Source organism: Alligator mississippiensis, chromosome 2 (assembly GCF_030867095.1).
Source record: "Alligator mississippiensis isolate rAllMis1 chromosome 2, rAllMis1, whole genome shotgun sequence".
NCBI lineage: Eukaryota > Metazoa > Chordata > Crocodylia > Alligatoridae > Alligator > Alligator mississippiensis.
This window is the reverse complement of record NC_081825.1, coordinates 197,671,520-197,805,605: the sequence shown is the minus strand read 5'-3', so window position 1 is coordinate 197,805,605 and position 134,086 is coordinate 197,671,520. Positions and strand designations below refer to the sequence as shown.

The following is a 134,086-nucleotide window of genomic DNA, read 5'->3' as shown; positions in this document are numbered from 1 at the left end:
GCTGGACTCGATGATCTTCCGAGGTCCCTTCCAGCCCTAATGTCTATGAAATCTATGAAATCTATGAAATTTGTGCTCGCTGTACCCCTTGGACCTAGACTCTTGAAGGGCGATAGTTGACTTATGAGATGAGACAGATGTACAGTCAAATCTCTGTTATCCGGTATCCCTGGGAATAGGGGATGCCAGATAACGAAATATGCCAGTTAATTGAGCGGCCCCATCTGCCGCTTCTCCTGCCGTGTCTGGGGCGTCCTTCTACCCCTCCCGCAGGCCCTGCAGGCTCTGCAGGACAGGGAGGTGGGCCCCACACAGCCTGTTATGCCCCCGGGCTGTGGGGTCTTGGCAGCGCAAGCTGCTTTGCCCTGGGCCATGGGGGCTTGGAGAAACTGGAAGTGCCATGGTGGGCACTGCCAGTTTCACTTTTCCTTACAAGCCGGCATGCTCTGTTAACTGGCATGCCGGCTTGTAAGGTGCCGGTTACCAGAGAGTTTATTGTAGTTCCATTTTACAGGGTACTTCTATGAAGGAACTAGTAAATGTAAAATTGGAGTCTTAGAAGAATGTAGGAAAAGTTCTAATTTATAACTACAGCAGGGGCAGAAACAAGAATCTAGACATTGCAGAGATAACAAGAGTTGTCCAAGATCACACAGTAGGCTGTAGAATCCACATTAGAACCTAACATTAGATCACATTCATTCCATGCAAAAGCTGTGTATTTAATTTTATCGTTTGAGATCAAGTACAGACTAGTAGCAAACAGCTATTTGGTTTACTGGTGTTTATTTTTGTTTTGTTTTGGTTTTAGTTCTGTTTTACTAATGTAAAAATCTCTGGAGGACTTTGTAAAAAACCCAATACAGATTTACAGGAACTCTTAAAAATGTTTTCCTTCCCAGTGATAGCAGTAGGATAGTATGACATGCTGACAGAGCACTTATAATTAAGGACAGTTATGTGATAGATATCCAAATTCTTGAATTAGTGGAGCATCTTGTTGCCAGCACCAGCCGTTTTCAAGTTGCCTAGGTCAAGCTGCAGAAACGTGGTTAAGAAAAAGGCCCCACAGCCTGTTTCTGAATGCTTCCTTTACTTTGCTGACCAAGCTGGTTGTTGTATCTGCAAAGGTTCAATGAAGATGTCCAGCTAAATCAGTAAAGAGATCCAATTAAGCAGAGCATAAGGCCTGAAAGGAGATATTATAGGGGAAGACCATACATTAAGTAATCCAAATAGACTGTATTATAACTTGATCTTAACATGCTAGTAGTAGTGATTGATATAACCAAATGTATTAGATGATATTTTGCAGTAATAGATGTATTTTTTTGTTAAGATTTTTAGATAAGTTGTAAAAACAAAACGGCCTTGTCAGAGAAGACCATAAACTAAGGTAAAGAAACAGGACAGTGTTGAACAACATTCTACAATGGTGAAAGAAAGGAGATAAGAAACCCTCCTTTTGACTTACCCAAAGACATAAAGCCCAACTAACTGATATCTTCCAAGTTCACAAGAGAGCTAGTTCAGTCAGCTCCTCAAAGTTTCAGTGAATCAAAGAAATTGAGAAGCAGCTTGCAGGTGGTGAAGAGGATTAAGTTAGGCACAGTCAGGGCTTGAGCTATATAAGGCCTGGCCTGAGCAGTCCAGTCCTGAGAGCCATGAAGTGAGGAGCTCTTGGCAGCAGAACAGCAGGCTGAATTGACTAGGAGGAAGCAACTCTGCAGACCTGGGAACAAGGAAAAGGTCCTGGGGCAGAGAGGGGCTTGTCTATATAGGCAGGAGGCCTTAGTTTTATGTTAAGCCTGGAAAAGATTTGAGTGCCTGCCAGAGGGTGCAAGTGCCTTTTAGCTAAGTTGCACCAGGGTTTAGCTTTGAGCACTTCTGAAGGCAGGTTCAAGGCCTGTTTAAGGAACTGGTAGTCCAGAAGAAACTAAGAATGGAGCCCAGCAGGGAGCGCAGGAGCCGAGAGAGTGGGAATCAGGAGATCCATGAGCCCCAGGCCCAGAGAAGGGCTGAGAGTATGATTGGAGGATCCAGGAGCCCAGAGCAGGCTTGAGAGAGAGAGTGGGGCCAAGAAAGTACAAAGGCCAAAAGAATCTTAGAGTGTGAGACCAGGAGGTCCAGGGGCCAGAAAGTGGCTGAGAGCTGGACTAGGGAGTCCATGAGTCCAAGAGAGGCTGCAAGTCAGACAAGAGAGTCTGTGGGCCCAGAGAAGGGGTGCAAATTGAACTAGAGGGTCCATGAGCCGAGAGAGGGGCTGCATGTAAGGTCAGGGGGGCTGAGAACCCAGAGAAGAGACTGAGCTTGAGACCAGAGAGTCTGAGAGCCCAAGGAGTGGCTGTATGTGGGACTGGGGGGTACAGGAGCCCAGACACAGGTTATGCAGGCAACCAGAGGGTCTGAGAGCCCAGGGAGAGAGGCTGAAACTACTGAGGAATCGTAAGAGGGGCTAAGGGGAATGAACATAATCGAACACTAAAATCTGCAAAGCATGGGGCACGGTGTAGGGAAGGATGGAGAAATGCAATGAGCACTTAAGGCTACAGGTGCCCCACAGAGGCATGGACAATTCAAGAGGGCCTACTTAGCTTGGGAGCTGAACTGAAACAAAGCGGGTCCAGGAGGGAGCCTGGTGATGATTTGTGCAGGCTCAGGCTCACTCTAAAGCCCATGGGCAGTCTACCTTACATGATATCCAATAAGAACGAGGTGTGGCGGGAGAGTGATCAAGGGAACCTGAGCTGGGCAGGGGCCACATGGCCACCCCAGTGGTCTTGACCCTGTTACAGCCATCTATGGGGTACACAATGGAGGGAAATTTGGAGAACCTTAGCAAATTCAAGAAGATCTGCTGCCTGTCTGAATGCCACCCTCCTCCCTGGTCTTTAGTCTTCTTAGCCAGTACAGTTATGTGTTGACTATGTTGTGCTGTCACAGGTAGCCAGATGGACTCTGAGATGCATTTGTTTTTGTGTTTTGGTGTAAACAATAAAAGATGGGGCTATAGACCTGTCTCTTGCTTCTTAACAGTAGCCAACTTTCAAGGTTACGTATGATCTGGGTAACACCCTTCCAGTTCAAGCCATTTCAAGATGCTGCAAACTAAAGGTCACATCCTGAGTTTTTCACCCTGCAAATATCATACTCTTTCCAACTAGGTTTTTCAGCACTCAATGGCTGACAGACTTTATAAGATGCCTCAGTGTAAAAGAAAGATAGTTAAAATATCTTCTAAGCCCAATTGCAGTTACAGCCTCCTTCTGTTGTCCCTTTTGAATTACAGAAGTATCCAACCAAAAATATGCCATTATCTTTCATTTATCATCAAAATGACAAGGGCACGGAGTGGAAGTCAGTATGCTGACTTCAGGCAAGGAAGAAGCAGACGCAAAATAGGCTTTCAAGTCTAGCACTGAGCATTCTTGTAACTCTTCTAGAGTTATGGCAACATATTGTAGATACATTACTATTTTAAAACATCTCTGCATCTTGTATTTGTAACCAAGCCTTTTCTTTATATGGTGTATGATTCACAGATTGTAGAGTGGGAAGGGACCACAAATGATCATTGTGTCTGACCCCCTGCCCCTGGCAGGAAAGAGGACAGAGGTCAGATGACCCCAGCCAGGTGTCTATCAAGCCTCCTCTTGAAGACCTCCAAGTTAGGTGATAGTACCACCTGTCTTGGAAGCCCATTCCAGATTCTGGCCACCCTTACTATAAAAAAATTCTCCCTGATGTCTAACCTGAATCTGCTCTCCACTAGTTTGCACCAATTATTCCTAGTTACTCGTAGGGGTGCTCTGGTAAATAGTGCATGTCCAATTCCCTGTTGTCCTCCCTTGATAAACTTATAGGCGGCTACAAGGTCTCCCCTGAATGCTGAAGAGATCCAGATCCCTCAACCTCCCCTCATAAGGTCTATCACAGAAGCCACTAATCATGTGAGTGGCCCTCCTCTGAACCCTCTCCAGATTCTCTGTGTCCCTCTTGAAGTGTGGCGCCCAAAACTGGACACAGTACTCCAACAGCAGCCTGACCAATGCTGCACAGAGGGGGAGCATCACCTCCCTCGATCTGTTGGCCATGCATTTACTAATGCACGACAAGGTGCGATTGGCCTTGTTGATAGCTTCGTTACATTGCTGGCTCATGTTCATCTTGGAGTCAACTATGACTCCAAGATCCCTCTCAGCTGCTACGCTGCTGAGGAGGTCATCCTGCAACCTACAGGTGTGCTGGGGATTCCTCCTTCCTAGGTGGGCCCTAGGTATGCTCTAGGCCTCATTTAGAATGCGTGCCAAGTTTCAAGTCTTTTGGAGTTTAAAAAGAAAACTGGAAAATATATTCTTTCTCTCTTTTTAACTTGGCTAGATCTGTCTTAATTTCCTGAATTGCAGTCTATGATAAGAGTAAATTTCCCCTGGATCTAAAAGCACAAAATCATCATAATTATTATTGTTATTATTATTATTAATAATAACAACCCCTACAAAACAAACCCAACAAGAAACAGGCACCAAACACTTTTGTTAAATCATGGACAACTCTAAAATTGTTTAAATAATTTTATCAAAACTATTATTTCCCTCTTCAAGCTCCTTCCAAAAAATACAAATCAAAATAGTTTGACCAGAGAGAAATTAGAAGACTTCAGACCCAAAATAAACTTTAAGAGTTGTAAATACCACCAAGATTTAAAATGGAAGCACCACCCCCATCTTAATTTGCATGTGTACAAACAACAGAACTACTAACTAGTTATGGCTTTTGTAGAGTTCTGGCACAAAGACCACGTATAATGCAAGTCCCAGGTAAGCCCAAAAACTTCAGTCTAAGTAAAACTGAATTGGAACAAAGGCCTTTGCATTGAAACTGTGCACAAGAATTAAAGTCACCCTGTCTTCATACATCTCAGCAGCAGTAGAAATATTTATATATAAAAATTGACAAAAAAAGCCTTGTGTGTATATATTTCTATTTTGGGTTTGTTTCCTTTTCCCACCCATCTTATGATTATTTACAGTTGATTAGCTGAAGTATGTATTTACAAGATACAGCACAGAACAACATACCCTTCTTTGATCAAAATTTAGTCATTCCCATTGAATCCTGTGATTGGAATGCCTAACCATTCCTCAGCTGTCTCTAACGGTGGCAAAATGCCACTTTCCCAAAAACAAAGTTGAGCTGTCTTGTAAATGTACAGTGACTTGCTTTATGTAACATAGATCAGACAGCCTTTTTGTGAGACTGGAAACCACTTCCATTTTTATTTTCAGAGAGACAAAGAAACATTGTAAGATTTCTAAATTGCATATTTTAATGGAATGATATGAAGAGGGAGAAAAAGCAGTTTATAGAGGAATGAAGTGTTGCATTTAGCTTTTCCATCTAAGCTTAAAGAGAAATCAGTTGCACTGATAATTATTGTGATAAAGGGATGTGCCTTCTAATGTCAACATATCCTTTAATTCTCAGCAGATGGCACCGTAGCTCCAAAGCACCCCAACTGAGAGAGATTCTGGCCTTTGAATGTTACTAGATAATAACATATCATAAATATAATGATATATCATCATATCCTAGCTTCTCCTAATGTTTTCTCTGGTTTAATAACTCATGTTTTAATTGCTTTGTAGTAAACAGGCCAGGGGTCACACATGGCTAGGCTTGGGATCTTCTTATAATATTCTTATGCCATTTTTTGTAGCTGCAGCATAATTTTGCTTCAGAGTCCAAGATTATTCTTTCCTAAAGAATAGTCATAGATTTCTTCAAAAGGTAAGCTGGGTATGAACTATGGGAGTGACCTGTAAAGAGTCTGTACTAGGCAGAAAGTGAGAGGAGAGCAAATTACATGGAAAGACCAAAGATGATTCTATTCCTGAGCACCCTTAAGATTTCAATGGGGCTTCATATAATTATAATTGCAGTGGATGGAGGAGTAGAGGAGCAGACTGGAAGAACTCCACTACAGAGGGGAGTGTGCCCTGCTGGGAGATGGTTTGTGGTGTTTTGATAAATAATTAAAGCCTAATGCACAGGTGGTCTTATTGATCAGAGACAATCACCTAAAAATTGGAATTTATAAATGTTCTGTGTATTGGAAAGGGTTCTGTGCCATGGTAAAATGCTTTAAGTGTGGAGCCTGGTCTGCTAGGAATGCTCCGAGAACTTTTATAGGATTAGGCACTGCAGGTGATATAGGCAGAGGAATACCTAGTTCCCAGTGGGGCTTAGGTATGAGAGAGATGCCATGCTTTTTGACCCTGTCAAGGGTGAAACACTTCTGGGTATGTTCAGAAGAAGAACTTCAGGGAACTTTGACGCTGAAATTTGTGGACACCTGTACATTTTGGATGTAAATACCTACATGGCCAATGAAAAGCCTACATTCTTTTGTGGATTCAGCCTTCAGGGGTTACAGCCAATTATAGCTATATTTAGCTAAGCAGAGAAAGCATATCCCTATTATTCCGTGCACTGCACGAACACAGCAAGAAGTATTCTCTTTCCTTAAACAATTAACATTTTAAAATAGATGGGAGAAGGGGTAGTAGAAAATATTGCAACAGAGAAGAGTCCTCATGGTGATAATTAGCAAATGCCACGTTAATGGCAAGGTTTTTCTTTTCTCCCCAAATGTTATTTATATTCTTGATTTTGCTAAAGGAAGACATACTGAAACCACTCCTCGCTCTTCTTACTGTGATTTGATGAGTGCAGGTACACACAGGGTGCATCTACACATGGAATTAATCTAAAGCAATAAACTCCAGAGCAGCTTGAGCTGGAGTAAACCGCTCCCAGGCACAGCGTCTACATGTACGCCCAGGACAGCAGCAATTTGAGCTGTGGTAGAGCAGTTTAAGCCAGAGACACTCCTACCCTTCTCTGCCCTACCACAACAGCCGGGGGAGGGGGAGTGCACTCCAGACTCTGGCTGCAGCGGCCAGCATCTGCCTGCAGCTGGAAACAGCCACCTAGGTGCCAGCCCTGCTATTTAAGTCTACCTGCACTTTGTTCCCTGGCCACACACTTCTCTGGCGCCGAGCAGTCTGCAGCCTGCTGACCCAGCCCTCCAGGATGCTGTCCCAAGTCTGTGCCCAGCATGCCATGGATGCTCCTCACCCTCCATCCAGCAGTGGAGGCTGGAGCACTGTATTCACAAGGCTCTCACAGACCACCTCCTCTACCACCCCCCACAGCAGGGCACTTGGGCAGCCACCAACAGGACCTGGGTCCACAGTGCAATAGCAAGAATACACATGCTGCAGACAGTTTTCAACAAACCCCAAATTTTATTTCCATCACCAAGAGATCCCCCTCCCTCCCAACAATAGACCCCCCCCTTTCCTCTTCCCTCAAAACAGCCACCCCAACCCCAATGTGGACCACCAATAAAGCACCTTCATCTCTGTGAAACTATTTACAGGTGTCTATTTACAACTGTTGGGTGGTGGGTGTAGAGTGGGAAGGAGGTACCTAAGGCACAGAGCCTGAAGGGAAGTGCCTGGCACCCTGGCCTCAGGTGCTAGCACCACAGGTCCAGGTGCTACAGGGAGCCTGGCAGGCTGGGGGCTGGCCTGGAGGCAAGGGCAGGAATTTTCCAGCCCGCTGAGCCAGCTCCCCCTCCTCCTTTATGGGGGCAAGACCAGGAGGACCCACATAAGGAGCCAGTCCTTCCTTGGCCACCTCCCACTCAGGGGCCACATGGAGCCAGGGTGAGTGGCGGATGGCAAGTGCAGCAGGGGGCCTGGGTGATCAGGTACAGGGGACAGGGGCTTTGCTTGCTGCAGGCAGAACTGCATCTCTTCCCACACCCACTGGGTGGCCCTGAGGCAGGCCCATGGGTGGCTACCAGGGCCAGTCAGGGTCAGGGCTGGACACTGGGCATGGTGCCAAACACTGCTGGGGCCAGCAAGGGGTCACTGACATGCCAACTGTCCTTGGCGGTGGCTGCTGCTCATCCCACCATGTCACACTTGTCCTTCTGGGTTTCCACTAGACTCTGCTTGAGGGCATGATGCACCTTGCTCTCTTCCTGCCATGCCTCGTGGTCCTTGCTGTCTGACTGCTCCATGGTCTGCCACATCTGGTGGAGCTTGTTGATCCAGCAACTGCGCCAGGTCCGACTCTCCTCAAGTTGCTCCTCAGAGACAGTGACCAGTTGTTCAAGGAGAGCTGTCCAATCCTGGCTCCAGCACTGATGGAGCTGGCACATGTGGAGCACACCTGCAAAAGCTGCAGGCATCCTTGGGGGCCCATTCATTCCCCCTAGTACCAGGTGGTTACCGTCATGGTAAGTTGCCTAGGTGGCCCCAGTGAGCCTTCTCCCCCATGTTCACAGCAGGGTCAGGCAGGCCACTTGTTGCAGGCAGCCTGCCTTCCCTGTACACTACCCAGGATGGGCCGTGCCTGGCTCTTCCTAACAGGTGCCGTAGTGGCTCCCAAGCAACTCTACTTCTCTCTATAGGTTGGGCACTTCACTTCCATGCTGTCAGGCCTGTGGTGCCCGGGTCCTTGGGGTCAGGGGCTCCCACCCAGCTGGGACATGCACCTAGTGGTGCCTCCCCCTCCCTGTAGTGGACCTCTCTAAAAAGGTGCCCCAGGCTAGGGCTCCTGTTGCATGTGGGCTGTGCCCCCAGCATGCCTGTTGTCAGAATCACCCAAGCATGCTGTGACAAGCTGTTTGAGTGATCCAAGGGCTGGCTGACTCTCTATGCCCTACTGCTGCTGATCAAGATGGCTCCCTGGGAGCAGCTGAGAACCTGGCACATGGGGCCCTGATCTCTGAGGCAAGCCCATGCTTCCACACAGCATGCACCACCATTTGGAATGGTATTTCTGCCTATACTATGAGTTCCTGACCCGTGTGGCTGAGATTGCTGCTGTCATTGACACAGGTCTCTCCACATATTACTGGACCTTGGCTGCCTACCTGGGAGTCTGCTGGGTACTCAATAAAGTCCTGAACAGGCGCCTGCCTGCATGTTGCAGGGGGTAGAAGCTCTGGCGGACAGGGTAGGGAGCTTGGCTAGGCAGGGAGGAACCCTCACCTCCCATGCATGGCCTCTGGCTCCGGGTATGCAGCCGAGTGGGTGGATGAGCTGGCATAGGCAAGGGTGGCCACAGATCCTTTTCCCCCCACAGCCCTCTTCCCTGTGCAGGGCTTACCGGGTGGATGTGGCAGCCACTCTCAGTGGTCTGATGATGTCCCTGGACATGGATGTGGAGTACAACTGGCTGATGTGTCTCGGGGCAATGGATGAGCCCCCTCTTGTGATGAGTCGGAGATGGCATCTGCAAGAGACGTATCTGCCTTATCCTCACTGGTGGGCTGCCTCTAGAACGGTCAGGACAGGTAGTGGCCCAGGCTGCCGGGTGAGGCTGAGGGCATGGAGTGCACTGGGACCTGACATGGGAAACATGAGGTACCCTTCCACAGAGTCTTCCTGGCCTGCAGCCCCTGGCATGGGCTCCTCCAGTCTGCCTGTGCTGCAGAACTCATGCTGGGCCTTGCAAGGGTCTATGGGGCCAGGATTCTCTCAAGATTGCGGAGGAAGGGCCTGGTTCTGGGGGCACTGTTATGGTCCTGGACATGGATATTTTGTGCCCTCACAGATTTGGCCTTCATCCTGCACTGCTGGCCAGACCACCAGTGACCGTGCTTCCTTCTGCATTTGCTGGGCCATGTCCTCAAACATGTGGGTGTTGGCCCTGGTGGCATGGGCAAACTGCCACTCAACATTGATCCTCGCTCCCCAGCCCTATGGTAAAGAGGTTGGAGGTCTCTGCATATGTCCAGTTAGGCCCCTGTCCCTGGGTGTCAGCGGGTGTGGGGCCCAATATGGTGGTAGCAAGAGCAAGCTTGGCAGGTGGCAGTGGGTTTGAGGTGACTGGTAGGTGGCAACAGGTGGCTCTGGTCAGCAGCAGGCTCAGGAGAGCACTGGTTGGTGGCTTGGGGTTCTGGGTGGTGGTACCTAATGTCTGGGGGGCAGACCTAGGCTCGCAGGGAGCACAGGGGGTCAGCCCTGGGCTCTGGAGGGTGGCGGAGGGGCTGGCTGGGGCACAAGGTTGCTGAAGTGCAGAACTGTGTGGCTAGGTGACAGGCAGGAGTCTGGTCCCCTGCTGGCTGGGCTGACCAGGCACAATTTATGCCCATGGTCAGCGTCTACATGTGTTTATAGCACTATCCCACGGTGGAGTTAACTACTTTACTGCAGCCTAATATTGCCACTCATGTAGATGGTTACTGTAACAGGCTTGTGGCCACAAGGTGGCTGTGATGCCCCCTGGTGGCCTTGCAGCTCCTGCTCGGGTTGAACTCTACTGTCACTGTCCCTAGATTGCTTGTCTGCCATGCCTTTTTCTTCTTATTAAAGGTTAATGAAGGGAGGCTGCCACCAGGCCTTAGTGAGCCTTACTCTTCAGAACGGGGTCTCTCTTGGGCTCCACTAGCCTCAGTCCAGTCCTCAGGCCTGATAGGTCTCTCCTGGCCTGACTATGCTCCTGTAGGGCACCTGTAGCCTGAAGGACAAATTGTGTGGCTTCATTCCTCCTCTACATCACGCCCTAACCCTCATGGGTGGCATCATCATGGATGTTCTCTTTGTCACATGCTTACACTCATGCAGCCCTCCTCCACTCTCAGATTGCTCAGTCCCATGCACAGCCCCACTCGAGTCTTCAGGCTCCTTAGCCCCTCACTGAACCCCTCCCTAGACTTCCAGACTCCTTAGCCCCTCATTTGACCCCTCTCTGAGCTGCCAGACCCTCTTGTCCCTCCTTTGGTCCCTTTCTTGGCCCTCAGACCTCTTGGTCCCTTGTTCAGCCCCTCTCTAAGCTGCTAAGCCCTCTGGTCTCTCATGCGGCCCCTTGCTAGGCTGCTGGACCCCACGGGTCCCAATCTCAGCCCCTGCTGGACTGCTGGCCCTTTAAGTAAGCCTTGCCTGCCCTTGGAGGGCTCCAGGCTAAACTGCTAGTACAACTTAATAGTGAGCATGTGTCCTCTGGTAGGCAGGCACTCAAGCCTTCTCTAGACTTAACATAAGCCAGGGCCACCTGCCTCCATAACCAAGCCCCGCTCTGCCCCAGGTACCTTCCCTTGTTCCCTGTGTTGCAGAGCTTTTTTTTTTTCTAAACTCAGGAGCCCTGCTGCTCTGCTATTAGGAGCTTCTCACTTCACGGTTCCCAGGGCTAGATTGCCTGGCTGGCTCAGGCTCAGGGCTTATAAAGCTCCAGCTCAGCCTGCTACCTATCAGGCAAGTTATTTACTTACTCCCCTTTGCCACCTGCAAGTGGCCTCACTGAGTGCTTGCTCCTTTAAGGGAGCAGGTGCACCCCAGTGCTCAGCTAGTGATGTCCTACTGCGCAGATTAGTCTACTCTGCAGTAAAGCACACATGTATATGGGCTCACTGTCACTTTCCTCAAGAGGGTTTGGAATTGCTTGGCTTCTTATTCTTAAGTGTGTACTGTTCTCCTACAGCCACCGGTCATTGTACAAGTACACCAATCCTGTTTGGTACACCAGCCCTGTTTGATCTATGCACCTACTGAGCTACAGTACTTAAAATGTGTTAGGTTCTCCTTTTCCTGCTTGGAGTGAGACCTACATTTTGAGTAGCTCTATGGCTTCATGAGCCATAGAGTTGGGGCAGTTGGGGGCTAGGAGCAGAGAGGAGGGAGCTGGGCACATGTGTGTCCCCACACACACGTGTGCCCCCTTACCTGACCGGCAGTGGCGGAGGCAGCAGCAGCTGATCCCCCTAAGGTAAGTGGGGAATCAGCGCAACTGAGGTGGATCCGGTGGGGAAGCCCCCTGGATTCCTCTTAACTAAGCTGGCAGGGAGCCATGTTCCCGAGCTGCACATGAACAGAGCGTGCAAACAGGGGAGGGCTAGGGGAGAACTGTCCCCCCCCAAGCTAGGGAGCACCCCTGGGGCTGTCCCTTGGGGCGCAGGCACCAGCAGCATCTGATCCCCCCCCGTGGGGGAAAGTAGGGGGTGGGACTGCCGGCAGGCACTTCCAGGGAAGCCAGGAACACTGGACTGGCTGTAGAACAGCTGCAGGAAATTCAAACCATGGCCTTTAAAAGCTGCAGTTTGACACAACCCCTGGCAGCTGGGGGCTAAGAGCAAAGAAGAGCTGGGCACACATGTGTCCCCACATGTGTGCCCCCTTACCTGACTGGCAGCAGCAGCTGATCCGCCTAAGGTAAGAGGAGCAGAGGGAACTGGCGCAACTGAGGTGGATCTGGAGGGGAAGCCCCCTGGATCCTTCTTAACTGAGCCAGCAGGGAGCCACACTCCCAAGCCATGCACAAACAGGCGCACTCTGAAAGGGCATGCCAGCATTCATGCTAGGCAGGTACATAGCAGGAGCCAGGAAGGAGTCTGCAGCAAGAGAGGGAGGAAGACTCACAGCTCCACGGACATGGTAAGAACACGGGGAGCAGCTGCTAAGGACCGTGACCCGGTGGTAAGAATGGGAAGGGCAGCTGCTAGGGACTGCCCCCTGGTGGTTCCACCTACCCTGGGCTCCTCTGAGGCCTCTACCCAAACGGAGCCCATGGTGGTGCCGGCAGCCCCTCCCCCTCATATGCGGGGGCTGCCTGGCAGGGACCCAGAGGCCTCAGGTGGGAGAGGGGTCTGGAGGCTTCCTTGACTGTCCCTTTTGTGCCTGACTTCAGGCCCTGGAGGAGCAGGTGACTGAGCTCCAGGCCGAGGTGAGCAGGCTAAGGGGAATCAGGGCTGTGGAGAACGAAATTGACACATATTTCCATTCTCTGCAGGATCAGTCTTCCAACAGACAGGCCTCCTGCGAGAGATGCACAGCCGAGGAATGGAAGAAAGTGACCACCAGAACCAGGGCTGCTCGGGCTAGCGTGGAGGCGGCTCCCCAGGTACAACTGGAGGGATGTGGGCAGTGGGGTCCCCCAGGGCTTGGTTCTTGGACCCGCACTGTTCAACATCTTCATCAGTGACTTGGACAAGGGGGTAAAAAGCACCCTGTTCAAATTTGCTGACAACACTAAGATGTTGGGGGATGTGGGCATGCTAAAAGGGAGAAATAGGCTGCAATCAGACCTAGACAGGTTACAGGGGTGGGCAGACAAGAACAGGATGGGTTTCAACACTGACAAGTGCAAGGTGCTGCACCTGGGGAGGAAGAACCAGCAGCATACCTACAGGGGAACTCCCTTTTCATCAGTGCAGAGGCAGAAAAGGATCTTGGAATCATTATTGATGCCAAAATGAACATGGGCTGGCAGTGTGAGGACGTAGCCAGGAAGGCCAACCACACCTTGTCATGCATCCACAGATGCATCTCGAGCAGGTCCAAAGAGGTGATCCTCCCCCTCTATGTGGCGCTGATCAGGCCGCACTTGGAGTACTGCATCCAGTTCTGGGTTCCGCACTTCAGGAGGGATGTGGACAACTTGGAGCAGGTCCAGAGGAGGGCCACTCACATGATCAGGGGGCAGCAGGGCAGGCCCTACAAGGACAGGCTAAGGGACCTGAACCTGTTCAGCCTCCACAAGAGAAGGCTGAGGGGGGATCTAGTGGCTTGTTACAAACTAGTCAGAGGGGACCAGCAGGCATTGGGGGAGCCCCTGTTCCCCCGAGCGCTACCAGGAGTGACTAGAAATAATGGTCACAAGCTGGCAGAGGGTAGATTCAGACTAGACATCAGGAGGCGCTACTTCACTGTCAGGGCAGCTAGGTCTTGGAACCAACTTCCAAGCAAAGTGGTGCTGGCTCCTACCCTGGGGGTCTTTAAGAGGAAGTTAGACTAACACCTTGCTGGGATTGTTTGACCCCAGTACTTTTTCCTGCCGTGGCAGGGGGTCGGACTTGATGATCTGCTCAGGTCCCTTCCAACTCTACCAACTATGAAACTGGGGAACAGATTCAAGGCCCTGGCAGCCTTAGAGGAGAAGGTTGAAGGAGATGCCTCCGGGGGGTACAGTGGCCCTCTACACACAGCACAGTCCAAAGAGGGATGGAACACCATGAGAAAGAAATGCAGAGTCCTTGTCATCAGAGACTCCACCCTGAGGGGAATCGAGGGTCCCATCTGCTGATCCAACCCCATGGTGCATGAGGTCTGCTGTCTACCTGGCGCTCAGATTCAGGATGTTACAGGCATGATCTTGAAACTCATTCAACCCTTGAACCAGCACCCCATGGTCCTAATCCATGTGGGAACAAACGATGCAGCGGGGAGCAGTCCAGACCGCATCATGAAGGACTATGAGGCCCTGAGAGCCAAGCTCAAGGAGACTGGGGCACAGGTGGTATTCTCCTCTATTCTCCCAGTAAGTAGATGCGGTCGGCGCCATGAAGCCTGCATCTGACTGGTCAACTGGAGGCTTCAGAGTTGGTGCTACCAGGCAGGCCTCAGGTTCCTTGACAACGACCCATTTTTTTGCGCAGGGGGCACTGTTGGGTGGGATGGGCTTCACCTCTCCCCTAAAGGCAAGTGTGTCTTTTCTTCCAGGTTGGCTAATCTCATATGGCGTGCTTTAAACTAGGTTCACTGGGGGATGGGGCCACAGGGGGAAATGACGACGCTCCCCAGTCAAGACAGGTGATGAGCACAAGAAGTACCCAGATAAGTGGCAGGGGTCCAGATAGTCCTGGGATCAGGGGGCGGTGCATACACCCACAGAAGGCCTTAAATGCCTCTAAACTAATGCTTGTAGTATGGGGAACAAGCAGGAGGAACTTGCCCTCCTGCTAGCTAACACAAACCCGGGCATAGTGGGGCTCACTGAAACATGGTGGGATTCAACCTATGACTGGGCGGTAAACATCAAGGGCTACAGACTGTACAGGCAGGACAGAATGGGAAGGAAAGGTAGGGGTGTGGCGCTATACGTCAAAGAGCAACACACGTCCTCAACAAACAGCACGGGGTCAGAGAAGGGGCAGACTGAAGTGCTCTGGGTTAGAATACAAGAGGGTCGTGGGGAAAGGGACTTAATGGTGGGTGTCTGCTACAGACCACCCAACCAGGGGGAAGAGCTGGACCAGGAATTCTCAGGTCAGCTCGCAGAGGCAGTTAAGTCAAGGGACATGGTCATCATGGATGACCTAAACTACCTGGTCATCTGCTGGGAGGAGCAGTCAGCTAGGTCTGACAGCTCACGTAGGTTCCTAGCCGAGATACAGGACCTCCACCTAACCCAGGAGGTGCATGGTCCCACCAGGGGGAATGCCTTGCTGGACCTGGTGAGGGGACTGCAGATTCTCAACCACCTGGGTGATAGTGATCATCGCCTACTGGAATTCACCATCTAGCGCAGGGTGTCAAAGGCCTGCAGCAAGGCAGCAGCCCTTGACTTCAGGAGGGCTGATTTCAATGAGTTAAGGAGATTAGTTAGGGAGGCACTGAGGTCCCAGAGGGGAGGGGAGTTGGGAGTCAAAGATGAGCGGTCGTTCCTTAAGGAGACGAGCCCAAAGCCCAAAGAGTGACAGTCCCAATGCGAGTCAAAGGGGGCAAGAGTGCTCAAAAGCCCCAATGACTCACCAAAGGCATTCAGGATCGTCTGAAAGCTAAAAAGGAGGCATACACCCAATGGAGGGGAGGGGCCATCACCAAGGATGACTAGACTTCCATTGCTCGAGACTGTAGGGGGGCTGTTAGGAAGGCCAAGGTGGAGACAGGACTGGGACTAGCGACCTGAATCAGACAAAAAGAAGTCCTTTTTTAAATACATAGGGAGCAAAAAGAAGGCACCGGGTAACGTGACGCCCCTGCAGGACATGCTTGGCAATCTGGTGGTTGCACCAGATGATAAAGCTGACCTCTTTAACAAATTCTTTGCCTCTATATTTCTGAGCAGGGACTAGGACATCCCCCCACACTGGGATCCCAGACGAACTCAGGAGAGACACAGCTGGGCCCAGGGTCAGAGAGGACCTGGTCAGGGAACTTCTGGTGGGACTGGACATCTTCAAATCAGCAGGTCCAGATGATCTCTGCCCAAGGGTGCTGAGGGAATTGTCAGAGGCCATTGCAGGACCCCTGGCACAGCTCTACAAGCACTCGTGGTGCTCTGGCAAGGTGCCAGAGGATTGGAAAAGGGCCAATGTGGTCCCCATTTTCAAAAAAGGGAAGAAGGAGGACCCAGGAAACTATAGGCTTGTTAGTCTTACCTCAGTCCTGGGGAAGCTCTTTGAGAAAATTATCCAAAAACACAGCTGTAAGGGACCAGCAGGGGAGATTATGCTTAGGGGCAACCAACATGGGTTCATTAGAGGCAGGTCCTGTCAGACCAAGTCAGAGTACTGCATCCAGTTCTGGGTGCTGCACTTCAAGAGGGATGAGGACAGCATTGAGAAGGTCCAAAGGACGGCCATTCGCATGTCAGGGGGCAGCAGGGCAGGCTCTATGAGTGGAGGCTACAGGACCTGAACCTGTTCAGCCTCCACAAGAGAAGGCTGAAAGGGGATCTAGTGGCCGTCTATAAACTTACCAAGGGGGACCAGCAGGGAATGGGAGACACTCTGTTCCCCCAAGCACTACCAGGAGTAACTAGGAATAATGGCCACAAGTTGACTGAGAGTAGGTTCAGGCTGGACATCAGGAATCACTACTTCACAGTCAGGGCAGCTAGGATGTGGAACCAACTTCCAAGGGAAGTGGTGCTTGCTCCTACCCTGGGGGTCTTCAAAAGGAGGCTAGATAATCACCTAGCTGTGGTTGTTTGACCCCAGCATTCTTTTCTGCCCATGGCAGGGGATTGGACTTGATTTCACAGACATTAGGGCTGGAAGGGACCTTGGAAGATCATCTAGTCCAGCCCCCTGCCCGAAGGGCAGGAAGTCAGCTGGGGTCATAGGATTCCAGCAAGATAAGCATCCAATTTTCCCTTGAAGGTGTTCAATGTAGGTGCACGAACCACCTCCGATGGCAGGCTATTCCAGAACTTGGGGACTCGGACAGTAAAGAAATTCTTCCTTATGTCCAGCCTGAAATGGTTTTGCAGTAGTTTATAACCGTTCGACCTCGTCATCCCTTGGGGCGCTCTGGTGAACAAATGTTCCCCCAGATACTGGTGGTCACACTTATAGGCGGCCATCAGATCACCCCTGAGCCTGTGCATTTCCAGGCTTAAGAGCCCCATAGATCTCAGCCTGTTGTCGTAAGGTCTGTTTTCCTGACCTCTGATCAGGTGCATGGCTCTTCTTTGGACTCTCTCAAGCTTCTCCACATCCTTTTTCAATTGTGGGGCCCAAATCTGGACGCAGTACTCCACCTGCGGCCTCACCAAGGCCGAGTACAAGGGAAGAATGACATCCTAGGATTTGCTTGAGAAGCATCTATGGATGCAAGCCAGCATTTTGGTTGCTTTACTAGCTGCAGCATTGCATTGAAGGCTCATGTTTATCTTGTGGTCAATGATGACCTCCAAGTCTCTTTCTTCTGTAGTGCTAGCCAGCGTAGCACTGCCGAGCCTATAAGGATGCTGCAGGTTTTTCCTCCCAAGGTGGAGAACCTTGCATTTTTCAGTGTTAAACACCATCAGGTTCTTGACTGCCCATTTGCTGAGCCTGTCCAGGTTGGCCTGGATTGCCCTCCTGTCTTCAGGTGTGGATGCTTCACCCCAAAGTTTGGTGTCATCGGCGAACTTGACCAGTCCGCTTCTGACTCCAATGTTCACATCATTAATGAAGATGTTGAACAATATGGGTACAAGGACAGAGCCTTGGGGGACCCCACTGGTCACAGGGCACCATGACGATTGACTTCCATCAATTACCACCCTCTGGGTCCGACCACGGAACCAATTTCCCAGCCAGCGGATCGTGGTGGACCCAAGGCCACAATTGGCCAATTTTGCCAAGAGGTGATCATGGGATACCAGATTGAAGGCTTTTCTGAAGTCAAGACATCAATCTCTTCTCCCTTGTCCAGGTGATAGGTCACCTGGTCGTAAAAGGAAATGAGATTGGTCAAGCAAGACCTACCTGCAACAAACCCGTGCTGGCTATCCCTCAGGATGTTGGCGTCGGCCAGTCCATTAAGGACGGCCTCTTTAATAAACTTTTCTAAGACCTTCCCTGGGATAGAGGTCAGGCTGATGGGCCTGTAGTTTGCCAAATCCACTTTCCTCCCTTTCTTGAAGATAGGCAACACATTGGCCTTCTTCCGGTCTACACCAGAGTGCCAGGAGTTCTCAAAGATCTGTGCCAGGGGCTGGGCTATGATGCCAGCTCCTTGAGTACTGTGGGGTGTAGATTGTCAGGGCCAGCTGACTTGAAGGTATCCAGCTTCTTGAGGTGTTCCTTCATGAGGTCAGCATTGATGGGGGGCAGGGGATCTCCCTCATCCAAACCTCCCTGTCCCGTAGTGGGCATGGGCGTCCCATGGGACTGATGAAAGACCGACGCAAAGTACCCATTTAGTAGGTTGGCTTTTTCCTGCGCGTCAGTTGTCAGTTGTCCCAACTGGTTTAGCAGAGGTCCAATGTTGCCCTTGCTTTTCCTCTGGCTCCCCACATATCTGAAAAAGGATTTTTTATTGTCCTTGATGCTCAAAGCTAGCTGGAGTTCAGTTGCAGCCTTGGCTTTCCTGGTTTGCTCCTTGCAGGACCAGACCAGTGCAGAATAATCCTCCTTGGAGGTGAATCTTATCCTCCATCCTTTGTAGGCCTTTCTTTTTAGCTTTAGGGAGTCTGCTAGATCCCTGGAGAGCCAGGGGGGCTGCTATGCCCTCTTGCTGCCTTTCCTCCGAGTTGGAATAGAATTAGTTTGTGCATTGAAGATTGCTCCCTTGAGGAGCAACCACTCTTCCTGAACTCCCCTCCCCTTGGGGTCATGGTCTCTTAGGGCCTCACTGACAAGCCTCCTGAGCTTGTCATAGTTGGCTTTCCTGAAGTCAAGGACTTCATTGTTGCTGACTGACTTGCCAGATTTACGGCAGATGGTGAAGGTGATCAGCTTATGGTCGCTGTCACCCAACTTCCCATCGATCACTAGGTCGCCGATTAGGTCATCCCCAGTTGCCAGTACCAGGTCGAGCTGTTCTTTACCTCTTGTTGGCCCGCAGACTTCTGGAGTCAGGTAGAGGTCATCCATGCACGATAAGAAGCTTTGCGATCGCTCGGATTTTGCTGAGTGATCCTCCCACGAGATGTCTGGGTAGTTGAAGTCACCTGTGACAACCATGGTCCTGGAGCATGTGGCCTCAGCCAGTTCCTGGGTGAACTCCTGGTCAAGCTCTTGACTTTGGGTGGGCGGTCTGTAGTAGACTCCCACCATTGTGTCCCCTGTGCTGTGTTCCCCATGGATTTTAACCCAGAGGGTCTCCAGTCGTCCATCCTGGTTGCCACTATCAGCTTGCAGGGACGTGTAGCTTTCCTTAACATAGAGAGCTACACCCCCGCCCCTTTTCTCTACTCGATCTCTCCTGTACAGGGTATAGCCATCTATACCCATGGTCCAGTTATGGGTGGAGTCCCACCAGGTCTCCGTTATCCCTAAGACGTTGTAATTATTTGTGTTAAGCAGGAAGACAAGTTCCTCCTGCTTATTCCCCAAGCTCCTGGCATTTGTGTACAGGCAGGCAAGTGTCCCCTTGGGGGCTCTTGCCTTGCCCACAGATTGTATCAGGGCTGAGCCAGGAGTGGGCTCCCTTAAGTGCCTTGGCGTGCTGGCTTTGCAAGGGTTGCTCAGCAGGCCAGCAGTGGCGGTAGTCCCCCTGTCCCCCAGCGGGCTTAGTTTATAGCCCAGTGGAGCAGGTCAGCCAGTCTGGCTGAGAAGAGCCTCCTCCCCAGTGGAGAGAGGTGGAGGCCATCTCTTCCCAGCAGCTCACTTCCTCTCTCGCCAAAGAGCAGGTGGTGGTCATGGAAGCCAAAGCCTTCCCGATGACACCAGCGCCGCAGTCTTTGGTTAACTACCTGGATCCTCCTCTCCCTCCTCAGCCCATACCTTGACTGGGAGGATTGAAGAAAACACCACCTGTGCCCCCAGACACTTTAGCTCCACTCCCAAATCCCTGTAGTGCCTTGTGACCCGGTGGGGCGTGCTCCGAGCCATGTCATTGGTGCCCACATGAATAAGGAGCATGGGATAGTGGTCTGTGGGCTGAAGGAGCTTAGGGATCCTCTCCGCAATGTCTCAGATGAGGGCCCCTGGGAAGCAGCAGACTTGCCTGCGGAAGCTGGCAACTCAGCAGGCTCTGCTGGGGCTGCAAGAGGTTCATACCTGTTGCTAAGCTCTGGCAGGGCAGGGGCCTTGGTGCAGCTGGCCTTAGGGCCCTTGACCACCTTGGTCCATCCCCTTGGCTGGACAGAATGGGAGGTCCCAGACTCCTCCCTTGTCCTGGAGGGGGGTCATGGTCTACCCTCCAGCTCCCGGGGTAGAAGGGCCTGGCAATAGGAGTCTATCTCCTGCTCGCTGTCCCTGATGGCACATAGTCTCTGGACTGTGTCCTGGTGCTCCTCCAACTGGTGCGCCATAGACCCCAAAAGGGAGCAGACCCCACAAGGGGAGGTAGCCATGCTCCCGGGCCCTAGAGCCTGAAAAAGAGACAGGCCGCCCCTGCAGCTGAGAGCCAGGGGCTCCATCTTCGTGGAGCCCGGAACCATGGTCTCTTCTGGGTGGCCATCTTTGAGGTGCCAGAGGTGGGGGGCTGCAGACCCTGATGATCTGCTCAGGTCCCTTCTGACCCTACCAACTATGAAACTATGAATAAGGAAAAGAAAAGCATTCTGTGGGAGTATTTCTTACCACTAACATTGAATACAAACTTTGTATTAGGACTGTGCGAAATGGCACCCTTCCGTTTTGACTTGCGTTTTGACGGAACAGTGTTTCGGTTCAAATTTTGTGTCAATTCGAAACCGCTGTTCTGTTTCGTCAAAACAGTTTCGCTGTTTTGCCCATAGGCTATAATGGGGAAGCTAAAAACAGCCTACAACTTTTGTTATTTCTGGCCTTATTTCAATTAAACTTGCAGGAATGGTAGCTTCTTCTGAGGGCATGAGGTCTGCCAGGTTTCACGGAGATAGGTGCAGGGGTTTTGGGGAAACTACACTTCAAGCTGCAGACAAGAAAAACTTGTGACATGGGTGACACTTCTGTGTATTAAGGCGCAGCAGGGTGAAAGCTGCAGGCACACTAGCCCCTGCTGAGGCCACAAAGCCTGCCAGCTGTCAAGGAGATAGGTACAGGGGCTTCTGGGTTCTGGGGCCCTGCACCTCTGGCTGCTGACAGGCAAAACTCGTGACATGGGTGCTTGTGCAACTGACTCTTTCTGTCTTAGGGCACAGCAAGGTGAAAACTGCAGGCCTGCTAGGCCCTGCTGCGGCCACAAAGCCTGCCAGCTGTCAAGAAGATAGGTGCAGGGGGAGTCTGGGTTCTGAGGCCTTGTACCTCTAGCTGCTCACAGGCAAAGTGGAACACGCAGCTAAGTAACTGACACCAAGGCAGAAAGCAGGGCAGTTCAAACAATGCTGCCTTTTATGCAGTTTATCCATCCCCCCCCAAGAGCGCTGTGATTGGAAGGGACCTCAGGAAAAGATGACAGTCACTGGCCAGCTACACAGTCAATAATGAGAGCACTCCTTCCCCCTCCCTCTCCTTACTTTAGTTTCTGTTTCCCTGCAGGCAAGCCCAGTTTGAGCTTTGAAACTCAAAACGTTTTGAAAATTTTGAAACGTTTTGACTTGCCTTGTTTTGTTTCAAGGCTGTTTTGAAGCTCTCTGTTTCATTTTGATTTCACTGTTTCAAGCTCAAAACAAGTCCAAACAGTGTTGAAATGAAACTTCCGGTGACATTTCGCACAGCCCTACTTTGTATAGCTGTTGTTTCTCCAAAAGGGATGCTCAGGCTAATTATCCAGACACAGCTGTGAGGAATTTTGTTGAAACAGTGTCTAGAAGTTTAGCACTACTGAAGTATTTCTGAAATGGATAACAGGAAGCTTCCTGTATTCAGCGTTTTGGTCCATCTACATGCTACCATTTATGCACAGATGTGATCCAGACCATTATAAAGATAATTTTCTTGGACTATGTATGTAGAAATTATGGGGAAAGAAGATAAATGAATCTGAGCCTCATTATCACTACTGCTGTGAATGATCCAATACTATGCTTTTACTAAGTCCCCTGGTCCCACACACAGGAAGGATCCCACTTGTTGGTAGAAATATAATAATATCACTTGTTGAGATATCATGGTGAAAGGCACTCTTTAAAAACTAGAGAAAGATTTCTAGACCTTATGTACTAGACCATCATTTTCTAAGGTCTTGCTCAGCAGGATTTCACCGGAGAAGCCATTTACCATCACTACACTCTGATGTCTGGCTATAATTCATAGATCTGAAGGACAGAAGGGGTCATTATGATCAACCCGTCCAGAAAAATAGGTTATTTCTGCATCAAGGGCAGAGATTCTGCTTGAACTACAGTATTAATGGCTATTATTTCTGTAATGGTAACTTTTAAATAACTTTGTTTTACTGTGTTTTTAACTGACAATTCAGTGATTAAAGTGATTCTGTAAAAATGGGGCCATAGAAATCTGTATGTGTTTTTTCCCCTCCATGTTTCTATATCATTTGATTTAGTTTAAATGTAAAATGACATGTTTTCAAACTGCCAACTACAGAAGCTGAGCTTTGGATCTGAGTCAAGCAGTGTTGTTTCTCCCTCTTAATTATACCCAGCTTTAGAAACAGAAAAAACCCCCCAAGGAACTGAATAATCTGAAGTAAACAGCAAATCATTGCAGACCTATAACATTTATGCATGCTTGAAAGCCAGTAGTAACCTCTAATGGGGAAGGCCTGTACAATAGACATTTCTTGTGACTATTGTAAATGTTGAGCACTGGACAGACTTCTCCATGTTAATAAGTCTATGTCTGAAGATTCTGATAATGTATCTGATATTTTATTCCTAAAAGACATTTGCTTTGTGGTCAATCTTTAGGGTCTAAAAAGTTATAGTGAATATTTTTATTTTCCTGACTGTCAAATAATAGTGTCTTGAAAACTGATATCAGTAGTAATAAATTTAGTAGAAATCTACCTCTGTGGGAGTAAAATCATATTTCAGTTTTCAGTGGAAGGGTGTCCTTCTTCCATAAAACATTACCACAACTGGTACTGATATCCTGTTGACAGTTTTAGTAGATACCAAAGATTGAACTAAATCTTTCCAGCGTTACAGTGAAAGGGATTAATGGCTTTAATGGTATTGATCACTTTTGTCTGAGCACCCAAAATCAAAGGTGTAACAAGCAGAGTTGGTACCCTTGGCAAATCCTGTGGGAGGGCAGGGGGGGCACAGTTTCAAGAGTGGGGGTGGGCAAGCACATCAATCTTACTGATGTCAGGAACTCCTAAACTGCCCCTGACTGATGCACTTTCTGCTTGCCATGGCTGTTGGCCTAAAATTGGTACCATCAAGGCCTGTTTTGGAGTTCCCAGCCGAGGTAAGCCATGGGGCTGCTCTTGCTGCTGGGTGCAGACCCTGTGGGAGTGGGGGGCAATTCCAGCACCCCTCCTAACATGGTATCTAGGAAGGGTACCCCTCTTACACACTTCTAGTTATGTCACTGCCCAAAATGATGCTTTGCATAAAAGAAGATGAAGATGCCATCCAGTCATACCATGCACAGAATTATAAAGGGGTACTATGTGTGTTACAGAAGTCTTTTTGTATTTGTGGGCCCTTATCTTTCTGAGCTTCCTTTGCATTGAAAAGAAACAAGCAGAAGGAAAACAGGAGGCTGTACATTTACCCTCCAGGTGTTTCCATCCTTGGCTGGAACTGTAATTTGCATTTGATAATATTCTGATTTTTACAAACAATAGTATGATAACATTTTGCCTGCTGTTAACAACCTGTGTTTAAGTTAATTAGAATTCAGAGTAGCCAAGGAATGTTAATGTTAAGTTCAGTGTCTTTAATGTCTCTCTCTAAAGTTTTGTTTTTGCCTTTAGGACACCAGTGTGAGAGACATATGAATGTGCACATAAGAATCTAAAGTTACTTTTTGTTTAATCTGCTAAGGGCAATGAATGCATAGATTTACTCTGCTTGCAATATATTCTGTGCTTGCCAGCCTTGTAGCACTCTTTCCAACACTTGTGGCTGGAGTATTTTTTTTCTGAATGCTCTTAGACAAACACAAAAACCAAGCTTAGGTTTGGAAACCTCAGGCATTCCTGTGTCTAGCAGCTAGAGTGGCAATGAAAGCCCCACCAAAGATATTGAATCTTGGTCTATTTTGCTAACTTTTCTGTGTTTCTCAGGCTAAACTACCATATTCCCTGTAGATTTCATGCATGTTTTGCCAACATGTCAGACTGAATCCTTCAAAGGTGCAGTGCAGCTGGTGCTTGAAGATCACTGACCCAATGCTGGTAACAATGGCTTCAGCAAGAATGCTGGTGTTTGTGCAGTGATCTTCCCATTTGATGTGGAGGATTTTCTGGAGGCATTGTTGGTGATATCTTTCTAGGGCCTTGAGATGCTGATGGTAGGTTACCTGTTTCACATCTGTAGAAGAGAGTGGAGATGATGACTGCACTGTAGACCTGGATCTTGGTGTCTTTCTGGAGACTGTGATCAATAAAAACACAATGAAGCAATTTCCCAAAGGAGGCACTTGCACATCATATCCTGTCCTGGATCTCTTCATCAATGTTCACTCTGAGAAAAGTGGCTACAGACGTAAGGGAAGTGCTTGACTACCTCCAGGGTCTTTCTTTCGATAGTAATTACTTTCATGGCCTGGGGCAGGCTGATAGAGCAATTTAGTCTTCTTGATGTTGAAGGAGAGGCCCAGAGTTTTTTAGGCTTCTGCGAAGAGATCCAGTGCAGTCTGGAGGTTTTCCCCAATGTGCTCAAGGATGGCACAGTCATCAGCATATTAAAGGTCAAGCATGGTTGTTTTGAATATTTTAGTCTTTGAGCAAAAATGTTCTGGATTCAAAAGCCCTCCATCCATTGTCAACTCCAGAAGGGAGGCAGTTCTTATTGAGAACCAGGATGACAGTAAAAAAAATGGAGATCAGAATAGGGGCTGTAGTGCAGTGGGATTTATTCTTCAAATTTGGAACAATGAGATCCCTGGGGACTTGAGGAATGCTAACATTGTGACTACGTTTAAGAATGTAGATATGTCTGTGTGCAGAAACTGGTGAAGCCCTTCCTTTCCACAGCAGTGAAAATCCTTATCTGCATTTTCCTGAACTGTTTTCTACCTCATGCTGAGGAAGTCCTGCTGGAATCTCTGTGTGCTTTCAGACCATTCTGTAGGGCAACTGACATGATTTTTGTTGCAGGTATGCCATCTGGTAGCCTTGTTATTACTGGTTTCTGTGATGGCATGTCAGACTTCTAGGACAGAAGGGTTGGCAAGGGGATCCCCTTTTAGGGTACTGGGAGATGGACCTGATGATGGTAATGTCTATCACAGATGACTAACAGTTCAGGTGGACTTTCCATCTAGCATGGATTTGTTGTCTTTGAGGAGCATCAAGCCCTCCTGTGATCACAGGAAAGTAGTACCATGGGAAGTTGGACCATAGATTACTTTTGTTGCCTGGAAAAAAAAATTCATGTCATGTTTGTCAGCACAGAGCTGAATCTCCTTGGCTTTATTTTGCCACCATTATTTTTTGATTTTCTGGATCCTCCTTTGAGCTTTGGCTTTGAGGAGTTGTTAATGTCTCCTTCTTCTGCTGAGATGGGGTATCATCTTGCCAAGCTGAACAAGCCTTTCTCTTCTAGTCAAAGAGGGCTTGGAACTTGGTGTCACTCTCATTAAATCAGTCTTGGTGTCAACGGGTGGTAAGCAGATGGGTTCATACAGGCCATATGAATTAAACGCCTTCCAGAATTCCTCAATGTTACCTTCAGTTGTGGGCAGGGCAGAGAGTTTTTTGTAAAGATACTGTTGGAGATCCTTGAAGACCTTTGGGTCTTGCTTGAAGATATTTGATGTTGAAAGTCCTTTGCGTTGCTTTTATTTTTGGTGTTTCTGAGCAAGTTGATGTGTTCATAATAGATCTGACAAAATGATGATCTGTCCAGCAGTTACTGGTTCCTTGCATGGCTTGCATAATAGACATCCATTCAATCATGGACTCTAAGCGAACATAGTTGAGGAGGTGCCAGTACTTAGAGTGAGGGTGTCTCCAGGTAGTCTTGTATTTGTTACCCTGTCTGAAGATGGAGTCTGTAATGACAAGACCATTCAGGGGGGATGTGTAGGGGGTGCACGTGGGTGCACGTGCACCCCCTGAGCATGGTGATGCACCCCCTACAAAAAGGCACTGCTGTCTGCGGGTGGTCCGTGATCCCCTCTGGCCACTGCCAATGCTGCTGGTGGTGGCTGCGGGTGGTTGCCGACCCTTGGTCGGCGTTCGCCACCCCCACCCCCTGCCACTGACAGCACTGCAGGAGCTCCCCCGCTTACTGCCACCATGCTCCCACCGCCACTGTTCCCCCTAGCCGCTGGGAGCACGTGCTGTTCAAGAGACCATGCTCTGCACATTTGGCCAGAAGGATGCGATTTTCATTTTGTATCTCGCTAGTTCCCTAGAGACGATGACAGTTCTTTTTTCTGGTTGCTCATTGTGTTGGAGTCCCTTGTGGCTCAGTGGTAGAATCCTTGTCTGTCACACAGGAGACCTGGCCTTCAATTTCCAGGTCTCCTGTGAATTGGATGTTTATATCTTGGTGCCACTGAGGCACCAAACATCTGGACTGGGTCTGGCCTTTGGTTTCTGTCTCAATGGTATAAATGGGGGGTGGACAGTCTGAGCAACCTCCACTCCTCTGTACTCCTGCTTAGGCTTATGCATCAGAGGTCTGGGTGACCTCTCACTCATAGACCATGATCCAGGACTGACAGTTGCCATCTGTTTATTTTCTTGGTTGTTCATCAAGGTGCAAACACTCCATGTTGTTAAAATTGTTGTCTCCTTATGATCTTTCCGACAGAAGAGAGAGTGATCCCACTGGACGTGTTTATTCAGCACTGATAGTACGTTCCCTTAATCCCTCCCATCTCCCCAGAAGGATGGAAAAGGTTGCCACAATTCACCACAGAGCACAAAGAACCACAGGCCACTACTGCAGAATTCTTCTGTGGCTGGAGGAGGCAGGACTGGGAGCAGCGGCTTCCAGCTGCAGCATGGGAAATGTAGATTAGAGATTAGGAGGCTCTTTCTATGATTGCGGTCAAGAATTGAAACAGAGAAGTCGTGGACTCTCTCTTCATCCTCAGAAGTTTTCAAGAGCAGGTTGGACAGACACTTGGCTGGGGTGATTTAATCAGGGATGATCTTGCCTTGAGCAGAAGGTAGGATGACCATCATAGAGGACAATCTGGTTGTCCTCTGTCCTATATTGATACAAAACCTGATGCCTTTATGTCCTTTATTTTTCTCTTTAAAAGGATAGAGGATATAAAGGTGTCCAGTTTCATATCAATAGAGGACAGAGTAGCAGAAAACCGTAATGTCCCCTATGATGGCCACCCTGGCAGAGGACTGGACTAAATCAGTGTTTCTCACCCCATGGATAATGACCCAAAAGTTGGTTGCAAGACTATATGAAAGGGTCACAAACAAACTTTAAAAACAGATTCTCTTTCAAAGGAGCAAAATGCGGGAAAGCATGGCTTTTCCTTTGCAGGCTGGCAGAGTCCGAGCCTTCAAGGGGCTGCCTGCCCCCACATGCCCCACACACTGTGGGGCTGGGGCCTGTGAGTCGGGAGTGAGGGGCACTGCGCCGGGACTGGCCATCAATGTTCACATATGGGTGTTGGCAGCTCTGTACCTAGACTCCTGGTGGCCCTGGGTGAACTTTTAGTATCAGGCCCCCCTTTGCCAGAGATAATGATAATAATAATCATTAATTTCACCATTTTGGGGCCCCCTTTTTGTCCAGGCCCCAGGCGACTGCCTGGTTTCCCAGTGCCTGTGTCCAGCCCTAGGTCCTGGTACAAAAAAGGCTGAGACCCACTAGACCACATGACCTTTGGTCTCTTTGCAGTGCGGTGGTTCTTCCATGAGGAAGTAGCTGAGGGGCAACGCTTGACCCCTGCCTGGAGCTGCCCTCGGGTCTGCCCTGCCTCATTCACCTCACTGCAGCCCAGCTCTGCAGGTGGCCCGACACAAGGCAGGCCCCAGGCACCCCGCCTCGTGTTCAGGGCGGCGAAGACGCAGGCAGAGCCGTGCAGCGGTGTACGTGCGGCCTGGGGGGAGGACGGACGCCCTGCCTGCGGCGCTGAACTGCCCCCAGGGTCGGAGCACCCCCGAACCGGGGACGGGCACGTCACGGCCGGGGGGAGGGGCGTGACTGTGAGAACCCGGGGGGGAGGGGGAAACCACTAGCATAACGTCACCTCGCGCTCAGCGCGCCTGCACAGCATTGCGGTTTCTCGCTCCCTCCCCTTCCACCGCCTTCTAGGCACAGCTGGGGCTTTTCCCATAATGCCGCGCGCGCGCCGCTGCCCGCTCAGCGCCGTCATGGAGGCAGCAGTGGCAGCGGAAGCAGCCCCGGCCCCGGCGCCGCCCGCCGCCTCCCCCCGCTGCCCGGCGCGGGCGCCCTGAGCCGCCCCCCTCCCCCCCCCCCGGCCCAGCATGAGCGGCGGCGGTGGGGGGTCGGCGGCGCCCGGCCGCTTCGCCGACTACTTCGTGATCTGCGGGCTGGACACCGAGACCGGGCTGGAGCCGGACGAGCTGTCGGGTGAGTGGCGCCGGGGCCCTTTGTCCGCGCCGCCGGGCGGAGTTGCCAGCGCTGGGCCTCGGCCTCGGGCTCCGCGCAGCCCTTGTGCGTTGTGTGCGCCCGTGCCCGTGCCCTGCACAGCGGTGCCCGGTGGCGGGTGCGCACGGCATAGCGGGGTGCTCGCACGCCGGATACCTGTGCCTTGAGGGGTGTGTGCATTGTGTGGCTGCAGCTCCCTACCTGTGCCCGCTGTGTAGCTGTATGTGCACTCTTGAGCTGCGTGTACACAGTGCCCAGCTGTGCCTCGCCGGGTGTGCACGGTGCCTGGCTAGTGGTGTATGCACACTATGTAGCTGCATATGCACACTGTATAGCTGTGCCTTAGCAGGGCGTGCACAGTGCCTAGCTGTAGCTAAGGGTGTGTGTGCACTAGCTGTATGGGCGCTGTATAGTGGTGTGTGCACAGTGCCCAGCTGTGCCTAGTGGCATGTGTACACTGTGTAGCTGTAAATGTGCTATATAGCTGTACCTAGAGGGGCGTGTGCAGCACCAGCTGTAGCCAGCTGTACATGTACACTGCATAGCTGTATGTGCACTGTATAGTTGTGTTTGCACAGTACTTAACGGTGTGTGAGCAGTGCCTAGCTAGTGTTGTGTGCACATCAGCTGTATATGCACATTGTATAGTTGTGCCTAGCACTGTGCTGCAGTGCCTAGCTGTAACTAATGGTGTCTGTGCATTATCTAGCTGTATGCACACTATATAATGGGGTATGCATAGTGCCCATCTGTATGTGCACACTACATAGCTGTATGTGCGTAGCGCCCAGCACTATGTGGTATGTGCACACTGTATATTGTGGTATGTGCACAGTATCTAGCTGTGCCAAGTGATTATATGCATAGTGCCTAGCTGCCCATGCACACTATAGAGTTCTGTATGCACAGCATGTAGCTGTGCCAGACTGTACACACACAGTGCCTAGCTGTGCCTAGCAGTAGGTGCACACTATATAGCTGTTTATGCACAGCATCTAGCTGAGCCTAGCTGTACGTACATGCACAGTGCCTACTGCCTAGCATGTACTTAGCTGTATATGCACACTATCTAGCTGTATCTGTATCTGTATCAGATCTACCTAGATAGATATAGACAAATAGTGTGTGTGTATAAACTTTATTTTTAGTGTTTAAGAAATAGCGCCTGGCCCTATAGAAACAGAGAACTAAAGGGGCTCATGTTACCTTGCCTTCCAACAACAATAAAAGTTCAGGATGATGAAAATGTTCTAAAGGACAATAGGTTAACAGTGTTTGTGGTATTCTCTAGAAGGAAGTGCACTCTTGTACCACTGGTTTCATCTTTCCTGGAACCTATGTCATTTTTATCTGATGCACGCTTTTTTTTTTCTTTTCTTTTTTTGTTTTGGAACAGCTTTCTATCTATATGGGTAGGAATGCTGTCCTGTTAGAAACCTTCTGTTTTTGTATTAAGTTTACCGATTGCATCTTGACAGACTGCATCTCGATGCCTCCTCTTCTCTGTGTGCTTCGTTTTTATTTCCACTGGACTGATTTTGGTAGGAGTAAGACCTTTATTCATAGAAAAAGCGCACCAACATCTGGTTCTGCTGTAACTCTGATATACCACCACTTAAGTTAGTGTAGTTAAATTGTTTTTACATTGATGTACCAAAGCTCAGAATCTGTCCCGTTGTTCCTTTTTGCCCTACAGCGTGCATCATGGTATGAGATGGCCGTTTTGTACTACTCTTAGTAAGTTTGACGCAAAACTCTTGGTTATGAAACTAGGTGAGAAAGGTGACCTAATTTGGCACTTTGAAACTAATTTTATAATGTGCTTTTTAAGATGCACGGTATGAAGAAGCAAGCGTGAGTGCTTTAAAAATGTTAGATTTTAAGAGTGTAATGTTTTATTAAGAGCCGGAGGTGAATCGGATTCATACACTGAAAACAACCGAGGCTTCCTGGTTTTATTTTTTGTGGATCCTATTATTATTGTGTGTTTGCAATGAATTCCACAAGATTTGGCACTGTAATGCTTCCTTTTATCCCCAGCTTGCATTCATATAAATATTTTTTTTCATAATACAGTTTTTCATCAGAAACATAAATTTATTCCTTTGAGCTAGCTGATCAAAGGATTCTTGCTTTATATGATCTTATGTTTGAAATACCAAAGCCTACAGCATGCTGTCAGGTTCTGCTTTTCCTTGCCAAAGGATGTAAAGAAGAATAAAGGTCCTGACCCTGTGAGCTGTTCTGTGAGTGTGTAGGGGCCTTCCTGCAAACAACAGCTTGCAGATTTGGGGCACTGTTTTTGCTAGGATGTGGGAGGGAGTCTGCAGATTCTTTGTTAACATACCCAAAGAAGAGGGGATTGAAACACAGCAAAAGGCAGGAGGGCGGAGAAAAGCATTTCTGGTAATTTTGCTGTACGTGATTTAGTTGGAATTTCAGGATATTCTGATGAGCTTAATAGGATGCTAATATAAGTTGTGCATGGTAGTGTGTTGGCAGATGTTTATATAAAATAGTCTGAACTTAGCCTTCAAAAGCAACAACTAAAAAGTCTGATCCAAATTCTGTTTATGTTGATGGAAAGGGCTTCCACTATTGGGCTTTGGATCAGGCTCCTAGAAAGCCTGGGACTTCCTTTTTAAAAAACAAAACAAAAAAATCCCAAAAACTTATTCTTTGAATTTAAGGAATATTGTGTAGTTTCTTCTACTTCTGTATTGAAAAAATTCTGCATCCTTGTACTGTTGAAACAATTTGCTTTAGTAAGGGTCCATTGTTTAAATTGAGGCATTGGTGTGTATAGTGAGGGAAACAAACCAACAACAAAAAAGCTAGTTTAAACACAAACAGTCCCCTGACTGGAGCATGCAGATTCTCTCCAAGCCAGGTCTGGCTTGAACACAGCCTTAAAATGATGTCATAGTAACTGAAACTCGCTACAGGAAGCTGACAATTGCTGCTAGAACCCCTAGGGATGCTGCCAGCCGACTCGGTTTTATACAACTGCATTAGCCTGGTTACCTCAGGTATTCAGCTGCAGTACTGGTAATATAGCATTTTTTTTTCCCTGTAGTTTTGTAAATCAACAATAAACTTATGAATTGCACTTGTCTCTCTAGTTATTTTTGCTTACGAAGTGTTTTTGACTAGCACTTTTCCTATATATGCTAGAACAATGTTTTTTAACTTGTGGCCCTGGGATTCTGCTGTCTATGTTTAAGGGGTCTGGGAAAGACTACTATAATCTATCAAAAGTATGTGAATATCTACTCATACAATTCAAAGGGGTCTGTACCTCCATTTAAAACTGATTTTGGGGGTCTACAAATGAAAAACATTGAAAACCACAGTGTTAGAAGGTAACCAAATGATGCAGGCATAACTTCACCTCCTGAAGAAGTTAACTGACTGCCAGGAGATGTGTGTTGAATGCAAAACTTCTGCTTTACTATCTGAGTAGTCATTATAGTTACAAATGCCATTGTTAACCTTTGCATTCAGAATGCTTTAAAAATAATATTTTCCATACTGCCAAGTTACTGGTGAGTGTGTGTGTGATTAGTTCTCCTGGCATGATTATTTGAACTTCAGTTTTTATGGTGGTGTTTTAGTATTCTCAGTGGATGTCTGGTTGTAAATCTTGGTAGCTGCTTTTGTAGCTAGTAGTTAAAATTTGACATTTTGATTCTGTTAAAACCTCTTCCCCAGTGGTGACAGCAGTGGAGGATGGGTGAGGGGTTGAGGTACAATTCCATAAATTTTGTAGAAACTCCAGAAAATGATGATAAAATTCTTGTTGTTGCTTAGCAAGAGTTAATTTCACACAGCAGCTACCAAGACAGTTATTTACATCAGGGGTCTGAAACTCAAGTGACCTTGCAGGCCATATTTCCTTTTGGCAGCCAAGGTATATGCCATAGCCAGGGATGGGTCATCTGGCTCATGGGGTGTCTTGCTCCCCTTGTTCCCATAGCTAACTGCTGCTGATTTTAATTAACAGTAGTGACTGAAAACTGTAAATATGGTGGCAGGTGAGGTTAGGGGGTGAGCATTCGCAGTGTTAAGTCACTGGAAGCTGGCCAGCTCTGGCAGTCACAAGAATGGTCTCTGGATCAGATTCAGAGGTGGGTTGTCAAGCTTGTGACATGGCCAGGATGACCTGCCTCTATAGGCTGGATCTCCCCTGTGTTATTTGATGCCAGTTGACCCACAGAGTCATTCTGGTAATCAGGAAAGGTTCGAAGAGCTAGTTCCAACAAAATTAAATTCTCACAAACGTTAAATGTAGAAACATTTTAATAGCAAATTTAATAATGAAATACAGATGAGAAATAAATGATTAAACAGTACAGGAAAAAGTTGATCAAGCAACTTATTAACATTTGTAAAATGGACATTTATCTAAATAAATAATCTTATTAATGTTTGCAAGAATTTAAAATTAATTTCCTATGTCCTAAAGTCTTAAAAAGCCTCTGACAGGTGATCTGCCTGTTGGGGAAAAGGACCTAGGTTTTAAATTTAAGTTTTAAAAGAGCACTTATCTTGGTTCATCTGCAGATGGGCTATTCAGCAAAAAGAGCAGTTCAAGGTTGAAGAGCAAAGATTGAGGTGAACCTAGATTATAACTTCATTGGCCACCTTAGTATAAAAAATATCTACTAAAGCCAATATTTAAAAAAAAAAAATGTTTCTAACAGATCTGGCTTAGAACAAAATGTAGCTTAAGTAGGGGATAAAAATAGATACATGAATATTAATGGGCATAGACCAGGGGTGGGCAAAATATGGCCCGCAGGCCGGATCTGGCCCATGAGGCCATTCTGTCCAGGCCTGCGGGGCTCCTAAAAAATTTAGAAAATTAATATTTTTCTGCCCTTGGTTCCTGTCAAAAATGACAGGAACCAAGGGCAGCAGGACCCAGGGGAAGCCCTGGCGGGCACTCACAACAGCAGGGCCTGCCCAGCCCCGCCCCGCCCCTGCAGCCAGAAGCCCCAGCAGGGCTTCTGGCCTGGGGCCATGCGGCTGCCCTATGCCGGAACTTCAGGTAAGGGAGAAGGGGGGGATGGGGAAGGGCAGGGAAAGGAGCCTGGGGAAAAGTTAACTGGCGGGGGGGGGGGGGGGAGTGGCCCCTCCCCTGCCCCGTGCCTGGAACCCCACGCTGCAGCCACTCGCAGCCCGCCTGGGGCTGCCTGTGCCTGCTCTGGACAACCCTGTGCGGGCTGCAAGCAGCTGCAGCAGGGAGTGCCAGACCCTGCGCTCAGCTTTTCCCTGGGCTCCTCTGCGCCGGGAAGGAGCGGGAAAGGAAAGCGGCCCTTCCTTGCCTCGTGGCCAGTGCTCCCTGCTGCAGCCATTCGCAGCCCACGTGGGGCTGTCTAGAGCGGGCACGGGCAGCCCCAGGTGGACTGCGAGCGGCTACAGCACAGAGTCCCGGGCATGGGGCGGGCGAGGGGCCACTCCCTCCCCCCACGCTCAGCACCAGCTTGTAACCCAGCCTCGCTGCCAGGCCTGGGCCCTGTGTTGCTCCAGGCTCGCCTGTTGGGGACTGCACATAGTGACAGCTGCCGCAACCCCCACTGCTTGCCATGCTGGGCAGTGTTTGCCACTGCCGCCTCTGTGCTGCCCAGCGCACAAGATCTGGGTGGGGAGCAGCAGCCAACGCTGCCCGGTACGGCACACGGGGGGCCACAGCTGCTGTTGCCACGTGCAGTCCTGACAGGTGAGCCCAGAGCCGACGCAGAGCTCAGGCTGGCAGCAGGTCCCGGGTTACAAGCTGGTGCTGAGCATGGGGAGAAGTGGCTCCTCGCTCGCCCTGTGGCTGGCGTCCCCTGCTGCAGCTGGTTGCATCCCATGTGGGGCTGCTTGTGCCTGTTCGGGACAGCCCCGCGTAGGCTGCAAGTGCCTGCAGCAGGAAGTGCCGGCCACAGAGTGGGTGAGGGGCCTCTTTTCACCACGCTGAGCACCGGCTTCTTCCTGCTGGCGAGCAGGGGGTTGGAGCTGTGCGCTGCCCCTTGCCTGTACCACGGGGCTGGGGGGCACTGGGAGTGAGTGGGCGGGGAGCCAGCAGGAGCACGGGGCCTGCGCTGGTGTCCCAGAGCCAGTGCTGGTGGGGCCTAGAGCAGGTGGCAGGCGTGCAGGGTCCCAGCTGGCAGGGGCTGTATGGAGCCAGACCAGCTCCCCCCTCTCCTTGTTGGTGCAGCTCAGCCTGGCTCCACAGACCCCTGCCAGCCTGTGCCCTGCTTTGGGCCCCACCGGTGCTGGCCCAGGGTCATGGGACCAATGTCTTGGGACCAAAGACATTGAAACATTGGTCCCAAGATGGTGACCAGGGGGCGGGGCAGTTGTCAAGGGGCGGGGCTACCCATGTGGCCCCCAACAGCCTGTCAAAACTGGGTAGTGGCCCTCTGCCTGAAATAACTGCCCGCCCCTGGCGTAGACCCTAACTGGCATAAAAGCACTAAATGCACTCTAAGCAAACTTTAGCCTACTTTTGACCCATCTGGCTCATACTTTCTAAAATTACTTTCATTTTGGAAATTCTTTTGTTTGTTCTTTTCCTTTCCTTTGTCTCTCACATAAACTTTTGAAACTGAACTTAAGCAAATTCTATATACCATGTTGCCATTAAGGGTGCACTGATAGAGATTTTGGCGGCCCATACCGATGGCTGATATTTAAGGAGGCATGTTGGCCGATACCTATCTGATACAGGTGCCATCAGCTGGTAAGTCCCTTGTGGTGGACGGGGAGGGGGAAGGGAAGGGGCATGGGGAAGCAGATAAACACCACCTCCCCACAGTGAGGGAGGGGGCAGGGGCAGGTGCTGCCTAGCTGGTGCGGGAGGGATGTGGGATGGAGGCACAGCTCGGGGTGGGGGCAGCTCCCACCACTGCTTGCACCCTGGGAGGGTGGAGGAGGGGGGAGCATGTTTTCTCCAGATCTGCACAGGGTGGGGTGGAGCGGAGTCAGACTGGCACTGCCCCAGGCTCTTCTTGCCGGGGGCTGGGCTCAGAGAGGTCTCTGGTGACCCTGGGAGGAGGCTGCAGCCCCCCCCCCCCCAAATTTCACCGCAGCTCTGCTCCCAGGCCTATGCCGCTGCAGCCATGGCTTTTTCTGGTGCTTGGGCGGAGGTGGGGCATTGAGCTGGGGCTGCACCAGGCAGCAGCATGGGGCTGGAAGCAAAGTTGAGATGAAATTTGGGGTGGCTGCAGCCCCCTCCCTGTGCTGCCAGAGCCCACTTTGAGCCCAGTGCCCAGCAAGAAAAGCCCGCAGCTGCTGCCTGCCCCATGTTACACAGATCCGGGGGCACACGCCTCCTCTCTTCCCCCCGCCCCCCAGCCCCGCCCTCCTGGAGTGCAAGTAGTGGTGGGAGCTGCCCCTGCCCCCTCCCTTGCCTCAGGGGCATTGATCTGCCCCATGCCCCTTCTCTCCCCGCTTCCCTTCCAACTTACCAGCTGGAGGCAGCTCTCCACACTGTCGCTCTGCTCCATGCTGCACTTTGGCTGCATGTAGCATGGGCATTTGTCGGCCAAATTATCAGCCCAGTCTAGCCCTATTTTCCTATGGTAAAATGGTTTCTCCTGGAACAAATGCAATGTCTGTTTGTAGCCACAGTGTAACATAAAATCATGGATAAGCAGGGCTGGAAGGGACCTCACGAGGTCATCTAGTCAAGCCCCCTGCCTTAGGTAGGATCATTCCTATCCAAACCATCCTATACAAATCTATCGCCTTGCCACTTAGCAAAACTACAGAGTCAACTCTTACCCAAAACCCAGGACATAACACTTTAACCTGCCACAGGGAAAGCAGAGGGCATCACGGTGGCCAATGTCCTGCTGCTGTCTAGGTTGTCAATATTTTTACAAGAGATTCCTGGAAGAGGGCCTCCATCCCTGCTACTGAGGAAGGCAAAAACCTCCACAGTGCATATCAATCTGGCATTGGAGCAAAATTCCTTTCTGACCCCAAATATGGCAGTCAGTCTGATGCTGAGTGGAGAGGCAAGACCCTATAGCTAGGAACCTCCTACACCAGGGGCAGGTAGTTATTTCAGGTGGAGGGCTGCTTACTCAGTTTTGGCAGACTGTCAAGGGCCACATGGGTAGCCCTGCCCCTTGATAACTGCCCCACCCCCTGGTCACCATCTTAGGACCAATGTTCCAATGTCTTTGGTCCCAAGACATTGGGACATTGGTCCCATGACCCTGGGCCAGCACCAGTGGGGCCCAAAGCAGGGCACAGGCTGGCAGGGGTCTGTGGAGTCGGGTTGGGCTGCACCTGCAGAGAGAGGGGGGAGCTGGCCTGGCTCCGTACAGCCCCTGCTGGCTGGGACCCCGCGCTTCTGCTACCGTTCTCTGGGCCCCACTAGCACTGGCCCTGCGACATGGGTGTGGGCCCCGTGCTCCCGCTGGCTCCTTGCCCACTCACTTCCAGTGCCCCTTAGTCCTGTGGCAGCGCACAGCCCCGACCCCTTGCTCGCCAGCAAGGAATAAGCTGGTTCTGAGCGTTGCGAAAAGTGGCCCCTTGCCCACCCCGCGGCTGGAACTTCCTGCTGCAGGCACTCGCAGCCCATGCGGGGCCGTCCTGGCACAGGCAGCCCCATGCAGGCTGCAAACGGCTGCAGCACAGGGTGCCGGCCATGGGGCGAGTGAGGGGGCCACTTTTCCCCGCGTTCTGAACCAGCTTGTGACCCGAACCTGCTGCCAGCCTAGGCTCTGCGCCAACTCCAGGCTCGCCCATCGGGGGGGCGGGGGGAAGCGGCCCCTCCCCTGTCCTGTGGCTGATGCTCCCTGCTGCAGCTGCTTGCAGCCTGCGCAGGGTTGTCTGGAGCAGGCACGGGTAGCCCCAGGCAGTGTGCGAGCAGCTGTAGTGTGGGGTGCTGGGCATGGGGCAGGGGAGGGGCTGCTTCCCTGCCCCCCGCACTCAGCTTTTCCCCAGGCTCCTTCCCTGCCCAGGGTCCTTCCCCGCCCCGCCCCCTTCCCTCTTACCTGAGGTTTCTGGTGCGGGGCAGCCACATGGTCCCAGTCCAGAAGCCCTTGCTGGGGCTTCTGGCAGGGCCGGGCAGGCCCTGCTGTTGTGGGAGCCTGCTGGAGCTTCCCCTGGGTCCTACTGCCCTTGGTTCCTATAATTTTTTTTAAAGGAACCAAGGACAGAGAAATATTAATTTTCCAAATTTTTTAGGGGCCTCGTGGGTCAGATGCAGCCCGTGGGCCGTATTTTGCCTATCCCAGTCCTATGCCTAGATTATCCTTGACCAGTGACTGTCCAGTCTCTTCTTGGACACCTCCAGTGATGGAGAGTTTACAACTTCTCTAGGCAGTCTGTTCCACTGCCTCACTGTTCTAACAGTGACGAAGTTTTCCCTGATATTCAATTTAAACCTACTTTGCTGCAACTTCAAGCCATTGATCCACATCCTACTCTATGCAGTGAGAGAGAACAGGTGTTCTTTATGGCAGCCCTTCAGATATCTGATGACAGCTGTCATATTCCTCCTTAAGCACCCTTTCTGCAAGCTGAACATGCCTAGCTCCTTCAGCCTTTCCTCATATGACTTGCCTTCTGAGCTGTTTATCATCTTTGTTGCCTGTCCCTGGACCCTTTCTAACTTATTCATATCCTTTTTAAAATGTAGAGCTGAGAACTGCATACAAGACTCCAGATGAGGCCTAACTAGTACAGAGTAGAAAGGCACCATCACCCCCTGCATCTTGCACCTAATGCTTCTATGCATCCCAAAACCACATTTGCCTTCTGTGCAGCTGCATCACACTGCAGACTCATGCCAAATCTATAATCTACCAAAATTCCAGATCCTGCTTCATAGTGCTGCCATCCAGCCAGGTGTTACTCACTTTATATTTGTATTTTTATTTATTCTATCTGAGGCATAGCACTTTGCATTTTTTCAGCATCAAACTTCATCCTGTTAGCCCAGCTTTCCAGTCTGTTAAGGTCCTTTTCAGTTGTGCTCCCATCCTCCAGAACGTTTCCAATCCTTCCTAGTTTGTCTTCTGCAAACTTGCTCAAGAAGCCTTCTGTGCCAGCATCCAAATAATTAACAAACATGTTGAACAGCACTGGGCTCAGGACAGATCTCTGTGGGACTCTATTCAAAACCTCCTGCCCTTCTGACATGGATCTGTTTATAATTACCCTTTGCTTGTGGCTAATGAGCCAGTTGTCTATCCACCTTACAACAGTTTTGTCCAGCCCACAGTAAGGCAGAGATCACAACTGCTTGATAAACCATGAGCTTGGCTTCAGATCTGGTGTTGCAATCTTTGAATGCCTGTTTCTTCAGGCATCCAAAGGCTGCACATGCACATTTGAGGTGATGTTGGATTTCTTCATTGATGTCAGCCTTCTGCAAGAGATGACTTCTGAGATACGGGAAAAACTCAACGTTTTCCAGAGTTTTACTGTGAGTCTGAATTACCAGAGTTGGGGAGTGCTGAGTAAGAGCTTGTTGACAGAGGGACCCCATTCTTCTGAATGTTGAGCACCAGTCCCAGTTTCTTGTATGCCTCAGTAAAGATGTCAGCGATTGCCTGAGGGTCTGCTTCTGAGTGAGCACAGATTACAGCATCATCAGCTTACTGAAGCTCAATGATTGAGGTTGGTGTGGTTTTGGTTTTGGCTCGGAATCAACTGAAATTAAACAGCTTACCATTCACCTCAATTTTTGAAGTACTATCAATGCTGCCTGTGGAAGATCCTTCAAATCCAGTGGAAAGAGAGATGCACCAACATCAGCATCTTCTCGCAAGCAAACACCACTAACAAAGAGGCGATGATCATCTGACATCAGTGTTGCTGGGCTGACCATGTCATTTGCATATCCAACTCCAGACTCCCAAAGAGCGTCTTATTTTCTCAGCTCAGCTGAGGAGGATGCTTGGAAGGAGAGCAGGGAAAGCGCTTAAAGAATGTCCTCAAGGCCGACTTGAAGTAGTGCAACATTAGCATCAACTTGTGGGAGACTATTGCCCAGGACTGCCCCAAATAAAGGAAGAGTATACTGCAAGAATTTCAGTACTTTAAAACCTTATGACAGCAGCAGAAGACGGAAAAGCGGGAATGTCGGAACCATCGTGTTGCGGACTGAATCAAGAATCCAGAACCACCCACCCAACACGTGCCTGTGTTGCAGTAGAATCTGTCGATTCCAGATCAGCCTTATCAGCCATCTTTGGACCCACACATAAGACAATCCTGGAAGACAGTCATCCTCAACTGCAAGGGATTGCTAAAGAAGAGCCCACATTTCTCCAGTTTGTTTACCAGAAGGTCATATTATGAGAAGTTGCGGAAGTCCAGATGCACTATATCCACTGCATTCCCTTTTTCCCCAAAAGTAGTTGCTTTGTGAAAGAAAGAGATCAGGTTTGTTTAATATGATTTGCTTCTACTAAATCCATGCCAGCTGCTTGAGATCTGTTTTTGCTTGCAAATGGACTTCCTTAGGATATACTTCACTACCTTCCTGGGTATTGAGGTGAAGTTAACTGGTCTGTAATTGTCCGGGTCCTCCTTTTTTCCTTTTTATTTGAGGGGTGCTATGGTGGCCCTTTTCCAGTCCCCTGTTCCCTCACACCTTGCATATCTCCCACAGCTTCATGAATATGGGCTATGAGCTGAGAAGGGACAGGAGGATCTATGTGGTCAACCAAAGACTGCGGCGCTGGTGTCGTCAGGAAGGCTTTGGCTTTCGTGACCACAGCCCGCTCTTTGGCGAGAGAGGCAGCGAGCTGCTGGGAAGAGATGGTCTCCACCTCTCTCCCCTAGGGAGGAGGCTCTTCTCAGCCAGACTGGCTGACCTGCTCCACCGGGCTTTAAACTAAGCCCGCTGGGGGACGGGGGCACGACCGCCACTGCTGGCCCGCTGAGCAAATCTTGCAAAGCCAGCGGATCATGGCACTCAAGGGAGCCCGCCCCAGCCCCAGCCCTGGTAAAATCTGTGGGCAAGGAAGGAGCCCCCCAGGGGGCGCTTGCCTGCCTGTACACAAATGCCAGGAGCTTGGGGAATAAGCAGGAGGAGCTCATCCTCCTGCTCAGTGCAAACAATTACGATGTCATAGGGATCACGGAGACCTGGTGGGACTCCACCCATGACTGGACCACGGGGATAGATGGCTATACCCTGTACAGGAGGGATCGTGTAGAGAAAAGGGGCGGGGGTGTAGTTCTCTATGTTAAGGAAAGCTACGTGTCCCTGCAAGCCAATATTGGCGACCAGGGTGGACGGCTGGAGACCCTCTGGGTTAAAATCCGTGGGGAACACGGCACAGGGGACACAATGGTGGGAGTCTATTACAGACCTCCCACCCAAAGTCTTGAGCTAGACCAGGAGTTTGCCCAGGAACTGGCTGAGGCAGCTTGCTCCAGGACCATGGTTGTCATGGGTGACTTCAATTACCCAGACATCTCGTGGGAGGATCGCTCAGCAAAATCTGAGCGGTTGCAGAGCTTCCTCTCGTGTGTGGATGACCTCTACCTGACTCAAGAAGTCTATGGGCCAACGAGAGGCAAAGCGCTGCTCGACCTGGTGCTGGCTACTGGGGAGGACCTAGTCGGCGACCTAGTGATCGATGGGAAGCTGGGTGACAGCGACCATGAGCTGATCACCTTCACCATCTGCCGAAAAGCTGGCAAGTCGGTCAGCAACACGCAAGTCCTTGACTTCAGGAAAGCCGACTTTGACAAGCTCAGGAGGCTTGTCAGTGAGGCCCTAAGGGACTGTGACCGCAGGGAGAGGGGAGTTCAAGAAGAGTGGTTGCTCCTCAAGGGAGCGATCCTCAATGCACAAACTAAGTCTATTCCATCTCGGAGGAAAGGCAGCAAGAGGGCACAGCAGCCCCCCTGGCTCTCCAGGGACCTAGCAGACCTCCTGAGGCTAAAAAGAAAGGCCTGCAAAGGATGGAGGATGGGAGTCACCTCCAAGGAGGATTATTCTGCACTGGTCCAGTCCTGTAGGGAGCAGACCAGGAAAGCCAAGGCTGCAACTGAACTCCAGCTAGCTTTGAGCATCAAGGACAATAAAAAGTCCTTTTTCAGATATGTGGGGAGCCGGAGGAAAAGCAGGGGCAACGTTGGACCCCTGCTGAACCAGATGGGGCAACTGACAACTGACGCCCAGGAAAAAGCCAACCTATTAAATAGGTACTTTGCGTCGGTCTTTCATCAGCCCCATGGGACGCCCGTGCCTGCTACAGGGCCGGGAAGTCCGGGTGAGGGTGATCCCCTGCCCTCCATTAATGCTGACTTTGTGAAGGAACATCTTGAGAAGCTGGATACCTTCAAGTCAGCCGGCCCTGACAATCTTCACCCCAGGGTACTCAAGGAGCTGGCGAGCATCATAGCCCAGCCTCTAGCACGGATCTTTGAAAACTCTTGGCGCTCTGGTGTAGTGCCCGAAGACTGGAAGAAGGCCAACGTGGTGCCTATCTTCAAGAAAGGGAGGAAAGTGGATCCGGCTAACTATAGGCCCATCAGCCTGACTTCTATCCCGGGGAAGATCTTAGAAAAGTTTATTAAGGAGGCCATCCTTAATGGACTGGCCGACGCCAACATCTTAAGGGATAGCCAGCACGGGTTTGTTGCGGGTAGGTCTTGCTTGACCAATCTCATTTCCTTCTACGACCAGGTGACCTATCACCTGGACAAGGGAGATGAGATTGATGTCATATATCTTGACTTCAAAAAAGCCTTCGATCTGGTGTCCCATGATCGTCTCTTGGAGAGACTGGCCAGTTGTCGTCTTGGGTCCCCCACGATCCACTGGCTGGAAAATTGGCTCCGGGGTCGGACCCAGAGGGTAGTAATTGATGGAAGTCACTCATCGTGGTGTCCTGTGACCAGTGGGGTCCCCCAGGGCTCTGTCCTTGGACCCATACTGTTCAACATCTTCATTAACGATGTGGACACTGGAGTCAGAAGCGGACTGGCCAAGTTTGCCGATGACACCAAACTTTGGGGCAAAGCATCCACGCCAGAAGACAGGCGGGTGATCCAGGCTGACCTGGACGGGCTCAGCGAGTGGGCGGATGAAAATCTGATGGTGTTCAATGCCGATAAATGCAAGGTTCTCCACCTTGGGAAGAAAAACCCGCAGCATCCTTATAGGCTCGGCAGTGCTATGTTGGTTAGCACTATGGAAGAAAGAGACTTGGGGGTCATCATTGACCACAAGATGAACATGAGCCTGCAATGCGATGCTGCGGCTAGTAAAGCGACCAAAACGCTGGCTTGCATCCATAGATGCTTCTCAAGCAAATCCCGGGACGTCATTCTCCCCCTGTACTCGGCCTTAGTGAGGCCGCAGCTGGAGTACTGCGTCCAGTTTTGGGCTCCACAATTCAAAAAGGATGTGGAGAAGCTTGAGAGAGTCCAGAGAAGAGCCACGCGCATGATCAGGGGTCAGGGAAGCAGACCCTACGATGACAGGCTGAGAGCCCTGGGGCTCTTTAGCCTGGAAAAGCGCAGGCTCAGGGGTGATCTGATGGCCACCTACAAGTTTATCAGGGGTGATCACCAGTATCTGGGGGAACGTTTGTTCACCAGAGCGCCCCAAGGGATGACGAGGACGAATGGTCACAAACTACTACAAGATCGTTTCAGGCTGGACATAAGGAAGAATTTCTTTACTGTCTGAGCCCCCAAGGTCTGGAACAGCCTGCCGCCGGAGGTTGTTCAAGCGCCTTCATTGAACACCTTCAAGATGAAACTGGATGCTTATCTTGCTGGGATCCTATGACCCCAGCTGACGTCCTGCCCTTTGGGCGGGGGGCTGGACTCGATGATCTTCCGAGGTCCCTTCCAGCCCTAATGTCTATGAAATCTATGAAATATTATCACCAAGGGCTTTGAGATCTCCTCTGCCAGGTCCTTCAGTACGGTTGGGATGAAGCTAATCGGGCCTTTCTGACTTGAATTCATTCAGACCCATCAAAAGCTCTCTGACTGTCTCTTTCATTATTTTATGCCTCAGCTGTATTGTTGTAGCTATATGGATAGGAGCTCTTACTTTAGGTCCAGTGTGCTCATTGGACATGTAATGAGGAGTATAGAGTTCTTCACTTTTAAATCAGAATCACTTGTGTTTGGATTGGTTGGTCAAAAATACCCTGGGTTAAATAATACTTGTGACAACAGAAAATTAAATTATATGGGCCTGGTAGTGCCTCTCTCTCGTTGCTTGTTTAACAGTGTATGAGGGGAAAATGATAAATTAATTTATTTTTCTGTTTGTATAAGTTGAGTCGGGGAGTGGCTGCTGTATAAAGTAAAACTACAGAATCATAATTTGGATCCCCACGTTGTAATCCAATAAAAAGTGACTTGCATATGTGCAGAATTTGGGTGTTCTTGAATGTAACTGCTACCTCAACAAATATGTAATTCACATTTCTTACCTAATGGCATACAGTGGAGAAATACTCAAAAGAATGCAAAGATCTGGTTTGGTGAAGTGTCTCTCCTGCTGGGTTTTTTTGTAATAAACCTATAAAAATGGCATTTGCTACAAATAGTTTAACTTTTATACTGGGGCCATATTGAAGAGACTATTTATTACCATTGTATTTAAAAACTGTGTACACCCTGCTCTTCTAATCCTTCTACTGGCTCCCTGTTCTTTACTGTTTATGATGCAAAGTTGACCTTTATTTCAAGGCCATTTACAACTTTGCCATTTCTGATTTCATCTCCCTTGCCTTTTACGATTTTATCCAAAACTACTTCAATCAGTTATTCGTTTGATCATAAATGCCAGTCTTGAGTGTTCACTTTATCAGTTTTTTTTCCCCCCTAAAGTCTTTGTGTTTTTCCTCATGATGCTCCCACACTCAGGAAATACTGTTGATGAATATATGTATGAGACTCTTTGCTGCTGCGGCGATCCCCACCCTGACCTGCTTCTGCCCTGACTCCTACAAGAAGCTGGCCAACCAAGAATATTTCACCTGTAGAGAAGCCAGTTTTAGGGAGAGCCCATTCCCAACCTTTCAGGTGGATTGAAGCTAAACAGGTTAGCAGTCAAACAATGCAACTAGAACACTGTTTGTTCCTTCTGTTGTGTGTAATTGGACTTAAAACTCCTGTGGGCAAAGCCCTTGCTTAACTTCATGTTCATATAGCATCTAGTGCAATGACATCTTCATCCTAATTAAGGCCGGGGGTGCACTGATAGAGATTTTTTGGGCCAATACCCATGGCCGACTTTTAGTGAGCCATATTGGCTAATACTGATCCAATTCTGATATGCAGCTGGGCATCATGGAGAGCAGTGTCTGGTCGGTAAGTGTTGTCGAGGAAGGGGCATTGGGCAGGGGGGACAGATGGATGCGCCTGCAGTGAGGGAGGAAGTAGGGGTGGGGCAGGGGCAGATCCTGCCTAGCCAGGGCGGATGCGGGACAGAGCCGTGAGCAGTTTATCTGGGTGGAGGGGAGGCTCCTTGTGCTGCACACATCCCAGGAGGGCATGGTGGGCGTGTGCCCCCAGATCTGTGTGCAGGGCGAGGGTGGGCTGGGGCTATGGTGGCGTCAGGCTCTTCCTGGTCGGGGGCTGGGCCAGGCTGAACTCGGGGCAGGCGGCGGTGGTAGGGGGGCGGGGGCGAAGCTGCAGTCACTTCAAAATTCATCATAGCCCTGCTCCAGCTGCCCTTCCACCTACCCTGAGTGCAGCCTGGCCCAGCCCCCCACTTGAAAGAGCCTGGTGCAGCTGTGGTAAAAAAAATAAAACAGTGAAAACTAAGAACTGACATATTCCAAGGGGTGTGCTTTGAGTCTGGGGTGCCTCAAGTCCAACATGTTTGAGAGCTACTGCTTTAATTGAACAGTCAACATTTGTTAGTAGCAACTTGTTGGGGTTCTGGTGCTATGTTGTTCTTAAGTAGCTGATGCTGTTACCGGGAGTGTCCCCTGAATGTGAATTATAGCAGTATTTCCTCTGGGAATGTTTTTTCTTATGACATGGTTGCTCTTACCTGGGACTGCTGCAAGTAAGCATTGAATATATTGAAGGTGCATTAATACATTAAGGAAAATATCTAGAACTGAAATAATTTATCAAAGAGCTTTCAAAATTTCTATCGTTTCCTGTGCCCTACTGTCACATTTTTTGCTAGCACCCAAAGTGGTGCAAACTCTTTGACTTCTCTGCAGCTACACTAAAATTTAATCTGGCCCACACTGTAACAGTAGTTTTTCTCTTTGACGATATAATAGAGGTATTGTTTTATCTCTCTCTCTCTCCGTTTTGAAGTCCTCCTTCTTGAGTCCTTTAATTTTTCTTTTACAGTTGCATTGACAGTTTGCAGCTTTAGGCTTAGAATAGAAATTTATCCAAAATATTTCTTAGTTGTAAGGTTCCCCTTCACCCCCCACCCCTCCACCTCCCTTAGGGCATTTTTTTTCAAAACCTTTTTCTTAGAGTTTTGAGAAACGACAAGACTGAGGAATTTGAAGTATTTGTCTTTGTTAGTTATTTAACAAAATAAAAATGGCTCATTGTATCAGAACATTGTACATTTCCTTCTTTGTGGTTGCTCAGAATAACACTGTCAGCAGCTGTTTGCATGTCGGACCATGACTTTTATATACTAGTTAGATGTCAGACTTTAGTTATCCTACCAAAAAAAAAACCGTATTTCAGTGGGTTTTCGTTCTTTCTTAAGCTAGCAAGTCAAAAGAGAAAAAATATTATGCTTAACTCTGATTAATATTGCCTGTAGCAACTGACATTTGCTGTTTGTTTTGTATTTTCCTCCTTTTGAGAATAAAAGTAAAATTTTATGATGGACTTGAACCCTGCAATAAATTCCTCTGTGATGCTGCTTACTCCTTGGCAAAACAGGTGCGTGCTCTCTCTCTCTCTCTCTTTTTTTAATATCAATGTGGTGCCTACTAGTTCCAGAAAAAGGTGAATTTGTGTTCGTGTGAACTGCTAGCTGACTTCCTTGGAGAGTGAAGTACCATTTTTTTTTTTTTTTTTTTTTTCCCCTGTGGATAATGTTGGTGCAGGCTTCCCACAGTCCCCAGACAATGTACCTCTACCCTGACATGGGGATTAATTCTAAGGCTGGGAGGGTTCACGCTCCTTGTTTCTCTGAGATTGCCAACAAAGGTGTTGAATCTGATATGGGGGCCTGTTCGAAGGGACTGGAACTGAGGCCACACACATCTCGCACAAACCACTGTGAGCAGAGAGCAACAACCTTTGGCTAGATTTGATTTGGCATCTGTGAAACCCTCTAGGTCCCATTAGCACTTCTCTTCCCTCCCCCATTTTCCTGAGAAGCCTGAGCTGTTTTCTGTATTTTATAGTGCCAAGGAGATCTTTTGTTTCGTTGGGAACTGAGGCAGACGTGCTATGGTAGCTGATGTATAGAATAAAGAATGGAAAGACTGTAAGAAAGAGCAGCTGTACTCCACTAAATCCCATTTGACATTACAGTTTATTAAGCCATATTTCTTTATAATATTCTAACTTGTGATTATCATGCCTGATTTAGGTAAATGTAAGTTGTGTGGTTTCTAAAATCAACCATTCTAGAAAATGAACGACTGTTTTTTCTGGTAAACCAGTTCCTTTGTGAGGAGAGACTCTGCTCTACATCAGAGTGCTGGGAGCCAGGGCTTCCAGTTCTAGTCAATCGGCAATGGGCTCATGATGATGATGACAGCTCGTTTGAATTATTTAGAAATTGGACTTTTAAAATATTTGTTTCTGAAGGTTGCTTTAAACAGTATGTCATGGGATTGTTCACTTCGGAGAACTTTTCAAAAAGCATCTGCTGTCTTGATTTGTGTTTTTTTGTTTTTTTTAAGAGCCTTTCCAGCAAGAAAGAAACTGAATATTGGAGGGGGGAAACCTTTAAATCAAATATATACACACAATGCTCTCATGTCCACAAAATAAAGAGCACCTTTTCCCCAAACTCTAACTACAGTATTTCTGTAGTTTCAGTGTTCAGACAATTTTTTCAAGTTGGTTGTGCTGCTCTTGACGACTCCTCATATTAGTGCCTTCAAATTCTTTTTTACCCGCAGGGGTTCATGTGGCAGCAATAATGCAGGTAAAGTGACCGTGTCAGAGCCAATTACATATTAATGTACTGTGTGTAATAATTATTTTCTAAAGTTTGTGACAAGCCGGCTTGCTTTGTGGCTTGCAGTCAAGTTTGCATCTGGTTAGAGTATTTGAGTGGGAAATATGAAATGTTATCAAAAACTATTTGATATTCAGACACAAACTAAGGGAAAGTCGGGGAACTTTTGTTGGGAAATCTGCCCCAAATGCTGTTGTTTAAGGCCTGGGAGCCTTGCCATGGCAGCCAAATGCTCCTGTCTTGCCCTGCATGCAATCCAAAGTGGGAAGCAGGCAGGGAGCAGCTCCTTCCATCTCCCCCAGTCTGTGGGATGTGGGAAGCAGATGGCCCCATGCCTTCTCTAGACTGGAGACCGCAGTTTCAGGAAGGCACCAGAGCCTTTTCCTTCAGCTGCACTCCTGATAACTAGGCAGAGTTAAGCTGAGGGGAAAGTGTGCAGATGTTCAGTCTCCTGGGAGAAGCTCTCTTAGGAGCAATTTTAACCAGGGTCGTTCACTGGTTATTTTTCTCTTGGAGCAGCCATTTTTGCTCTGGGAGAAGAAGCTTCCAACATCTGTACACCTTGGATTCCTACTAATAGAACAGTAATTCTCTTTATTCAAAACTGAATGTGTTTTTGTGTGTGTGTGTGTGTGTGTGTGTGTGTGTGTGTGTTCTCAGCTTACCGTGCTATAAACTTGAATTGAGAGATCTTTGAAACAGGCTCAATGATCCCTGTGCCCAAATAATGCCAACCTCTATTACTTTTCTGTTTTTCACATCTTGTTTCTGCTCATTTATGCTCTTTTTATCTTCCAAATGTAACCTCTGAAAAGTAGAGATTTGGCATGTTATTCTAGAGTGCTGAAATTACTTGGACCAGTAGGTCTCGTTGAAAGCCAGTGGGACTTAGTCTTGCAAGTGTGTCAGTCACTCTTGATAATGAAACTTGGATTCTTAGGACATTTTGGTGCCTCTGAAAACATTTTTCTCTTTGTCGTCTTATTTGTAAAGTGACTTGGGGAGAAGTTTTGGAGCTGGAGGAAGTGAATTCATGTCACGGTGTTATTAGTCATGTGAATTTCTGCCTAGAAATCCACTGGAATTGCAAAAGAGCGTGTTATGTAGGCACTGATTAAGCCTAAAAAGGCTTCAAAATCTGTTTGGCTTAAGAATTTTTAAAAGCATTCTGAGCAATGGTGTGGACCAGGCACTCTCCTCTGGCCTGAACTGGTCTCAGTGGTGCCATTCCTGGGCTTTGAGAAGTTCTGCTAAAATTTTAGGCTGCCCAGAGCTGAATTGGCAACATGTCCCCTAACTATCTTTGAAAGTGGATAGAATTTTTAGTGAAGCTTACCCTAGGGGTGGATCAGGCTTTAGATTGGCTGAGTATAGAAATAAGGACTGATTGGTACAGGATTCATATGGAAGGTTTTCTCTCTTTCTTTCTGCCCTTCCAGCAGAGAGAAATAAAAATGATGAGAGGTCTAGAAAACATGATGTATGGGGAAAGGTTGGAAAAACTGGAGTTATTTAGTGTGGAGAAAAGAAGATTGATCAAGAATTTAATAAGCTGTCAAATCCAAAGAGGGTTGTTGCCATTAAAATGTATAATGTCCCAGGGAATGTGACAAGATGTAATGGACTTAAATGGCACCTAGGAAGATTTAGGTTGGGTATTAGGAAGAATTTTCTAACTGTGCATGGTAAAAGAATTGGAACAGGTTAGCTAGCAGGAAAGCTGTGGGATCTCCATCACTGGAAGTGTTTAAAGACAGGTTGGGCAAACATTTGTCTGGGAGAATAGCTGTAGTATTGCATACTGCAGGTGCGGGTAGGCAACACCTTTTTATATCCAAGACTTACCTTGACTAAGCAAGGACAGCAACACGTGGGCATAAAGGAAGCCAGTTGCATCCCCACTGAATGAGAGATGCCCTGACCTGAGAGAGCAGGATAAGCAGGGTGGTTGCATCCTGTTACAAGCGCTTCTCTTTCTCATTCAGTCCATAGACTCGGAGCCAAGATGCTCTGCATGGGATATCAAGTGTACTATAGCTTATCATTCAGGCACTATGATCTCCATCCTTATAGTTGTATCTAATGCATTGGTGCATCTTTGTTGTTATGCAGCACAACTTGAGGAAGAGATTTAACCTATAATCTAATTTTTCAGGGAGGATGATTGTCTTGGCTTTCCCCAGTGGATGATATTTGCTTATGGGAGGCTTAGTCAGACTTGTGACTTATCTTGTGGTGATGGAAATAGAGCATACGGATTTCCATAGGTATTTCTAACTAGTGTTTCATCCATAAAAAATTTTGCAAGTGTCCCTGGCAAGAGGGAGTGGTGAGAAACAGGCTTACTCAAAGCCTTTTGTCTGTCAGTTCCTGTGCCTTTTATCCTGTGCTCAGACTCTTGTAGCCATGCAAAGGTGAGTGTGTGACTCAGATTCAAGTGCTAAAAATACACCATTTAAAATATACTTTAATAAATCGGGTAATTCAGTAAGATTTTAAAGAGCATTTCTTCAAGGAGGGCGTATAATCTTATGGTAGATTAACACAGAAGTATCCCTCATTGTTATCTCAGTTGTGTGAAAAGACTTTGGTTGGTGGTGGTTGTTTTGTTTTGTTTTTTTAAAGGCTAAATAATAATCTAGTTTGTCTGAGTGCTTCATTGCATATATGCTGGAAGGCTTCAATTGTTGAGGCTCTTGTATCAGTAATCTGGTTACATTTTGCCAGGTTTTGTTAAATTCTTAGTATTTGAGTATTTTTAGAATGTGTAATTTCCCACTTTTACATGCGTCCTTCCTCTTAAATCTTTTCAATGGAATGACATCTCAAGAGAAGTAGGGATTGTTGCAAAGAGATTGAACTAGTGATTATGTGACCAAATCCAAACCTTGTCCTTGTGTATCATCTTGTGGGTTGATGTCAAGAGGGGCATCTCTGATTTCCAGATTAACTATGGGAAGCGGGAGATAGGATGTTCATTTGAGGGCACTTGGATATGGAACTTTAAAATCTGCATTAGGCCAAGAGATCTGGAGCATGTGGGTGATGATGTGTTCTGAGACTTCTGTGTCATTTACCTCTTCCCCTGCTTCTACTTTCTCCCCAGCTTTTCATTAGTGTGTGCATGATCAGGAGAAGTCAGTGTAGATGCAACCATGAGCTAAACTTTTTTTTTTTTTTTTATAAGTATTCAAAGGTTATAGAGATAAGTGCATACTTTATGTTATCAGGAAATCTCAAAGAATTGGTTTGTTTTCAAGATAAGAGCTCTGACTGGCTTTGTGCTAGCAGGCATACCCTTCCTGCCGTGTCCTATAATAACAATACTCATCTGTTCCTAACCATAGTGAAGGAAAGAACACCACTATAATTAGAAAGCTGCTTCTCCTAGCAGTTTTCTGTATGGTTCCCAAGGGTGTTTTGTTTTTTTTTATTTAAAATACCATGCGCTGTCCAAGATTGATTTCACTGTTGTCTTCCAAAATAGTTGATTTTAAGCTCTATCGTAAAAGCAAACAATTCTAATTAAAAGAGAAATAATTTAAAAAAGTTAAAAGAAAATTGCCTAACTGTGTAAACAATGAAAAACAGTAAATGGATGGAAGTCTACCTCAAAAAACCAAAATACATGAAACTGCCATACGACTTAAAAAAAAACAAAAAGCCGCTATGAATTCTTAATACAAACCTTCTAGGATGCTAATTGGGAGAATCAGGCAGCAACCTGAAGAAACCTTGTTCCTCCAGTTTATGCAAGAAGAGGCAGCAAAAGCTTCTTGTCACCCTGGGCTCTAAACAAGTGGATGCATGTTGTAATCTAGGGGTTTGCAACCTACAACCCATGGAGCCATGTGATCTGTCCTATAGACTTAGGTCTTCAGCAGTACTTGTAGGGCTTCACTGCAATGCCAGTAGGTGCTTCCCTGTTGTTACCGCAGGGAAAGGCAGCAGGCCACACTTTCCTGTGGCAGTAGTGGCTGAGTCCTAGTATCCACTCATCTGCCTGTCACTGACCTGAACTGGGTCATTTTGACCCACAGCCTAAAAAAGTTGCCAACTGCTGTTCTACTCTTTTCTATAAGGTCTTGTATGACTTTGTCAGACTCATGACTGTCTTTCTGCTGTTGGTAACTTGGATTGTTTTGGAGCAGTGGTTCTTTTAACTTTCTGACTCATAACCGGATGTAAATAATATGGGGAGGGGGAGTTACAGGTAATGCATATATAATAATATGCATACAGAAATTCCTAGGATCAGGTAAAAAATGTGATAATCATATTGTGAATTTTGTCTCTCAATCTAAATGACAGATTTTTTTTTTTTTTTTACAAATTGAAAACAGTTGGTGGAACATTAATGGTCAATAGCGAAGTCAATGCTGTACCAAGAGGGAAATTTAGTGTCTTGAAGAGCATATTGTAATGCAAATAACATGTTACTTTTCTTGTAAAGACTTTGGCTGGAATTTTCAAAGGGCTCCTTTCAGCTCTTTAGAAATTCTAGCCTCCATACTGAGCTAACTAGTGCGATTTGATGTTACCAGTTCAGCATTTAGTAGGCCCAGTGATTTCACCAGAGGAGGAGCAATTGCAGCATAGAAGGTTAGTGTTTTAGCTATAAATGGAGGGAATTCTCTTTTGTGCCTTCAAAAAAAGAGGATGAATGGGAGAGCAGGAGGAAGAACTTTTTAATGAGGAAGATGTGTGATTCCATTTGAGGAGAACTAGTGGAAGGAAGGAAAAATCAGAATTTGTAATCATGTGTCCATATTTGGAGTGGCTGTTTCTTTACAGATCTGGCAGCTGCTACTTTCTTGAATTCTGTTTTCATTCCAAAAATGCCTGTTTAACACTTGTATTTTTTACCACAGCTTCTGTCAAGTCTTGGATGTTTCCTGTTTTGTGTAGTTTTCACAGCATGCATAGTTTTAATATTGCTAAAGGAATAAGCAGAGTATCTTGTTTAGCCTCCCATAAACTGGGCTGAACTTCCATTGAACATTGAGGTGAACTAATCTGACTGGTTATGTATTAGTAAGAGCTCACCTTCACTACAATATTTCATTGTTAGGGCACAATCTTGAAAAATCATGTCAACTAACATATTGAATGCGATTTTGCAGTAAGGTGGACAGGGACAGGTCTTGTTTAATATTTATGTCAGCTAGTTATGAGTCAACCTATGCCTCCATTAATATAGTGCTTCTAGGAAATGTTTTAACTAGAGGTGCACCAATACATTGGTCCGATATTGGTTTGGCACCGATATAAAGAAAATGGGCTGTATTGGAAATCGGCCTGATATGGTCGATAATTTGGCTGATAAATGCCCGTGCATGCGTGCAGCTGGAGTGCAGCACATAGACTTCAAGAGCTGTGTGCAGCTGGTAAATCTGTTGTGGTGGGAGGGGAGTGAGGGGGCAGATCAAGGCCACAGCAGTGAGGGAGAGAGTGGGGCTGGGGCAGGCCCTGCCCGGGTGGGGTGGGCATGGGATGGAGCTGTGGCTCGTCCGGGGGGGCATGGAGAGGAGGGGGTGGTTTCTACTGCTGCACGCTCCCCGGGAGGGAATGGACTTTTACAACAGGCTGAGAAAGGGGCTGATAGAAGGAGTCTGGTGAACTGTTTGGGGGCCCATTTATCAATGTTTGCCAGAAATTTAAGGTTGGTAAAGAAACGGGAATCATTGGAAATGGGGAAGAAAGGCACAGCTCAGCTGTGGCAGTGAAGAGGAAGTCCTAAATGTATGCAATGTCACAGTTCACAATGATTCGAAAAAGTGTTGGCACTGATGGGGACTGAGCATAATGGGCACTCCCATATATCATATTCAGATGGGCTGCATTAACTTAGCACCAGGGTAGAGTGTAAGGGTGGAGACTTGTCCAATGCACTGCAGGCAGCCCCCCCCGAGAGTCTAGTATAGCCTCCCAGTGGGAGAATCTTAGCATCATGCTTTATTTTTATGCAGATGAGAGATTTCTCCCTAGCTTGTGCCTTTGGGCTAAGGGCAAGTGCATCTTTGGGGTATCTGAACTCCAAGGCCTCTGGGCTTTGGGCCTGCATGTAGGATACCTACCATGCGTTTGGGACTATCTGAAGCCCCAGGCTGAAGAGTCTGGGAGGTAAGGTACTTGCTGGTGGTAGCACCAGACAGACTTGAATGGTTGAGCTTTGCTCATTTGATCGATTTGAAACTGACTCGGCTAATTTGGCCCCAGACATGAAATTCATAGAAGAAACCAAAACAATGCCCCCCACCCCCCAAAAAACCAAAACCAAAAAAAAACTGGCAGGGGTCAGAGCTTGTTGCAGCCTCTCTGAGTGCTGGCTTGGTATTGCAGTACCTCCAGGCCCTGTGTTTGCTCCCTCCTGGGGGAGTAACTGCCATTTATTTAATTAATTAATTAATTTATTTTAAGGGACGGGGACCGCCCCCCACACACACACACCATCTGCTTTTTTGCCCAATATGAGCTATGTGTTTTATTGTCATGCTCAACATTGGCTGTATTTAATCAACTTCCTAGTCAGTTTCTAGTAGTGATCACATGGTGCTTTTGTCAGCAGTTTAATAATAGACAATATATTTAATGAGGTTTTCTTGTATATGAATGTAAGACAGAGTTTTTTTCTTCCCATGTTGATTGTGGTGTGGGATCTCATCTTGTATTTGATTAAATACAGTATTTTAAGGTCAAAGTCTTATTTTTAGTGGAAATGGGAATTTCATAAGTAACTTCTATATAGGATGCATATGGTAGTGTTTTTGTACTTAAAACATACATTTTGTTTAGAGTCTATGCTATATGTAATGTGACCTTCCATTCAAAACCAGAATATATAAAGAAGATGTACATCAAGACTGAATGAGTGGAATCAATAATACCCAGTATCATATGCATTTAAAAAAAGAAACTGTGCTTGGCAGGTTGTAAAACAACTTACTTAATGAAAATCAATACGGGGCTTTTTTAATAGTTGTTGTTGTTGTTTTGGATGCCTTTATTTTGGGCAGATGGGATTCTATATCAGAGCCAATGGATAAATGATGGTGGCAGAGTTAAAGACCCTGACTGGTCAACCAGTGACTTCAAAATATTTGCTTTCATTTTTATAGGGGTCTTGTGGTAACCAGGGATGCCTCAAATTTGTTGTTACTACATTACAGAATGAGCATGAGCTGATGCTCCTCCCCTCATGCTCTTCAAAGATTGCTCTAACTGGTATGCAATAAGATGTTCCTATTCAATATTCAGTCTTGCTTACGGGTGCACCGATAGAGATTTTTGGGGGCTGATACTGACAGTTGAGTTTTAAGGAGACATATCAGCCTATACCGAACTGATTTCTGATACAGCTGTGTGCAGCTGGTAAGTCTGTTGTGGTGGAAGGGGATGGGGGAGGGAAGGGGCATGGGGGGGGCAGATCAAGGCCCCCATGGTGAGGGAGGGAGTGGGGCTGGTGCTGCCCAGCCAGGGTGAAGTGAGGCACAGGATTGGGGTGGCGGCTCTGGCTGCTGTATGCACCACGGAAGGGCACGGGGGTGGGAGGAGTGTGCCCCCATGATCTGGGCGGGGAAGGCTGCAGCTGTTGACTGGGGCTGGGGCTGCGGCTGCACTGGGCTCTTTCTGGTGCATGGGGGTGAAGGATGGTTGGGCTGGGACTGCGCTTGGGGCAGGTGGCAGCAACACTGGGAGGTGGGCTATGGGGTGGCTGCAGCTACCCCAGACTTCACCATAGCCCCCCTGTAGCTCCCCTCCCAGTGCCACTGCCACCTGCCCTGAGCGCAGCCCTGGCCCAACCCTCCCTCTCCTCCACAGGCCAGGTAGAGCCCAGCACAGCCCTGGCTGCAGCCTACCCTGGCCCCCACACAGATCTGGGGGCACCCCCCCCTTTGCCCTCCCGGGGTGCATGCAGCAGTGGGAGCTGCCCGACCCCGCCCACCTGGGCAGCGCCAGCCCCACTTTCTCCTTCACTGGGGGGGCTTGATCTGCCCCCCCATGCTCCTTCCCTCCCCCTCCCTGTCCACCACAGTAGACTTACCAGCTGCACACAGCTCTCCACGCTGCCAAGTTTTGCTCTGCACTGCCTATGTGCTGCGCTGCAGTTGCACGCATGCATGGGCATTTATTGCACAAATTATTGGCCGCATCAGTTCGATTATTCAGTACAGTCAGTTTTCTTTATATCAGTGCTGATCCGATACCGAACCAATGTATCGGTGCACCTTTAGTCTTGCAGTATAAAAGTAAAGAAGTGACACCATAGTACATTAATTTTTTTTTTTAAAGTTGCATTGATGACAAACAGGCAAGTTTGTTCTTTTTTTTTTTTTTTGAAGACTGGTTTGGTTACAAGGCATTTTATTTACTTACCAATGTATGTGTGTGCCATAAAGAACCATATTTTGACCGTGGGTATAACCCTGGCAAGGACTTGTATTGGAATATTTGCAGGTGGCTCCTGTCCAGACATGTGCTCTTGTTCCCATGTTGTCTCCTAGTTGGATGCCATAGAATGATTAGCGTAGCTCAAATCTGCTGTATGTTACTCAGGTCTTTCAGCACTAATTTTATAACTAACTAAGGCCAACTTGTGTCACTAGAGCCAAAAGTGGCATAGTCAGCCTCTGTTTGTGGCACTCGGCAGATGTGGCAGAGAGCAGAGTGGCAAATTGAGCAGGGCACAGTGCTTAATTTGTGGCAAGCCAGCCAAAAAACATTGGCCTGTGGTGAACTAGGAACTGCACTACCACAAAATGTTTCCATGCAAAACACATCTAATACGCAGCTAATAATAGTGCCAGATAGACTAATTCAAACACTATCACATATTTGGACCAGCTGTTCTAGTTATGAGAGTGGCTATTTTGCAGGTTTATTTGAATTAATTTTTTCAGTTTCTAAGTTTTTTAATTGAAATGCTTTTCTTAATGGCCAGGAATCCATTTTTAGTAAAAAAAATTGTTTTTTGGAAATGTAAAACATTTGTTGACAAGTATTTCTATGAAGTCACAGAAATTTTGGGGATTGATTATATAAAGCAGCCATTCATTATGCAATTTTGTTTTGAAAAAAGGAATTTTCTAAAGAACTGTGCAAAAAGAAAATGGGAGCCCGCTTTTTGTAACTGTGTTTGTGTGCAATTATAGTTCATAAGTAAGTTTTTTATATAGTACAGGGTTTGTGAACTGGGGGTATGCATACCCCCTAGGCATACCCCTAGGCGTACAGGCAGCTCTTTGAAAAAATTATCAAGGCTCACATTTGCGAGAGCCCGGCAGGACAAATTATGCTGAGGGGAAACCAGCATGGGTTCGTAGTAGGCAGATCGTGCCTGACTAATCTAGTCTCTTTTTATGACCAGGTTACAAAACGCCTGGACGCAGGAGTAGGGGTGGATGTCGTATACTTAAACTTCAGGAAGGCTTTTGATACGGTATCCCACCCCATACTGGTGAACAAGTTAAGAGGCTGTGACTTGGACGACTACACAGTCCGGTGGGTGGTGAATTGGCTAGAGGGTCGCACCCAGAGAGTCTTAGTGGATGGGTCGGTTTCGACCTGGAAGGGTGTGGGCAGTGGGGTCCTGCAGGGCTCAGTCCTTGGACCGATACTCTTCAATGTCTTCATCAGCGACTTGGACGAGGGAGTGAAGTGTACTCTGTCCAAGTTTGCGGATGACACAAAACTGTGGGGAGAAGTGGACACGCCGGAGGGCAGGGAACAGCAGACCTGGACAGGTTGGACAAATGGGCAGAAAACAACAGAATGCAGTTCAACAAGGAGAAATGCAAAGTGCTGCACCTAGGGAAGAAAAATGTCCAGCATACCTACTGCCTAGGAAATGACCTGCTTGGAGGCACAGAAGCGGAAAGGGATCTTGGAGTCCTAGTGGACTCCCAAGATAAACATGAGTCGGCAGTGTGACGAAGCCATCAGAAAAGCTAACGGCACTTTATCATGCATCAGCAGATGCATAACGAATAGATCCAAAGAGGTGATACTTCCCCTCTATCGGGCGCTGGTCAGACCGCAGTTGGAGTACTGCGTGCAATTCTGGGCACTGCACTTCAAGAGAGCTGCAGATAACCTGGAGAGGGTCCAGAGAAGGGCCACTCATATGGTTAAGGGCTTGTAGACCAAGCCCTACGAGGAGAGACTAGAGAACCTGGACCTTTTCAGCCTCCGCAAGAGAAGGTTGAGAGGTGACCTTGTGGTTGCCTATAAGTTCATCACGGGGGCACAGAAAGGAATTGGTGAGGTTTTATTCACCAAGGCGCCCCCGGGGGTTACAAGAAATAATGGCCACAAGCTAGCAGAGAGCAGATTTAAACTAGACGTTAGGAAGAGCTTCTTCACAGTTCGAGTGGCCAAAGTCTGGAATGGGCTCCCAAGGGGGGTGGTGCTCTCCCCTGCCCTGGGGGTCTTCAAGAGGAGGTTGGATATGCATCTAGCTGGGGTCATCTAAACCCAGCACTCTTTCCTGCCTATGCAGGGGGTTGGACTCGATGATCTGTTGAGGTCCCTTCCGACCCTAACATCTATGAATCAACCCTTTAACTACTATATGTACAAAGTATATATGTCAGTAAGCTTGCTGAATGTGCCATCAGTAAATTCAAATTGTCCAGTATATATCAGAGCTTTATAACCAGGTCAACAAGGATATGGGCAGAAACCCCTCTGGAAAAGGTCAAGGTGTAGTTATTTGAATATCCAAATAACTACATCTTGACCTTCAGTCCAGGGGGGTTTCTGCCCATATCCTTGTGTGTATGTGTGACAATTTCTTGTCTCCATCTTGCCAGCATACGTTGTTGTCTTTCCTCTTTTTTGTGCCAGGTGGGATATGAGGAAACTCAAGTATGTCTAAGTGCAAGTCTTCTGGGCACTGTATCATTTGCTTGGGCACAATGGAACAATTACCCAGATTTTTGCCAGAATGCTCAGAGAGGCAGTCTAGAAGGTATAAATACCTTTTCCTATGACAATTCTTCTAACAGGAGGTTTACCATGACACAGTAAAGAACTCTTACATTTGGAAATTTGTAAGCAGGTTAAGAAGGATGTGGGCAGAAATCCCTCTGGACAATTGTAAGACTATTTTGGGGTTGATCAGAAAGTTTTTGAAGGAATTATGATGTATGAAGTGCATATGCCAGCAGGTTTGCTGAATGTGCCATTAGTAAATTCAGATAACTATAGATGCACAGATAAGCCCCTGAGGCCACCTGAAGTAATAATTTTAAGACAATGTAGATAATATCAGAACTGATTAGGCAATTCCTTTGTCCCATGATTCCAGGCACCACAAAACATGTATATTGGTTCTTAATGGAGCAGCTTAGACTCTACCATGGTTGTGGAAAGTAGCTGTTTTTACAAGACTGTCCTGTTAAAATTACATGAAGTTGAAGTTTGTCCTAGAGGACAGGTTTGTGGTTTGTTTTACATTATAAAAAAGCCCATCAGTCAAGTGTATTTGAAGATAGTCAGGTGGGAGGTTCTGGGCAGCCTCTGTCAACAGCATCAATTTTAATCGCTACATTGTTGAGCCAAGTTTCATTTTAGTGTGAACTTTTCATCTGAAACTTTTTGCTGCCCTCTGATATTTAGCTGCATCTTCCTTAGCACTGTAAAGGTGGATGGAGACTGAAATCTTACAATCCTGTCAGTATCTGTAAAGACAAGTAGCCCTTTGTGATTTTCTGTCTAAACAGGTAGGTCTGCCCTAAGAGAAGATGCAAACACTATTCTAATGAACAAGAAGAAAAAGCCGATGAAGAGGGGAACAGTTGTAGACTGTCCACTTAGATAATCTAACTGTGTCAACCACTTGCATTCTAAACTGTTCCAATTTTGCATATTAATCTTATTCTTCTTCACATGGTGTTCTTTTAAAACAACTAATTTCTACAGTTTCTTTTGTCAACTTTACATCCGAGTCTGGGAGCGCGGGATGGGCAGCTGGGGCTGGGATCCTGCAGAACCAGTGCCCGTTGCAGGGACATGTGGGGGGCGGATCATGGCTCTACCCTGGCCCTGTGCTGCCACTGCCCCAGGATTCCAGCTCTGCCCACATGCAGCCTCATTCCATCTGCCCACCCAAGCATTCCCTGCTCATGGGAGTCCCAGGCTATTCTCTGTGGGGGGATCATACCCATCCACCTGCTCCTTCTGGTGCCCCTTGTGGTGGGTGTGGGGAGGACAGGCCTGGGGCTCGGTAGGATAAATTTCCCCCCTTCTTCCCCCCCCCCGCCCTGTAACAGCTCACCAAAACTCCTTAAGTGACCCTCCAGCCCAAATAATTGCCCACCCCTACCTTAGAGCCTGTGTATTGTCTGCAATGTATAGCCAGCAGTCAAGCACCTAGAATCATACAGTACCTGTGTGCCTATATAATACAGGCCCCAATCTCTACCTACTCCTGTAACATACTGTATTTCATCATACTGAGGCATGTTAAGATATATTTTGAAATGTGCTGACCTGAAATGAACTGCAAGGAAGATGTACTCTTTTTTAGAGGCTACATGTGTTCCCTGTGATAGTAGGAGATCTGTTAACTCATTTTCTGGAATCACCAGCTAATCTGATTTTTGCTTTAAAAGCTTAAAGGTGAAGCCCACATTTGAAATTGGAAACTTCCATGAAAGGAAGAATTTACTTGCTTAATAAATGTTTTTACTTGAAGAACTTTTAACTCTGCTGTAACTCAGATCACTAACCAGAGCTTATGATGATTTTTTTTCCGCCCTTCCTGTTTGATGGGATAAGTAGAAGGAAGCTTGTGAAAAGAAAAGCAGGATCTGGCCATTGTAAATGTCTTAACTGTCATGAGGATGAGGATATGAAACAGTTTGGATACTTGGGCCCTCATAGATGTTACAGTTATGGTGTAATTAATGTGTTTTTGTAGAACTATAAGATTTTAATTATTTTTGTAAAGAGAGCTATAATCTAAAATTTCATCTTTACCTGGAGAGAGATGTTTTCCTTTTCTGGATAGTTTCTTTTACATACGTTTTGAGCAGTGCCTCCTCAGTGATGTCATGATATTGCTGTTTGCTCCAGAATAAAATGGTTTCAATTGGTTTGCAAGACTGATCATCTTGAATGAATAATCCAATTAACAGGAGCTGCCTGGCCCAGAAGAGTGTTTTCCCCCCCCCCCCCCTCTTCTAAATGTATGCTACTTGTGGCTTAGAGAATCTGGTGCTTGTGGGAGGTGGTTTCAAAATATAGGAGAAAACTTGGCTTCTAAGTGGTTTTCTTCTCTCTCAAATATATGGAGGAAACAAAAAACAAACCAGTTTAGTAAATGTCTGTGTTTTTCCCCAAATTACTTAAAAGCTGACATTACATCATGCTAGGCAGACATAACTATAGAAACTCGTAGGTGTGTTTTAGCTTCCTGCCTTAATTTTAAAAGCCTGGCTTCTAGAAAGTTACGTTTTTTTTTAATTTTGTTGCGGGGGGGAGGTTGGAGGAGAAAATAAAGATCTGGGGTGTCATTTAATTTTTCTTTGACTTTTTTGACAGTGACAGCTTTTGTCTAAGCCTTTAGATTCACCTGCATTTCAATTATTTTTTAGTGTTTGCAAAAATGCTATTATTACTTAAATTTTCCTGTTGATTCTCTTCCTCTGGATGATCCTCTTGTTTATTATATTTCAGTGAACTTTTGTCTTTATTCTCTCTTCCCAAATGTCCCAATTCATAGCATCCATATTTTGTAAACATGCCTAGATAAATCCCCCACTGCTTTTTATAAAGAAATGCATAAATAAAAAAGCATCTAGTTACCCTGCTTAACCTATTTAAGGTATTTTTTTTAAAGCTTCTGACACTGCAAATTTGTGGATATTTAAATATGTGGGCTTAAATTTCCCAGATTCTGTATGATTTATGTACATATCATAAGAAGGGGGGAGTGGGGATCCCTGATCAGGACAGCACTTAAAGTAGCTCCCTAGAAGTAAAAAAATTACTCATTTTTCTGAATTGAGGCCATTATTAAGTAATTCCTAAGGAAATAAAATTTTAAGTTTTACCAACTGGCTGTTAATGGTGCACCTACAATGTCTTGTTGTATGTCCAAGGTATTTCAAGGGATGTGACAGCATGCTGTGAAACGTTAGTGTTGTTGTATGGCGTAAAGATTTTAAGCAATTTTTATTCAATCCAGAAATGTTATTTTAAATATTACTGTAAAAGTACAGAACAAATTCCACCAGTTCCAAAATCAACTTCCTTTGCTACTTAATTACTATGTGCAAGATAATAAATGAGGGTTTGAAATAAGGGTTTTTCCCCTGTATAGCAGGTGTTGCTGACATTGCTGAATTTATTTAAAGCATGTGATTTCATGCAATTCTGTGCGATTGTTGTAGCGGCTGTCAACAGCTGCATGCTTATCTCGCTAATTGTATTCTACTAAGATGGCAAAGTTTATTTTGGGAGGATTTTTTTTTTTTTTAAAGCAAGTATTCACGGGAGCTACTCTAGAAAGACCTTGGCTCCAAGGATTGGTTCACTTTTCTTTGGAAAATGCAAAAGCTTTAGATAAGGTTGGGCCCCACAGGTCTCCCCTTTACAGATGAAATTTACCCCTCTGCAGTCCTCTTTAAATATTCAAAACACTCTGATATTTAGAGGTTTTCGAGTGGTCCTTTGCATGAGTTTTTCATCATGTGGTTCACTGTTTAGGGGCATTTTTACAATATACCTTTTGAAGTGTACTAATTTAACTTGTAGGTATAACTATTATAGTGATATCTTGGACAGAGAAGAAAAAACTAAATTATGTGCATGTGTGTGAATTGGAGAACAATTGAGATCTCAGATTACAAACTTTACTTTTTAGCTCAAAATTTCTCTACTTGGAAATATTTGTTGGTGCTTTTGCTGGCTTTATACAGTAATGTCCCACTTTTTTTCATCTGTCTAGGAAACATGAGGAAAATATGCCATCAAATCTCTTGTGCATGTTAATTTTGTATGGAATATTTTTGTATTGTACATTGGTGACTACTAGCTATATAATTCCTTGGAAGTACACACTATTGAATTGTAATGCAGTGTTGTTTTTATTTGTTATATAGCATTATGCCAGTATATTCAGGCCTCTAAAATCCGAGGTGGTGCCGGCCGTTTCATTTCAAGTGCAGCAGAAGGTAAAAAAAATTAAAGAAAAACAGCATAAACTTTCTAGTTCTTCTGATATCTCCTCTTCACTGGCGTTTTTGTGGCCTTTGACCTCTTAACTTTGTAGAGTCTTTCTTTACAGATGACTTTTTGTAATTGATGGATGAATTTTCACTGTTTCAGAGAAGAAGGCTTTAAAAAACCCCAAACCCTCAAAATATTTAGAAGTGATGTCACTTGTCTGTTTTAATCTCTTTGCATCATCTTTGTGTGCCTTGTCTGTGCTTTTCTTTAGTAATAAATGCAGATTAGGTCTTGCTGTGCTACATTTGAGTTGCTTCAAATCCTGCATGGAGCTTATAAGGCTTCTGCTAATAAGCAGAAATAAACCCAGTAACCGTAGACAAATTTGAGAATTGTTCATTTCATGAAAAGCACAGATAACGTTTGTACGCAGTTATTGACGGTGCTAATACTTTTCAATCTAATTACATGCTAACTAACTCTTTTGCGTTTTCTGTTTCTCTTAAAGGAATGTGCGCACTTAATTCGCTTATCTTCACTTCTGCTTACTGACATTTTCTCTAGCCTTGTAGGGAACAGCTTGGAAAGAGAATGAAATTGTTGAATTTGGGTTTTTTTCTTTCACTTTCAGGGGAGAATTTTGAACAAACTCCATTAAGACGCACATTTAAGTCCAAAGTTCTTGCTCGTTATCCTGAGAATGTAGAATGGAATCCTTTTGACCAAGATGCAGTGGGAATGGTCAGTATCATGTCAAGTGGTTTGTTTGCTTTTTTCCCCTTTTTTTTTTTTTTTTAAATAATACTATTCACTTAGCTGGACATACTTAATTGTTATAGTTATTTCTGTGATGGTATATATTGATAGTGGCAAAATAAAAAGCTACAGTTAATCAATATGTTGCTGTATGTAAATCAGGGGTGAGCAATTATTTGGGCCTGGATGCCACATAGGAAGTTTTGATGAGTTGTCCGGAGCTGAGTCGGCATCCCCCCACCCCTACAACAATTCACCACAACTCCCTATGTGTGGTGGGGCTGTGGGTGGGCGGGGAGCAGTGTTTGGAAACGGGGTGGGTGGGTAAGGCTAGGATCATGAGGTAAGGTCACAGAGTAGTGACAGCGCAGGACCGGGACCTGGGCCCTGGGTAAAGCCAAGATCCATTGCCTGCATGCCCCCGCAACAGGTATGAGTTCCACGGACAGGGGTGTGTAGGAAGTGGATTGCAGCCTTGCCCTGGGCTCCAGCCCCACGCTGTCACTGCCTCACAATCCCAGCCCATCTTGGGGGCAGCTCCCCACACACCTCACACGCATGTGTGTGTGTGGAGGGACAGCATGTGCACATGTGGAGATGGGGACTGCCTGGGTGCTAGGTCCTGGGAGCTGGCTGGGGGTGAGAGGAGGGAGAAGAGGACAGGTGGTGCGTGCAGCAGAGCTTGTCTGGGTGATGCAGCCTGTGGCACTCCATAGGGGCCAAGCTCTGCCTGCTTTTGCCCAGGGCAGCCCATGCTGCACTCCTGCCCACACCCTCTGGCCCCAGACCCAGCCAGCGTGCACAGCTTACTGGTGGAGCTGCTCTTAGTGTGGTTGCAGCTGCCAGGTGCTGCTCAGCTCCCTTTACATCCAGCAGCAGCTTCTCTTTCTGCTCCTGCCCCTGCTGCATCACTCTGGATGGGGAGAAAACAGTGTGCGGGGTTACAGCTCCAGCTCCTGGCTGTCTTCCACCCTGTCAGGTGGGTGGGGCAGTTGGAAGGGAGCCGGGAGCTGGAGCCGGAGTCGCGTGTGCAGGGGCAGGAGCAGAAAGAGAAGTTGCTGCTGGATCCAAGGGGAGCTAAGCAGCACTTGGGCAGCTGCCGCCACACTGGGACCTGGTAAGCTGTGTGTGCTGGCCGTATCCGGGGCAGGCGGACGCGGCTGGGAGTGCGGTGCAGGCTGCCCTGGGTGGGGCTTGGCCACATGTGGAGCACCGCAATGGGCCTGATCCAATTGATCGGTGGGCTTGCTCTGCCAGCCTGATCCAATCTGCACAATACCAGATCCAGCCCACAGGCTGTTTTGCCTGCCTCTGCTCTAAAGTATGCAGGCTTAATTTTTTAAAGGGACAAATCCCATCTTTTTTAATACTGTAAAAAGATTTTTACCACTAGCAGCTTTTTTTTGCCACTTATTCTGTGGTATTTCAGAGAGAAATAAATAGAAATCAGTCTCTTTTGGTTAATGATCCTTTCTTTTTCTTTGTTTCTCTGTTCCATGGCATGGAATTTAATCACTTACTTAAATTTTAAAAGTAATATTCATGATAAAAACACTTCATGTATACAGGTTGAATTTTCTGTTTCTGTTAAATGACAAAAATTCTGTGGACTTTGGTGGTAATCAGATGTGGCTTTTATTTTGAATGCTTCCATTCTGTATAATTGAACTTTCATTTTAATATGTTCAGTATATTATATTAGTATCTTAATATTTTACAGAATATGTATGGAGGGAAATGAGATGTCATGCCAGCCCACAGCTTTTTAAATTCTGTCTTAGCCTAAAATTCTGGGGGGGAAAAACAAGCAAAATGAAATTGGCATGTAATCTTTCCCACTTTTTTCTTCCTTTTTTTATAGCTCTGTATGCCAAAAGGGCTTGCTTTCAAGACCCAAGCTGATTCCAGAGAACCTCAGTTCCACTCATTTATAATCACCCGTGAAGATGGCTCACGGACATTTGGGTTTTCTCTCACGTTTTACGAGGAAGTTACCAGCAAACAAATCTGTAGTGCAATGCAGACTTTATATCATATGCACAATGCTGAATATGACATTCTTCATACTCCATCCACAAATGACAAAGATATCTGTGGAAGCACAGATGACTGCAATGGCAGTTCTGTATCAAAGCTCCAGCGTTTTAACTCATACGATATTAGCAGAGACACACTGTATGTCTCTAAGTGCATTTGTTTGATTACTCCTATGTCTTTCATGAAGGCTTGTAAGAAAGTATTAGAGCAACTCCATCAAGCTGTGACTTCGCCTCAGCCACCACCATTACCATTAGAAAGTTACATCTACAACATTCTGTATGAGGTTCCTCTTCCTCCAGCAGGGAGATCCTTAAAACTTTCAGGTGTTTATGGACCAATTGTCTGCCAGAGGCCAAGCACCAGTGAACTGCCACTATTTGACTTCCCAGTTAAAGAAGTTTTTGAGTTACTTGGAGTAGAAAATGTGGTTCAGCTCTTTACTTGTGCCCTTCTGGAATTTCAGATACTGCTTTATTCACAGCGTGAGTACTTTTGTTCTTTTTTCTGAGAGTTTAATGGCATTAGTTTTTAATAAAGGTTCAAGTAAATAGCTTTAATAAACTTTCATTGGCATGCCACTGCTGTCAACTAGATCTAATTTCAGGCTTGTTCGGAGGTAAAGGTCCTTGGTAGCTTTGAACATTATGTGCTTTGTTCTGATGCCTAGCTTTAGGCATTCCAGATCTTAAATTTGTCCTTTTTGATAACATCCCAAAGGTACGGAAACCACATAAAGCAAACCCTAGAGTAGTCTAGGCTGTTGATTTACAACATAATCTGAGCCAGCGTGGTCCTTACCTTCAAGAAAGGGAGGAGGGATGACCTGAGGAATTATATACCAATCAGTCTGACGTCCATCCCTGGAAAAATCCTAGAGAAGATTGTCAAAGGATCCATCAAAATCAGACTAATGGAAGGCAAGCGTCTGAATGCCAGCCAACATGGCTTTGTGACTGGCAGGTCTTGTCTTACCAACCTCATCTCCTTCTGTGACCAGGTAACACATGCCTGGACAAGGGAGATGACATGGATTTCAAGAAAGCCTTTGACCTAGTTCCCCATGATGTCCTTGTGGTTAAGCTGGGGAACTGTGGCCTTGATTATTTTATGGTCCAATGGCTAAGTAACTGGCTATGGGGTTGGACCCAAAGAGTTCTAGTTGATGGGAACAAATCAACGTGGCGCAGGGTGACCAGTGGAGTCCCTCAGGGCTCGGTACTTGGGCCGGTACTCTTTAACATCTTCATTAAGTATCTGGATTCAGGAGTCGGGTGCAAACTGGCAAAATTCTCGGATGACACCAAATTGTGGGGGAGGGCGGTCACACCGCAGGACAGGCTGCAGATACAGGCTGACTTGGACATGCTTTCAAGGTGGGCTAACCAAAACCTGATGGCCTTCAATGTAGAAAAGTGTAAAGTGCTGCACCTTGGTAGGAAGAACCTTCAACATACTTACAGGCTTGGCCGTGCTATGCTCACTAGCACCACGACCGAAAGAGACTTGGGGGTCTTGATTGACCACAAGATGAATATGAGCCACCAATGCAATACTGTGGCTAGAAAAGCAAAGCAAACTCTGGCGTGCATCCACCAATGCATCTTGAGCAAAACCAGGTAAATCATCCTCCCACTTTACTCAGCCCTGGTGAGACTGCAGCTGGAGTACTGCGTCCAGTTTTGGGCCCACCACTTCAGGAGGGATGTGGAAAAGCTTGAGTGAATCCATAGGAGAGCCACTCATGTGATCCAAGGCCAGGAGGGCAGGCTGTACAAGGAGAGGTTGAGGGACTTGGGACTCTTCAGTCTGGAAAAGAGAAGGCTCAGAGGGGACTTGGTGGCGGCCTACAATTATATAAGAGGGGTACATCAGGAGCTGGGAGAACAGCTGTTTACCAGAGCTCCCCAAGGGATAACAAGGTCTAACAGCCATAAACTCTAGGAAGGCTGACTTTAGAATAGACACAAGAAAAAGGTTCTTTACGGCACGAGTGTCCAGGGTCTGGAACAAACTCCCCCCAGAGGTGGTGCAAGCACCTATTCTGGACTCTTTAAAAAAAACAAACAAACCATGTGGATGTTTGTCTTGCTGGGGTCACTTGATCCCAGCTGACTTACTGCCTATGGCGGGGGGGGGGCTAGACTTAATGATCTCAAGAGGTCCCTTCCAGCCCCTAATGTCTGCAATAATCTTCTGGTTTCTAGTGTTTTTTCCCCATCAAGTTATCATTACAGTAGGTAGAATGTAAATTTAAAAAAATATATATGAAATGACTGAAGTCCATCCTGCCTCTTCGGAAAACTCCTTATGCACATCTACCATATTCTACATGTACAACACGGTGGTCAGTTATACAAAGTAATAAGAATCCAGGGGATCTTGAAATATTAGAATGTGTATGTACTAAGCTGGTGTGTGTGTGTTTTATAATTTGGAACTGGGCATGAATTGCACATGGTCAGATCATTAGTAAACTTACAGTACTATTGCACTGAGGTAATACATTTGGAATTGTTATGCTATGTTAACTACTTCAAGTTGATGACATTATGTGGGTTTAGAAAACTATAATTTTTCTGCTTACTGCAACTTCTTAATTTGGAGGTAATTAAAATACACATCCAGGAGGAAAGTTTCTTCATCTCTGGCTCAGAAATGGGTTGCATGTCTTTCTCACCCTCACTTCCAGTTTCAACCAGTAATTCCCCAAAAAAGAATTTATATATGTTAAGGCTGTCTGGTAAGTAGTCCTAGAGATGTGTTGAGTAACAGATGTATGTAGGTGTGGTCAGTTGAGATGAATGGAAGAGAAAATACTTCTGCTGTGAAAGGGGTTCCAGACAAAGTCCACCTTTTCAGGCAAGCATTAATGCATCTGCACACCTCAGCTGATAGACTTTGCTTTCTCCTCATTTCCTAGGGTAGTTTAACCGTTCTTGGACTGAATCTTGGTATGAACAAAGGTTGAAATTTAAAGAGAATTAATGGTGCAGCAGGAAACAAGGGCAGCAAGGACTTTTTGTTTAGAACAGAACTGATTGTGGTAATTTTGCTTATGAGTTGTTGTTTTTTTGGGTGAGGGGTGAGTTTACACCTGAATTACACTAGATAAATTGTCTTCACTTACTGCAGGATAAATCACTGCAAAACACCTGACACCATGGTAACTCCTCATGCCCTTCCCCTTCCCCCCCAGCCAGCTGTACCCCTATCTCAATTTAATCTGATTGCTTGTTAATACTCTGTGTCCATGAGAGTGTCTTTGTGAGCTGTGCTGAGTAGCTCCTTGATGTGTAGATCAGGTAGAATACCTTCCCTGGAGGTGTCAGATGGCCAGCAGGGAGACAAAAAAACAGAGGACCCAGAGGGACACTCTTCCATCTTCAGCTCCCTCTGTGCAAAAATAGTTTGTTTCCTACCTATGGGGACTCTTTACCACCTTGTACCATCTACACTTTTCCCAGAGCCTGACAAAGGGACTGTGATCCTGAAAGCTTGCAGAAAAGGACGTTTTTCTTGCCATTTCCCAGTTGGTCTAAAAAGATCATTTTGGAACCAAGAATTCTAGTTTTTTGTATGTTTTTTTTTTTTTTTTGTCTCAGACCAACATGGCTATCTCATACCACATTACTTCTCATTTGATTTTGGCTTGTGTATACCCTCAGCTGCTTTAAGGTCATGTAAACCAGATACTAGCTCTTTATTTTAAATATTGGGAGTTTCCCTTTTTAAAGCTAAAGGGTTTTTCAGTAGTGTCTTCAGCTTTCCCATAACATGATTTGAAACATCATGTTGGAAGATACATCAGCAGGGTGACTGAGATATCATAGAAAATTTGGGTTGGAACATCTCAGTTAAATACAAGGATCAAAGAGGGGTGGTATAAAAATTGTATGGCACTGTCATGAATTGGAGATACTCTTTAAAAGCTTGATTTGATTCCAGCTTACAGGGACAATCTCAGATTTCAGATGGAGAGTGAGAGTGTGTAAAGAAAGGCAGTAATTTTAGGGAAAGAAAATATTCAGTAGCCTGAATTATGGAGACAGTGCACCTGTAACAGATATGCCCACAATGATCCTCACAACTTGATCTAGAGTTTCCAGCTTCTCTACATCCTTTATTTTTAGAAGCAGATCATAGCTTTGTGAAGCTTGGTGAATGCGCTGCTGCTGCCCAAGTGCGCAACTGCTAAACTACACATCTGAATTTGACTTTGAGAAGGAAGATGCTATTAACCCTCCTGCCCCCAGCTCCTCATTCTTGCACATGTATATAGCTTGAGTCTTGAATGTCCATGAATGCTTTCCAGCCCACTTCTGTAGAGGCAGGAGTTTCTCAGCAGGTCAGTTGAACCATCTGAACTTCCTTATACTTCTCTGCATTGAACTGTTGGCCCTCCCCAGTTCTTCCATTACTGATTTTTAATAGAGTCTATAAAAGCTGTGAGAGGGCTTGCTAGGGCTGATTATATATTTTCATGCACAGAAAAGATTAATTTGGGCATAATGATGATGCCTACCACAGCAGTAACTGTGTAGTCAAAAATTGTTTGGAAAGCGTATTGCCCGTATGCAGTTATCACTTTTAAAAAAGCTTCTCAGCCCTCAGTGTTTAATTTGGACATCTGGAAATAACTAGGACTACAATTTTTTTTTTTTATAAAATATAAATGAAGCTGATCCTCATCTTGTATACAGTTGTTTGACATAAGTGGAGTTCTGCTTGTGGTAAGAAGTGTATTGTACTAGTTTGAATGACTAAAATTTTAAAATAATTGTTTGAAAGCTAAAAGGTAAGTCATGAACAAATTGGAATTAGATTGAAAATGCTGCTCTGCTATTCCCATAGCCTCTATAAAACTACCTCTGCTCAAAATGGTGCTCTGTCATTTTGGCTATAATGGAGCGACTTTGTGAGAATCAGGACCAACTTTTCTTCTTATCTTAGGACTTGTAGAATGAGCTGTATGTTCAGCCTGTTCTTAATTATCCGCATTGAACTCATAGCTTCAAAATGTGCTAAGGCACTGAAGAACACTTTTCATATAAGACATCTAGAAGAAAGCATGCACTCTCCACAATATATCAGCTAAAGAAACTATATTCAGCTGCTTAATTAAAACCAGATAATATTATAACAACTGGCTTGTTTGCACTTACCTATATTTCTTTCACAAGCATTGTCCTTGCTTTTTAGATTACCAGAGACTGATGACTGTGGCAGAGACCATCACAGCACTGATGTTCCCATTCCAGTGGCAGCATGTATATGTTCCCATTCTTCCAGCCTCGCTTCTTCATTTCCTAGATGCCCCTGTCCCTTATTTGATGGGCTTGCACTCCAATGGACTGGATGACAGGTCTAAGCTGGAACTGCCTCAAGAGGTGAATGCTGTTTGGCTGGATTGATAAATATTTTTACTTTCATACTAAGAAGCGAGAGGCTAAGTGAATGAATAATAAAATGTAATAAGTCATTTGAAGTGGTAACTTGCCTTGGGAGGCTTTCCTGGTTCCTTTGGCATGTGATAAATTTTATTGGGCATGGATGACACAACTCAGTTACACACAGCTTGCTTTGGGAAGTGATAAAGCTTGTGGATGTGATAAAGCTAAACTTTTGAGTCTCTTGGTTGTCTTTAGTTCTGTAAAACTACTGTGAGGAAAAAATTATTTTCTTTGCATAGAAAAGCCAGCATTAATTTGTAGCTAATAGATGGTAACTGCGTGATAATAATTTGCATTGTGTAAGTACCTAGGAGCTGGGACAAGGAACTTGGTTCTGATTGCTCATCTGTCAATCTCTTGGAGAGGTGGGACTTCTGGGGCCCCTTGGCCAATTGGGGGGCGGGGGTGGGAGCGCTGCACTCTGCTGCAAAAACTCTTCTCCCTCTCTCCACTACTGAATTCGTGCCGTTTCCTGGTCCCTGGGGAAAATCCATCCTTAACCCCATTTGAATGTGAAATGGCAAAATACTGGAAAATGATCTGGTTAGGCTGATGCCCATAGATTCCTGACTGTCTTCATTGTTTTAGTTGCCTCTTAAAATTAGCAGGAATTTGGCAGACATACTTCTTACCGTCAAGCAGTCCTGAAAGAGTTTGACATAGAAAACTTTCTAAAAAGGCTTCCTGATATATAGGAATGGACATTATCTGTGAACTTCTAGTTTAGTCACTGTGCCAACTATTTGCTGTTTTTATTCAAATATCTGTATGTCAGTTAATGTTATTCTTTATTCTTTTTTTTTCCCCCTCAGCACTAAAAAGTAAGACTTCTTTCCCTGAAAACTGTCATTTTAAAACATGCCTGGTGGATTATTTTTTACTGCTGATAAACCTAAAGTCTACCTTGATTCATACTTTTGTTTATCTTTCTTTGTGTACCAGCATCCTTCATAACACAAGGAAGAACATGCACAGCTCTGAAAACAGTTAGTTATTTTAGTTTACTTTTGCTAGCAAATGCCACTCTTGTGGCATTAGTTCAATTAATATAGTTAATATTGATTTAAAAAAAAAAAAAGTTTCATAGGCTGCTTGCAGACAAAAAACCCCCCAAAACTCCAACCCCCACTCACCCACTTTACCGGAAGAAGCAGCACGTTACTTCAACCTGGCTCCTCAGTGTCTGTATAGATTGCACACTTAAAAGTGCCAAAAAGGCCCTCTGATCTAATAGCTGATTGTATTGGCCATTAGATGAAAGTACCCAAAAAGCTCCACTAAAGCACCTGATCTCTACAGATGGTGGGTGAGCCAGATCCAACTAACATGATGCCTCTTTTGGGCACATGCTGGGCTCAGTGCGGGACCACCTTGAGTTTAAAGTAAAGCACCATTGCTTTGATTTTTTTTTTTTTAAACGTCTGCAAGCAACCATAGTGGCCAGCTGGTGATCTGACACTTTTTTTTTTTTTTTTTTTTTTAATAACAGCAGCAGAACCCTGTTCTAAATCCACCAATCCATGTATCAGATGAATCATATAGTTTTGTAATGTTACATGTTGAAATGCTGTTTGCAGGCATGGGAAGTGGAGTTAATTTAAGTAAAATGGTAAAGCAATGTTCAGAATCAGTCTGTCATATTTTACCTTTGTTGATTTACCACACTGGTAATGCTAATAAGGTGATAATTAAATATGGTTTTTGTGTTCAAAAACATTTTTTAGAAATACAGAGAAGACCCAGTTTAGTCACAAAGTACTGCATGTTTTCTTGCCTCTTTCTATTCTTTAGTATTAAGAAAGTTTGTGGATATCTGAGACTTTTAAAATTTAGGGTTGTCTGAGAATGTAGCTGCCTGTAAGGATTGTATTTTAACTGCTGTGTCTGTGATCAGAATTCCCTTCTTTGCTAGAAGCTGATTTCTCTGTTTCCCCCAGCAGAAATGAAGGAAACCAATGGTATAAATATATTGAGGCTAAAAACCTGCATTTTTCTATTTTTTGGGGATTCTCACCTTGACATTCCATATCCCTAACTCTCCTTACTTTGTTCTCTAGCCTGCCTGAATGCTGTGAGATCTTTTGAACTGACCTAAGACGCTAGCAGGCTTCAAGTGGTTTTGTAGCCATAATGGGCCAGGAAATATGAGAGGCAAGGGTTATTTTTTGTGATGTCTTTTTATTGGACCAACTGTGTAGTTGGCGGAGACATTAGACAAGTTTTTAGGGACAAAGTACAATCTGAGATTTTTGTGTCCCAAATCTTGTTCAGCATTTCTCTCAATTATGCAGTTGGTCCAATAAAAGATACCACAAAAGAAACGCTTGCCTCTCGGAATATAGGAACTGAAGAAAAGTGGCTTGCAGAGCTCAGTGATGCGCATCTATTTTCCCTCCTGTTCATTACTGTTGGAAGCCATATAAAAATGCCTTGGTCATAGAATCATAGAAGTAGGGTCGGAAGGGACCTTGTAGACCTTCAAGTCCGACCCCCTGCCTGGGCAGGAGAGAAACTGGGCTTGAGTGACCCCAGCCATGTAGGCATCGAGCCGCTTCTTAAAGACCCCCAGGGTAGGAGCCAGCACCACTTCCCTTGGAAATCGGTTCCAGATCCTAGCCGCACTAACTGTGAAGTAGTTCCTACGGATGTCTAATCTAAACCTACTCGCCAACAACTTGTGGCCGTTATTTCTTGTTATCCCGGGGTGCACTGGGGGAAACAAGGTCTCCCCCATACCCTTCTGGTCCCCCCCCTAGTGAGTTTATAGATGGTCACAAGGTCCCCCCTCAGCCTTCTCTTGTGAAAGCTGAACAGGTTCAGGTCCTGTAGCCTCTCGTTGTAGGGTCTTCCCTGGTGTCCCCGGATCATGCGGGTGGCCCTCCTCTGGACCCTCTCAATGTTGTCCATATCCCTCTTGAAGTGGGGCGCCCAGAACTGGATGCAGTATTCCAGCTGTGGCTTGACCAGTGTCGCGTAGAGGGGGAGGATCACCTCCTTGGCCCTACTTGAGATGCACCTGTGGATGCACAATAGGGTCCGGTTAGCCCTGGCGACCGTGACCCCGCATTGTCATCCCATGTTCATCTTGGAGTCAGTGATGACTCCAAGATCCCTTTCTTTTAGTCCTTTTTGGTCCTTTTAGTACTTCATGCTGTTGATGTGCAACAGAGTGGGAATGAAGCTCATGCATTTGAATGAATTTAAGCATTTGTTAAGGAAAAGGTATAGAGCAGGGGTGGGCAAAATATGGCCCGTGGGCCGAATCCAGCCCACCAAGGGATTTTATCCAGCCTGCAGCAGGTTTTTTCTGACATTTTTTTGGGATGTAGTGGGCCTGGAGTAGCATGGTGGCTGGACTGTTTCCTGGCAGCCTTGGTGGCACAGCTCCTTCTGGCTGCTGCTGCTGCCAGTGTCACTGCTACTGCCAGCCTCAGTGTCCAGGCACTCTGGTTTGTCCGCCCCATACCCACTGCCAGAAGCTGTGGACAGAGTGGGTGGGGTCTGCATGGAGACCAGCCCAAAATCCCATTGAGTAGGGTGCACTCGGCTGGCTGGATGGGATGGAGCTGCAGATGGGCAGGAAGCAGCTTCTGGGAGCGGGACAGGCTGGTGGTGCCAGGGCTGGGACTGGGATTGCAGGGCAGTGACAGCATGGTGCCAGGGCTCAGGGCAGAGCCACAATCTGGTTCCTGCCCATGGAAATGGCACCCATTGCAGGGAGTGGTCTGTTTGGCAGGTTTTTGTCCAGGGCATGATTAGTGGCTATGTTAAAGGCTTCTAAAGAAACCAGTGAAAGAAAGGGGAGGAGCTGTACAGTAAAGAGCTCTTCTAGGAATTGAGAAGGAAAGAAAGAGAATGCAGCTGCTCCTAACATTACTGCTTATGTATGGTTTCTGTATCAGTAATGCACATCAGAGTGGTGGTTACATGAGCTGTTTTAAAACTCCCCACTCCAGCAAGCAATGAAATATAACTGTTTTTGATGACTCTTTTAATAACTGTTAAAGTAGCTTGTCTATTTAACTAAGTCACGATAATATTGCAGCAATTTATCTGGGACATTTCATGATATAGAATTTGTTTGTTTCATTTCTTTTTGTGAGGTGAAAGAGTTGGAGCATGTTGGGAAGTTAAAATGGCAGCAATTACCTAGAAATTAATTTAATGTGAAAATAAACATTTCCTGTTTAATCAGAGGGTCAGAATAAAACAGCGTTTTGCTGAGAAGCTAGTTTTGAATGAAGTGTTTCCCATGATCGTGGGCAAAAATCAGTACCAAAAGTATATCACTCTGCACGTTTGAAAATTAGGTGGTTTTGTCCTACATCACAATCTTTCCTTCTAACATATGTCTCTTCAGTATTCTTATTCCAACCTCTGCAAAGATTATTATACTTCATAAATTGTCAGCGGTGGTGATCCCTCACAGTCGAGGATGGTCACTCCCATGGGCCAAGTAAAGGACTGTAGATGAGTCTATTGATGGCTAAGAAGGCCGTTCCTAGAGCCGCAGACTTTCTGGCAGATGCCACAGGTACTAGTTAAAGGGAGTGTTGTTTCCTTTCTTTCCATTTTTGTCATTTTTCTGCCTCTAGGACGAGCCAGTTTTTATCAAAGTAAGATTATACCTTCTCTCACAAGGTGTCACTATGTAGCCCTGTCCCAAGCTAGTTTTTCCCAATTTGTGATGTCAGTGCCACACTTCTTAATGTTCACCTTGAGGGTGTCAAAGCATTTTCTCTGGCCCTCGCATGTACTTTATCCTTGGCTGAGTTGGGAGTATAGCAGTTGTTTTGGTCAGTATACATCAGGCATATATACACAATGCTCTGTCCACTGCAGCTGATGTTGAATGATCAACACTTCCATACTGATGGTATTGGCACGGGTGAGGACACTGGCACTTCTGCAGTGATCCTCCCACTTTATGCCAAGGATCTTCTGAAGGTAGTGCTGGTGAAGGTGTTCCAGCAGGTCCACCTCGGTATGTGCAGCAATAGCACAATCATCAGTGTACTGAAGTTCTACAGTCGAGGCCGGTGTAACTTTAGTTTCCACATGGAGATGGGAGAGACTGAAAAGGTTCCCATCCATTCTGTACTCAATGCTGATGCTATGTGGCAGATGGTCGTGGATGAGCAAGAAAGATGGAAAACTGAATTGGTGCGATTATGCAGCCCTGCTTGATACCAGTACAAATGGCAAAGGGCTCTGTAGTGGAACCACTGTATATGATGAAGGCAGTCATCTGGTCACGAAGGAGTCTTAGGATAGTGATAAATTGACCTGGGCAGCCAAACTTCAGTAAGAACTTTCATAGAGCCTCACGGTTAAGATTCAAAGGCTTTGGTCAAATGATAAAGGCCGTATGCAGTTCCTAGTGTTGATCTCAACATGTTTCCTGGATCTGCTGGGCTGCAGAAAGCATGTCCATGATGTTTCTTGATGGTCTGAAGCCATCAAGAAGGGATGGAAGGATTTCCTCGACAAAAGAGATCAGTCAGTTCAGTAGAATTTGAGCAAGGATCTTCCCGGCTGTGGAGAGGAGGGTGATACCTTGATATGTTTGACTGTGGAAACTATCTCCCTTTTTAGAAATGGAGACAACATTGTCATTCCTTAAGTCAGCAGGAACTTCTTCAGTGTTCCAGATTTTAAGAAACAGTATGTGGAACTTGTTGGGCATAGTTTCTCCACCAGCTTTGAAGATCTCAGCTGGTATGACATTGGGGCCAGATGCTTTGTTATTCTTCATCTGTCTTATCACCCGGTGAACTTCTTCTAAGGCTGGTGGACTGACAAGTGCTTCCCGTACTGGATGCTGCAGGATGGAGTCGATAGTTTCATCAGTCACTATCAATTCTCAGTTCAGGAGCTTTTGGTAGCACTCTTTTCAGTGGTTTTTGATGGACTCATTTTTGAGGCGTATACTGCCATCTTCAGATCTAAGTAGGGTGAGTCCGTAAGAGTTCGGTCCATAAATGCCTTGATTGCACTGAAGATACTCGTGACACGCGGAGCTTCAACAAGTTGTTGGATTTGTTTCACCTTTTTCCTACCATTTGTTTTTGCTTTCTGGAATCTTCCTCTGGGCTTCAGCTTTAAGCTGACGCTTTAAATCAGATCTTAATAGGCTCCTTGTTCTGTGTTTACTGTTCTGAAATAGGCCCTTGAAAAGCCTTTTGTTTTTCTGGATACCAGTACATTAGATCAGCCTCATCAAGAGAATCATTTTGAATGATAATGACAACTTTGTTTTGGTCATTGTATCTACTGGTAGGATGAATCCTTGAGGACACTGCCAATTCTGTCACTGACAAGGTTGTCATGGTCCATTTTAAATTGTCCCCAGGTCTCAGTTTCAAGGCAGCCACTTGGACAGTTAATTTTGTACTTACAAAAATCATTCTGCCTGCAACTCTCTGCTTCAAATTTTTGTTTGGCATAAAGAGCAGCAGAACTTTGAATGGGATATAAAAGGTTATGAATGCTTTAAGAGTAAACCAGCAGCACTCCTTGGTTTTTATGATAGTTTCTGGACAAGTCAACTGTTACAGGGCCAAGTTCAGTTGTCACTCAGACCAGTGCAGTGAGGCTTGTTAAAGAGCTTCTCTTGTGTTGAAAGAATATTCAGTCAGTATGAAAATACCTGAACTTAGGTGATTTGATTCTGCAGCACATTAAGTAAGTGTTTCAGTCTCATCGACTTTTGGGCATAAAGTTAAGCATGTACATTGATGTAGAAGTGAGACCTTAGTATCTCAGACACTTCTGTGCTTTTCAGTATTTTTCATACTGTAACCCAATATTAAAATGGAAAATATGTTTAGGATTTTCTTCCTTTATAACCAGAAAGAGGAATGGGTAGGCATAACAGTCTGAAGCTTTCTCTGACTCCCATGGTAGATCCTTTTGCAGATTGTTCTACCATATTTATTCAAATATAAAACTAGTTTCTGCACCACTACCCCACCCCCCAGCCAGCATGAGGAGAAAAGCCCCTTATCTTATGTTTGTATGCTAGGAAGCCTTACATACAAGGTCTAACATTAAACTGCTGCCAAAAGCAGCATGCACTCAGTAATGGAACCGACTAGATTATTACATGCAGCCAACACTGAGCATGACTATAAAATATATTGCTCATGCTGGGCAAAAAAAGCAGATTGAGACACTACAACAAGGGACAGGTTAGTGCAGCCCATCTGAAAGAGATGCATATGGGTGTGCTTACTTAAATGCAATCCCATGGGTGACCGGTGCCTCCTGAGTTGGACCTCAGCAGGAACTTCTTCAGTGTTCCAGATTTATACCAAAAGCTCCCCCCTCCCCCCCGCCCGGTGGCCAGTCAGTGACTGGAGGGGCGGGGAGGCGGTTTCTCTGTGGCTGGTCATACTGACCCACAAGTGCTGTGCCACTGGCACTTTTGGGATGGTGCAACATTTCTGGGTCAGTGTGATCAGCCATGGGGGGACTGCAGGGATCACTTCTCCTGGTGTCCCCATTCCCAGACTGGCACTCCTTGGGGTGGGGGGCACCAGCATTCTCACCTGTCCCCCTGCCCAATACCCAAGTAGGGAATGCTGATTGTGAAGAGGTACACCAGCACTCTCGGGGTGCATGTATACCCCCTACACATCGCCACTGTGCAGTCCCCCTCAGCATCAACTTTTTTGCAAGTCATGGTGAGCCACTACATTGCATAATATCTTGACTTCTTCACTCACTCCCACAACTGAGCTGTGCTCTTCTTTTCCATTTACAATTATTCCTGTATCTTCACCAGCCTTAAATGCCTGGCAAATATCACCAAACGAGGCCCCAAACAGCTCACACAGAATCCCTCTGTCAGCCCCTCTTTCAGCTAGACTGTTGCATATGGTTAGTGTGTCCTCACCCTCCAGGGTGTAGAGCTGGACCAGGTTGCTCTGTGCTTCATCTGCATATACATTTTTGGAGGATCCCAGGACTCATGACAAGAACACCTGGTTCCAGGCATGAGTAGGGAGATAATTAGTACATGGATCCTTTGTGATGGAGTATCTGATGTACACACAGATGCTGAGCAGTACTGAGCTGTGGGGTCACCATGGCTTGAACTGCTGTTGTCTCTGCTGATGGCCAGCCCACTGAACTACATAGTAAAATCAGGAGCCTTTGGGTTTGGACTAACGTCATTCATAGTTTTGTGCTCTTGATTAAGTAGGTGCAACATTGCTGCTTAAAAGCATGTTTGTGGAATACCTGTGCTAAAACTTGAAGTTTCAAATAAAGGTAAAACATGTCAATACTGGTGAACTTAAGTCTATGGGTACCTGCAGTAACCTCGTTATATGGAAATTACTAAAGGTATGTTCATTACAGGGCAGTGTTCTCAAAATTGCTTCTCATTTCCATGTGCTCAGGGAGAACAGGGTCTGACAGTAAGGAAGAGGGGAAGGGGGCTACCTGACCCCCCCAAATTTTTATTTTCTGCTGTAGCAGTGTGAGGGGACAAATTCAAGGCAAACCTCCAATAGTTAGTTTCTATACCTGGAAAATTATAACACACATTTTCCATATATTGAATCTAATTATTGGGGGGGTTTATCTTATAATTCAGGTAGTCTTATATTCAAGTATATACAACACATTACCACAAGTACCAGCGTTCAGAAATGTTAATGTTCAAAACAGAAGTAATTTTCTATTTTCAGAATATTGATGGGGTGGGGAGCTGGCTCATTGTTTAGTGAATAAGCTGTTTTACTTCATCTTTTGAGCATTCTTTTGGGAAACCCTGATTCTGGTTCATTTCCTCTTATATTTTTAAATGGAACTGAAAGGAAGGATATGCAGGAATGTAATGAGCCTGTAGTACAAAGGAGGTCTGAAAAAAGTCAGAAGGAACAGCGTAATTATTTAAAAAATCTATGAGTGGTGATATCCTGGCTCCATTGAAATCAGATGAGAATATTGCTATTGATTTTATAAGGCAGAGAAATATTTTATAATGGGAATCTATCAACAATGATTTACCTGGTCACATTGAGATAGATAGATAGCTTGCTCTCACTCTCAATTGTATGTATGTACGTATAAAATTTTGGTGAGACTTTAAACTTGAATCCCTATTTAGAACTATAAAAGTTTGATTACACAGACATTAAATTGTCACAGTCAAATTTATATAATGCTCTGCTTTTGATTCTCTTGTATGGGTCAGGAGAGGAAACTTTTAATTGTATGACCATGTATGTGTACTATTTTTTTTTTCCCTTTGCCATATCTTTCTGAAGCATGAGATACAGAGGTTGAAGCTTGACCAAATGAACCAACACTCCTGGATGGTCAAGGAAATATGTTCTTGTGGTATTTTTATTTTCCAAAAGTGACAAATGCAAACTTGTTATTGCTCTTCTAACAATGTTGTTAAAGGGGTAAATTTTTCCATTATTTAACTAACTCAGGCATTCTAATATTAGTTAATTAACTACTTTGTGTATGGTGAAGCAAAGATGATGATAATACTGTTGGAGGCTTCCGTTGTTCATAACATGCTCACATTGTGTTTCCATAAATAAAAGTCATCAGAGCATCTTCATAGAATGACAACTCCTGTATCTTAATTTTCTTAATTTTATACTTTTTAGTATATGCTTATTGAACATAACATTAAACAGAAAATGAAATCTCAGCTGAAGAAAAATGTATTGCATTCAAACCTTGTCTAACTATCTCAATTATACAGTTGGCTCAATAAAAGAAATCCTTGCCTTTGAACAAAAAAATCCAGTAACTTTGGACAAAAGCGTAGCTAGTTGGTCAGATTACTCTTCTCTGTTGTACTCTTAAAAAATGCAACACATATCTTGTCAGGGGGAAACTCACCACATGATCTAAAGATGGCTCGAGGCTTTCATAATCTTTCTCAGTTCTGGCATAGGATGACGACAGCTCTTTCTTTTCAATTTCTGCCTGTTTTCTTCCTGCAGCAAAACTTCTGTCTGGAATCTATAAAAGGCTTGCAAAGTAGAGAAATGTTGCATTTCCTTCTTTCTTTGGGGAATTTAGCACTGATGTCAAATGTGACCCTATTCAGGGAAGGATGCTGGAGCAGCTGTTTAAGCTGAAATGTTCTAGGTTTCATTGACTTGGGGACATTGATGTTATCCTGACTGGAAATTTTAATTGCTAAATACTATTTATATTACTGTAGTTCATAGGACCCTAGGAGCTACAGAATCCCTTTTGTGCTTAGCATTGTACAAACACACAAAGGTCTACAAAAATACATTCACCTCTTGGTTTATAGTTAGACAAATAATGCCCAATATTACTTTGTGAACAAAAAAGCAGAAGTACATAAGGAGCAAATAAAAATGGCTTAATTGTGGCTGTGTGATAAGCAGCCATCACAGAGGCTTGCAGTAGTGGAGCTTTCTTTGAGGCTCTGAGGGGAGACATTAACTTCTACCCAGACTTTTTAACCAAAGAAGAAAACATTAGTTCTATGAGCCCAGATATTCATTAGTGGTCTTCCCTCAAGCAGAACATTTCACATCTGGTTTAGTTTTTCCTGCACTGGCAAGAGGTTTTTATTTTCTGGATTATGGAGCAATACTGGTGGCCTCTTTCTGGTCAGGATGAACCTAGCTGCCTATTATAAACTTTGTTTGCCCATTTCTCCAAACACCTCAAATAAAACTTGCTTAAACCACTAAACTAAACCAATGGTAATGTCACGTACAGATTCCCATGCTAGGCTAAACTATTGTTGAAATTTTTAAAGCAAAATTGGATAAAAATTATTAAATACACTTTTTGTTTCTTTTGCATTCTTTAAAAAAAAGTCATTTCACTTTTGGAAATATTTTCTAATGTTTGGCTTGTTGCATCTCAAACAATTTGACGAATTAAATATTTTACAGTATTTGGTGGCTCTTAGCAGCAATGAGTACTGTGGATTAGTTTTGAGCAGGGATCCTGGTTTTCTATGATTAAAAAATTTCAAATTCTCTTTTTTTTTTTTTTTTTTCCAAAACCCCACAAATCCATGATTAAAATGAAAGGCCTCCCTGGCCCTGCTCCTGCTCCTCAGTAACCCCCCTCCCTGCCAGAGGGGGCTCCCAGCTGCCAGGGCTATGAAGCCAGGCACCTGGGTCTGCAGCCCCTGCCCCTGGTAGGAGGCAACAGAGTCTGGTTCCCCCCTGCTGCCTGTCCACTGTGGGCTTTGGGGGGAGGGGGAAGGGGACCCATGCCCCCCACACCTGTGTGCGGAGTGGGGGCTGCATGCTGCGGGCTTCTGCCTTGCTGCCCTCCCCCGGTACCTGTGCAACCCGGCGTATGTGACCCAGTGCTGCAAAGAGCAGCAGAGCTGCTCAGGAAGCTGCCCGCTGCTGTGAGTTCTGTGCTGCTCTGGCGAGGCATCCCCTGCCTGTGCGGCTGCAGCAGGGGTGGGGAACAGTGCAGGTTTACGCGCAGGGGATATGGGCAGCATAGAGCTTGCAGCGGCAGGCAGCTTCCTGTGTGGCTCTGCTGTTCCCTACCATGCCAGGTCATACATGCTGGGCTGCGGAGGCCCCAGGGGAGGGCAGCAGGGCAGGGAGCATGAGCCTGAAGTGGACAGTGCTCAGCCCCTGCCCCGCACACAAATCTGGGGGGCATGGGTTACCCCCTGCCCTCCTGGGAGTGTGTGCAGCTGCATGGAGCTGGCCCGGCTCTCCTCACCTTCACCCCCCCTAATTCCTCTGTTCCTTGGATGAGCCACCTGCAGCCTCATCCTGCTCTCTGCTGGGGCCCTGCAGCTGCGTATTGCAGGCAGAGCCTGGCTGAGCAGCATCCCCAGCCCTTCCCAACTCCCTATGAGGACCTCAAACACGCTCCCCCCCCACCCCTGCCCCTGCACACTTACCTGTGGGAGCTGCTCTTCAGGCTGCCTGGGGCCATGTGCATATACATGTAGGTAGCACCCCCTGTCTGACTGCCACCCTCCCAGCCCCCTGCAGGCTGGAACTCTGCCAGCCTGCAGAGGGCTCATTATAAAACTGCAAAGTCTGCGGGTTTCTCCAGTAAAATGAGAAATCCACATTTGTCTCTGGTAAAAAGTAAAATCTGTGGTTTGCTTAGTTTTTCTATGGGAAACAGAAAACCCGGATCCCTGGTTTTGAGGCATACTTACATTAGTGCTCTATGTTTCAGATGCTTGCGTTCTGTTCTGAGGAGTGCTTGTGCAGAATCAAGCCCTTGGTCATTAAAAAGTCTTTTGTATTGTAGAGCCCTGGGAAGTTTTTATGTTCTACATAAGAGATTGTGGAAGACTGAACGGTGCAGTCCTAGCTCCAGAGCCTGCGAGAAAATGGTGCTCAAGCACCTGTCTTTTCTACTAGTTTGGTTGGTTAGCCTGGGTTGAAATAACCCCTCACAACTGGGTGGGCTTGTTTGTGTTTGTGAATAGAAGGCTGTTTACTTTGCAAGGATGGCTCGCCTTAATTGTGGCCCATCTTACCTTTTTTGCCTAGGTTTGTGTAGTGCTGGAGAGCCAGAAAATTCTGGAGATGACTTTCAGAATTTCTTTTGTCATTTCTACATACATAGGCAATGTAGTGAGTGTCTGTTCTTTTGAAACAAGAGCTCAGACAAGGATTGGGCTTGAGGGGAATTTAAGGCTGGAGACGGAAGTTACAATTTTTGCCCTATCTGGCTACAGAAAGTGGTCTCTAGCCATGACCAAACACAAGTGCATGGCTGTAGACAGCTTAAAAAGTGGGCAGTCAGGCAAAAATCTGAAGCCTCATTGCATGAGGGGTCAGATGAAGACACTTCAAAATATGCAGCATCTTCTTTAACTTGCCCCTACCACCCTGTTGCTGTTTTCAGAATAGGAGGAGGGAAAGGAGTGGAGGGAGTTCCATCTGGGGGGTTTTCAGCCCCTGTTTGAGGTTGGGGTGGGTGAATTGCAGCCCCCTCTAACACTAGCTGGGGAACCCCTAGAACTACCCCTCTCTGCAATCTTTCCCCCCTTCCATTCTGAAAACAGCATGGGCTCATGGGGAGGGGGGGTCATTGCTAGGGGAAACAAGCTGCAAGCTGGAGCCAGCAGCTAGATTCCCCGTGGAACCAACAGTGAACTTCTGTTTGGTCCAGGGGATGGCTTTAACTTAGAACACTTCCCGCACAATGTTCTGAGTTACAGCAGGGAGCTGCACTTCTGTCTGCCCTAAGTTGATTAAGTACGCTTGCAACATGTTTCAGAGACTTCTTAGAGAAGGCTCTTGGAATAAGCCTTAGTCCTTGAATTTTTATATAAGCAAAAGAGAGGTTAATTGGATTGCAGCATCTGTAGGTATTATAGCACCTCTGAAATGATCCCCTGGAACGGTTGGTCTGAAGGTGCCTGGAGGTAGACACCTGTTCTTAGATGCATACTGTGGATGGGTAGCTCTGATTCCTGTCCTTGGGGCCTGAAACACAGCCTGCTTCCTCACACTTTCCTGCCACACCTTGTTGGAAAAGAAATGGGAAGTTGTTGATTGATAGTCATATGATGAAGACTGCAGCTTCGTAGCCCTGAAGGGGCCTCTTCACAGGCTTCCAACCTCCCTTTGCCTTGTCGTTGTCACCCCTGTTGGTGCAATCAGCATTTTTCACCCATAATCCTCAAAGCAAGGGTCACAAGTTATCCCCAGCAATCTGACCTGTGCATTCCGGGTCTCATCCCCTTTTCTTTTCTCAGTCCCCTCATCTGAACCCAGGTGAGGGTACTGTTCCTTCCCTCCACCTTTCCTTGAATATTTATTAAAGTCCGTAAACAGTCTTGCCTGGCATGGGTTAGGATCCCTGCCCTGTGAATCCAGGTTTCTTATAGTGGTCTAGTGCTCTCGGCCGACTGAAGTCCTTCGGCAGCCGCATCTCACTGACCCATCTCACTGCACCATTTGTCTTAGGTTCTCTTAAGCCTGCCAGATAATGGTTTTGTCTACTCACTGCTCAGTCTAGTGCAGTGCTTCCACACTAGTGTGCACCGCTCTGATTCTGGAGACGCTGCCTCTTCTCCCCTCTCCTGGGGAGCACTGAATCCCTGAGCTTCTAATTTAAACAGGCCTGCTTCTACGTGGTCCAATCAGATCCCACTCCTGACACACCACATAGTCTGCTGTAGCCAGGGAATCCCCTGCTTCCGGAGCCTAGTTGCTTCCAGGTTCACCCCTGGCTGCATACTCCGATTGCCAGGTGGAGCTAGGGGTCTCCACCAGGATGGGTCTGCTTTACTTCAGAACCCCGGCTGGCTTCCCTGGAGACCTGACCCCGGCCAGCTTGAGATGCATCTTCCAGCAGGGTGTGGACTCCTCATGGGGCTCAATATCAGCAAGTGGCAAGCCTGGCAAACGCCGTGTTCTCGCATGTAATGACCCAAGGATTGACTCCCTGTTATGCATGCATATGTGTGCATCTACCTTGTTTACGTGTGTAAATATCCATGCAGTTTTAAAGGAACTTTCATATTATATGCATACCAGGAAAAGTATTTACATCTATAACTAATAAAACATGTTTTGTTTGTTATCTAATCAAGCAGTTTAAACAAGAAAATAGACCATTATGGTCAACCAATAGAGACTGGGTAGCTGTGTGCTGTAAGGGAAGATTCAGGAATTCATAAATAAATACACATAAGTGCATCTTTTTTTATTTAAAAAATCTGTTCATGATAGTGATCTAATATTATGCTGTCCTGATTTTAACTTCCAGGCTAATCTGTGCTTTGTGGATATAGACAACCATTTCATTGAGCTGCCAGAGGATTTACCCCAATTCCCAAATAAACTTGAATTCATTCAGGAAATCTCTGAGATCCTAATGGCTTTTGGAATTCCACCTGAGGGAAATTTGCACTGCAGTGAAAGTGCCTCCAAGATGAAGAACCTCAGAGCATGTGACATAGTTTCTGATAAAAGAAATGGGAACATAGCAGGATCACCTTTGAATTCCTATGAACTGCTAAAGAAAAATGAGACGATAGCAAGACTTCAAGCGCTTGTCAAAAGAACAGGAGTGAGTCTAGAGAAGGTACGTAATGGAACTGCATGCAATCTCTGTTTTGGCATTGCACACCAGACATGTGAGGAAAAAGGAGATTCAGCATGTAGTGACCTGTCTGGCCTTGCCTTCACTAGGAGGACTTTATTTTAATATTTTTAGGATCTTAGATATGTTTACATGTTAGCATCTTGGAAGAGACAGAGGTCAGTTTTAACACAACTAAGTCCTTTGCTTGCTTTCACCCTCTTGGTATTTTTCTGTCTCAGATTTGCTACTTCTAGAACTATTTGCATACAACTTGCCTGCTTTGGTGAATGTGACAAGGCTTGCTTCATTAGTGCTGTTTATATGCTATAAAGTACTTTAGTGATGTGATTTCTTTCCAGAGACAGTGTGTGTAGATGCAGGTCAGTGACATCAGCTGGGCATGTAGAAGCTCAGTCCTTCCAAAAATTGGGTCCTTACTGTATCTGTGCTCTTTTTGGAAGACTCTTTGAGTTTACTTGTATTTTTTAAATCGGGGAAGATTTTCAGCAAACTTTAACTCCTGCATGCTGTTTAGATTGGGGATTGTTCCCCAGCTGCATCCCCTTTTGTAAGGTTATTGGTCTAAGGACATAGGCAGGCAAGGTTCTTTGGGTAGATGTGATATCTTTTATTAGACCAACTAAATAGTTGGATAAAAGTTCTCTGCAAGCTTTTGGGCACAGACACTTCTTCAGGCAGGAAGGGTGTTTTTGCCCAAAAGCTTGCAGAGAACTTTTTTCCACCTATTTAGTTGGTCTGATAAAAGATATTACACCTACCCAAAGAACCTTGCCTCCCTTTTGTAAGGCTGATTCCTGCTAATGTGACTGAAGCTTGCACTACAAGTGAGGAGATAAAACAGAAGAACAGGACTTTGTCAAACCAGTATCCAGGGGAAAGGTTTGGGGGGAAAACTGCATGGGGATAAGAATAAGCATTCAGTTACTGACTGGATAGGGTTAGATTCTCAAATCAGCTGCATTCCTCTTCACATTTTTCTTTTGTGTTGTGTTCTTGTTCAGGGGCAAATTGTTATTTTGCTGATTGGATTGAGAAATAATGGGGAGGAAAGCAGCTGCCTTCTTTTTTTTTTCTCCCCCTAGTTTCCGCTCGCCTACTTTTTAATGTGAACACTGTTTTTAAAACTGACTTTGCGAACTTTGTAGAAGTTGTTCTGATGCTGAGTGTAGACATTGCAAAGTGTTGTTTCTTAAAATATTAGAGATGCAAATTACTGGAGTGTAGTTATCCATCATACCCACCATTGACATTAACAGGCAGTTTTCAAAATATGAAAAATTCCCCGTGGGATGGATTTAGAAGGGGCTGTTGAGTGGTACAGCTATCTAGTTTGAAGAGACAGTGTGAAATACTGAAGACTGCATACAGTGCATCTCAGCCAACTAGCAATAATGATTGTGGCTTATGGGACAGCTGTTTTCTGTGGGTGCAAGTCACTGCTCATGATACTTTTGAAACAATTGCTTTTTCCAATAGCGGAGTCAAGACCTGCAAATGTGTCTGAATGGTGTATGATTATGCCTTTTGATTTTCATGGCTATTTAAAGGGCTGTATGTCTGGTTCCACTTAAAAATGAATAGACATTGAATGTTCAGACATTCAGTGCAGCTTTGAAAATATCAATCTTTGTTTTTAAAGAATAGAAAGTAATACGTTTTGAAACATCACTTTAGCTGTATATTAAAATGGATGCTTAAATTTGTCATGGAAGATTCCTGAAGTTAGGGAAATTGGTTACTACCCGTGAACAGGAACTTACTTTGATTATATGTCTCTGAATTAACATGAAGGTCAATACCTATTGGATTGTAGCAGTGCTAAGTATGGATTTATGATACTGTACATTGAAGAAATACACATTGGTGGTACTCTAACAACCTTTTGCAAGTTTTCATATTGATGTCAAAAGTAACAAAGGACTGAGATGAGCATGTTCATGTTACCTCCATCTTCTGAAAATGTTTCTAGTGCAGTCAGCATTAAAAATGAAGTCTGCTTGCTGTTGAAACTATAATCTCATTGAGTTAAATGTTCTTTCCAAAAGCACTGTGCAAGATCTTGTCAGTTGAAATGCCCTATGTTGATCTGAGGAATAACAGTTGGATAACAAACTTAGATATAAGCTTGCATTTCTTGTACATCCCATAAAGGCAAAAATATATTTTGTTCTTGTATGTTTCCCCTACTCTCTCAGCTGGAGGTGCGGGAGGAGACGAGTAGCAAAAAAGATCTAAAAATCCAGTGCGATGAAGAAGAATTCAAGGTTTACCAGCTGAATATTCAGATCCGGGAAATTTTTGCCAACCGTTTTACACAGATGTTTGCAGATTATGAAGTATTTGTCATTCAGCCCAGTCAAGACAAGGAATCTTGGTTTACAAACAGGGAGCAAATGCAGAACTTTGATAAGGTAAGTTTTTGAAAAGCCATGTGGAAGGGTGGTTGGGTTTTTTTTTTTCATAAGCACTAATCAAGGTTCAAAACAAGTGATTAGTATTGGTCAGAAAATAGGGAGAACCTTGTGATTCTTCTTTAAAGAAATGTATATGATCTTGCAGAAGATTTTATTTATAATTTGAAGCCACTCAAGGGATAGTTCTTAGAAAACAGGGTATAGATTAGAATGGAATTAGCTTTAACATAAAATTACAGGTTAAACATATTGAACATAGCAGTAGAGCAGTTCTACCAGAAGAGTTTTAGAATTATGTTCAAAGAAAGGCTATGTTCATGCAAAGTGTTTATACCTATGCTCTAACACTTTTGCCTTGTGTGTCTGTGGTTTTCCAGAAAAGAACCTAAGGTTTCAGTTCTTTTAAGCTCTTACTGTTATGTCTCTTAGTCAGAGTTGACCTGTTTCATGTGAATAGGACTGCTGACATGAGTAAGGATTACTCATGTGAGTGAGGGTTGCTGGACTGAGCACTAAAGGCATTTTTACATGTGCTCCAGGAGTGTGAGGGGGGAGGGGGGAAGTCTCCTTTAATTAGAGCGGCTCCGAGACCCACACCAATTAAAGCGCCCAGAGTCTTGTGCATCAGCGTCCCTACATTTCAAAATGGCAGTAGGAGTGCTTTATCTAAAGCTCGTAGAACTAGAGTTAGTTAAAGCGCCCCTGCCACCACTTAGAAGCATGGGGATGCTGACACAAGATGTAGAGGCTGGCTGGAGCACAATAATTGCCACATTTCAGCAGACTCTACTTAAATGAGTCTGGTTCGACGTGCTGGAATTAAAGCGCTGTTGGAGCCGCCTCCTGGCTTGTATATACTGGTCACCTAAGGGTCTGATCCAGCAGCCTTTGAAGTCGGTGCAGATATTCAAATTGACCTCTCCAGGCTTTGACTTGGGTCATATGGTTAACATATGAATCAAATGGCGGTTTTGCCATTGAGCAATTTGAAAAAATAAAAAAGTTAAAAATAACACCAAAACTGAGATTTCAGCCAAGTCAATCATAAATAAAGAGATATACATAAATGATGTTCATGGAAAGTAAGAAATGTTTTACAAAGGCTTGTTTCAAAGATGGAGTTTGGGGTAAACTGGAACTTAAAACAAAAAAAGGCTTTGAATGGCTTCAAGTATGTACTTGGTTAGAAATATGTTGATTTTTAAGATGATGTCTTTGTTGTCCAACATGTCTCTACACACTCTGTAATAGAATTGTTGTGTTGTTTCTTTTTATTAGGCATCATTCTTGTCAGACCAGCCTGAACCTTACTTACCTTTCCTCTCAAGATTTCTGGAGACACAGATGTTTGCGTCTTTTATTGACAATAAGATCATGTGCCATGATGAAGATGACAAAGACCCAATTTTGAGAGTGTTTGATAGTAGAGTAGATAAAATTAGACTGCTGAATGTGAGGACACCAACTCTACGTACATCTATGTATCAAAAGTGCTCTACAATTGATGAGGCAGGTAAGGTGACAAGTAACATTCTTTTAATTTTAAGAAGGTATGGCTATTCTTGTTAGTATCACCAGAGCTCAGGTACTTTGGATGCTATCATATGGATCCTAATTAACCTTTTTTTTTTAAACAAAGAAATAGGAGAAGAGTTGGAATATAAAGTGCAAGTAGAGAGAGAGAAGCTACGCCAGAATTGGTCTTATGCCTAACGAACCTTGTCTGCCTAAGAAACTTCTTAACTTTCTTTGTTATTTTCAGAGAAAGCTATTGAGTTAAGGCTATCAAAAATAGATCACACTGCAGTCCATCCACATTTGTTGGATATGAAGATTGGTCAAGGGAAGTATGAACTTGGGTTTTTCCCCAGACTTCAGTCTGATGTCCTCTCCACAGGACCAGCAAGCAACAAGTGAGTAAGCAAAGATATCTGTACGTTGCAAAGTGGTGCCTGATTGTGGTGAGCTGTCATGCAGGTGTCCACATTTGAGATGTCAGTAAGCAAATTTAGCTTGTTCACTTTTTAATGAGGAAAATCCTAACTGTGTGGACTTTTTAGTAGCAGAATGAACAAGGAGTCTAGTGTTGCCATGGGGGCAAAGTTAAGGATATTTGCATGATTTTAACTGCTAGAGGTTTAAGAAAAAGAACAGGGTTCTGGTAAGAGTCAAGGATTTAAATAAAGGACTTCTTTTTATAGGAAGTATGAAGAAATGGGAAGATGTTATGAGGCAAAAATGTAACTAAAGCCTAACAGAGAGGAAAACAACAAACCAAGTATTAGTAGACTGTGGGTGCGTGTACTTTTGCAGGAAAGTGTTGGGTGGTTTTTTAAGTTGGATCTTATTTTTGTCCAGCTGAGGCTCTCTGCTTCTGAAAGTTCAGAGCATAGTTTGCCTTGTTTTCGGCTCTAATTGATGTGATTTCTGATTTCTGGTTCACCTGTTGCTGACTCTTGTTCTTGCAGATAAATGTTTGCCGCATAGACGCTCTGAACAGTCAAAGATGGATACCTTTGCTCCCACTTTCCTTTCCTCTTTAGCTTATGCTTAATATCTAATGAACAGTCTTCCTTGATTTGTAGATGGACAAAGAGAAATGCACCTGCACAATGGAGGCGGAAAGACCGACAGAAACAACACACAGAGCATTTGCGTCTGGACAATGATCAGAGAGAGGTGAAAGCTATTTATTAGCTAAAGAAAAAGACTGTCATTGCATATGTTGTTCCTGTTTTACAAAATATCATGTCAGTTATTTTGCAGGATGTCGCTGCTCTCTCTCCATCTGCTCTTTTAACAAAAGGTCAGATCATCTGAGGTAGAATTGTATAGTTCCACTGGCATTGGAAATATGCCAATTTATGCCAGCTCAAAATCTGTCCTAAGGAGCTGAAATAAAGATAAAAACATAGCGACCAAGTTGCAGTCTTTTAACATAACAAGTGCACAGGTAAATATATGCTATTTGATCAGCAACTTGGACTTTTGCTTGAATATCAGTCCATCAAAATGTAGATTTTTCAGTTACATAGTGGCTCCTGTGCTTCATATGCATTAAATATTTACTCTTGTAAAAATTTGCAGTGTTTTCCTAGGAAAACTTCTATTATAAAAAGTTGAGAGAGCATCCTGTTTACAAAGTATTCCCAAGTGAACCATTTTAAATTGTGAGTCTGCAGTGACTTTGAGTAATATATACCTACTTTGTAATTATTTCGCAAGAGTAACGTGGTTCTGCAAAATTAGCTATATGTATTGTATGAATTGCACTTGAAGTGCTATGCTGGAAGGTGGTGATATGGGAACCATTTTAGGGCATTCTGATTTTAAAAATATCAAAATTGCTTTTTAGCTAGTTGCATTTTAAAATAAGAATAAAAATTTGCGGCGCTCTTGTTTTTAATATGTTTACCTTGTTCTGTTTAAGGTGTGCAAGAAAGAGTGCAAGATTTGTGAGTTGAGGAAGGAAAGCACAAAACTTAGACTAGTGATGAATGCATTCATTGGGAAGAGTACAGTCCTAGTTCCTGGTCCCTGTCCCAGGATTATTATTATTATTTTTTTTTTATCCAAGCACTATGTAATGTAGAATGCATAATTGTTTGTGATAGAATGGACTAGACCCTGGACCTTAATGAGTGTTGCAGCCACTAGGCGGCAGACTTGTACACTTTCCTTGTGAATGATCTAGGCTCCATACCACCCAAGCCCAAAGCTAGGAAACATCATACTGAGATGTTCCAGGTCTGACTCATGTGCACAGTGATCGTGGCACTTCTCTTTGGTATGGAATAGCACCCATAGTTCTGTACCATGGACGTGTGGACAGGCCCTTTCTGGCCTTATGAATCTTGAATTCCTCGCTGTGCAATGGATCAGCTTTGTAATGAGGAGTGGAACGTGGTCCCAGCTACGTAGCTTCCAGCTGTTATTGGGGCACCCTGTTGAGAGTGGGGAGCTGTAGGTTTGAATCCCTTGAGGTTGGGAATAGCAGTGAACTTGGGTTTTCCACTTCCTGGGTGAGTGTTTATACCACAAAACTAATTATGGTAAAAGGTAGGCTTCTCCTGTAGCCATTTCTTCACAAGAAGAGTAAACCTTGCTCAGTTACTTGAAGGAATAACTGTAGCCTATTGTCAGGAGAGGATTCTGGGAGGCATTTCTCTGTAGCCCTGACTTGGGCATTTCAGTTCAGAAGGAGAAGGGTTTTAGGCATATCTCTATGCCTTGTTTTTCCTGTCGGCTGCCTCTAGACATTTCCCTTCTGTGCGTTGATATTCAGATCCCCCTTTGGAGGTGCTTTTCTCCCCATGCACTGTTTATGGATCCTGGGTACCTAAATATTACAGGTTGTGGCATCTAACTTGTACATGTCCAAGTCTTCTATTTTATTTAGCTTGTAAAATATGAAAAAACTGTAAAAGGAATTATTCTAAATGAAATGGTGACAGTTACAGCAGTTGGAAGGCAAGAAATTGGTTAAAATAAAAATCAGATAAATTGAAACTAGCAACAAAGAAACTTTGGATTTGAGATTTGACAGCTGTTAGGCAATGAATCTTTTCAGTGCAAAAAAACTCATTTAATTTTATCATCACAGTTTTAATGTTTTAAATGGCTTTTTTACTGTTTCTTTTATTTAAACTTTCATTACTTCCAAGTTTTATGTTGAATATTCATCAGTATGGCATTTTATTATCTTTTTGCTGTTCGCTTCTGCTTTTGCATGAATGCTTTTGTTTCATTCCTGCTTACCATACTTGCACTTAACATGGGCTGTTTGATTTTTGTTTGTTTGTTTGTTTGTTTTGCTACCAATCCTGTCCTGCCAGCATCTGGACTTTTCCTTGCCAGAGCTTCAGTTGCAATTGTATTTAGACTGGGACCAGCATGATTGGCTTTTCAGGCCCTCTGTAAAATCTTTCTCAGAACTTTATCTGGTATGTCACATGTACAACCTGACCCATAGTCATGGTATCAGAAAAGATGCGTAGCTAAATGTGTATGTCTTGTTTTTTAGAAAGTTTCAAAAGATAAATGAAGTGATTCCTTTTTCATTATATTAACAAACACTTTATTCATTATATGTTAAGAGATGGATTTCTGTCAATTGTTACCTTCCCTCCAGAAGCATTATAAATACATGTTAATGCATATCCAGCCAGTTTCTGTATGGGCCGTTCCATTGATCTTATTCAGTGTTAGTCCTGTCTACAGACAATTTTTGAAAACATTTTTTCCCTCAGCACATGTCCATCTGATTCTTGTCTCTGAAGTGAAATCAGTGTAAATTCTCAAAAGACAATGGGAACAGCACAAACCTTTTGAAAGTTTGTGCAGTTGTTTTCCTCTAAAATGTTGATTATCTTTGATTTTTTGCACATAATAGCAATAAACTGCTTCTGCATTAGGAAAGTGTTTAAGTCATCTTCATTCTTAATGACAAGGCCATTTACTGTCACATGCGCCCTGCACATCTGCTAAAAGCATTATTGCTTAAATACAACATAATCAGGAGTACAATAACTGTTTCACTTTGAAAGTAAATTGCAAGTATGCATAAATATGATCTTGCTTTTTCATAGGAGAGAAGGGAAAACATTTTCAGTAGCAGGGGAAGAAATTAAAACTATGCATCTGAACAGTTTTTGGTTGGCTATGTGTTTTGTTGACTTTTTTAGTAACACATTAGTGCATGCTAATGCTAGTTAGTTTAAACAGAATCTTAACTCCAGTGAAGTAACCCAGTAAATGTCTTTAATCCTTTATTCTAAATATATAAAGGAGCATTATTCAGAAAGATAATGTGATCTTTTTCCTTTCTGGGCATGGGGGTGGTGAAGAAAGATCATGCTTAGTGCTACCCTCTGCAATTTGCAGCTGCTGTGTACCAAGCATATATTTTTTCATGACATCTTTTGCTTAAATTTACTCTTATTTCCTGTGTTTGTACAGAAATATATCCAAGAAGCGAGAAATCTGGGCAGCACCATTCGGCAGCCTAAACTCTCTAACCTCTCTCCATCAGTAATTGCTCAGACAAACTGGAAATTTGTTGAAGGCTTACTGAAGGAATGTCGCAATAAGGTAATGTGGAGAGAGTTACCTTTTTGTTCTCCTGCTCCTCTTTTCTTTCTTTGTTTATTTGCTGGGCAATATTATAACTAGAAAATCTGAACTTGCCTTTTGTTCATGGAGACTTGGGTACATGCAGTTTGAAATGCGTCTGTCCCACCCCTTTAAATTGATATGTTGTTAGACATCCTGGAAAGATTGGAGGTTGGATATTTTTCTTACAAGATCCATGATGGAGAACAGAAAATTTTAGAAATAAGAGAGTGTATGATCTGAAGGTCTGTGTATTCCCAGCATGCTCCCAGAAGCAGAGTTTCCTAACACATAGCCAGTCTAGTTTCAAATGCCTGTAACTGAGATTTGTTTTAAAATGTTACCACAATCAAGTCCCATTTAAAAATAAAATTACAATGAAAATCCAGAAACTGTTTTTAATTATTAGAGGAAGTGAGTTTACAAGCTTATAAAACAACTTCTTACACACTTGCCAAATAAATTTGGTTCCAGTTTGTGGTATTTTTGACTGATATTTTGACTGCTTATCATTAAAATCACATTCTTCCTTTAGTATAATACTTAAGAGAATAGTTCTTGCATAAGCTTATGCCCAAATTCCTCCCCAAAATTGGGAACAAGTATGGGCTACAGTGCATAATATTTCATTGAATGCATATTTATTTTACTTGTCACATTATATCTTTGTTTTGTGAATATTTTCTTAAGCATCTCTCATCTCTGGTACAAGCTGGCTTAGCTATATTGAAATCAGTGATGCTACAGTGATTTACATCAGCTGCTTAAAAAATCTCTTCCACTGTGGGAGTGTGAAGGCTTCAGGCACAAGTTTGCAGTTAATGCAAACATTAAAGTGTCAGGGAAGGGAGCAGGTAGGTATAAGCAAAAATAAAATGCATGCAACTATTGCCAGGAAGTAGTGGTGATGCCCCAGTTCAGCTTATCAGTTAATTTTCCTTAGACCAGGGGCGGGCAATTATTTCAGGCAGAGGGCCACTTGCTGAGTTTTGGCAAGCCATCGAGGGCTACATGACAGGCAGCCAGGGGCAGATAAATATTAATTTTCTAAATTTTTTAGGGGCCCTGTGGGCCACATAGAATGGCCTGATGGGCTGCATCCAGCCTGCAGGCCACATTTTGCCCACCCCTGCCTTAGACACTGAGGAATATGAGATGCTAAGCAGTAGTGAAAAAAGTGATAAAGTATGACCACTGGTAAGAGATTAGGAAAAATGATTACTTGAAGAAAAGATGACAAAGGGAGAATATGACAAATGTCTGTACTTGGGAGGTTATAACATAAGTGTGTGAGCGATTTTGCTGAAAGTGGCTGATGACTGTTGAAAAAGGAGTGATTTGGTTGGAAGTAGAACTTGGCTTTGGATTTCTATCAGGAGTTTTGTGTTTGGTGTATAACCCTATGAGCATACATGATACCCTGGGAATACTAATAGTCTATCAGAAAATGGAATAACGCATCATACAGCATTACTGAAGAAATAATTTGGAAATAAGTGTCTAAGTGAACTGGTAGATAAAGTATTTTTAGATTGGATTTAATCTCAAAGATTAGATTTACATTGGACCTGGGTGCTTGGGCTGCAGTGACCATTAGTTTATGAAATGTGGCAGGAGTGCGGTAGCCAGCAAAGTTTAATTAAAACGAACAGTGAAAATGAAAGCATGGCTGTACTCCAAGAGGTAACTGTATAAAACCACTTCTCTCATTTGATAAATTTGTCTCTTTCAAAATATTCAGTTGCCTACTGTTTTACTGACTTCTCCTACCTCTGCTAGCACTGCAGAGGATTTTATTGGATTCCATTTTAGCTTCTATTATATATATATATATATGGCTTAGTCCATCTGTCTGTCTGTCCGTAATGCTCTTGGAGCACTGATTGGTTGTCTTGGCAGCCAATCACAATGCTTACTGAAACTGCCAGAGTGCTCTGCACAGACAGACGCACAGACAGACGATTGGACATGGGGAGCGGGGTGTTGTGGGGCCAGACATAATGTGGGCAGAGGGAACTCTTGGGAGTCTCAAGCTTGGAGGTGGCGGGAGTGTGGGGTGGTGGCAGAGGGGGATAGAGACGAAGGGAACAGCAGGGACAGAGTGGGATGGCGGAGCGCCACCATGACAGTGGGGACTGAGCCTCACCGCCCCATCATACTTGATGGGCAATTCTCTAGTATCTCTATTTTCTTACTGATGCTCAAGAGAGGCACCCTCATTCAAAAAGTGAAAGCGTTTGTTACTCGTGTTGGCTAATCCCACAGTCCTGTGAAGTCAGTGGAAAAGCTCCCATTGACTTCAGTAGACTTTGGGTCAGGCCTGTGGATCCACTGGCCACAATAGGAGTGCTGGCAGAGTGGGGTACTACTCCTCATTCGCTGATCCTTGTTTCTAGCCTGACATACCTATGTGTAAATCCTCTGAAGGGACTTCCAAGTCTGGAAACTCTGAGGACATTGTCTTTTAACCACAGAATTGCCTCGGTGTAACTGAGAGCTTAATTTGGCTTGCAGAGCTTTGATTACAGACTGTGATGCATAAGCTGGAAAGGAGCAAGTTTGACTTCTAGATCTATGGATGAATTTTTAGGGCTGGCCTGGATAAATAGGACTGTGCTGTCATCTCAATCTCCCTGCTTAGTGAGAAACTTCTGATGGTCTATTTTCGTTGATTTAAAGAATCATGTTACAAATAGAAGCAGGAAGACTTGGTTTCCATTTTCTCTCACTTCTCCTTTGGGAGCCCTTAAAGAGAGCAGACTAATACTGGATCCTGAGTACTCTGCTGTTCACTTTAGCTGTGACACTGGTCAGAAAACCACAGAACAATTACTCCAGAATAGGTTTATGTTAAAAATAAAATCTCTCCTCTCCTAAAATAGAGCCTTGGAAGATGAGGATGTTGCCTTTCTGAACTGATTCCCTCGTTCACTCCTCTTTGAGTGGAGGTGGGTGGACCTGGGTTGTGCCAGTCCTATTCCTATCCCCACTGAATTCCTGAATCTCCAGAGGTTGCGCACATAAGGCTTTGGCTTCCTTGACCTCTGGCAAGGTGCTCTTAATGATGATTTTCCACTCTAAGGCTTTGGACCTGCCGTTAGAGACCAGTGTGTTCCTTTTTAGTCCTATATAGAAAGAAGGAAAAGGATGTTAAAAGATCAGTAAAGATGTTGCCTATTCATGTAACTCATGAATAAGAGAGCAATATTTTTGCACTACCTTGTCAGAGCTACAGTATAAACCCAGTTTTATTATCTTACTTTTGAGAAGGTATTTAAAGAGAGCAAAGGATCTAGATGTAAACCTATTTTGTTTTGCCATCTTTTCAAGACCAAGAGGATGTTAGTTGAGAAAATGGGCCGAGAAGCTGTGGAACTAGGTCATGGTGAAGTGAACATCACCGGTGTAGAAGAGAATACGTTGATAGCCAGTCTTTGCGATCTCTTAGAAAGGATATGGAGTCATGGACTTCAGGTCAAACAGGTAAGGAATGGATGTTCTGATTTTTATGAAGCCGGCTACTTTATTGGCATTTTGTAGTATATTCTATTTTAACTCAGATCTGGATCTTTCAGACCACCAGGAGGCTAACTAAGTGTACATAAGGTTAATCTTTGGATGGATAGCAGATGCAGGCAAACAGCGACAAGTGATCTGTTGTAGTAACATAATTAGATGCCTGATGAAGTCCATTAAAAATGTACTGCTTATCGTCCATGTACGTTGGGCTTTATTACTATTTCAAATGCCTGCTGATTTATACATTTGATTATATTTTTTAAAGAGTGAAGACGGTTCTTCCTTTTTGCTCCTGCCCCCTCAGTTAGAACAGTAGAAGTGCCCTACTGGGTTAGACTGGTCCATTTAACCAACTATCTTGTCTTCCTCAGTGGCAAGTAGTAGATGCTTTAAAGGGAGAATATATGCACAGGATATATCTAAAGCAGGGGTTGGCAACCTGCAGCACATGGACCAGATCTGGTCCACGAAGCCAGGATGTCAACAGCAATTGTGCAGTGTGGGGAAGCAGTGGCCAGGTCAGAAATAGGTTTATGACAGTTCATTGTGGGGAGATGGGGAGTGGGTGGCAGCAGTCATTTTGGAAGCAGTGTGGTGACAAATTTGGTGTGGGGGGGAAGCAGTGGTAGCTGTGTTGAAAGTGGTCCCATGCTTTCAGAGTGATCTGCATTAATTTGGGTCTAGAGTGATCATTCATCTTGGCATATTCCCCCTGGTTTAGGAATGTCAGAGGATATATTTCTGAGTGCTCTATTTAATAGCTCCTAGTGGACCTGTCCTCCCTGACCTTGGCTAATTCCCTTTCTGAACCTGGTTATACTAACTGGCTCTACAACCTCCACAAATTAACTATTTGCTGTGTATTTAAAATAAATAAATTAAAGTGCTTCCTCTGTTTTAAACCTGCCTCCTGATAATTTCAGTGGGTGCCCCTAGAGTTTGTATTCTGGGTCTTGGTAAATAACAGCTACCTACTCATGTAACGTGCAACATGCTTCCTGATTGTATATACTCATGTCATATTTTCCCCCTCAATTTTCTCTTTTCCAAACTGGAGTCCCAGCCTTTTTCATTCTTTCCTAGGACAGGAGCTGTTTCATAACTGATTATTTTTGTTAGTGTTAAGTTCTGTGTCGGCAAATAATTGGCTCTTCTATATGCAAACCAACTATGTTTCCATCAAATGCTCAAGCATTGGTTTAGTCCAGGGGTGCTCAACCCCTGGCCTGTGGGCCAGATCTAGCCAATTGACCTGTCTCATCTGGCCCACTGGACTCCCTGTGGACCTGAAAATTTGGCAATAGGGAGTAGTAACCACTCTGCTGGTGCCAAATTTCTGGACATATGGGGAGGCCAGCAGGCTGGGTAGCATGGCCCTGCATGTTAGATTGGGTGCATAGAGCTGGGGTGGCATGGGGCCTGATTCAGACACGTGTGCTGTGGCCTGCGGGGCCAAAAGATTGAACCCCACTGGTCCAGTCCTATCCAAACTTCTGTGGCCTTTTTATCCTGTGTTTCCCTTTGCATCATAATTGCTATTTAGAGAGGTCAAGGTAGAATAATGTGCATTGAGAGAAATGGGCAGATACAACATATATGCTTTCTTTTTGATGCTCATTGCTATTTCCATTTCCATTTAATGTAGAGTTCTTTGCTTTAGTTATTGGTGTTCTTCTCATGATTGGTTCCAGCGTGGGGTACATATGCTGTCCCCAGCAGTTACAGTACCAAATGGTCACTGTAGATTGTATTTGTGAGTGCATTTTTTCTGAGAGAGATTATTTTGGTTGTAGCCATCTCCCTGCCTTACTTTTATTTCTGTCCTTTTTTTTAAGCCCTTCTTATAAGTAGGGACCTACTTAAACTGATTTTGTAGGAATTGCAAAATCAGGCAATTTCTGGGCAAAACCCCCCAAACTTACTAAAAATAGTGCTGGTTCCCTGGTGGGAGCTAGCAGTCCTCCCAGCTATGTAGCCTGGCAAAAATAGATCTGCCAGCATGAAAATGAGCAAGCAAGATGACTGCCATCCCCACTGATTGGCTGAGGGCTGCCTGTCATGTGGCCCTGCCCCTCTCCACCAATCAGCAGTGAGGGGTGGGACCATATGGACAGCCCTTCCCACCAATCACTGATGAGGCCACCGGAGCCCCTATGTCAGTCAGAGGTGTGGCAGGCCTCCCACCACAATAAGCTGATGAAAATGGCTGCGGGACTTGCAACCTGCCCATAAAATTGACCCACCTCCACCTCAACTTCGGTAGGCCCCTACAAGGCATATTTTGGTTTCCATTGTCAACCTTCCAGATGCTCTCTTGTGACATGAGGCTTCTCTTATGCATCACTCTTCTCCTTCAATGGGAGAGACAGACAGATGTCTAGCTCAGGTTATTACCTCATGTAACATCATTATTCGCTTGCACATTGGCTTGTAGTACTACTCTTTAAAATGAATTTTGGTAACATCTTAGCAAACCATGAAAAGCAAAAGTCATCTGATGTGTTAATTTGGAAATACATGGCAAAGTGTATGTTGAGGACACTTGGAAATTATTAACACTTTTCCTTTGTGCTCCTGTTGTCTTTCCAGCTCCTCAGGACCTCTAACCCCTTGTTTCTGGGTCTTCATTTTTATCAATGATAATGGCAGGGAAACCAAAAAAGCTATCTCTGAAACAAACTTGTTATAGTTTCTGTTTTCAGTAGGGTCTTGAATTTTCAGTTTTTATGAAATTCAGCGTGTTTTGGATTGTTAACTGGTATTTAGCAGCAATTAATTTATTTTTAATTTTAGGGAAAATCTGCTTTGTGGTCTCACTTGTTACATTATCAAGAAAACAGGCAGAGAAAACCTACATCAGGTAGCTTCAGTACCTCAGGTAAGGATGGGAAGTATTGTATTGGTTAATAACTTGTCTCAATTTAATACAATATGCCATGTTACTAAGTTTTAATTTCTTCTGAAGTGGCTTAAAATTATATGCATTAAACAGAAAAATTTACATTCTCTACTTTCCTGATTTTTAGCAGATGACATTTATGATGATGACTTTTCATTTCAGGTGACTGTTTAAGTTGGTTTTGTGGGGTTTTTTTTGACTGCAGCATTTCCAAAGGATGGTCTTTATTTTTCTAATACAATACAGAAGGTTGACTTTTTTTCATAGAATTTCTCATTTTGGGAAGAAAACTTTTTAAATTCAAAACTTGTCCTGGCCCTGGGAGTAGCCAAGATGAAGGCCTTCAGATGTGGCCTTTAAAAAATTTGAATCCAGCAGTGCTGCATGTAATAGGAAATATTCCTTCCTAATCTCCAAAATTGTCATACTACATCAGCAGGCATATCTATTTACCCTATCTTTAACAAGCATAAATACATTATTCATCATAAAAGTTTTCATCTGCTTTTAAAATCTAGTCACAAAATAAACATAGATTCTCTCTTTAAAAAAAAAAAAAAAAAAAAAAAGACAAATTTGTGCACTTGGAAGGATGCAAGATATGGAAGCATTGCAAGAAGCACAATAGTGCACCATAGTTATGAATCTGTAGATCTAATAGAGCCTTAAGATCGCAGGTTAAAGCAGTATTGTCTCCATTTTGCTGATGGACAAATTAAGGCATGCATCACTTGGGGGCCAATCCTTTGCTGCCATCAATAGGGGTGTTGAGAGAGAGTTTGAGGCTTAGGGCCTGTCCATGGTCACTTAGGTAGGTAGACAAAGGCCGAATAGAATCCATATGTCTTGACTCCTATTCTGGTGCCCTGTCCACATGGTTCTAATGTACCAGAGGCCTGGATTCTAGAGCTGTGCGAAGCTTTGGGTGCCGATTCGATTCAGAGGAGATTTGACCCAATTCAGCAGCCAAATCTCCAAATCCGAATTGAATCGGGAGACCAATAAAAAGGTGCAAATCGATTCAAAACTCTCCAAATCAATTCAGAAAAGATTCAGAGATTCAGGCAGTCCCCACTCACCGCTGCAGGGAGCTGGATCCAGACTCTGTGCCGGTAAGGGTAGGGGGGAAGCTAGAGGAAGGGGAAGGGGACCATGGGGGGACCCCCACCAGGCCCCATCCCCTGCCTGCAGCCGCAGCCTCCCTGAGCACCACCCTCCATGGCTGCTCCGTCCAGCCCCAGCTCCCGACTCCCTTTTTTAAAGCCCCCAGTCACCGGCTGCTGCCGGGGGGGGGGTAATCCCCAATGCCCCATACTATGTGGGGGGGCTCTGCTATGAGCCCCCATCCCCCTGCCTGCTCTCCCAGCCCTGTCAGTAGCTGCCCCACCTGTCCCCAGCTCCTGGTTCTTTAAAAAAAAAAAAAAAGTCCCGCACTCACCGGCTGCTGCTGCAGCAGCCACCGGGGCTTCTGGGGGCTCATGGCAGAGCCTCCCATGCAGCAGGGGGCAGTGGGGATCATCCCCCTGCCTGGCAGCAGCCAGTGAGTGCGGGGCTTTCTTTTTACTTAAAGAGCCAGGACACGGGCTGGGCAGGGCAGCCATTGAGGGGGCTGGGAGAGCAGGTGAGGGGTGTGGGGTCTGTTTGAATGAATTCAGGACAGTAATATAGAATCACTGTCCCCCGAATTGGCCGAATCCAAAGCTAATATTTTTGCCGCTTCACACAGGTCTACTGGATTCCATATTAACTGATCTTATTCTCTCCAGATGAGACTGAAAGCAAAGAATGACTGCATTTGAGAGAGAACCATATTCCTGCATAGAATGGTGTTTAAAATCTGATAAAGATTGCTTCATTTAGAGTACAGATTTTCTCATTTTAAATCCTATGAATGCTACCCACAGTTTTGTCCGTGGGGTTAAAATTGTGGTAAGGAGTTCACTGGATATACTGTATACCTTGTTCAGCACAGAATTTTCTAGGGTCAGCAGAATTTACCTGTTCTAGCTCATTTAAGAAGGAAGTAAAGAACATCATCTATATGATAGCCTAATAGAGATTCTAACTGTCTGGCTTTATGCAAATCCAGGTATGTTGATCTTATTATCATAGAGTATATTTTGAGCCCAAATTTCTCAGAATGCAGACTGCCAATGTTTTCCCTTTTGTTTTAATTGAAATGGACCATGTCATGAGTTTACAAAACTCCAAATAACTGGTAACAGAGGTGTATGCAAAACAGTGACCTATTCTCAATTTTATGGAGAACCACCACTCTAAATGTAATGATCAAATACCTCAGTTGTGTTTACAGGTACAAAGTTTTGGGTTTTGTTTTAAATATTGATACAGTATAAGGTCTTTTGAATCCATTGACAAACAAATTACTCTTTGTATTTTAGGAATACTTCTTGATTCAGAAAGGAGGAAATCAGATGCCAGTCCAGCCATGTCACCTCTTAGGATCTCTCTTATCCAAGATATGAGGTTTGTTTGAGTTAATAAAAGAAAACCCAAACATCTCCTGTGTTTTTTCTGCCTGTGTAAAAACTCAGTGAAGGAAGGAAGTTTCATTCTAAATGGTCCATATGATTTTGTTTTATCAATCTGTTCAAAAACAACAGCAAATCTTTGGTCTGTGCAAGGTGAAAGTATTGATGAAGTTGTCTTTCATTCTGTTTTCTTTCAAAATGGATATTGTATAGGGGGGAGAGTGCATTATTTTTAATATGTACCTTAAGCTTACTTTGTGATGTGATGCACCTTTGATTGTGAAGACCAAGTTTAGGATATAAAAGTCTTGCTTACTAACTTGATCTATTCCTGCTTTTGCACTTGTGTTTCAATGGGAAGAAATGCTGATTTGTGCAGCTGAAAAAGCCATGTGCTTTGAATGAAAGAAATTACTAAATGATCTCATCAAAGCTTATAGTGAAACCGTTTAACTGACCTAAATGAAAACTTGCTTCATAGCAAAGTAATCTCTCTCTGATTTCTGGCACTTCTGTAACCATCATTGGCTTACAGCAGTAACCTTGACACTTTTCATCCCCTTGTCTGTCTTCTGAGTTGTCTACAGTACTTGGAGCTTTATTTCTTTGGAAATAGAGGTAGTATCATGTTTGTCTAGTCATGCCAGAAATGTTTGGATAGTTCTGAATTGATTTCTGGCTGTTTGATGATAAATAAGTAGTTGCTCTTAAAGAAACAGTCTTAAAGAATGGATAGGCCTGATATTGTACTTTGTGTAAAAAACAATGTCAGAAAAATATGGAAGACAAAAACAAAACCCTAAAAAAAAATCGCAAACAAAACCCTAGATATTCATTATTCCTTTACTTGCAGTCTACCTGAGTTGAGAGACAATAGAGGAAATAACTTACAGTCTGTTGTCACGTTTTGGTTTGGTTTGTTTGGTTTTTTTTGTTTTCATTTTAGCATATCCCTCGACTTTTCTGGGCCTGTGTGCCTATTTTTCTAAAATCGGTATATTCTTAGCAGAGAGTTAAGAAATGTATCAGCTGCAAAAGCCAACATGCAAAGCATACTGCCCAAATGACATTAATAGAATATTATGGAATGGATTCTTTGGCGATCTAGAGACTATTTTATAACTAATACAACTAAGGATACTTTAGCAAATAAAACTTTAGGTTTTACTGACCTCTCTGTACTGGTAGATTGTTTGTAAATCCAAATTCTAAACAGAGGAAGCTCTTTAATAAAGCTGTATGGTTTTGAGGGCTTTTTTAAATGGTGCTTCTGTGACTGCTAATTTCTTTCTTTTGTTTATTTAAAAAAAAGTTTTTATTGGGGTTTTCTGTTAAGTTGTTTTTTCTTCCAGGTAACTTTTTTAGATTTTCAGTTCAGGAAAATGATCTGAACACTTCAAAGAACATGAGCTTTCCTTCCAATATGTAACATGTCATTCTTATCTTGGAAAGTGTATGTGTATGCGTGAGGACAGTACTTAATTTTTCAAAGCACTCAACCATAAAAACTGCAGATATAAGAGTTTGACTGAGCCTTAAATCATGTGTGGTAATGAAGGCTGATCTAAGTCCTGTAAATAAGTCACTGCAGTGCAGGTGCTGTCTTTTCTCTCACTTGTATTCCTCTTTAAACAGAGATAAAGAAATGTATGTTTAGTGAAGCATTCTCATTTATTAACCCCCCCCCCCCTTTTTTTTTTACAGCACTTACAAACTTACATTAATATATAGAAAATTTCTCAGGTTTAGCTTGATGTGTAGAAGAACTATGAAGTAATGGAGTTATTAGTCAGCATCTCATTATTTGGTTTCTCCTTTCAGGCATATTCAGAACATTGGTGAGATCAAAACAGATGTTGGCAAGGCCAGGGCCTGGGTTCGACTGTCCATGGAAAAGAAGTTACTCTCCCGACATCTGAAGCAGCTTTTATCAGATCATGAGCTCGCAAAGTAAGACCTATATATTTTAAGTAGCACACTTGAAAATTAAAGTAATTTCATAATTGTTCCTCTCTAAAAACACAGGCTTACCTATTCTTGTCAGTTTAGCAAAGTCGACAGGTTGTGTCATACTGTAGTGGAGTGAACTAGTTCTGTCAAGCCTGGGTCTGATCTGGTGAATAAAGTAGGCTTGGTGGTGTCAGGGTCCTGGACTGGGACTATGGGGATCTAGGTTTAATTTTCAGCTTTGCCACAGACTACTTTTATATGACCTTAGGCAAGTTGCTCAAGCCAGCAGCTCCAAAAGTAGAAAAAGTGATTTTTAGAGGGCTACTTGAACTCTGTGGAACTTAAGTATGTGGTGTTTGAGTTCTCTGGTGCATTGGGACCTCTGTGTGTCTGTCCTGCGTCTGTAGTATTGAAAGGCCGTTTTTCTCCTCATGGAATCTCAGTGAGTACATGTCTGTAGAGAGTGATCGAGGGGCAAAATGTACAGGGGAAGTTAGAACATAGATCTGGAGTAATTATGTTTCTGTAACAATATCTTTCTTGAGCATAATTTTTTTTAAACGGAGAAAGCAGTTTACTTGCACAGTCTAGTTCAGTGGCTATATACAACACATTAAGGAAAAGCTAACGGTAATATTCAGGAATAACAGACACAAGTGAAATCTGTGTGGCTTTATTAATCAGTATAATTTATTTAGGGAAAATTATATGCTTTTGGGTGTGTGCAGCTGGGAGTTATGGTGCTGTGTTAAAGACCAGAGCTTAATGCATTAGTTCTTAATGTGTGGTCTGGCCTCGTTTGCTCATATCAAGGGTTAATTCATAAGTTGGAACACAGTAACTCATTCATTAGCTTTAAGTCTCATTAACCTGGAAACACTTATGTTTTGTAGAAAAAAGGGGCATGACAGGATTTTTTTTAAAGCCAAAGGTCTAATGCACTTGGCTGTTTCTCTAGGTAGTCTTCTAGGTACACACAAACATTCAAAATGGAAAGTGACATGAGATCAGCTGCTTGTACAGAAGTAGCGTCAATTCTAGCTAATCCTTAATGCCTGGCTGTATATATTTAGATGCCCTCGTCAGAGGAGGATTAAAGTATCTCGGGCATGGATTAGAAGTGTGGTAAGGCTGTTTCTTCTCTTCAGGAGTGAATTTTAGAGGAAGGAAGGCTATGTTACATGCTTGCAAAGTATAATCACACGCTTAACTCTTAACATAATTCTCCACTAACTCCATGCACTTTCCAAGGCAACAGACTGGTGGGCATTCTAATTACCAGTCTTAAAGGAAAAGGATTGGCTATATATAGTAGGCTTTCAGAGCCCTAGTCACTCTGCAAAGGGAACAGAATAGGGTGGGGGAGCACCTGGCTCCATTTTCCCTCTGTAACAACTGCTAAGCAGCTGCTATCCTTTTATCTGATTTCTCTTAATAAAAAAGGGGGCCTATAAAATGGGAATGTCTCTTATCAAGAATAGGCCAGTTAGTATACTATCAATCCATTCTTGTTCTTTGCTGCAATGCAAGTCCATGTAGAAAAATTCCAAGAACAGATGCTTTTATCCTCACCAATCTTGTGGAGGCCACTGCAATAAGCTCTGCAGCTTCTAGGAAACAGTGGTACCATTTGGTTGGCAGACCAGAATGGTGGACAGTGAAACTAAGAAAGCTTTCAAGATGTTGGAGAATCTGAATTCTGGATGTAAGGTCCCAGAGGTAAAATGTGGAGATGCTGTTTATCTCATTATACTTGTGCGTTCCTATTTTCGTAGTGTTAGAGCAGCAGTGGGGAATTATTTGGGCCTGTGGGCCACATAAGGTACAGGTGACTGGTAGAGTGGGGGGCCCCCCTGAGATTGGCCCCTGACTCGGGACTGCTCAGGACAGGGCAGTATTTTTTTGCCATGCGGGCCAGTGGCATGTGGGAGAGGGGGCACTAAGCCACGGCACAGAAATGTAGGACTGGGTATGGGGCTTTTGGTCTGTCCCTGGGCCTGCCCACAAATCGTGTCTGCGTCTGTGTGTGCCGTGCTGTGCCGGTGCCCATGCCCACTCAAGGGGCACCAGTCACCTCTGCCATAAGGAGTTTTGCTAAACTGTCCTGGGTCAGCAACAGCAGCCTCCCCATGCAACAGCTCACCAAACCCCCCTATGGGGGTGGGGAGTGGGTGGGTGGGGAGCAGTGTTCAGGAGTGGAATGAGCAAGCGAGGGCAGAGTTGGAGTGTTGACAGCATGGGTCTGGAGCAGAGCTGCATTCTCTGTTGCCTGCAGAATGGGGGTTTTGCACTGGCCCTGGCTCCATGCTGTCACTGCCCCATAGTCCTAGGGTCTCCATGGAGACAAGCTAGGAGTTGTGCGGGCAGGCAGCTGCGTCCAGGGCTGGGGCCGGGATCTTGGGATGGTGATGGTGTGGGGCCAGGACTGAGCAATGATCCACTCCTTGCATGTCGCTGCCCATGGAACTGCACCCATTGTAGGGTCAAGCAGGCAGTGGATTGCAGCTCTGCCCTAGGCCCAGCCCTGTGCTGTCACCGCCTCAAGATCCTGGGGTCTCCCCAGTCCCACCCAACTGTCTCGCTCAAATACTGCTCCCTGCCTGCCTACAGTCCCATCCCAGCTGCACATCCTGCCCATGCAAGTTTTGCTCCTGACAGTCAATGCAGATAGACTGGGGTGCTTGGCCTGTGCGGCTGGATTCAGCGGCTGTGGCATCTGGAAGGAGATGCCGCTACTGATATCACTGAGGCTGCCAGGAAATAGTCTGGCTACTGCGCCGCTTTTGAAACCATCTTTCAAAAGGGACAAAGATGGTTGCTACCTTTTCTGTATGGGAAGAATTCTGATAAATTCTCCTACATAGTTGTGTTGTGTATGTTAGCTGGATGGTTGCAGTTGATGGGCCCCCTTGGGATGATGATGTGCTTTGCATAGGCTTAGGAAGAAGATGTTGCTTTGTAGTCTGGCCACTTTTCTTTCTGGCTTTGTTATTGAGGTTCCCATAGGAGATCAGGAAACCAGGCGCTCTGAGTAACAGAAATAAAAACATGCTCAGAAATTGATTGTGGGGAGGGGAGTGTGTGGAGCCTGCGCCTCGCTCCGCCTGGCCTATTGGGGTGTTGCCCCTCCCCTCAACTCGCCTGCCACGACTTGGATGTACTCAATTACCTTCAGAGGGGTCTCCAGTGGAGATCTTTATCCTGGGTGGGGCCTCCCGATAGACTGTGTTACTCATGGTTATCGGACACGGTGATCCACGGGGCTCCGCCTCCCCTACACCCCGTCCACACGCCAACCGCTGGGCGATGTATTCCAGATGTTGCCAGGCCCAGTATGATGGCCTCTGACCGGTTCCCGGTCATCCTCCCTCCTGCTGGGAGGGGTTTCTCCTTTCTCCTCTCTTACAGATAATACTCCTCCGAATCAGGGGGAGCTGGTGGGTGCTCCCCCTGGTTCCAGCCCCCTCCTGGGGCCTCCGCTGTCTCCCCTTTCTTCCTGTCTGCAGAGCGCTCCCCTGCCTCCTGGGCGTCTGCTGCTTCAGGATGCAGAGAGAGTGCCTCGGCTTGCACTCTTTGACTGCCTTTCACTTTGCTGTTTGCGAAAGGCTTCCAGCTCTTGCCTAAGCTGCCTGCTTGAGACCCGCAGGAGGGGTCCTCTCCACTCCTTGCGAGAGCCTGCAGCACGGGCAGCACACCCGTACTCTCTCTCCCTGGCTCTCCTCCCCTCCCTGTCCTGCCGGCGTTTTTAAATCTTCCCGCAGCGGCCGCTCCGGCCGCTGGGATTGGCTCAGCTGTTCGCCGCGCGGGGAACAGCTGTTGCCAGAGCCGGCGTAATGGCTGCTCGCGTGGCTGCAGCCGCGGATGCGGCTCTTCCTCCCGCTGCCCCTCCGCCGGTACGTATGCCCTTCTGGGGGCTTGCTCTCGGGGTCTGTGGGTCCCCTCTTCTCTCCCTCACTAGCCTGTGGGGGCGCTTCGCCGCCACAGAGAGGAATACATCAGAAATTTTTAAGGTGAAGTAGAGAAGCAAATGTCTCTGACAGCACTGAGCCTCTTGAGTAATGCTCTAAACACATGGTTGGACCAGGGAAACATGGGCTTACTGACCTGTGAGGTACCTGTAGGTCTACTGGTCTTGTGGCTGTCAGCTAGTTGTAGCCACAACTACAACTAACAAGTAGGGGTCAACATTTTTGAGAGCTATGCCACAAATTAACCCCCCTCCCTCAGATTGGGCAGAGGAAGAGGATTGGAGTGTCCATCTGCCCTGCTTTCTGTTCCCAGCCCAATTTGTTGCTTTGCTTTCTGCTTCCTGCCCAGTCTGCTGCTTAATTTGAAAGGCCTGTCACTTTCCCTGATATACTGTGTGCCTCACGGGGGTTGTCCATGCTATAGGCTGTCCAACCTTGATCTAAAAGTATGAAACTTTGTTCCAGAAACAATGTGAGACTCCAGTGGTCTTCTTGCTCAGGCTGTAACGTTGAGGATATTGTGTTAACTATGTTGATATTTTTGTAAATTTTTGGCTGACAATCCACTCTGCTGGTTTCTCTTATGTCCTGTCTGAGAGAGGAAAATTGTTCCTTCCAGGCAGACGTCCTAACAATCTGTCCCCTGGCTTGTCCCCACGGTGTCCCACCCCATACTGGTGAACAAGTTAAGAGGCTGTGACTTGGATGACTACACAGTCCAGTGGGTGGCGAATTGGCTAGAGGGTCGCACCCAGAGAGTCGTGGTGGATGGGTCGGTATCGACCTGGAAGGGTGTGGGCAGTGGGGTCCAGCAGGGCTCGGTCCTTGGACTGATACTCTTCAATGTCTTCATCAGCGACGTGGACGAGGGAGTGAAGTGTACTCTGTCCAAGTTTGCGGATGACACAAAACTGTGGGGAGAAGTGGACATGCCAGAGGGCAGGGAACAGCTTCAAGCAGACCTGGACAGGTTGGACATATGGGCGGAAAACAACAGAATGTAGTTCAACAAGGAGAAATGCAAAGTGCTGCACCTGGGGAGGAAAAATGTCCAGCACACCTGCTGCCTAGGAAATGACCTGCTGGGTGGCATGGAAGTGGAAAGGGATCTTGGAGTCCTAGCGGACTCTAAGATGAACATGAGTCGGCAGTGTGACGAAGCCATCAGAAAAGCTAATGGCACTTCATCGTGCATCAGCAGATGCATGACGAACAGATCCAAGGAGGTGATACTTCCCCTCTATCGGGTGCTGGTCAGACCGCAGTTGGAGTACTGCATGCAATTCTGGGCACCACACTTCAAGAGGGATGCGGATAACCTGGAGAGGGTCCAGAGAAGGGCCACTTGTATGGTTAAGGGCTTGTGGGCCAAGCCCTACGAGGAGAGACTAGAGAAACTGGACCTTTTCAGCCTCCGCAAGAGAAGGTTGAGAGGTGACCTTGTGGCTGCCTGTAAGTTCATCACGGGGGCACAGAAGGGAATTGGTGAGTATTTATTCACCAAGGCGCCCCCGGGGGTTACAAGAAATAATGGCCACAAGCTAGCAGAGAGCAGATTTAGATTGGACGTTAGGAAGAACTTCTTCACAGTTAGAGTGGCCAAGGTCTGGAACAGGCTCCCAAGGGGGGTGGTGCTCTCCCCTACCCTGGGGGTCTTCAAGAGGAGGTTGGATATGCGTCTAGCTGGGGTCATGTGAACCCAGCACTCTTTCCTGCCTATGCAGGGGGTCGGACTCGATGATCTATTGAGGTCCCTTCCGACCCTAACATCTATGAATCTGTTTGGCTGTGACAGTAGTTGTTACACTGGTCTTAACATTTGGGCTGTTTAAAATATTCTTCTATCCTAAATTGTTTTGATGCATCTTTTCAAGTTCTTCTTAGGGGTGTTCATTAGTGCTGATCTCTTTGGTTGTGACACTTCATGGTAATAGCTGTTTTTGTTACGTGCCAATGAGCTGCACTAGGTGAGAGTGGCATGTTCCAGTTAGGGTTTTGACTGGCAAAGTTCAAGATTGTAAATTTGTTTTGAAAAATTTTGTTCTGGGTCCCCAGTGTTTGGGCTTTCCAAATAATGCAAATATGTACACAGGATTTTTCCCCTTTGTCCACAATTGATTTATTATCTCCTAAGTTATGCTTAGAATCTCCTCAGTGCTGTAGACCCACTTACAACACTTCTTATTCCAGCATTTGCAGTGGGGATCTTGCAGCTGTCTTCCACCAGGCCTTTGCTTTAGAACTTGTCCCCTTGCTAAATACGGGGCTTAAAGAGACACACTTCCTCACTCCAGCTTTTATTGTATAGTATAAAAGTCACAGGATCTTACCCAGTAAGGTAAAAGCCCTTTATCCACATACAGTAAATTAAAGTTTAATTTAAATTTCAAGTCCACTCTTATTAAATTAAATTAAATTAAATTAAATTAAACATAAATATATTAAGTTGTACTCTAAGCTTTCTCAGCAGTTGAGATGGGTAGTAATAGTGTAAATAACTGGAATAACACAATAGACAATGCAGGCTTGCCAGATGCATAGGTATCTTGGCTGATTTAAATGCTCTACTACTCATATGACATGTCAGTTGTACTTGCTTACATAGAGTTCATGGTTTGCCAGATAAATATGTATAATAAACAGTTCAGTAAAAGCACCTTGTTACTGTGACAGTTTTTTATTTGTTTTCTTGTCAGAAAATTATACAAGCGTTATGCTTTCCTCCGCTGTGATGATGAGAAAGAACAATTCCTCTATCATCTCCTATCTTTCAATGCTGTTGATTACTTCTGCTTTACCAATGTTTTCACAACCATCTGTAAGTAACACTTTTCCCTACAGTGCTGTTCACCAGATTCAGTTGCATGTCTTCATGAAAGTTGCTTAGTAGTTTTGTTCCTTATGCTTTTTGCAAAGCTACATTAATTTCCTGTTAGTGTCTAGGTATGTTCTGTTTTACTCCTATTTTTGATAACTTGTCTAATGAGTGGCAGTATCTATTTCTGTATCACTGAAGGCATTTTTCCCATTGGTAACATGAGCATTGTGATTAATAGCGTATGTATGTGAAATAGAGCTCTAAATAGTGTTGCTTATTTGCTGTTTTATAGCATTAAATACTTGTCACTGCTCAGTAAATGACTTGCAGAACAGTTTCACTTAGCCAGATCCTTGGCTGAGGCGCATAATTTGTTTGGTCTTGATGAAAAATGGCTTAATACAACATATCAACACCAAGTTCTTGCCTGGAATGCTGCTGATAAAGTGTTGCTTATTCTACAACAATACAAAGGAAAAATGAAAAGGAAATGATTTTAATTTGAAAGGTCCTGGACATCAGGCTTTTAAGAGAATCTAGTCATCAAACACTTTCTTGAGGCCACTGTCAGATGAGAAGATGTTGAGAGGGACCAGTCTCTTAAAAGCTTCAGCTGGAAAGCTTTACCAGTAACCCATTTATACACTATAAAGCAAGGGCTAATTGCCAGAGAACACAATGATGATTCAAATAATTGGATTTTGCATAAAAGTAAATTGGTTAATAGCAGACTATGCATGAGAGTTTTTTAGTGTAATGATGTTGGCTAGTTGAACAGCACTTACTTTCTCAGTGCTTCCTGATTCAGAGCAGGGGTCATATCTCAGGTGAGTGTGTCAAGTGAGTTGCTCAGTTTCTCTGTTCATAAGTGGAACAGTAAGAAGATAAGTGTTTGCCCAAGCCTGGCATCTCGTACCAATTTTTGTATGAATTTCAATATTCAGATAAACAGGTAAAGCATCTAATATTGTGAAGGTCACAGTGCTTTAGTATAGAATTGGCCATCCACAGTATTTATCCGTCTCTTGGAAAACAATGTTGGAAGGGAATGTGATAAGTCATCTCATCCAACAGCGCTGCCTCGACATGGGACCAATGACATCCTGTTTAACATTTTCTTAAAAATTATTTAAGGGTTTCTTAAAAATCCTTGTAGCACAAGTGATTTTACCTAAATCTCCTTTGCTGTATTCAGTCTGTTACTATTTATCCTATCCTAAGTGGGCATGGACATCAGCTTTTTTTGAAACAGCTGTTGACGTACTTGAAAATAACTTTCAACTCCACTCACTCTTATTAAATTAAATGAAAATAAGTTAATTATGTTTATTAAATAATATTAAATTCAATGTTTGTTCTATATCACTAGTTCAAAAACTCAGTTGTAATTTGAGCATATATAAATTAATATTTGTGACATAGTGTCTCATTTACACAATAAAAATATGCAGGCACAGAGAGTTAAATAATTAAATTCTGTTGTCAGCTCTTTTATGCTTCTTGCAGACGTGGAAAAAAAATTAACAAACAGTGCTTCACCAGAAAAGGAAGTGCATTAGTTGGACCCAGCTCTGTAGCATCTGTATCAAACATCTATTAGATAAAAATGCCAAAAAGCCCTGCTGAAGCATCCGATCTCTACAGACATTGTGGAGCCAGGTCAAACTAATGCAATGCCTCTCTTTGTCATTTGATGGTAGATTATATTACTGGTATGTTAATGTTTTCTCGTTGTTAAACACAAAAGGTTTAACTTACCACATCTAAAAATGGCATTGTGTAAATTATTTCCTTTAAGTAAGCTGCTGCTTTTATTTGCAGTGATCCCCTACCATATCTTGATTGTTCCTAGTAAGAAACTTGGTGGCTCAATGTTCACAGCCAACCCTTGGATATGTATCTCTGGAGAACTGGGCGAAACAGGAGTCTTGCAAATTCCCAGAAATATCTTAGAAATGACATTTGAGGTTTGTATTGTTGATACATTTGCCAAATGTTCTGTTTCTGCAAAGTTTAGTCATACCTGTCACATTAGTGGCAGGCACAAATGTTGTCTATAAATGTATTCAGCAGACTCTCTGTATTTGTGTTAAGTACAGATGTAAGGCAAATGAGACCTCTCAAGTTGTCCCAGTTTTTTCATCCCCCTCTGACTTCTTTTTTCCCCTCGTTGGGGCCACATTTGAACACTGACTTTGTCTGTTCTTTTGTAGACAAGCTCTTTCTGTTTTTAATGATCTACCATTAGTTTCCCTGGTTATTGGAGCCCCAGATATCCTGGTTGCCTCTGTCTAGCATTCTAAAAGATTCTGGAGGTTCCTTGCTCAGTCAGGTTCCCATACTATGAGTGGGGGAACAAGTCCTACCTTTTCTGGGGCCACTGATCCAAAGAAAAGAGCTTTATGAAAGCCTTGGGAGTTGCCTGTTCTTGAAAGTGTTTTTCCAAGTATTAATAGTATGCTATTATTTAATAGTGTGCTGTTGTCCTCAATATGGTAACATGTAGGAATACTAGGTGGAATCTCTGCTTCAGTCTACTAAATGTCATACAAACGCATGGTGATAGATGGTATCTGTCCAGAGGCCTTGACATTTATGGTATGGACAAGACTAAAGGAAACAGAAAGAAGTGAAGTAACAGTTTTTATTTGAGGATAGCAGTATAAAACGCTGCCTGACTTTCATCACCCAAATAATGGAGGAGGAACCATGTCCCCTAAGTATGGAGCACAAGTCATGAAGGCTGGTGCTTCATTTACTTTATGTACTTGCATCATCTGTTACTGTACATAGCACAAATCTGGAATGAAAAGGCTGTTTAGTAGGTGCTCCCTCTGCTGGTTAAGGGAGCCCGCCCCCCCAAAAATGCAAGTTGCACAGTAGGTTGTTGACAGAGCAGGGATTAGAACCCTGGTCTTGTGGTTCCCATGCCAGCACCCTATATAATACATAGCACTGCCCCTGCAGAGCTATATGCCCTTGCTTTCTCTTTCCTTCCTTGTAACAAGTATCTTCTTTAATTTGCAGTGTCAGAACCTGGGAAAGCTAACCACAGTACAAATAGGACATGATAATTCAGGGCTCTACGCCAAGTGGCTAGTGGAATATGTTATGGTCAGGAATGAAATAACAGGGCATACATACAAGTAAGTATTTATCTAAATTTTTGTATTGGGTAAGTAGAATATTCTTTTTGCAGGGAGCTAGCATAAGACTGGTCTGCTTTTTTCCTGGGCCTCTGTTTCCAAAGGTAGTGAAGCTCAAGGGTGTGGAGGGTTATTTGGTTTTGGGTGCTCGGTCACCTAAAAACACACAAACTAATTGCAGACATGTAGGAAAAAGTAAGTGTATCCACAGGAAATGGTCTTGAGACCAAACAAAATAGCCAGTTAGAACTTTCCCTGTGCCAAGTACAAATGGGAATTGCACCAAGGCGTGACATGAGCCAGAAGAGCATTGAGAAATTATCATGTAATTATGGAACTCTAGGCATAAAACGGGAATGATTTGGAGTGTTAGAAGCTGGTGTGTCTGTGGTACGAGATGGGCACAAGAAGTTAGATAAATCATGTGGCAGATCTTAGTTATTTTACATTAACCACACTGCAATTTGGTGTTGCATCTCCTTATTTGTATACACCTGTCATAAGTTTTGTCTCTAGAAAATTGTTTCAGTTCACCATGCCAACTTGTTTGTAGTTAGGTGAAGGGTTAGGATTCTAATTTTTGGAAATTGTTCCATTTTTGTAATGGAGCTAGTTAGATTCAACTGACCTGTGTTTCATAGTGCTTAGGGTCGGAAGGGACCTAAACAGATCATCAGGTCCGACCACCTGCCCCGGGCAGGAACGAGTGCTGGGGTCATAACAACCCAGCCAAATATCTGTCCAGCCCCCTCTTGAAGACCCCTAAGGTAGGAGAAAGTACCACCTCCCTTGGGAGCCCATTTCAGAGCCTGGCAGCCCTAACTGTAAAGTAATGCCTCCTGATGTCCAGCCTGAACATTCTCTGTGCTGAAAGATGCAACTTTGCTGTGTCTGACTGAGGTGCAGAATATCCTAATTTCAGTAAATCTACCAGTAATTCGAAAATATTTGCACATGGAGTTATTTTATTAGCTATTGTGCTATGAAAGTAGTTAGAGATGTTGCAAAGAGATAATGTAACTTGATAAAAAAAACATAGTAAGTGTTCAACGTGTCAAGTTACACAGATAAGGTGTTAACCAGAAACTGAAATTTCAGACTACTGTAAGCAAATGTAATGGGGCCGCTACCAAAACTAGTAGCTGGAACCCAGATGCAGCAATAAAATATTGTCTGAATTCTGCCCCACAAAAATGGGGTGGGTTGGAATGCTTCTATGCCCTGCATGTGGAACAGAAGACACGAAAGCTGGCATTTAATTAATTTTGTATATTACATTGTCTGTTGCTGTAGATAGCACAAATCTGAGACCAAATGGCAGTAAGTCCTTGCTGCATCTGCTGAGACAAAAATAAAAAAATAGATTTGTTGCCCACTATGTCAGTAAGAGTGAAATGCTTAAAAAGTTAAATCTGGCTGTTCAGTGCTTGGAGCATATACAGCTCCCCAGTTCTAAGCCTTCAGAGAAGAATTAAATTTGAGAGTGAATGACTTTGACCATAGTATTTTATTTGTCTTCAGGTTTCCATGTGGTAGGTGGCTTGGAAAAGGGATGGATGACGGCAGTTTAGAAAGGATCCTTGTTGGAGAGCTACTAACTTCCCACACTGAGGCAGATGAAAGGCAGTGCAGAACCCCACCACTGCAGCAATCACCAAGTATGATAAGGAGACTTGTCACCATCTCGCCAAACAACAGACCAAGTAAGTTGGAAAGGGAGTACAGCACTGCTGACAATCTCTTGCTAGTTAAGAGCCCTAGCAAATATAAACCTGGAGTGCTGTTTTTGTGCCTTCTACATACTCTTCTCTTTGCCTCATTGCCAAGTTCATGAATGAGACAAAGGATTGCTGTCAGCACGCTCCTGTGGGTGTATGGATATAAACTGCAAATTGTATTTGGTTGCGTGCACTTTGTTTCTGGTGAACATGTTTATGCCTATCTTGTCCTTCCTGGTATACTATTTTGTTTCACCTGGTTCCCACACATGCCCTGATCTATAGTAATCCTACCAGCATCACCTGGTTTTTAAGGTTCCTAAATTTGGTCACTCTAGCTCCAGTTCATCTTTTCCATCTGCTTCAAAACTTGGTATAAAAATGTTTATAACAAAATGTAAATTTTTCCATTATTTTGGGGTTTGAAATTGCTTAATTTTGGGATTTGACATAAACTTGTTAAACTTTTTAAAATTCATGTGAAAAGGTGCTGGATGGCTGGGACTAAAAAGCAGAGTCCACTGAAACAGATAGAACATATTTAAAAAAAATGCAGGGTTTTTTTGTTGTGTCCTAATAACATACCTTAATCCTGGTCTGTAGGCATTATCACAAAGCTTTTATGAAGTACCTGAAAGTGGTATATGTTTTTATTTTTATTTTTTGTGTAGAATTAAACACAGGTCAGATACAAGAAGCTATTGGTGAAGCAGTCAATGGCATTGTCAAGCATTTCCACAAACCTGAAAAAGAGGTGAGCGTTTCTTTGTGGTGCAATAGAACCGGATATTCATCTCAAATGCTTATGAAGTGGTTTATATTTCAGTAAGTTTTGAACTGAAAAGGACCAGAATTTTTGTCTGCAAGGGGGAGAAATGCACCCAATAATAGAAATCTAAACTGTTAGACTATGATTGTAATCTGGAATATTATGCTTATGTGTGTAATTGTTGCTGTTAATTGAAGTAGTTTGTGTCCTGAGACCTTACTCAACATCCTGATATCTGAATTCACATTAAGGACCAAATTCTATCCAAAACTTATTTCTGTTCCTCTCAAGCATTTGCGTGTTGTTCGTGACGTCACATACATCTTCTCCTACCTCTGTCATTTGCTGCTTAAAAAGTTATCACATAAAGGGCTAGTATTTGGTGAAGAGTTCTCTGTTAATAACACCCATAACTTTCTTCATATTTTCCAAAGAGGAGACCTTTATCCTTCTCTCTTACCCAGTTTTCTTGGAACACAGAGACTATCCAGTGTTTCTGAAACACTGCAACAATTCCTGTTTGATCTGGTCTGTAGCTGTTAGGAATTCCCATCCCATTTCATTTCTTACAGATCAATAACCTATTATGATATTCCCTTTTTTCTTTGTATCCCTACTTGCCCAAAAAATTGTTCAAGATAGTCAAGTATCTGGCCATTCTTTTTTATCTCGTTTTGTCAAAATTTCTGTATTGGGCAATATTAGAAACATGCTCTTCAGTTGTACAGATTTGCAGTAGATGCACCTTTCGTTCAGTTTACAATGACAATGCAAGGAGCAGTGTGTGCTTTCGCATTTACAAGGCTTGGTTATTCTGATTCTCAGTCTGCATCAACCAAAAACTTGTTCTGAACAAAATGGTGTATTGGCTTGCTAGTTCGAGGATTGGGTGTCCTATTATGTCCACTCTGCACTCCTTGTTTTGGCTGTTTAAAATATGGAAAGTGTTGGGCAACCTAAATTCTCCTTTGCCAAGGTCCCCTGATTCAGTGCAACAGTATATCAGGTGGCTTTCAGGCTCCCTATGTCTGAAGAAAGGTGTTTGTGCCCAAAAGCTTGCAAAAGAACAATGTTTCCAACTCTTTAGTTGGTCTAATGAAAGACCACATTTACCTGAAGAACCTTTTCCTCCTATGTCCTTAGCCCAACACGGCTACAGCCAACACCTCTCCATTCTCTTATGTTTCCATGTTGATAGACAAGCCCCACCAGACCCTGCTGCTACAGCTGTTTTGAGGGGAAATTCTATTTTTTAACATTCTAAAGTAACATTTGATTTGGTGCAATAATGTTGTCTGTCTGGTTTCCAGCTGGGTCCCAGGGCTACATTTGATTTGTGAGGGGGCCCTCCCTTCTGCTATGTTTGCAGCACTGGGCCTATAGGCCTCAGGTTGCAAGCTTGGCTAATTGAGACAAGTGGCAAAATGTGTGGCTCTGTCTCCTGTTCACCTTTTAGCAGGTGTGTTGAGGAGCTTGATCAGCTCTGCATTCAAGATGTATTTGGGCATGGTTGCCTTGGGCCCCCTCCTTCAGGCAAGAGAGGAGGCAGACAGGATTTGAGAGGCCAGGTCAGCTGTACAAGACATGCAGCCCAGAAAAGAGGGATCGCCTTATCTTCCTATTCCCAACTCTGCAGGGAGGGAGCCGGAAGAAATGGTTCCCTTCTCTCTGTGAGGGGAGTGAAGTCAAAAGAGCATCCTGCCAGATGATCATGCCTGAGGCTTTATAGCCATAGCCAGCAGCCTCAGCTCTGATTGTGGAGCTCAGTTGTCTTCTCTAATTCTTCTTCCTCTGAGTTTTGTGTATGGAAGGCACTAGATCCACACAAATACTGTCAGTACCAATGAGTGGGTCCAGCTCTTCCCCCTCCTGCTACCTCTATAAGTCCCCTTCCCCCTTAGAGTCCTTACTCCTGTCATGCCTTATCCTAGCATCAAGGGAAAGGGATGCATCTAGTTCTGCAGGTCCTGTGCTCTAGTGAGAAGAGCTTGGGAGCCCATCCTTAAATGTGATGTTGTTACTTTTCATAAGAGACCCAGAAGGCTACCCATATTGAGGGAAGTCAAATGGCCTATATCTTCTCAAGGACAAGGAAAGTGGTGGCTTTCTACAATATTTTTGGAGTAAACTCCTTGGGCGCCTAGTTGCTCCAGTGCACTGGAATTGCAGTGTATCAGAGCAGACTCGATTAATTGACTCTGGAGTGTGGCAATTGCTGCATTCCAGCAGCCTCCTGCATCTCATGCATCAGTGTCCCCACGCTTAAAAATGGCAGCGGGGTGCTTGAACTAAAGCTTGTCAAATGAGCTTTAGTTCAAGTGTTCTCACCACCATTTTTAAGCATGGGGATGCTGATACAGGAGACATGGCAGTGCTGAGAGCCACTCTAATTAAAGCTTTCCCCCCTCCCCACCCCAAAGTACGTGTAAAAATGCCCCTTTAAGCCTAATTTCATCCCTCTCCCCAGTGATTATAGGGACAAACTCCTGAAAGGGAGATCTTAATAAAATCGACACAATTTGGCTTTCTCATTGTTGTGTAGTGCTTTTCAAAGGAAAAAAGGCCAGGTTATAGATGTGCTATTTCCTCTAGGCATGGAGACGCAGACCTGCCAAGCAAATTCTCTCTCCTTAGGGGAAGGACAGCAGTCTAAATTGAAGAAGAACTCGAGTAGTAACATTTTGTATTAATAATCACAAGAGTATAGAGTTCCAGTAAAGGTATCAGGAATATTGTAATGCTGCATGATGGCAATCTGCAGCTACCTTAGACATGCTATATGTATGCCTTCTTGTACTGAGAGGGTGAGAAAAAGAGAATGAAGTGTGGGGGGGAAGGAGATATATGTGCACATGCATGTGCACACATACTCACGTGTGTGTATGTACAGTATGTATAAGCACTTGGTGAGGGAGAAAATACTTTTTTCAAGTAGGTAAATAGAGTAAATGCAGGGTCCGTAATAGCTGCATTCAGTGTGCTCTTCAGGTCTTGAAGTCTCATCTAGGTTAAGTCCCAGTTGATGCCCAGCTCTCTCAGCTGGACAGGAAAGACACTACCTGTGTCTTTGATCCCCAGGTTACCGGGTATTAACTAGGCAAGTGAGTACATCATGGAGCCGTGCCAGACTTATCAACTCATGGAAAAGTCTCAGAATGAATAAAATCCCTGATTATTTACTTCAGCACAGCTTTGCTACCTACTTTAAGTTACTTTAACCTCAGGCAATACTGGAAAACCAGAGTAGGGTTCTGTTTGAACCATCCAAATGGTTCCTAATAGAAGTTTTTCCCTTAAGGCATTCCCATTTTGCTTGACAGTGTTTGTTTCCCAAATGGTGGCAGCCTTTTCTTTTTTTCCAAGCTTGATAATTGGGATCTTGGTCCTGAATCCTGGGAGCAATAGTATTCCTAAAGAAGAAAATTCACTCATTTCTTCCTAAGCATCATTTCAAGTCTGATCTGGGGAAGTGGAGGCAAAACATATGATGATATACATATAATTTCATTCCTTTTAAGGGATCTTCCCAGTTCAGCTCAGTGAATGTGTACCAGTGATGGTTCAGATGGTTCACATCCACCGTGAGGGTTCAGTTCAGGTCTGGAACCCTGTTTCTTGTTTGAAAAACAGATGTATTTTTTGTTATTGTCTGAGAGAGTTTCCAGGGTAATTGGGGAAAAACTCAATTGGCTCTTCCTTGGAGAGCAAACTTCCTGTTCCGGACAAGGATTTTTATCTGTATGGGCATTGCCCAAGCCATGCTGAGGAATAAATATTAACAACTGCACAATAGAAGACAGACTAGCAGAGCAGTTCCTAGACCCAGCAAACCTGTTGCTCACTGTAACTCAAATTGTGTCCTGAGAACCTACCTCTTTGCATCTGACAACAGTGAATAAAGTGCTCTGTACCTTCCATGTCAGAGCCCATGCGTCATGGTAAAAAGCTTGGCCCAGTTCCTGCTGTATAAATTTTTCCCACTTTATTCACTGTGTCAGCACAAAATAAAATCTAGGAAAAAAAGTAGAAGTGATGTTGCTTGTGCCTTTCTTGCTGAAGATGTTACAGCTCTCTTGCTGAAGAGGTTGGTTCAATTTGCATGGGATCTTCAGGTATTTCTCTTGCACAATGAGGGCAGGACTGGACAGATTTAAAACAAGTAGTTGGGTGAAGTGATTTATTGGTCTTGAGGTTTAAAAGAGAAGTTGGCAGGTAGAACTTGATTGGTGTAAAATCCATTTTCACTACCATGCAAAACCAGTGACAGTCTTGTATTTCCCGCTGTCAACCTGACTATGGATGTACGAGTGTCTAAGCAGAGAAGTAGACTCTACTGTGTGCTTTTCAGCATGTTAAACGAAAAGGGGTTTTATTTGCATCTTATCCATCTGCCTTGTGCTAGAGCTGTATATTTATGGAATAATCCTGCTCCCCCTTGAAGGCATGCTGCTCTGAAATCCCATTGTAATAGATCAGTAGACTTTAGCACAGAGAAGAACAGAACAATTATTCCTTCTTATCAGAAAATTTATTTCCTTCAAGTAGTACAGTGAACCTTGAAGAGAATAGATTATGGAGTTGGAATTTAACACCCAGAGATGCAATAGGTCATTAGTAGGTAGAATTCCTTATGGTCTGCAATGGAAGAAATTGCTGTTTTTCTTAAAATGCCATTTAACACAGTCTATAATAAGGTGGATTTCAATAGTCCTGGTTGATCTTCAGGCGGGCTTGAAGTACCCCTGGTAATTTCTCAAAGAAAGGAAACTTACAAGTAAACATGGGTAAATCTTCCTGTATTGGGATAGTTAATTCCTTTCTACCTACAAGAAAAAAATAACTTTACAAAACCCAACAAGGGATAATTTAAAAGTTTAACTAGCTTAGGCCCTGACTATACTTGAGGCTGCTTCCATGAACTTAGTTCTGATTGCTTTGGTTTGAAGTCAGTAGAAGCTGCTGGATTCCTAGGACTTTTGGAAATTAGAATTTGAGCCTAATTTAACTACAGCCTATACTTGACAAAGATCAGACATTGAGAGAAATAGTCCTCGCCCATGTGCTCCTGGCTGTTAAACAGCCCCTTAAACTTGCCCAACTCGCCATCAGAAACGAATTCTCTACTGCCCAACAAACATCAAGTGGGACATAGCCTTACCTTATTAAGAAATGCATTACCTGTCAGCAGCTCTCCACTGCTGCTACTATCAATACCCCCACATAAAATGCTCATCAGAATCCATGGTTCCTACACACGCCTTTCTGAAAATGTGATATACCTGATCCAGTGCACCAAGTGATCTTATGGGAACTGTGTGGGTGAAACTAAACAGCAACTATGTATCAGAATGAACTCTCACAAAAAAAAAAAACCAAAGGACAGAGACACATGCACACGCTTAGGAGCACATTTTTCACAGAACAACCACTCCCTCTGACCTCATTATCCTTATGCTCAAGGGAAATCTACTTAACGCCTTTTAAAAGGCAAATTTAAGAACAAAAATTTATAATCTGTCTGGACACTAAGAAGCAATGACTAAACATTGATATTTATTTTTATGACACATTTTATTTTACCTAATTCCTGAATTCTTTCCATGCAGGAAAGAGCCTCCTCCCTTTTTTTATAGGCCTTGATCTTCCAGTAATCAGCTTCTTTTCTTCAGCTAATTGTGTGTCTGCTACCCTTGGGAATTTCTCTCACTCCGTCCCCACTGCTGTTTTTCAGGATGCTGTGTCTGGCTTGTTGTGATTAGACCTGAGGAAGAATGTCTTGCATTCAAAAGCTTGTCTAACTTTTATCCCAACTACATAGCTGGTCCAATAAAAGATAGCACCCTAAGAAATCCTTGCCTCTAGTCTAACTTAAGGCACCCATTTTTTTTTTTTTAAATGCTGCTTATAGTAATTTACATACACAGAGCATTACAGTTTTCTATATCCAAACTGATGAGCTGAACGTACTCTGTTCCGGTGCATCTTTGGCAGAGAGGCAGTCTGACTCTGTTGCTGTGTGGCGAAGGTGGACTCGTTTCAGCTCTTGAGCAGGTGTTTCAACATGGCTTTAAATCACCCAGGCTCTTCAAGAATGTCTTCATTTGGGACTTTTTAGGTAAGTATGAGGACAGTAAAGCATATGCATCTGGATTCTAAATTCCAGCACCACTCTGTGGGTCAGATCCTCAGTTCACTGGAGCTGTGCCAATTTATACTAATTAAGGAGATGACTTGGGGTGAGTTCCTTCTTCCATAGCTGGCAGAAGGAGAAAATACCTCTGTATTGTGCTTCTATTAACTTTGGCATATTTTATGTCAGATGAATTGCACTGTGTAAGAGGCATGACAGTAGAATGAGTATTAAGGAGTTTTCTAATATTGTTGAAAGCTGGATTATGATAGCCTTATGTTACTTTCAGTAGTGTGAAAACAATAATACATGAAACTCTGCTACCATCTGAGCCTTAATAAAAAAAAACACGAGAAGCTATGAATCTGTAGTCTTTGAACATCTCACTAAAAGATTGCTTTGTGTATGATATTGACACAGCAGTCCACTTTATACGCTCCAAACAGATTAATTTATATGTTCAGTTTATTTACTCACTTTTTAAAAAAGGAATCAATTTAATAGCACATCTGTGTTTTAGCTAGGTATTGCTGGGGCTTGCCATATTTTTTAAGCATCTCACTTTCCAATGGATTTTTATCATAGAATCTATGAGGCAGTGAGGTGGTGTCCCCTTTTTACAGATGGGCAATTGAGGCACAGACCAGAATAAGGAACTTGGCCAAAACCACATGGGAAGCTGGCAGCTGATCTGGGAATTGAGCTCAAGTTTCCTGAGTTCTGGTCCAGTGCTCAGTCCACCAGACAATCCGTCCCATTCTGTATGTAGAGACTATCAGCTGAAAGTCTTAAATTGCTTTACGGATGTTTGCTACAGCTTCAGAATGCACCTGTGAGGTAGGCACTGTACTAAGGTATATTTAGGTAAGCCTGCAGTCTTACCAGAATAGAATCCAGAAGTCCTGTCATCCAGTCCTCTGTTCCAACTACTGGATACTGCTGTTGCATGGCTGATATTTAGTGATTTAACATTTCCATTGATCAAATGCCACTATTTCCTACTTTTTTCTTTCTCTTAAGAAAAAGCACAAAATTATTATGAGACCCTTGATCAGAATGATATGGTCCCAGAGGAGAACTGGCAGACCAGGGCCAGGAACTTCTGTCGGTTCATCACCGCAATCAACAACACTCCTAGAAACATTGGGAAGGATGGCAAGTTTCAGATGCTGGTGTGCCTTGGAGCCAGGTATAAAGGAGCATTTTAATTTTTAATCATATGTTCAGGACTCGCCTATTCACATAAATAGATCCAGATAGGGTGCAGTGGTGTGGACACTCCACCCCCTTTCAGTCAGTGATGCCATGGGAGTAGTAGCCAAGGACTTTAAGTCCCTGAATTGGGTAAGAATTCCACCCCACTTTCTCCTTCTTGCTTAGTGGCGTCCTCCTTCCTTCTCTCTCCCTCCTCCCACACTGCTGCCACTCTCTCTGGCTGCTGCAGGAACTGAGGAGGCTTCAGAGGTGCTCCTGCCTGATCCATTCAGACTCAGCCAGAGACTGCAATGAACAGGTTATTCCTCCCTGCCTGGTCACCCTGGGTGTTCCCTGCCAGCCTGTGACAAGGTGGATGAAAGGGAGCCTGCCCTTTGCGGTTGCCACCCTCTCTAGACAAGCATGGTCTGGCTGGAGTGGAACTGAAGTGGCTCTGGAACCTCCCTGCCCACTCCCACCCCTGGGTCATCTGGGGACAGTGGGGAAAGGGCAACAACAGGCAGAGGAGGGGAGGGCACATGCTGTGCATGAAGAGGAAGGGAGGAGGAAGGGAAGAATATCAGCAATTGAGGGACTGAAGAGACCCTGCCTGCTGCTCCTGTGGCATGGTCTGCCTGGCCAGGGGAAGAGGAAAGTGCAGTCACCCCCTGCCCTCAGCACCAGTTGCTGCTCCTGCACCCGCTTTACAAAATACTAGATCTGTCCGTGTTGATGAGATGTCCACAAAGCTGCTTATGCTCTGAAGCTCAGCTGATGCTTGCAAACTTCGCAGACATGTTTCTCAGATATTTAAATTTAAATAAAATAAAATGCATCTAAAGTATTCTAAAGTATTGGGGTAACTATATGGAAAACATGATTTCAGATAAATTGCACAGTGCAAAATAATGGCAAACAATGAGCAGTTAAGCAAGGAGAGGTAAGGATGAGAGCTCAGGTGGCTGTGCCAGAGCCTAAGTGAAGTCTTAGAGGATAGTTGCCCTCTCCTGTACAGCTGGCCAGTTCAGCCCAGGAGATAAGGGAGAGGAACCAAGAACGAACAGTTAGTTAGAGGAGTCCCTTATTTTCTGCCCCAGCCCAAAATACAGCAGCCAACTCTTTCATTTCCCTTATGTAGCAGAATAGTAGTTATGGGACAAGAGGTGTAAGAAGCCAGCTTTATGGTACCTGCGGATTCCTCAGTAGAGGACTGGCAGGGATGGCTTCTGCTCCCCTTGTAGTGCCTGGGTAGTGCAAAATGGTCAGGAGCAGGCCAGAGGATCAGCCCACATGCATTGATTTGTGGCTTTTCTAACCTCCTTCCCAGCCTGGAGGCCAAACATTTCAAGGTGATGGTGATGCTCTCTGTGACTACACTATTGTTATATTCATCTGGAGAAGCTGGTCTGTTTCTTTGAAAAGTGAAAGAATGTCCCATTTTTAGTGAAATATGATTGAGTTGGTTTTATTTTTCTTTTCAAATCCTGATGCTTGGCTTGGCCAGAGACCACCTCTTGCACCACTGGATCGCCTTGCTTGCAGACTGTCCAATCACAGCACAGATGTATGAGGACACAGCATTGATTAAGGATCACACCCTTGTAAACTCCTTGATTCGAGTGCTGCAGACCTTGCAGGAGTTCAACATCACGCTGGAGGCATCCCTCGTCAAAGGAATTGACATTTAATCTCTGTCACTAGGCAGACTATAAAAAGCAACAAGGAGGAAGTCAAATTAGTATGCTAACATGTCGCATCATGAACTTGATCATGGCCATCCAACACAACTTTTACTTTTCTTGAAGGAAATTCCAAAACTAGTGCAGGAAAATGGATAGAAGTTGTAAACACAATGTAAAAAAGAGGATTTTGGTATAAATCTATTTTAGAGTTTATTTGCTGATTTGCTTTTTACACACTTTCATGTGAAAGAGATAGAGATGAGTATTGTGCAGCTTATTTTAAAGCTGCAGTATTTCCTTGCCATAGATAATGTGCAGTGAGCCTTTCAGCATCCTCTGAACTCGCCTTCAGATGTGCTGCATGTCATGAACCCTAATGTATACACTCCATTTCTGCTAAGAAGGTCATTCTATAGTTTTTAAACTAATATTTTATATATTAATGTTATTACCAATATTTTGTTTTTAATGCATTGGGTCACTGTTGTGCTGCAAGGGGAAGCTACAGATTCTGGTGTGCTTTTTTAATAGTCTCAAAGCACTGATTTGTCAGCAAATTACTTTTCTTTGTTTTTGTTGTCAGTATTATTTTTAGTGGATTTCAGGAGTTTGAACCATGAAATGTGCAGAGATCAAAGTAATATTTTTCATATTGGTACGTAATTGCACAGAGGAAAATGTAAGCGTGTTTTTAACTGACTTTTTATTTATTTAACCTATTATTGTGTTTTGTAAGTTTGTCCTTTTAAATAATGTTTTAAAATATAACTTGCTATATTATGTTTGCAATTTAGAACTTACAGTGTAGCCCACTTAAATAAAAGGCCTGGAGTAAGAGGGTGTCTGCTGCCAAAAATGTTTCAGTGTGCACCATCCTTTCAAAATTCACACCTTTGAATGGAACCCTCTTAAAATGATAACAGCTAAAGGGGCTGTAAACCTCCAACCTCAACAGCTTTAATACATATATTAATGCACAGAGGACAATGGCTGAATGAAGAGGTCTATGCCACCATGAAGTAATGATGCTATCCTCGATCTAATTCCATATCACCATTTCTGAACTTCATGTTAATCTTCCTTAAGATGAGTGTGGTGAGGGTTTTTCCTTTGAATCAATAGTACTCTTATGTACTACGTTTTCAAGCTGCTGGCTTGTCTGATGTTTTGTGCATCTTAACTGAAAAGGGTTTAACCCACTTTCTCAAATTATAATTATCAAGATACTTGGGTTTTATTGTATTACAGAGCATGGGATTTGGCAAGTGCCTTGAGGCAGCCCTATTCATTTGACTCCTCTGATTAAAATCTCTTATGAAGTACATCCCTGTTTTAGGAAACAAACTTCATCAGCATCACAAATTACTATATTATATATAGAAGCTCAAAGGCTGTGTACTTAAGAGGTCTCCGCTGTACAACTTCTCAGCAACTTGTCTCTTATAATAAGGAATAGAGTTAAAGTTGTTCTCGGTTGTCAATCTGTACAATATTGTAGCACCTTCTCTTTATTTTCTACATTTTAATGACATCTTGTGATAGTTTTATTTCCATAATTGAAAAGTATAGCACATGCATTAAATTTTTGACTATTTTTACTTTTGTCCTATTTATTTCATTATTAAAAATATATGATGTTTCTTTTTCACTTTTACACTTTCTTTTTGTCTAAATGAGGTTGTGCTCTGAATGCATTTTAGCATTGTGGGGAAAATGAAAGGATGGTGTCCAAACCACAGGCACAGTCTGTTCACATTGGATAGATTAACACCTTTCCACTCTTTGGAATTTGTATCCACATTCACGGAGTAATTCTTTCCTCTTAATTGTGGAAAGAAAAAAAAATGTAGTAAATCTTTGCTCCGTAATTTTATCCAACCTGAAAATATAATAGCAACAGAAGTCTTTTACCCTCAACCCTAAACCCCACTTCTATTAAATCCATTTATTCCTGTGCAGTTTCCAGCAGACTTCATTAAGCCTATATATTTTGCAATCAATGCGTCTACATTAGGAAAACAGACTTTTAATTGACAATGACCCAAACTCAATCTTTTTCATACTGTGCATACAGGGCAGTGGTGTTTTATTTTGATGTAACTTGCAGACATCAACCATAGGCAGAAATAATGGTGGGAAAATGATGGGAAAAACCTTTTAGCCAACCCCAAAATAACAGGAGCTTCTTATCTTTCTGTAGTCATAACTAATGTGGTCAATGAGTGGTGGTGGGTGTCTTGTTTTTTGATTCATTGTTTGTGGCAAAAAGTTGCAAGGATATGACCCGGGGTGGAGGTGGTACACTGACTTCTGAATGCCACGTGTTGGATATCATATCGGACAATTGTTCTTTGGATGGTGGTCAAACCCAGTGTGCCAGAAACTGCCCAGAGATGGAGATGCTGAGCATAGTCTAAACCATATTACCTCAAGTCACTCTTTCACCTGCAGTTCTGTATCATGGTAGACCTGAAATACTCCAAACCGCAGCCACCAACCTCATAACGATGCTTCGTACAGATCCTGGTGTATATAATCTGCTTACTTGGCCTATATTGGATGCGGTAGGATCAGGCCCCAATGTTCTGTAGTAAACAACTTGAGCTGGCAGAAGGAGCTGCAGACATGTCTGCAGTTCCATACAGCATCTTATCATGAGTCGCTTCTGTTAATGTGTGAAGGAAAAAATCAGGGTTACTGCATCAGAAAATTCCAGGTGACAGTGCAGGGTGCACCCACTGTGCTGCTAGCCAAAGTTTTGTAAAATTAGGCTTTTTTTAAAAGTAAAACACTTAAAATTACTTTTAAAAAAGTAAAACATTTCTTTACTGGTAAGTGAGCAGCAAGGTAATTTAGATGGTGTGACCCTTGTTCTGTTACTGTTTCAGAAGGAGAAAGAAAAGGCTTAGAACTCACACTAACATAAGTGTATCAATTTTGCTGTAGCTACTGGGAAAAAGAATATTACTTGTCAACTTCAGCACTATTTTGATAATATTGATACAGGTATTGTAGGGGGTGAAAATTTTATGGGTAAAGCAAGTGGCTTATAAACTAGCTGGTAACATATTCAAATAAATTTTAAAATGCTGTTTTCATGTTCACGTCTTTAGGCTGTGAGACAAAAAATGAGGCAGAAATACTACCTGCTAATTTTCCTTTATTTAGTAATTGTAGCATAGTATAGACTATGACACATGTACAAACTCCCAACAAATAGTCAGGACTGTTTTTGTTGTTTCAGACTTTACTACCTTTAAAGGGAATAGTTGTTTTAAATATTTGTTTTTAAAACTATCTACAGTGAACTTAAACTTTTTATCACATTCTGTAATTGAAAGCATATTGTTCATGAACTGAAAACCATTCCACTACTTTTTCCATTGTGAAGAGTATTTTTTTAATTTAAGAATTGTATAACAGGGACCTAATATTTAAGAGTTCCATATATTTGGTGTGGTGTTGATTTGAGTATGTAAAGGCTTTGCTTCTTCAATTAAAGTCTCAGCAAGAGTTGACTGTCATCTGTATATTGACAAAAGATTTTTGTCACTGTAGTGCAAGATACTATAGGAGACTTGAAAATACTTGAAGATATTGTACATGTACTTCTCATCTTTGTAGCTCTTTATTTCTTTTATACATAGAGACTAGTTGTTAATCTAATCAAGATGCAGCATCAATTACGGTAAAAATCATATATTTTACTACATGGAGAATAAACTGGAATGTTTTTTAAGAGTGGGCATAGAAGTTTAAATTACGGTGACAGATCAGGAAACCCTGGTACTGTACTCCTTTTTTGTAACAGGTCAGTTGAGCATTAACTGTAACTTGAAAGTATGAAGCAGTTTTACGGATGTAGCTTATTTGCTGAATTGCAATAAAATTCTCTTCTAACATGAGAAATAGCATTAAATTACTGTGCCCTTTTCAGCAGCTTGGTGCGGGGGGGAGGGGAGAAACATCATTTCCTTTCTGCACTTTTTAAATGCAGGTATGCACAGCTCCATATGTTGTCCCAGTGATAGGAAGGTCACTTTCATCTTCAGATGCAATTAGATTAATATGCTTTCTATATTAATATCCTGTTTTAGGCATCCTATAGAAACTAAATAATCAAACCACGATAATTTGTTTAAAATGTTTCTGTGCACAATTTCTGAGCATTTTAGAAACAAGTCGTTCATCTCCCACATGAATTATTCTTCCAAATTACAGTAGAGGTCAAATGAAAAAAACAGTATTCTAATGCAGTAATGTGCCCCTCACTACCAATCCTGGCTAGAGATGGGTCTGAAGTACAAAGTTCTCTTCTAGAATCAATCTTCCTTTGTGCTTGGGGATATTTTGTATCCAGGGAGTTTGAAATACCACTGTCTCTAACATGAAATCCAGTTTCCCTCTGATCCATGCTTCCTGACCCTTCTTTCTTGCTTTGGGCCTTCAGTCCAAGCCTCCAGAAGCTTCTGTTGCTTACAGTTGGGAGTATAGTCCTGCTCTCAATTAATTAGCCAGCAATCCAGGCAAGTATGCTAGCTTTCATTTCTGTTTGTTTTTTGCCACATGATATCATGAGGCTGACTCAGTAAAATAGCTTGATTGATAGGAAAAGCACAGTAAGATATACAGCATATTTTGTTTTAAAAGTAAGTTTAAGAAGGGAAAGCAGGACACTGCCTCTGTGCTGTCAGTCTTGATAAGATCTTCTGATGCTCCATCTGTATATTCATTATCTAAGCACCTACATTTTTGCTTTTGACCATCATTACCCAGACAAGCTGTCCATCTCTCACTCTTACTGTCATTCTAAACTGGTCAATCCTGGCAGACAGTATACCTGTCCCACCCATAAAATATCTGTCAACCATGTCTTATATCTGATCTCCAGGTCAGACCTGAATATGATTTATAACTGTCAATTGCACAAGAAGAAATTTCACCTTTTTTTTTATGAATTATGACAAATAGGTTTAGTAAAGTGCATTTATATTTCTACATGCATACAACTTCTACAATTCACTGAATGTTTGAGTGGAGAATTGGGTAATTCATCTGCACAATGATCATATGTTTTAGGATGGGAACAGGAAACAGATTTACTTGTCTGTGATTCTGTCATATTCCTTCTGCTATGCCTTTGAACAACCCAATTCACAAGCAGAGTGAAAATGAAAACAGCCTGAGTTGGCAGCAGCACCACAGCAAGTGAGCCAGGCAGTTGACTGGCTGACAAATTTAATGTTGCCAAAATGAGGCTGCACGAATCAAGCAAATGTTAATTGTCCTATTAAAAGGAACATACTAATTAAAAAAACAAAACCAAGGTAGTGCCCTACACTGGTTTGGCTCAGCTCCCTGTGTTCTTTGGGCAGCACAATTTAAAAGGATCCTGATCTGTTAAAAATAATTCAGACAAGAGAATGAATAATGTAAAAACATTTAGAAAATAAAACCTCTGAGGAAGGCAACTAGAAATGTGTTGTATGTGCTGAAGATCCAAGGAGGAGGGCAAACAAGGCATGAGCTTTAGGGGAGGGAGGTGGGGAATGATACTATAAGCGAACCATGGAGTTGTGATGCTCATTCACATCCACAGGTTGGTCCACAACACTCTGGCAAGGATATTCATCCTTTCATGTCCCAGGCAGAGGTAGTTCAAAATACTGAAATTCATCCCCCTGTTTTGTTGTCTGTGCCATCTCATACCAGCCCTGTGCCAGGGATAATGGAGTTATGTGGCAATTCTGCAGGTGTGCCTCTTCCCAATCATTCAAAAACAAATTGGCCTTATATTGCCTGCTGAAAGGCCGTCCCCTTCTCTTCCTTACACCCCAATTTGAAGTGTAGCTGGAGAGCTTCCCATACTTTCTTGACCCATACTTTTCTGCAAGAGCTATTCCCATTGCCTGCCCCCATCCCTAATGAAAATGTATGATGTTGATGAGCAAATTCAAGAGTCCCAATTCTGATCTTTCTCACAGTGGTGAAAGTCAGGGCCAGTGCAATGAAAACAATAGAATTAAATCTTGCAAGGTCAGAATCTAGCCCCTGAATATTTATAAAGCTCTAGAAATGCAAGGACATTGACCAGTGATCAGAAGCACTTTTGCAGTGCATGAAAATCTCCCACCAGCAGCATGACCAGATACATTCGACAGAGTAATAAGCCACCAGCAAGCAGCTCATCAACATGAAAGAAAAGAGATGGTACAACCCAGTTGGACCTAGCTTCCCACCCAAAGGCTTGAGAAAAATGAGTGGCTGTTCGGACAGTAAAAGTAATCTTTGCTGCCCTTTTTAGGGAAGGCTTTTGTGGGCTAATCCACTTATACCATGTGATTTATTATTTTAGTGTGGCTGGCCACGTGTTTAATGCTGTATGGTATCCAAAATGGTTCTGGTTTTGGCTGACCTTTTATTTACATTAATGGACAGATAGTAGCTGGTTTGTATAGGTCAGGCTTCATTTTATTTTTATCTCAGTGATATATAACAAGATATCCACACTAGGATTGTTTTTTCTGTAATGTAAGTGGAAGCAATGATAACATGTTGGTAACTCTGCCATTAAAAGAATACTTTCAGTATTGGGACACTTGAAAATTTGCCCTCGTTTCCTTGTTTGTTTATTTTCCAGATTTATTATACGCTTTTTTCTAAATTTTATGCATTTTTTTTCTTTCTTTCTAAGATAAAATCAGCCCAGCACATGTGAGGAGTTACTCTATCAGAACAAGCCATTGTCTAAAAATTCAGTTTTAAGATTCAATAGACTTGTTCTAATGGTTAGGAAGGAGAAATTGTTACAAATTAGGAAAAGTAGATTGACCAGAATATTAAGATATTACAACATCACTGCTGCTTGTTGAATATGAGAGCAATATTCATTATTTGGAAGCACTGCATTGGGGA

The 134,086-nt window shown here is 44.5% G+C and overlaps 1 protein-coding gene across 3 annotated transcripts; it reads left to right on the top strand.

Moving 5' to 3' along the window:
- The first annotated feature begins 28,512 nt into the window (after window positions 1-28,512).
- Window positions 28,513-128,819, top strand: DENND5A (DENN domain containing 5A). Of its 3 annotated transcripts, XM_014602341.3 has the most exons (23): window positions 28,521-28,740; window positions 62,980-63,051; window positions 63,678-63,787; window positions 65,664-66,324; window positions 71,042-71,229; window positions 86,023-86,340; window positions 88,557-88,772; window positions 90,054-90,288; window positions 90,538-90,688; window positions 91,361-91,454; window positions 94,734-94,865; window positions 98,217-98,369; window positions 101,199-101,283; window positions 103,707-103,791; window positions 105,618-105,746; window positions 112,411-112,532; window positions 114,354-114,499; window positions 115,560-115,678; window positions 117,200-117,381; window positions 118,068-118,150; window positions 124,157-124,280; window positions 125,316-125,484; window positions 126,994-128,819. In XM_014602341.3, exons 1-23 carry the CDS (start codon window positions 28,635-28,637, stop codon window positions 127,175-127,177), a joined length of 3,864 nt encoding a protein of 1,287 aa, XP_014457827.1. In that variant the 5' UTR covers window positions 28,521-28,634; the 3' UTR covers window positions 127,178-128,819. The 3 variants fall into 3 exon arrangements, with proteins under 3 accessions (XP_059578652.1, XP_014457827.1, XP_019332384.1); XM_019476839.2 differs by lacking the exon at window positions 98,217-98,369; XM_059722669.1 differs by lacking the exons at window positions 94,734-94,865; window positions 98,217-98,369; window positions 101,199-101,283; ... (8 more) ...; window positions 125,316-125,484; window positions 126,994-128,819 and adding an exon at window positions 93,611-94,193 and having other exon boundaries at window positions 28,513-28,740.
- Window positions 128,820-134,086: the final 5,267 nt, after the last annotated feature.

Coding starts and splice junctions, on each gene's coding strand:
- DENND5A (XM_014602341.3), top strand. CDS start 28,635: ATGAGCGGCGGCGGTGGGGGGTCGGCGGCGCCCGGCCGCTTCGCCGAC. Junction 71,230..86,022: donor AGCTGGAACTGCCTCAAGAG/GTGAATGCTGTT, acceptor TTTAACTTCCAG/GCTAATCTGTGCTTTGTGGA. Junction 117,382..118,067: donor CTCGCCAAACAACAGACCAA/GTAAGTTGGAAA, acceptor TTTTTTGTGTAG/AATTAAACACAGGTCAGATA.